Genomic DNA, 144,179 nt, shown 5'->3' with positions numbered 1-144,179 from the left:
GTACTAACAGATGTGATAGAGATAATCTCTGCTGAAACTTGGCTCCTTGTGCAATTATTCATATTTTAAAAGGGGGAAACCTTAAAAACCTGCATTCCTCCCCCTCTGTGAAATGATAACGATAGCACGGAGAGCGCAATAGGGATAGTGAACCTAACCGAGGGCAGAAATATTGAAAACTCCCCCCCTTCCCATACAGCCTCAGTCTGCGTGCAAGTTGGCTTTTTCAGACAGACGGAAATCTATGATCATCATGTACCCATAGGTGTGTAATTAGGGTTGCCAGCTCCGGGTAGGGAAATACCTGGAGATTTTGGGGGTGGAGCCTGAGGAGGGCGGGGCTTGGAGAGGGGAGGGACTTCAATGTCATAGAGTCCAATTGCCAAAGCGGCCATTTTCTCCAGGTGAACTGATCTCTGTCTGCTGGAGATCAATTGTAATAGCAGGAGATCTCCAGCCACCACCAGGAGGTTGGCAATCATATGTGTAATGTACTCTGTCCCTTACACCCACTTTCTTGTCTTTGAATTCTGGTGTGCAGCTTCTGCTTGGTATAGTAGCTGAACAGTACAGTTCTATGGAGAGTTGCTCCAGCCTAAGCCTGTTGAAATCAGTGGTCTGAGACTGGGGTTACTGAAGAGGATTGCACTGACTACGGAGTTACTCCTGCCTGTGAGGGGAATTACTTAAAACAGGCACAAGGAAACCCAAAGTCTCTTTGACTGTTTTAAAGAAATGCATTAACCACTAAACCACAAGGCTGAGTGAAGAATGATCAGCCTCTTCAATGCTCATTCTGTACAGGCAGCAGTCTTCTGACCTGAAGTCATTTCAGGTCTTGGTGAAAACCTTGAATCCCAGCCAATGATCACTCAACGCTGTCTTTTAAGAATTTCATTTGCAACCACTCTAGTTATTCTTTTGCTGAGACCCCCTCACCTCTGCAGGAATATATCGTATACCTTGCAGTTGTGGACAAGTTTACATCGGGACCACACAACGCAGCATACAAACAAGAATAAAAGAACATGAAAGATACTGCAGACTTGGCCAACCTGAGAAATCAGCAGTGGTTGAACATGGACTGACCCAAACAGGACACAGGGTCTTATTCCAAGACACTGAAATACTGGACAATTCTACCAACTATTTTGTCAGATTGCACAGAGAAGCCATTTAAATTCATAAACATCAGCACAACTTTAACAGAAGAGAGTTTAAGAATGAATAAGGCTTGGCTTCCTGTCCTGAAAAACTCCAGACTAACAAAGACTACAGTCCACGATAACCATGCAGATTAGCTTCGGATTCCGCATGCTAACAGATCACTTCAGGATACAATGGCTCCACATTAACATACCACACCCTAATTAGCACATTACCTTGATACTTACAGAACAATGATTAGCACATTACCTTTGATTCTTTTGCAGGACGACTCAGCTCAAACCCAACCCCCTTCTGACTATATATATTACTCTTCCAACACATTTTGACACTGAGAGACACTGTCCTTCAGTGTTACTCCTCTGAAGATGCCTGCCATAGCTGCTGGCAAAACGCCAGGAAAGAAAATACCAAGACCACGGGTCACACAGCCCGGATAACCTACAAGAACTGATTAACTCTGACCGTGAAAGCCTTCGACAATATTTTGTGTTCCATTTGTTCGAAGTCTTTTTCTGGGCATAAAGCCATTGATTCATAAGGTATCTTTCTCAAGGCTGAAGCTGTAGGTTTGCTGGAACAATTTTTTTAAAGCTTGTTCATAGATTTAGGCTCAAATAATTATATCCAAAATGAATGAAAAACGTTGTTAAGGTGTACCTCTTGCTAGGAGATTAATGATCTGATTTTGGAAAGCTAGCTAGATACCCAGGACTTCTGAAGGGCATGCTTCTGTCTGAATTAAGCCTGACCAGACTCATCTGGCATGAGAAACTTCTCTTCCTGCTACTGCCACCTCCTCCTCCTTGTTTAAAAATATAATACAATGTATTATTGTTGTTGTTATTGTTATTATTACCAAAAGTAAGTAGGTTACAGGAAAGGTTAATTCAGTTCCCCATATTAATAGGTTTTCAAAATTGTCTTCCAGCAATAGCTATCAGTCTCACTTGTTAAGGGTGCATCTTCTTGGCTAACTAATTACAACTTCAAACACCATTCAAAGTTATCTATTCTGAAATATCTTCTTAAAATTAAAAAAAAACACTGTTAGCTCATTCTTGCTACTTATCATAACAAAGAGCATCTAAAATAGTAATTACAAGTTTCTGATATGCATGTGATTAAAAATTATCAATTTTTAAAATACTGTTCATTTTGAAGTAAAAAGTTCATTCTAGCCTTCTCTTTTCTCTCTATTGAACTGAGGGAGGGGCAAAGTTATAGTTCACCCAGGACACCCAAAAACCTTGGGCCAGCCCTGCAAATTTGCTAGGAATGTGCTAGAAATGTGCTTTTGTGCTAGGACAGCCCTCCATCAAAATCCACAGGATCATGAGGATATGTCATTCGGGATACAGTCGACGGGTTGCTGCGGGAATACTGTTAGTCACCCTACCTCTTAAATAAATATTTGCTGAAAGTACAGTTTTAAAGCACAAGAAAGAGCCATTATTCACTACAGATACAAACGTCCAAGTAGAAACGCAAAGTGAAGGAGAAAAGAAAGTGGCAGCAAAATCAATTATACATCAAAGTTATGAGAACATGAATAATACATCAGAGTTATGATGAGCAGGTCTCTTCCTGCGGGGGTTCCTCTTATTGGGGCTATTCTCCATGGTGTAGTTTGTGTGTGTGCATCGAACAGTTCATGTTTCTGTAGCAAAGCCATAAGTCTGAGTGCTAGAGTCCCAGCACCAGGGCAGGGAAGCCTTCTGTTGTGAAGGGTGGGTAGGGTTGCCAACCTCCAGGTACTAGCTGGAGATCTCCTGCTGATATATAGGGTTGCCAACTGCCAGGTAGTTGCAGGAGATATCCTGCTAATTCAACTGATCTCCAGCCGATAGAAATCAGATCACCTGGAGAAAAATGGCTGCTTTGGCAATTTAACTCTATGGCACTGAAGTCCCTCCCCACCCCAAACCCCGCCCTCCTCAGGCTCCACCCCAAAAACCTCCCACTGGTGGCAAAGAGGGACCTGGCAACCCTAAGGGTGAGAGAGAGACTTGGCCACTGATTTAGGGCCGCACTATCAGCAATGTTGCCCAAGAGCTCTGCCCATGGGCAGAGGGTGGGGCCCTACCTGGAATGCTGGTTTGTTCAGCCTGAAGACTGATTTTTAGAATGAGGGCTTTTAAACTAGGGCCATGACAACTTCCTCATAGAGAATTCTTAATTTAAAAAATTAAGAATAGGAAAATTCCGGGAAAAAAAAATTAAAAAATAGGAACATTGTCCTCATTGTTACTTTTCTCCGTGACTTTATTCTATAATGCACAGACCAAATATAGAAGGCATGCATATCCCACAAAAATTAAATACTATTGGTGTCACTTTTTGTTTTACAAAAGTGACAGCAGGAGACAGATTGAGAGGAGACATGTGGAGACAGACAGAAGCCCTTTTCTCAGACTGAACACCCGTGGGCTGTCAGGCTGTAGTCAGTGAGTTAGCTGAATTAAGTGGCTCCGCTTTTTTGTATTGCATGAACCTTATTTTGGGCAGGGAGGGGTGTTGGTAGAGTATGTGAAGATATGAGCTATAGCACAGGGACACTATAGGCGCTGTATGTGCAATTTGGGAACCTTCCGCAAAGCAGGACCTCCAACAGTGTGGACAAGCTGACATGCACTGGTCTTTTATGCATGGGAATTGTACCTGGGGTTCGAGGCTCTGTTGACCCACACTTTTCTGTTCCAAATCCTAAACATGCTATGCATGTTGCTGTTTGCCCTGGAGAAAATCCTGGGGTTTCCGGAGTACTGTAGAATCACCAGCAGAAATCTGGAAGCATCTGAGTCCCCACCCCTTGAAAATACTGCTTTGTAATTGGCTGTAGTGATTACTATGAGAAAAACGTCACCCCCCACCCCAGCTCCCCTCTCCCGCGCTTTGGCTTTGTGTATGGAATTGGGGACGATTTGACCCAGGCTGATCTCAGGGGAGATTGAAGAATTGCATTATAACAGGATCGAGAAGACCTGGACATTGTGCGGGCTGGGCACAAGGTCATCTCTGAGGGACAGAAAACTCATGCATAACCCCAACGAAAAACCGAGTCGGACCAGCAGAGAAAGTAAGTCAAACTGCCCATGCATAAAAGACCACTGTTTGTGTGTGGAAGGGAACTGTGCACACAGTAGCAGACCTAATGTACATAGGGCAGGGCAGGGGTTTGTTGCTGCAACCCCATTTCATTGCATGTGCATCTAGTCGGTCCCTTGATTGTTTGGAAAGGGCTACAGTGTTGTGTCTTATTGCATTTTTCACCAGTGAAGCTTCAGGGAAGAGTGTTTTGTGCTGGGGATATTGAGTTCAAGCAGTTTTATAGCACTTAGATTCAGTTTATATCTACACTGCTTTCAGGCAGTAGTCAGATGAGATTATCTTCTCAGGGACACATGAACGAGCTAGGGCCCAAAAATCTATCTTTCTTTCTTTCTTTCTTTCTTTCTTTCTTTCTTTCTTTCTTTCTTTCTTTCTTTCTTTCTTTCTTTCTTTCTTTCTTTCTTTCTTTCTTTCTTTCTTTCTTTCTTTCTTTCTTTCTTTCTTTTCTTTCTTTCTTTCTTTCTTTCCTGTTTTGTGTTGCTCCAGCTTCAGTTTTTGACCCTGGATCTTCCAGACATTAAAAACAAATATCAGTATTTCCAAGTTAAGCGCTGGAGTATCTCTGAATGTTTCTACTGCTGCCGAAAACACAATACCTTAAACAGAGACATTAAACAGTTGCACCAAGTTAAAGCTGCCTTATTTCCTATTTTTCATTGTTCCGGCTAATAATGTTTGCAAGGTTTGCTGTTTACTGGGCTGATTCAGCACAGATGGACTGGCATTGCTAATGCTGTGCAAACAAAATTTCATACTTTGCACTTCTGTGGAATTTTCTTTGTAGAATCTCAAAATACTTATGTAAATAATGTCAAGCAGAAAGAAGAAAAAAGTGGAAGAAACCAGTTCGGCAACAGAGTGCAGCATAACCCAACTCCAATCACTCCAAGAGATGAAAAGGAAAGGCTGCTGAAAATTTGTTGTGGGAACATTTGTCAATTATGTGCACTTTGTGCTTAGGTATAAAATGAAGCATACTAGCATGCACATAACTGCATCTTATTAAGAAGCCCTGTGAGTACAGACAGTATTAAGGGATGAAGCTTTTCTCCCTCTCTCATAATACTAGAACATGGGGTCATCAGCTGAACTGGAGGGTGAGAGATTCAAAACAGATAAAAGGAAGTATTTCTTCACACAACGCACAGTTAAACTGTGGAACTCCCTGCCCCAGGATGTGGTGATGGCTGCCAACTCGGAAGGCTTTAAGAGGGGAGTGGACATGTTCATGGAGGCTACTAGTCAAAACTGCTACTAGTCAAAATGGATACTAGTCATGATGCATACCTATTATCTCCAGTATCAGGGTAGCATGCCTAATTATATTAGGTGCTGGGGAACACAGGCAGGATGCTGCTGCAGTCGTCTTGTTTGTGGGCTTCCTAGAGGCACCTGGTTGGCCACTGTGTGAACAGACTGCTGGACTTGATGGGCCTTGGTCTGATCCAGCAGGTCCTTTCTTATGTTCTTATGAGGATCTTTAAACCAGAAAAAAATGCACAGATTACATATTATCAGATAGGCTCTCCGCAATGTGCTTTCCTTGTGCTTTACCCCTGGTCACGGTTTAAATCTAAACAAATCTATTTAGCCACACACCTAGCTATTAATCATGTATTTGCAATGGGTGGCACCACCCATATCCATAGCAATGCTTTGTGTAATTTGTGTGTGTGTGTACATTTGCAAACACACACACACAAGCTATATGCACACAAAATGCCAACTCAATGACAGAACTATGGATGCTGGAATTTTTTTTTTTACCTTCTGCTTCACAGTCTAATTATAACTGTCTGCCAGTTTTCTTCATGTCAGATGTCTTGGCTGTAGACATGCAAATAGATCTAATATGAGGATGTGGACTGAAGTAATGGCTACTGATGCCATAAAGGCACATATATAGTTGAGGAAAGCCATGATATTAGTTGTTACAGGCAAAGGTCCTTGGGAAAGGTTGCCTAAACTCTTAGCTTTTCAATTATCACTTTCCTACCTATACTAGCAAAGCTGTTGAAGAGGAGAAAGCTGACAGACTTGTAGTTATAAATACTGAAGATGTTAATTCCTGATCTGTCCCAGAGGTTCAGCAAGAACTGTGTCTTAAAAAGCATCTAATTTTTTACAGCCAAATGAAACATGACTACCCACGTAAAAATGTTATCTGTGGTGGTTCCATCCTCACAGAATGGGCTGTCAGTTGAAGCTAGGGCTGTCTCTTCTTTCATTCATTTTGCGCAGCACTGTGTTTAGGCTGGCTTTTGCCCAGCTGGCTTTTAATGGTGTTTAAGTAGGTCCATGTTTTAACAAGTCAGGTTTCTGGCTGGCTTTTCATTTGCTTGTTCTGCTGTAAACCACTTGGAGCAATGAGGAAATGCAGTGTAGACATACACTATATAAATAAGGTATCTGGAATTCCAGTAGTGAATTCCAGTCAGAATTCCAACATCTCACGTAGCTTGGCATTGCTTCCCAGCTGGATCACACAAGTGAGCTTCCTACTGGTTTTGTGTCAAGTCTAGTGTTTAACAAAAATGTCAGCCTTGTGGTGTTTTCACCCCTTCCCCCATAATATTTAGGCAGACTTACCTGTGGTATGTCTGCATGTTTCTGTGGTAGTGGTGGCAACCAATGATGTGGGTTGGGTTGGAAACACATGATGTACTGCTGTCACAACTGTGGCTAAATCTCCATAAACAGTTTTTTTGTAAAGCATCATCATGTCTTGCTGTGCCACCATTTGAATAGAGAACAAACACAAACATGACACAGGATCCTTGCCAGCTAGTATTCTACAGGATATGCCAATTCTGTCCAATTTTTATCCCCTTGCTATTTCTCCACCCTAGGGTTGCCAACCCCCAGGCACTAGCTGGAGAGCTCCTGCTACTGCAACTGATCTCTAGCTGAAAGGGATCAGTTAACCTGGAGAAAATGGCTGCTTTGGCAATTGAACTCTATGGCATTGAAGTCCCTCCCCTCCCCAAAACTTTCCCTCCTCAGGCTCCGCCCCCAAAACCTCCCACTGGTGGCGAAGAGGGATCTGGCCTACTCCACCCCCATTGCACTTCCTGACCAGGCTGTTTCTCAGATCTGCTCCTGGAGGTACTCTGCCACTCCATGAGAGCACCAAGCATTGCCAACTTGTACTGAGCTCTGTGCTCATGCTGAATCTCTGCAAACATTGGCTGGAATGTATGAGCCCTAAGGGCATAATTCCAGGTATCAGCTGCCTCGCTTATGTTTCCTTCCTTTGATGCTTCCCTTTGAAATGGATATTACATCCAGATTCTTTTGGAACATCACAGCAACCTTGAGAAGCAGTAAGACAGACAGTGACTGGAGCAAGTTCATCCAAGGAAGTTAATGCCTAGACCCTGAAATATCACTCCTGCCTCTAATTTACGCTCGTCTATTTTTGTCTCTGGATAAAGCTAATGATTTTAATCTACAAGAAAAGTCAATCTTCATGGCTGAGTAGAGACTTGGACCTAGGCGTTCCCAATCTAAGTCTATGTCCTGTCCAGTGTATTCACTGGGGCTTCCTCTTAGGTCAGCTGTATATTTCTTGGTTAATTTCTTTAAAACAGTCCCATCAGCCTGACACAACAGCACCTCCAAAGGCGGCCCCTCTCCTCTCCGCTCCTTCAGTTCCTTGGTAGCTTCTTCCTACTCATCCCTTTATAGCAATTCTTTTAACCACCTCCTCACATAAAACAATACAATCACCTCCTCCTCTGTGTTCCCTTGGTTAACCCAAGAAAACATTGCTGGTTAGAAGCAGAAATTCTACCTCTGATTCCTGTAATTTTGTTCTGTGAGCTGAAAGTTCTGCTTTGGCTGTCCAATTAATAATTTAAAATCACGTGTATACCTTTAAAAATTAAAATGTATTGTTTGTTATGCGTTTGCATGACAGTTATTCCCTGCCTTGGCAGTCTCGAATATCAAAAGACCAGCGAATTGATCTGTTTATGTCAGAGAACCAATCAGATGGAATGACAGTACAATCCTGAACTGCATTAAGGCCATTGATTTCAGTGGATTTAGAAGGGTGTAACTAGGGTTCCCATTTGCCCACCAATTAAACGGGCTGCCCACTGACCCTCAGTTGGTTGGCAGGTGGAAGCAGGCCCATGGAAGGGAGCAATTGGTGTCTTCTACACAATGACATCACTTCTGGTTTATGCAGAAGTGCTGGCATCATGCTGGGGGGACGCACTAGCACTCGCGAAAAAACTCTATGGAAACCGTGGAGGGTTTTTTTTCCCTTGCAAGTGCTAGAGCATTGCCCCAGCGCAATGCCAGCACTTCCGCATAAACCATAAGTGATGTCATCACACAGTTGACGCCGATTGCCGCCCCCCAACCCCGCCTACCTAAACTTCCTGCCGGTTCTGAGGAGGGACCTGGCAACCCTAGGTATAACTCTGTTTAGGACTGCACTATAAGTCTTCTGTTCTCTCCTTTAGCTCTGACACTCCCTTACAGTTTCCTTCTCAGAGCAGCTTCTGATGTGATGATGACATAGGAAAACAGGAAGCACAAGTCCCTAATGCTTCCTATTCCTTCAGATATCTGTACGAACCTTTGCAGCTTCACCTTCTTCATAGGAGATACCTTTATGAGGCTTGAGAACAGCCCTGAAGCAAACTGTCCTGTCCCTTGCACAGAGGGTTAATGTGTGGAAACTTTTCATGTCATGGAGGTAAATAGCATCCCATTAAACTTCTATTAAAAGGACAGGACAGTTTTCTCCAGGCCTCTTGGCAACCTTAGCAGTTGGCCCTTTTGCAGTAACTTTTGATAGTTTCCACATGCATACGAGGAAGCTTTTACCCCTATAGCCAGTTCTTCAAGGCACTTGTCAGTCAGCTAGATCCAGACAAGGGACTGTGGCTCAGTGGTAGACCATCTGCTTAGCATGCATCTTAGGCTGAATCCTCAGCCCCTCCAGTTAAAGGCACCAGATTGGTGACGTGAAATACCTCAAACTGAGACCCTGGAGAGCCACTGCCGGTCTGAGTAGACCTGACTGACCTTGATGGATCAATAGTTTGATTCAGTATAATCAGCTTTATATGTGAATTGAACCTGGTAGGGGAAAACACAGCAAGAAGAAAGGCAAATATAAATAGAATTCACAAGGAGAGAGTTTACTTCTCCTCCTCCTGGGCAGGCAATGGTAGAGAGAACGTTGCCCTGGTCAGGGTTTAGCAATGGTGGTTTTGCTTGCCGCTGGGAGGATGAGAATGAGTAAATAAGGCATCTTTAACCACTTGCTGTGTTACTGAAATTATAGTCCATGCTGTAGGATTTACAGTGAATGAAAACAGGGGAAGTGAAATGGAAGTGTTTGAGCAGAGCACCCAGCTTCTCTTGCGACCCCTCGGAGCAATCCCTGAATTGCGCAGACAGGTCTGCTGCTGTCACATATTTGGGGGGCTTTTATCTCTCAGCAAAATATCACTTGCACTGATTGACAGTGGATTCCGTCGAAGACAGGAATAAGCCTTTTAGCTCTAGCATCTGAATACAATGGGGGCAATCTAATAATGTCCTGGCTGAACCAGACTTGTAAATATATCAGCTTTGTTATAGACCTTCCTTTCGATAACATCCGTCCAATACTTTTGTAGACCTGATTTGCATTTTGAAAGTTATTAAAAGCCCGCCTAAGTGGATGATAAGAAGTGAGTTCTGCAAGGTAGTTCTTCATAAAAGTAGCTCTTTTATGTGGTTAGAGAACTATCATTCACTTGACCAGACTCCAATCTTACTGGGAAACATTGTCTTTTTGCCTGACTTTTGTTTTAAAAGTTGGCAACAGTAAGCCGTTTTTGTAGAAGACCAGAAATAGATGAACACACAATTTCTCTGCAAACTAGAAACATATAGGAAAACTAGGAGCTTGCCTCTTTTCCTGCCTGTTAAATACATTGTTTAAAAAGACATGCTGAAGACATTTTAAAAAATCTTCCCAAGGATTGCTCACAATTCACAATGAGGTCAGCCTATCTTGTTAGGGAAAATCACAAGAAAAATGATGGCAACTAGAATTAGCAATCTCTCTTTCAAATAGCATGTTACCATTAGTTACCAGACACTGAATCTGGATTTGTGAATAATGAAGTGTTGAAATCCAATCACACCTTATTAAAAATATGAGGAATTGTTATAAGGAGGAAATTAATTTTCTATACCTTTGGAATCAATGAGTTTGTATCTCATCTAATTTAAAACGTACAATTAAATCCAATTATTTCTCCTGGATATGGGCTAAATGGAAACCAGCTTATTTTTCTTCTTTTTTTAAACATACATACACACAGATTGTGAAGTATGTTGTCTATGAGATATTAAAGGCAAGGACATCACAAGTAAGTACAGTTATGCAACCGCTTGAAAAATCTTTTGATTCGTACATACCTGACATCCAGCCTCTGCATTGTTCCACAGATATTGCTTAGGTAATAAAGCTGAAGATGAATTCTATGTGGAAATTATTTAAGTTAGCTGATTATAATGTACCATATCTTACCCACATCTTGTCATTGCTTCTAGGACAAAGCTACACACACACACAAAAAAAAACATTATCTTTACCAAAAAAAAAAAAAAAAAAAAGCCAGAAAACAGAAACTAAAGGTTTACTGAAGAAAAACTGATAGGACTTGTTGCTGCCACTGCCAGTCCATTATTGGTTGATGATGACCTGCCGTTAGGTAACTGATGGTCATACAGCGCTGGAAGCAAGTATTGTCTGGGTGATACGTGGCTGATTCTGCACGGAGGAATTTTCCCGGTTTCAACTACCCAACATGTTTTTTTTTTTGCTTCCACAAGACATCGTCCTCCATTCATACTCAAGTTGAGAATGGCGTATCCTTTCTGCAAAAGAAAAAAAAAATCTCACTTTTTAAAACTCTAACCCTCTTGCCCCTCCCATATTTCATGGCATGACTCTATCAGGAGTCTTTTTCTTGTGTTCGAAAGGGAAGGTACATCTTGTGTTGAACGAAAGGAAATATCCCCTTCTTCTGCATTTTCACTGTGAACTGCCTGCCTGGGTTTGTTTATTTATTTATTTATTGGGGGTGGGGAGTCAGGGCAACCTTATACTACAGTTGCTAGAGTACAGCAGTATAGCAGCAGGGAGATGGAGTGGGGAGGGTACCGGCACCCGTGTCTTATTCAGCCCAGTGCTGAAATGGAGCCTAAATATAGGTAGACTGGGGGGGAATCAACACCAAGTAGGGTTGCCAGGTACCTCTTGGTAACTGGTGGGAGGTTTTTGGGGGCAGAGCCTGAGGAGGGCAGGGTTTGGGGACGGGAGGGATTTCAATGCAATAGAGTCCAATTGCCAAAGTGGCCATTTTCTCCAGGTGAAGTGATCTCTATCGGCTGGAAGTCAGTTGTAATAGCAGGAGATTACCAGCTATTACCTGGAGGTTGGCAACCCTAACACCAAGTGTTATGTTCAGTGCTGCAACAAAGCCCAAAGGTATACAATGAACAAATGTATTACACAGTGAGATGGAGTGGGATGTGCCCCAGTGTCTTGTTTAGCACTGCAACTGAATGAATGCACTTTTTAAAGGGGGAGGGTTAGAATTGCACTATTATTGAGTTGCGCTACATATGAGCCAAATTTTTTAAAAGAGGAGTGTGTGGAGCATAGGGTTGCCAGGTCCCTCTTCGCCACCAGTGGGAGGTTTTGGGGTGGAGCCTGAGGAGGGCAGGGTTTGGGGAGAGGAGGGACTTCAATGCCATAGAGCAGCCATTTTCTCTAGGTGAACTGATCTTTATTGGCTGGAGATCAGTTGTAATAGCAGGAGATCTCCAGCTAATACCTGGAGGTTGGCAACCCTAGTGGAGCACAATGACAGCATGACAACAGCGGGGTGGTGGTGGTGGTGAAGAGATGCAGTGTGCATCAAGTGTGAAGGGGAAATCATGGCTAATAATGGTGAAAAAAACAGATTACCCTGGGCTGTCTGGAATCCTAATCTTGAATACCTATCCAGATCGTGGCTACTGGCTTTGATTTGGTCCCCTTGAGATTCATTTCTGCCCTCTGTGTCACAGTTCTATTACTGAACTGATCACAGGCACTGCTGTTCTCAATGTGAGTCTTCCTTTATGAGGTCCAAGGCTCTAGGCTAAGATCTTAGAAAACCGTTACATGCAACAAAATGATATTTTGGGAAAAGAAAGAAAAATCACAGAAGTAAAATGGAAATCACAGTTTTTTTGCAGCTGGACATTATGTACAGTTTCCAATTTTGGAAGAAAAATTGGGGCATTTGAAACTTAACCTGAAAACTTAAAACAGAGAAGGAAATGTCATTAACAAATCTCTGCAAGGTTATCTCGGCAGACCTACTACTTCAATCTTACATCTGGTCCTCTATAACCTTCACAATGACACCTCTTTCCATTTGCGCGTACTTTTCATCCCAAAGGACTGTAGATGCCTGCTGATGTATCAGAGTCTTAATTAATGCCGCAGCAGTGGGAGTTGCAGATATGGTTTGAGGGCATTAAATGGCTGGGTGTAGGCACCTGAATCACTTTCCCTTTTGTTCAGGAACAGTCAGAACAGCAGAATGAATTTGGCAGGCATTCTTTACCAGCAAATCATTTGATTCTGCTTCTTTCATGAAATGCCAGGAAATTAGAAGGGTATATATTATGCCAAGTCAGTGGAGTTAAAGGGAAGACACTTCTAAAATGGCAAGAAGACTAGTGATGTCAGTGGGAGAAAGGGATTAGAAACGAAATGAATGGTTCTCCCAAGGAGTGCAGAATAATACCTGCATCGGTGTAGATATGAGATGGAGCATACTTTTTTGTGAGCTAAATCTAAATCATATAAAGGCAGGGAGGGCTAACTTCTTCAGCCTGGAGGGCTGAATGTCCCCCCACCCCCAGCCAAGTTTCTCAGCAATCATGCAACTCCCCTTCAGAAAGGTTAGCCAAGGCTTCCTAGAGCGAAGGATTTCTCATGCTGAGATGGAGGCTAACTAGGTGAAAAGTAACATTTCCCACAGTTTAAGGAAAAGCAGAGACAAATTTCTCTTGGGGCCAAGCTAGCCTTGGGTTGTCATATCCCCACATCCATATAAGTCAGAGACCTCTTCTGAATGATTCACCTTATTAAGAGTTATTCAACAACTAGGCTCCAGATTTTAAAGGCAGGCAAAGACCCGAGGATATGAAAGACGTTTATCTGCTATGAGTAGGGTTGCCAACCTCCACATGAGGCCTGGAGATCTCCTGGAATTACAATTTATATCCAGACTACAGAGATTACTTCTCCTGGAGAAAATGGGCCCTTTGGAGAGGGCCTCATACCCTGCTAAGCCCCCCTACCCAAATCCCACCCTCCCCAGGCTCCACCCACAAATCTTGAGGAATTTCCTAACTAGGATTGCTAACCTCCAGGTAGTAGCTGGAGATCTCCCACTATTACCGCTGATCTCCAGCCGACAGAGATCAGTTCACCTGGAGAAAATTGCCACTTTGGCAATTGGACTCTATGGCATTGAAGTCCCTCCCACATGAACACATGAAGCTGCCTTATACTGAATCAGACCCTTGGTCCATCAAAGTCAGTATTGTCTACTCAGACCAGCAGCGGCTCTGCAGGGTCTCAGGTAGAGGTCTTTCACATCACCAACTTGCCTAGTCCCTTTAACTGGAGATGCCGGTGATTGAACCTGGGACCTTCTGCATGCCAAGCGGATGCTCTATCACTGAGCCACAGCCCCTCTCCTCCTCAAACCCCGCCCTCCTCAGGCTCCGCCCCAAAAGTCTCTAGGTATTTCCCAAGCCAGAGCTGGCAACCCAATTCCTAACCCAGATTTGGCAACCCTAGCTATGAGACAGGATTTAAAGAAGAATTTAGCTAACATTATTCATCTCTACCAATACAAGTATATGATTGCAGGCAGGATCCTCCCATTAGAATGTACCTGTCCTCCAAACTTGGGACAAATTCAACTCGCCCTTGCTTATAGTCCACGTATACTTGAGTTTCCGTCTTATGAGAATGTGCCAACTTTAAAACAGCGCACATGGATCTGTATTTGTTTTTTGATGTGAAACAAGCCCTATATTTTCTAGTACATTTAGCAACGATATATCTTCCCTCCTTGAGAGAGGTGTTAGTTCCAGCAAATTTTTGCAGTTGCATACAGGAGAGTCCAGCCAGCCTGTGTTGTAGGCATGTGGGAGAGGTTCTCACTGTTCACCACCCACCTATTCAGCATTCAGTGCACTGATCAATCTTTTTCTCAGCATGGCGAATGGTCATCTAGATGAGTGTGAAGCCATCAAAGGGTAGTTTCAACACATTCTGAGTTGTGACACATGTCTCTGTCCTCCTCTCTTATGCTAGGAAAATGTTCCTAGTGTCTTGCCAGCACCACACGCTGCAGCTGGTCACTAATGTAAGCCAGGATAAAATGAATGTGCCCTCCAGTTCATTTCCCCCTTCTCTCTCCTAGGGTTTCCAACCTCCAGGTACTATCTGGAGATCTCCTGCTATTTCAGCTGATCTCCAGTTGATAGAGATCTGTTCACTTGGAGAAAATGGCCGCTTTGGCAATTGGACTCTATGGCATTGAAGCTCCTCCCCTCTCCAAACACCACCCTCCTCATGCCCCGCCCCAAAAACCTCCCGCTGGTGGTGAAGAGGGACCTAATAACCCTACTTTCTCCTCTTCACCTGCCTACCTAACTGGTATCCTGCTTGCACTGGGACAGCCCATCTAATAAATGCATATGTAGAGCTGCTCCTAATTACTCCTGAAACATGTTGAGCTTCAATAGCTTATAAATTATAAATTATATCTTACCATGCCCTCAGGTAGATTCTGATTTAGCTTCTTTGACGAAGGCATAGCCAGATTTCACAATGCTAACTCAAGGGAGAAAATACAATTGAATTCCCACCTTCTTTACATGTTATGAAAAAGTTGTTGTTGTTGTTGTTGTTATTGTTATTATTAACAAATTATTTATAGTCTGCCAGCAAGGCTCCCTCTATTTTGTTGTTGTTATCTGTATTTTTCCTGACCCATCGAACATACTTTCCAAAAAGGAAGCCTTATGTCAGAAAAGTCAGACCAAGTATGTGAAGAGGAAATATTTTTTTGCACAAAACTTGCCATATTACTTGTCAATGGAAGGACTGCACAGGAAAAAGTAGCTGTGCACTGAGTTAATTTTTCTTAATGGAGAGGGTATATGTCCATTGATTATATATTGCTATATGTGTTATTACCACTAGGGTTGCCAACCTCCAGGTACTAGCTGGAGATCTCCTGCTATTTCAACTGATCTCCAACTGATAGAGATCTGTTCACTTGGAGAAAATGGCCACTTTGGCAATTGGGCTCCAGATGAGGCCTGGAGATCTCCTGGAATTACAACTTCTATCCAGACTACAGAGATTACTTCACCTGGAGAAAATGGCCCAAACAATACTTGCTTGGGAGGTGCTCCCCCATCTCCAGGGTCATGGTGGCCTCCCGCTAGTATAACTGATCTCCAGCCCATAGAGATCAGTTCACCTGGAGAAAATGGCTGCTTTGGCAACTGGACTCTATGGCATTAAAATCCCTCCCCTCCCCAAACCCTGCCCTTCTCAGGCTCCACCTCAAAAATCTCCAGGTATTTCCCAACCCAGAGCTGGCAACCCTAATTACCACCAACTTCATTCACTGGGAAAAGTTGCTCACATTCATACATTGTGTTGTCGGAAAAGGAGAGCCGGCGTAGGGTGTTGCAGTTCAGGAGACAGACTAGAATTGGGAACACGAGAGTTCAATTCTCCAGTCTGATGCAAACAGTAGCTCCAGTCACATGTTACAGCAAACACATCCTCCATGTACATATGTAACTTCATTTGTAAGAAACAGCCAACATACATTCACTTTACAAATTAAAAACCTCCTGCCAGTGGCGAATAGGGACCTGGCAACCCTATTGTCCCCTCCTCCATTTTATCCTCACATCAACCACCCATGAGGTAGGTTTAGCCTAGGGTTGCCAACTGTGGGTTGGGAATTACCTGGAGATTTTGGGGGTGGAGCCTGAGGAGGGTGGGGTTTGTGGAGGTGAGGGACTTCATTGGGGTATAATGCCATTGAATCCATCATCCAAAGTGGCCATTTTCTCCAGGGGAAGTTATCAAAGTTGTAATTCCGGAAGATCTCTAGACCCCATCTGGAGACTGGCAAACATACACTACAGTATGCTAGCTGTCATGATGAAATTAATAGAGCATGCATAGTTCAACCCTTTCAAAAGCTCATACTTATCTTGCAGTTAGTGTTAACTTTGCATTAAAAAGATTTCATTATTTCCAATCATACGGCCTAAAATCTTACGATAGAAAAATATTAAATTAAAATGGGCCACATATAAACATCACACAGGACTTGCCTAACCAGCTAGTCTGGCATTAAGCATATGCGAGCCAGAAGAAAAGACAAATAAATATAATTACATACCATGAACAGTAAATATAATCTGTCCATCAGTTTACATTGGGAGGTTAAAAAACTGTTCAACTAATCTGCATCCAGAAGAGGCCATTTGAAAGGAGGAAATGATACTTACATGGTTTAGTTTTAACAGAAATTGTTAAATTTCAAATCCAAATTGCCACTGGCCTTCATCTGCCGAGCTGAAGGCTACACAGCCTCTCTGTGACAGCAGAGCCACCAATCCTATATATTATAATGTATATATTTAATTGTCATTTCATTGCTTAATTATGTTGGGAGTCTTCCTTGGAAACTGAATAGCTGAGTGTGAGGGAGTAGACTCAGAAAATTCATGATTCACAAAGACCATCAGGCTTTTTCTACCCATACCACTTTCTGTCATTAAAAACATTTAAAATATAGGCCAGGATATAAAGATCCGTATATGTACCTAGTCACTTCTACACACACAGTGCAGCAACTGCGGCTTCTGACTAGAACAATTTATGATTGATGACTGATTGATTTTTAAAAAGATGTTTTCATCCCTCACACTTAGCTATTCAGTTTCCAAGGTAGACTCCCAACATAATAAAGCAATGCAGCTACAATTAAATATATAAATCACAATACATATTCCAATATCTATGGTAGAGAAGCAGCTGGGCTCCTCTCTAATTGGCTTCAAGGAAGAGACTATATTACTCACTCAACATTGGGGACTAATATATTGGGAATGGGAGGGAAGGCAGCATGGTATAGTCCAATCTCTGGAGTTAAGCAGGGTCAGCCCTAGTTAGTATTTGATGGGAGACCATCAAGGAATACCAGGGCTGCAGCGCAGAGGAAGGTACTGGCAAACCACCTCTGTTAGTCTCTTGAAAACTTCATAAGGGGTTGCCATAAGTTGGTTGGGACTTGACAGCACTTTACACACACATATGGAGAATACTAGGAAGAAGAAATTGTTTAGATTGTGTTTTTTTTTATGTTGGGAGCTACTTTGGGGACATTATAGTCAGAAAGTTTATATAATAATAATACAATTCAAAAAGTAGCAGAACACTAAAAGCTCATTTCATTATCTTTTGGATCACCCCATTGTTGCAATCATGCATTAACTCAGTCTCATGGAAAAGATGAAGCACATATAATAACTGGGAACAATATGGCAACCATAGGTTACTCAGCGTGCTAAGGCTACTCAGTAAACTGAAGCTTCAGTTCTTAATCCATTTACTCAAGTTTAATTGATATGGTCTGTTTCATCCAAGAATGCAAAGCTAGTAAAGTTAGAGAACCTGCAGTTAATAAAACTGATTCTGTGATGAGGTGTTTGTTTCAGAGGGTAGCTGTGTTGGTTTGCAGTAGAAAAGCTAGATTTGAGTCCAGTAGCACCTTAGAGACAAACAAGTTTTTTTAGGTATAAGCTTTTGAGAATCAAAGTATCTGACAAAGGGAGCTCTGACTCTCGGAAGCTTATGCCCCTAAAACCTTGTTGATCTCTAAGGTCCTACTGGACTTTCGAATCTAGCTGTGACAGGGAGCAACTGCTGAAGATCACAGTCTGATTTTTCATCATGTTATAATGGCATCATGTTATTTAAAAAACAGCATAAATATATAAGTACTCTATCATAAGTATGTGGCAGATGTAACACAGAATTCAGATCTGATGAGCATTTCCTTTACATCTGTACATTTATCTACAGCGTTCAAAATTTAACCCAGATAGTAGTTTTGGGAGCTCTGCAACATTATCTGGTTCAATGTTGAAACTGCTCAGTGGTTTGGTATGGTTCCTAACCAAAACCACGATAGGTTTTTCTATCGTCTTTCATTTCCTATATACATATGTGATTGATTTTTGCAGTGTTCTAAACAGACAGACATTATGCAACAGTGTCAAATGCATGGGGCATTTTATGATATAATGAATTGGATCCATCCCCCTTTTCCTTTTGATTACCAAAAAATTATGTTGGGGTTCTTTACTTAATTTTATTACAATAATCACTTAGCCAGCAATAACACAATCAACAGAGCCAGCAACACATAAAGGAAATATGTACATGCAGTAAAAAAAAAATTAATAGCCTCGTAATAAACTAATTTCCATGATACATGCATAATTAATAAAAGGAATTAACCAGATGCTTCCTCATTAAACAGGCTGAAGCACAGAATTAGAAGCGTTCGAATGAAACATTAGAATGATCTGAAAGAAGAAGGAACATATAAAATTTGTCAGATATGCCTGGAAAATTAGATAGAATTAATATATAAGGAACAATGGCCCTTATAAAATAAACAATAAACAGCACGTGTTTAACTGTTTCAACAGCATTTGATTGGCAAGGGCAAACATATTGAGAATAGGAGGTACGTGAATATCCCTATTCCGGAAGAGCTGAAGGTAAAACATAAAAGCAGGCCAAAGCACAGCAAAATTTTGGTATTTGGTATTTGGGGAGTTCTAAGGCATAAAGGTATTTTGCTGGGACAAAATGTTTGCTGTGGTTCCCTGTTGCTGGATAAGTTTAAACCCTCACTCTATTGGCTTGGTATCACCTGGAAGGTATCACCTGGAGGATTTTAATATTGGGGATCATGGGACCTGCATGAACAAAACCCATACGTGACAGGGGCTATAATAAGTAAAGGAACTGGGTGAGATAGAACAAAAAAAAGTTGGCTGGATCCAGCCCAGCATCATCATGCTATTTATGCAAAATAAGACTGTGAAAATATTTACACTACGAACTATTCATAGAATACACAGCAATAGCCAAAAAGCAGAGATGTTGTATATGCCACAGGTCCATCTTTGCTCTCAGCGTCCCTCTGCTGCTTTTGCCCTGCCCTGCCTCTTGGGGCTCAGCGTTATGCTCTGAGTTGGCTGAGAACCAAGGGAGTCTGGTGTTTAAAACGCTACGGTACCATTTTCCTCTTTTCTGAGACCCCTTATGTGTAACACCTGTAAAGGCAGCTCTCTGTAGCCTTCCGAGGTGACGTGTGTTATGCTTCCTCCTTGCCTTCCTTAGTATTCCTTACAGTTTTCACTGCCACCAAAGGCCCTTACCTTGGAATTTTTAGTCCACGTTAAACCACAGAACTAAAATGCACACAAAACATTTACAAAGCGAAATACCACTTGTTCTTTTCACCTCCCTCCAGGGAACAAGCAACTCTTTCCCCCTCCATGTTTGGGGTGTCTTTTTTAGTACCAACTGCCACTACTAAATCATAAATGGCCACAACCCGCAGAGCTCCCCTTTACTAGACCTGCCCCCCTTTGTCCCCTCTGCCCCCCTTTTGCAAAGCCGAAATTTTATGTGCATGCAGGGGTTTTCCTTTGTGCTTCCTTCCTCCTTTCCCCATTGCTCTCTGTATCTCTCTGCCAGCGCTGATGGAGTTGCTTAAGTGTCATGAGTAGGATTCTGCCCAAGTAGTCCTTAGTAAATCACACCCTCGGGGATCCTGAGTGTAAAAAAAAAAAACATATCCTAGTAAAGCATGGCTATTAGGGAACAATCTATGTAGAAGTAAGGGAGAACATTTAGAAAAGAACCAAGAAGTTAAATTGCTAGTTAATCTTTACTTACAGCCTCTACATTTCTGTTTCTGGGAATGGGTCCAAGACAGAGCATCTTTTCCCAGTAGTCTGTCAGGGCCTGTCCTTGATATCAGAGTCTTGACCCAGAACTGCCACCCTGGCTGGGGAGTTTCTTCCCTGAGCCAACCAGGAATTACATTGCAGGCTCAAAGTGTCCCTCCAAGCCAATTCTTGACCAATCACAACAAACGTCTGGATTAAGGGCGGTTCGCCTGCCTAAGGGGAGACCAGCAAGAAATCCATCACGACAATCTGAGAGCTTGGCCAAATGGTACAATTGAAACTGGGATTCAGTTTTCTTTCCATGATCAATCAATCAGTCATCCTATACTGGTCCCTCCCTTCCTGGAATGTAACTTTAGGAGCTAATTGCCCATTCCAGTGGATAAACTGGCGTTATTCTAGGCACATTTTATCCTTTCCAAACAGGATGTCCCACAGACTAGTCATTATTCCCTCTCCTCAGGGAACTTTGGGAACTGTAGTTTTGTAAGGGTGTTGATGGATATTGAACTGGTATGAAAATTATACATGTATATAGTGTGTGTGTGTGTGTGTGTGTGTGTGTGTGTGTGTGTGTGTGTATATATATATATATATATATATATATATATATATATATATATATATATATATATATATATATATATATGCCATAAAAGAGGCAACAACAGATGGATGCATTTAGGAACATTCACAACAGTGGCTGCTCAGATCATGGAAATAAGAAGTGAGGAATAACTGAGAATAAAGTGCAATAGGCATCACAGTGGGACACTGTGCAAGCAGTGATCCAGAGTCTCTAAACAGTGAACATTCAAATAAAACAAAATTAATAAAGACAAAATTAAAGAGAGTCATTGAAGTATCTGAAGGTTTCTTCACACAAATCAGTTTTCTTCAGAAAAGAAACCCTGGAAAATGTCAACAATAAGATCAATGTCTCTTGATTCATCTCTACTTCATTCTGGAATAATTGATAATGTAAACAGTTATCACTGATGGCTGGAAGTTCACATTTCCATAAGAAAACAAAGAGACCAAAGGATGACTCAAAGTAGTCAACTGAAGATGAAACGTGTGTCTGAACACATGAAGATGTGGCTGAATCCTAACTGTGGAAACAGGAAATTTTTTGGCAGGAATCCTCTGTGTATACATATTAATATGATCATACATATTTTAAAGTTGTACTGCTGCTGCTGGTAGCTGAAGGCATATTTCCTTTGGTATTTAACAAAAGACACACATAAATATTTTATCAACATATTGTACTGCCAGTTGTACAAATGGTATATTTTATTGTTCCATAGCATTAGAATGAGGGTGGAAAATTACAGTAATATTGTACAGCCAATCTGCATGTTCAGAAGAATGAAATGGTCCTCTTGGAACAGTATTATTGAAGAATGATGGTAGGGAAATCACATGTTTGAATGTTCTCTCACATTAAACACACCAACAAACAAATACCCTTCCCCGCACCTAATAAAACAGCCTATTATCCTTGACTTGGTACTTTTCTAATGCGAGGGTTTTTTTGTTTTGTTTTTTAATGGGAGAGCACTCACATATATCCTTACCTGCATTTTGAATAGTACAGGCCACAAAGGTCTTTATTGGGTGGTTTTTTTGAACATGTAGTTTGTTTTGTAATTTCTAAAACATGGAGGAGGAGGGAAGGAGTGTAAGAGGGGTTGGACCCAATCAGCTTTTCTGCACATGGAAAGGAAGGAGTGGTCCCCTTTGAGCACTGAAAAGGCAATGTCGTGGACCCTGGCTCATGAATGGATAAAAGGTATGCGTGTTGGGAAATTGCTATAGTTTGCAATGGCCTATATTGTGTTTGAATAGAGTTAACTTTGAAATAAACACAGAGACAACAGATTTAGCCTTAATGAGATTGACCTCATTTCCTTACTACTGCAAATTCATTTCATTGAACTTTGCACATAGTTCCAATAAATAAGCAATGCCATGCCTAATCTCTTTGAGTTCATCATTGAATATTTGTATCTTCAAAAAACTCCACGACAGTGTCAAAAAGGTTATAGAAGTGTCTCATGCAGTTGCCTTTTGATAGCCAATGAACTTCAAAATCTTCATCATTCTCAACAAAAGATCCCTGAATAGTCGATCACTGAGACCTGGGCTTTAATTTTATTCACTGCAATAATGACAGTGTGTAATGAACTGTGGAGGTGATCACTGAGGTTTTTTATAACCAGATGTTGGTGATGAATGAAAGTGAATTGTATAAGGACATTTGGCACTGCTTTTTTCAAGTAAGCAACACAACCATAGTAGCAACCAGTCATTGACGCTGCTCCATCAGTCACACCTTAGTAAGCGAAAATTAGCTACTAAGGATGATTTTTCTATGGTTTTTTAGAATGCATGCTAATGTATGTATACGATATACATTAAATTTGCTAACTCCATATTCAGTTCAAAGGAGAAAAAAATTACACTTGCTTTTTTATAGCTATAGGTTTTCAGAGAAACTAACTTATAGGAACGAGTGTGTGACATTTATGCACACAAAAGTCAAGATATGCTCTTATCTATCTTATCTAATCTTGTAGCTAGAAAATGAATACACTGCAAATAATATTGCATGAATAATATTTTTCCACATTCTTACTAGCAAAAACATAAGGGTGAAGGAAATTAATAGCATAAAATATTTATATATAACTACTTAACAAACATGTACAAAGTTTCACCTACCACAAATGTACAGTAACTAATATATAAGAAAATCAATAGTGACTACCAATAATTGCCTATCTTGTGACAACTCAGAATCGTACATACAAACAAACACGACCAAAGGAAATAACGTTGAAAGCGATAAGAGCAGTAAAACTTTAAAGATGAAGGGAGGAAGCTGTTTTCTGTAGGTTCAAGCCTGGTCAATTGTAAATAAGTGAACAATGTGGTTGAAGGGTCCGCCTCCAGTTCCCCCTGCCTTGCCTCTTAGGGTCCCCCTAGGCAATCCCTAGGGTTGCCAGGTCCCTCTTTGCCATCGACAGGAGGTTTTTGGGGCTGAGCCTAAGGAGGGCAGGGTTTGGGGAAGGGAGGGATTTCAATGCCACAGAGTCTAATTGCCAAAGCGGCCATTTTCTCCAGGTGAACTGATCTCTATCGGCTGGAGATCAGTTGTAATAGCAGGAGATCTCCATCTAGAACCTGGAGGTTGGCAACCCTAGTAATCCCACCCCAGGGGGTGGTACTGCTGCCTTTGGGAACCACTGACCAAGCTCCTAGACCTGGAGTTGGTCAGCTACTGCTCTCTCAATCACGTTGTCCTTCACAGTTAATTATGAATCACTATAAAGTCTGAAAAATAATCAGAAAAATTAAAAATCCAGTTAGGGACAATTTACTTTCATAAAATGGAAGCCAGAAGTACCTATTTTCTTACTAGTGAAACAATTTTTAGATTTGGTAAATGTCTTTTCTACTCTCAGATCATGGCTACTAAAGAAATGCACACAGAAAGATTAATGCTATTTAGTAAATTTAAAAGAAATCATTAAGGATGTGTGAAATATTTATCTTAAATGGCCTTCAATGTAGAAGATTGTTGGAGTTCAGTCTTAAAATTAATTTGTCAGAGCAGAGAATGCGAGTGGGAGGGAATTTAATGAAAAAAGAGGAGAAGGTGAAGAGAAGGGAGTGTCAGTATTTAGAGGTCAGATTTTTGTAGCAGAATGTCACAGAGGGATGAGAAGGACTAGTATTTCTTAGATCTCTGATGGTAGGGGATATTATCTTTCTCAAATCTGGAGCTGTCTTATGTCCTTCATAACTTCCTGTCTATCACTCAGAGTCATCTGTGAGGGGAATGGTCTTTCAACTGGGTAACTAGCAATACCCAATGATTAATAGAAACCAGAAAAGGCAGATTAGTATCCACCGCTCATGTGGAGGAGTGGGGAATCAAACCGGGTTCTCCAAATTAGAGTCCACCGCTCCAAATGCCACCACAGTTTCAGCTTGTTGAATGTCACCCTGTTTATTATTATAACCCAAGGTAATACAATGTTTTGGGTTGAGAATATTTTTGGCACAGATACAATGACCTGGGGAACAGTATAAAACAGTACGATTCTGAAGCCATTTAAATGCACATACAAGGGCAATCCTAAGCAGAGTTAGACCCTTCTTAGCCCACTGACTTCGATGGATTTAGAAGGGCGTAACTGTGTTTAGGATTGCACTGATAGGCAGTTGAGTGACTTGGCTGATGACTAGACCACAAGTGGAAGAAAACTTGTAGCAAACAAGACTGAACACAGACTAGGGCATATCTTCATGACTGCGGTGGTGATGGCAGTGAAATGCTCATACTTGTCCGTCACCATCACGCCTGTGAAAATTCATTCTGTTGAGCTTGTGACAAGGGTTCTCCATCTTGTTCCTGATCATGTTAACTCAGATACTTGCTCTAACTTGTTTGCTAGGCATTTGTATATTAGAACACGGACACTAGTAGTAATCTCATTGCTTCAATGGGAAGGAGACAGAAAACCAAAAAGGAGGAGGAAAGAAAACAAAAAGTGCACGGTTCTCACTAGAGAAAAAGTTGAAAAGGGGAAAGTAAGGAATAATAATTATTGGCCCCAAATACTGATTACACCAGAGAAGCAAAACCACAAATATGATGTGTTTTTAGGGTTGCCAACCTCCAGGTACCAGCTGGAGATTGCCTGCTATTACAACTGATCTCCAGCCGATAGAGATCAGTTCACTTGGAGAAAATGGCCGCTTTGGCAATTGAACCCTATGGCATTGAAGTCCCTCCTCCCCAAACCCTGCCCTCCACAGACTCCGCACTAAAAACCTCCCGCAGGTGGCAAAAAGGGACCTGGCAACCCTATGTGTTTTATCACAAATATCATCCCTCCCTTGCTACTAGTGTTGCCAACCTCCAGGTGGGGTCTGGAGATCCCCCACAATTACAACTGATTTCCAGTCTACATAGGTAGTACATTATTTATTTATTTATTTATTTAAAACATTCATTCCACTTCTCCTGGAGAAAATGGTGCTTTGGAAAGTAGACTGTATGGCACTGTACCCTACTGAGGTCCCTCCCCTCCCTAAAGCTTCCTTTCAGGCTCAGCCCTCAAATCTCCCAAGTATTTCCGAACCTACTTGCCACACCTCTACTACTCTCCTTCCTTCATCCCTTTTGATGCATGTCATAATTTATTAATGACTCCTTTTCTTTCTCTCTGCACAGGCCTAGTTCTCACTGAAATGGTCTTGGATGTACCTTTTCAGACTGCTGGTGGGAAAATATCATTTAAATTAATGTTCAGTCATACCCCCCCCTCCCCAAATCCCTGCATATAAAAAAAAGTAGCATCTGGGGGAGAAGGGGATGCTAAAGCCTTTTTGATATGTAGTTTTCTAGATGTAGGGATTTTTTTTGTATATTTTATTTATTTTACAAAATTTGTACCTTTTCTTTCTGCCCGCATAAGGGCCACTAAGTTGACTATATGGAGCCTTCCATTGTAGGAGGGGCCATGGTTGAGTGGGAGGGTCTTTCTGCTTTGCATGCAGAATGTCCCGGGTCCCATTCTTGGCATCTCTAGTTAAAAGGATCAGGTAGCAGATGATGTAAAAGACATCCACCTGAGACCCTGGAGATACACTGTCAGTCAGAGTTGACCATACGTACATTTGATTCAGTATGATGCAGTGTCATGTGAACCTGCTGTCCAACATCACACAGCCCAGACGTAAGTTTAATTGTCACCATGAACTAGGCCTAAATGAAGCAACGTGTACCATCTATAATATCATGAGGAAGTATCTTTTGAACACTTCCTCATAAATGAAACATTGAAATTGAAGGAAGGTAAACAACTGCTTCCTGAATATCAAGAGAACAGTCCTCAGTCTAGTAAAAAGCTACATATGCAAGATTTACATGACCGCTTTCCACACCAATTGATAGCAGTTACCCAGGCAGGGCTCTATCCTCATAGTTATTAACACAGGTTTCAATCTTCTTTCCTAAGCCTGTTTTGAAAAAAGTGGGGATATCATCCTCTTTGGCTGCGGAAGCCCTATCGCCATGGACAGGATTTGCTTTCTAAATCCTATTGCAGCCACTCAACGGGAATTAGTTATCCCAATTTCAGTGATCAGATCAGGACACTTAAACCTCAAGGTCCCAACTAATGGATGCGAACAACTGAGATCTTCTCGTTTAACCACCCTGATCCTCAATACAAAGGGGAAAAAAGCACTAACTAATCCTCATAATGTGAATTTGGGGGTATGTAGCTTCCAGGTTGCGGTGCAAGCGCTCTGATTTGCTGATAGCGTATCGCGCAACCACAGGCTTGAGCCTAACCCTGGAGAGGATGTGCATTGTGTGACGCCCAACGTATGTGGGCAGCTCTATCAGATCACCCCTTTCAAAAGAGGAAGCATCTGTCTACAGTTCCTTTTCTAGGCATGGCAGAGTCTTGTGGCTAGCTTGGATTTGCTTCTCCTCGTGTAATTGAGAGATTCTTTTGGAGGATTATTAAAAAGGTAAAGGTAGTCCCCTGTGCAAGCACTGGGTCATTACCGACCCATGGGGTGACATCACATCCTGACTTTTACTAGGCAGACTATGTTTACAGGGTGGTTTGCCATTACCTTCCCCAGTCATCTATGGAGGATTATTCCCAGCAGTGTATTGATGTGTGAGTGTGTGGCTTGGTGGCTAGGGTTGCCAGGTCCCTCTTCGTCACCGACAGGTGGTTTTTGGGGCAAAGCCTGAGGAGGGTGGGATTTGGGGAGGGGAGGGACTTCAATGCCGTAGAGTCCAATTGCCAAAGCAGCCATTTTCTCCAGGCGAACTGATCTCTATCACTGGGAGATCAGTTGTAATAGTGGGAGATCTCCAGCTAGTACCTGGGGGTTGGCAACCCTATTGGTGAGGGTGGCTGAACAGTGCACTTTCAATCCACTTTCAGTGTACTTTGCAGCTGGGTTTTACTGTGTGGAAGGGGAAAAACCCACCGGCAAACCATCTTTAAAAGCGCATTTAAAGAGAGATTGAAAGTGCATTATTCAGCACGTGTAAAAACGCCCTATTTATGAGTTGCGTGCGCGTCGGTGCGGTTTCTGACTTCACTTCCACCGAGGTTCACTTCTTGACCGCTCCCTCTCGCGCCGGTGCAAACCTCAGGGGGAGGCGGGGTGGCTTGCCAAAGCATCACTCCAAAGGCCATTTATGTAGGGTAGGTTTTGCCTGGGATTTGCTGCTCTCTAGATGCATATTTTCCCCATCTGAATTCTCAAAACTGAACACTAAGTTTTGAGAATTCGGAGGAGGAAAATGTGCATCTAGAGAGCGGCAAATCCTCCCATGCAGGGCCGGATTTAGGTTTGATGAGACCCTAAGCTATTGAAGGTAATGGGGACCTTTATATGTCCAGCTGTCCTTTGTCAACAACAAATTGTCGTTGTTTTTTGTGTTGAATATATGCTATATGTAGTAGAAAAGAGCAAGAGTCCAGTAGCACCTTAAAGACTAACAAAAATATTTTTTGCCCGAAAATATTTTTGTTAGCCTTTAAGGTGCTACTGGACCCTTGCTCTTTTCTACTACTGCAGACAGACTAACACGGCTACCCACTGTGAACATGCTATATGGTAATTTATGCAGGAAAAGAGGAAGACCCAACAAGAGATGGATTGACTCAATAAAGGAAGCCACAGCCTTCAATTTGCCAGACCTGAACAAGGCTGTCAAAGACAGGACATTTTGGAGGACTTTCATTCATAGGGCCGCCATGAGTCGGAAGCGACTGGACGGCACTTCACACACACAATTTACGCAGAACGAAGGCACCCTATATATAGAAATGAGCAAACCAGTGATATTTTAGGGAGCAGGCTAGCAGGCGGGGCCCATTACTGACATCCTAGGAGCCTACCCAACACAAAAACACTGTTGCTGTGTGTAAGTTTTATTGTATTTGTTTTTTTATGTTATATTTTGGAAATGTACATCCAGGTTGTTGTTTCCCCCCCCCTTTAAATTTTTTGGGATAGCTTGTTGAGCTCGTACGTCAATCTGGCACTGCTCCCGTGCACAAATGGCCCAAGGCGACCACCGTCCTCCCCAGGACACCTCTCTCTTTCCCGCCTGTTCTCCCCTCCTCCCTCTCCTCCCCCCTCCTTTCCACCTTAGCCCCGCCTTTCCCCCCGGCACGTGACGCGGACCTCTGACGCCGGGCCGGGCGATACCCTGGCGCGGACACTCGGCGCGGAGCTGGAGGGGGGCGGAGCTAGAGGGGGCGGGGCCGCCGGGGCAGGGCAGCGGCTGGCAGAGGAGGGAAGGAAGGAGGGCGAGAGCGGGCGGAAGGAGAAGGACGCTGGAGAGGAGCCGCGCGGCTGGGACCTCGCTTTGAAGTGAGGGGCCGTTATTTTAAGGGGGGGGAGGCGGGGGGACGACCGTTGGGACGACCGTTGGGAGGCGGAGCGCGGTCTGCGAGCCCTGCGAGGCCGTGGGGAAAGGGGCGCTGTGCACGGCTCCAGCCCATTTGCTTGGGAGGGAGGGAAGGAAGGAAAGGGGGGGGGCTCTTCAACTCCCCCCCATCTCTTTCTCCTCCCCCCCATCTCTTTCTCCTCCCCCCCTCTCCTCCACCCACGTGCAAGACCGCATTGTGTTAAACTGCCCCCAGAGTAACTCTGATCTCCCCCCCCACCTTTTCTATTATTCCTCGTCTCCAAAGTGGATTATAGTAATAGGTGGGGCGTGGAAAGGTGTTGTGGGGGAAGGATGCGCTCTTTGGAGACCCTTTAAAGACCCTGTAGTAGAAAAGGGCAAGAGTCCAGTAGCACCTTAACGACTAACAAAAATATTTTCTGGTAGGGTATGGGCTTTAAAGACCCTGGTTGCTCGGGGGGGGGGGGTAGGGTAAAGTGATGCTCGCTCCACTGCGAGTGGGGAGATGGTGACATATGGGTGCTGCCAGAGGTTCCCTCTCACCACCTGTTGGGCTCAGCTGCCCAATAAAAATGCCAGAAATCCGGCCCAGGTGGTGAGGAAAGCGGTGGTATTTTAAAGATAAATGACCTTGGGTTTTCTTTTTAACTTAAATGAGTGGGATGCTGGGTGGTCCCTAGAAGAACTTGCTGGTTGTGCACGTTGGTTGGGTTCTCATTCCCTGCCATGAGCCTTCACACTGCTTGTATGCTGGAGAGGAGGAGGAGGAGGAGAATCCCACTCCCACCCTGCCCAGGACTCCTCCGAAGCCGGAGTTCAGTTGCTGGGGCTGGTGCAACCTGCTTCCGGAAACATGTAGGGACCGTCGTCTCAGGACGTCCCCATAAGGAGCGCTGTTGTCTCAGCTGCCTGTGACTGGTTTGTGCCCGGAAGCGTTAATGTTTGTGTGGTTGTGCGGTTCCTACCCAGATGGAATGCCACCATGGTAATGCAATTGCCCACCCCACCCCCTTCCAGCTTTCCCGCAATTGAGCTTCGTACACTTCTGGCGAAGTGAAGGCTTATTGCGGTGACGTGTTTTTCTCTCGCTGTGAAGTGTGACAGACAGAGGTGCCACCTGCCTGTGTACACACAGCATGCGGGGTATTTACAGACCCGTATATATTTGAGCAAATAACAAACACCCATTGGGTGGAATAACTAAGAAAGCATTATGTAACTTTGTTTTATTGGTTGAGACGAACAGTGAAGAAAGGTGGGTGGGTGGGTGGGAGGGACTGGTAGCGATTCTCTAAGTGGAAGTTAGGCATATTCTCTCTTGCTCCACAGATTGCCCATGTAAGCCTTAAAATGCTTTGCATCTTGCTTATTTATGAGTTAACCACATTGTATTAGTTACAGATCTTTCCCCTAGCTATTCATAGTTAATTGTAGTCAGCACCATGTCAAAAGACCACAGGAACGACAAGTGCCTGATATTGTGATGCCTACAATTTGATTTAGTTGTTTGGCATTTAAGTGCACTGGGCCTTGAGAAATTGACAAATCGCCTGAGTAGTGAGTTAGCTGGGCATTTAAAAGTTCAACTTTGCCTTTCCTTTTGAAGGGACTATTGGGATGCTCCCTGGTGTTACTGGAGACTGTGGGTGTGCAGGAAGGGATATAGACCATGCTTCTGTAACTGGTCTCGACTGTCCGTGTTTGCCATCTGTGGCTTTTTGTCTTTATGCTCATTTTGAAACTATTTCATGTACAATTCAGTACAAATGAGTCACGCAAGCTGTCAAGCAAAAATTATTCTGATGGAATTTCAGTGTGTGAAATTTATTTCCCTTAGCAAATGTGAGGAGAATGTTTTTGAAAGCTGAGGACTTGGCATTCTATTGTGTTTGCTTTTCTGCCATGGTGACTAGAAATGTTTCTGTTTTCTCTCCCTAGATGACTCTTGTGTTCTTGATTCTTGTCTGAAATGTTGATCTTCAGTGGTTAGTGATGCAGGCCCTTGGTGTTGCGTTCCTCTACTGAACAGAACCCTTGGCCTGAAGTATGGATGTAGGTCGTAGGGGAAATCAGTATGAAGGACAAAGCTGTTATGCTGGGAGAGGTGCATTTTGGTTCTCAAATGAAATGTACCCACTAAATCGTGGGCTTAATGGAAATGTGCTTGAATCAGAGCTTGTTCCTTAGATGCTGACAAGTCACAACATAAGAAAAAAACCTCTATTGTGTAGAGGACTGTTGGCTGGATTCTGTTTCATCTGGCCTTGAATTGGTAAGAACTTATGACAGGAGGGAATCTAAACTTCCTCCAGTGTGGCTTCAATGACTAACGTTGTTTATGCCTCAACATCATTAATGTGTTCATTGCAGCTGTTTGGCAGCACAGTAGTCCGCGGTGAGGTGAAGAACAAAGCAATTTTGTGTGCTTTTTGGGGGTTACATAAATAGTAGTAAAGCCTCTTCTCTCCCCCCCCCCGTTTTGACTATTGAACTTTGACTACCTTTAAGGTTATGTTTTTGGGTCTTTGCTCCATGAATGTAAATTGAAGGCAAATTAAGCATGTGTTTAAAAAGATTACAGGAAGGGAAATGCATCACACCAGAAATGCAGCACACAGTTATATCATAGTATATGTTATAGTGGCATTTAGCATGCTAAATTTGTTTTGCTGATTTTTTTGCTGCTGCTTTGAAATTTGGGGATGTTGCTCAGCTGTAACACTTCTTTCAGAGCACGCTTGCGTCTGCCTTTATTTGCATCGGCTTAGTGAAGTATGTGGATTTCGTCTGTGTATTCTGAATAAAATGTTGACGGACTAACACAATCACTGTATGAAAGAGTTCTGGGCTACACAACACCGTAGAATGAAGAGAAAGGCTGCAAGACAGGTTTATTGATAAGCTGGTTTCCCAATGTGTGTTGAACATGTTTTTCCTTGGGTGAAGCTGCTGACGTATGAGCTTGATTTCAGCAGACTTTTAAAATATTCAGTGTATTTCAGAATAAAAAGGCCATTTAAATAGATGTAGAAAATATAGGTGGTATTCAGGCTTCCCAAGTACAGAAAAGCTGCTTTTGCTACAAGTTTGCGTAGCTGAAATGGTCTGTTGAATTAAAACCAGAATGTACATCTCTCTCATCTTCTCCAGCCTATTTCAAAGTAAATGGATTGTTTCAGCTAGTTGAATGTGGAAATTGAAGGTAAGCTTGATGCTCTTAACTGCAGTAGATTTTCTTGCAATGATATCAGAAGTTGCTATCGTGGGAAGAAATAATGTAACATTGATCAAAGCTCATGGCTACAATCTTCCTTCACAATTTCAGAAGGATATAGTTGAGTTCCTGGGACTTCTTTATACGTAGTCACCACCCAGCAGTAGTATTTATATATATACTTCCACCAGGTTGTACAGGTGCTGCAGGCTGCCTAGTCACCATCCAGCAGTAGTATTTATATACTTCCACTAGGTTGTACAGGTGCTGCAGGCAGCCACTGACCCCACAATGGCACTCTTCCTTCTGTACTGCACTGTAATGCCTTCTAATGACAAAAGAATGTCTATAAACTAGCCTGCAAGGGCTGCCCCACCCTTCTCTGGATTATAGCCTGTATTGTCAATCTGTTCAGTTTGTAGCTGATACCTAATATTGTATTGGATTCGCTCATGCAGTTATGATAGTTATGTTAAGAACTTATCTTTCCACAACTCAGATAAGGAGATCTGCATGCAGAAGGATTTTGGGCTGAATGACCCAGAAGAGCTCACAGGAGGTTTTGAAGGAGCAGGTCTTTCCCCCACTGTCTCCTTTCTCAAGCAGCCTGCTGTTTGGACCTGAAACCTCCTCTCTGACGATCAAAGAGCCTTGTGAGCAAAATGTGCCAAAGGACACAGGGCTGCAACAGCTATGAGCAATCAGAGTAAAATGATCTTTCTTTTTTCTTTTGGTGCAAGCTGCATGTAGAAGATGGGGGGGGGGAAGAGAAGTAATTTCCATTCGTTCCGTATTGTCACTGCAGTCTCCCCATCTGGTGGTGCATTTTGGTTGCCAGGCTTTCCTGATCTTCAGAGAGGAATTGCCAGTGAAACTGAAGATGAGGAAGATGGGAAAAGATCTGCCCCACAAACACTTTCTGTGAACTGTTCTGTCGGATCTAGTCCATTCTTGCTGTCTGGGGAACTTTGGGCATAAATGGGATGTGCGTCTGGATATGGATTCTGTCTTCCCTTCAGTGGAATGCACGTGCTCACACCTCTTTCAGGCATAGCTAGCCATGTGCAACTACTTGTGGTTAGAGGTGGATCAGAGTTCTGTCTCTGTAGGCAAACAGAAAACCTTAAATTTGTTGATCTTTTTAACCTACAAATGGTTTTTGCTAATAATCTAGTTTCCTAATAAGATTTAACATATTGTACACTAGTGTCTAGACCAATTAGAACTGAAATTACAATTTTAACACTGAAAGGTGCAAACTATTATATGCATGTATTTAACTTCTATTCCATCTCTTTCTCCAGTGGGGGGTTACATAGCGCTCACCCAAATAGTACAGAAACCCCCATGAAACCTTTTTTGGTGAACCAGTATTGTTCATGTATTCCTCAAGGATAATAGGGTCAGTTGTGTCTCACTGGCTCATGCCTGCACGAGTTTTATTTTAAAAGAAATTAAAGTAGCTGCCAGAATACTGTTAGAGTATGGTTGATCTCCATTGGGCTGAAAAGGTGAAGGAGAGCGCTGGACATTGATTGTTTATGGGTCCAGCTTACCTTCCTCCCCAAATGACAACATTTTATAGAATGTTATCATATTATGCCACTTTATATGTAGAAAAATTTAATTAGAAATGCATTGGGAGTTAATTATACCCCTTGATCAGACCACTAGAAAGGTGCCTTGCCGCCCAGTGAAGTTACTATAAGATCACATGGCACTTGAACTCTTATCAGTTGTGAGGGTTCCTGACCCTTTTGCTTGCTTGGATTAATCTGCTTTAAGGACTTTTCCTCCATTATGGGAGGGTCATTGGGAGATCTGTATTTTTCTTTGTCTGGGGATTCCCCCGGATATGTAGAACCTTCTCTCACTACTTGGTACCATGATTTTAGTTTGAAGTCATTTCCAGCCCACTCCATTAATCACTGTGGGCCAGTCCCAGATGATCATCATTCTGTAAAAGGTAAATTTTACGTAAGCTCTGAGTTAGTCAGGAAATAAGTGAGAGGTGGGGAGGGAATTTATAAAATACCACATTTCCCCCCAGTTCTTTTCTCCAAGCAGCTCAAAGCAGTAACTGCTTATCTTTGCAGTAACTCTGCAGTAGGTTAAACTGAGAGAGTGAACTTCATGGCTGTCAGGATTTGACCTGTCTGTCTGGTCATAGTCCAGCACTCTTAACCACTACATTAAACTGGCCTGTAACTTTTCAAAACCATATACCCTGTCCTGTTTGCATGTCAAAGAAAAAAGATGGGGGCTTGTCGTCTTTGAAACTCTAGTAATGATTTGGAAAGATCCTGTTTTGATTAGGGGTTTTATGTTACCAGCTTTTTTAAAAAAATGTTTGTTTTGTTTTCATTTAAACTATGCTGGGGTCACCTTGAAAAGATCAGAGTGATTGTTGACTCCAGTACCAATCATGTTAGTTTTGTATTTGTGTACAAGAAACAAACCTTAAACATTTTATGTTGATCTGGAGTAGTCTTCAAAGCAATCACATGTAACTTTTTAAAACTGTAACTTAATTGGGGCATATCACGTTACCTGTCCCTCACTCATTTAAGATGGAAGGGGTTAATAAAAAGTACACTACTTTTTAAATAAAAAGTACAAATCCTGAATAGCTAAAATGTTATACCCAAAATGTTATAATTACCCATGTCCATTTGGCCCTGAATGTTTAAAAATCCAAGAGAAAACAAACAAGGACTCCTAGGGTTAGTGGAAGTTTTCAGGCTCCAATTTTGGCAGAACACAGTGGGACTTGAACTAATAACTGAGAAAAACTACTAAAAACCTCTATCTGCATGCCCTTGCTGTTTGGGTTTAGTTCCTAGCTGATACGTTAAAAACATGCTGTGATGACTTTGAACATGGAGCTTGTAAGTTATAGGTGCCACTAACCCACCCCCATGCATTTTTAAAAGTAAAATTACAATTAAATAAGATGTTAATGGGAAGAAATAGAGCATGCCAGTTATGTTGGGGGTCAAGAAAATTTCAAGTAATAGTGTAGTTGTCCAAATTGCTAAGAGTAGTCTTAGTTACCACAAGCAAGGCTTTTGCGGCATCCGGAACTTTGACGGAAGAATTTAGTTGAAGCCAGTACTGGGAAGTCTATATGTCTGTGTACCCATAAATGTTGTTTGGAGTGTGTATGAAGGTGGTGGGTAATGAGATGGGTTTCCCTGGTTGAGACTAGGGGAAGTGTAAATCTTTCATTCACTTTCTTCTTTTCTGACTCTGCTTGTGGTAAGGGTACTTCTCTTCTTCCTCTCTGCTGGCGGTACATCTCTTCTTGAGGTGCAGTAGGTTTTGAGCAAACGGCCCCCGTAATAAAGACAAATGGAGCTAAGCTGCGTTTCAGGCTCCTGTTACGCTTTAAGCTATGGCTGCTCTTTTGCAGTCATTGGATTGAAGCTTAGCTGTATCCCTGGCACATTGTTTCCAGCACATCTCTTCATCTTCCCACCACCTTTAGTTCACTCAAAGGCAGTGTGGGATGAGGTTAGAAAAGGAGAGTGAACATGGCAAAGGAGGGCAAAGAGGAAAAAGGGGGACTTGAAAATGAATAATGAAGGGATGTGGAAGGAGTCAGGAAGCTGGGCAGCTAGTGCCACGGTGCCCATGGGCGTTGTTCTGAGGATTGCTGATCTTGAAGGTCATGCTGCAGCAAAAAAGGAGAACGCAGCCTCTGAGAGAGGGCCAAATAATTAGTGCCCATCATTTTAAAATGAGTGCTTTTAATTATTCCCAGGAAGTAAAGGGAAGCTACTGGTTTAATATGCTTTCAGTTACGTACCTCTTTCAAGAAGATCCCCACCTAGTGTTTATGCTTGTCTGAAAGTTAGGACAAGACAAATGTTTATTAGCAGGTTCTGACTAGGCAGAACCATTATCAACATAACACATCGGGATATTGGAGAGGAACAGGGGCATTTGCCCACATTTAACTCATACTGTTAAAATAACTTGAAATATTTTAAACATATTGGAATTTGTCAGCTACTAGCAGCATATATCTGGATAAAACACGTATCCATAACTTCTGCAAGCAATGGCTATACTAAGAGCTTGCAGACTTGTCTCAGCAAAGCCATGTTCTGAATGTAGAAAGATGATTAAAAAGTATTTTACTATTCCCCAAGGTCTTTGATAAATATTAAAATCAGGATAATAGAATTTGAAAGGGATGACTCCCAATACCTTTCAGTGATTATTTGTGGTATAATTAATAATTTTTTTGGATGGAACTAGTGACGTTATGGGAAATTAAATAGCAGCTGGTGAATTCAGAAAGATACGTTGAAGGAGTTGGGAGGTAAAATAAACAAAACAATCCTTTCTTTCCCCAAGATTTAATAATATCTGAGCTATGTAAATAAATCCTCTACGTAAGCAAGAGATTGTCTTGAGCTAAAAAAAGATCTGATCCATTTTGTTAAGTAACAGAAACGATAGGCTTAGTAGATAGTGGGTAAAATGCAAGCGGCCAACCGTTACCTGTATTAAAAAAGATACATTGCTTTAATATATGATGTTCTCCTATGAAGTCTGTGGGCAGAGAAATAATAGTTTTGTGCATCTTTGGACAAAATACATATGCATCACATTTTCAAGACCAAAGTACAATGGTGCTTAAAACTGGAGGTCATATTGCAAGAGGAAATCCAGGAGCTCAAGAACATTCAGTAAGTTGTGGGGGATGATTCTGTAAATGGGTTCTGGTTATGGGATCATTACGGTAAAGGACTGTAAGGAATCGGTTAACTTGGAGCTGAAACTGGTTAGATTATATGGTAATACCTTGTATGTTTCTTTCCTTATAGCTGTGCTGAGGAATCAAAGGAGAACCACCATAATGCAGCTTACCTTTCACCTGGAAAGGTGAATATAAATTTACAAAGAGATGGCTGACAAAAGTGGGAAAATTCTTTCAGGGCCGTTATACATTGAAGTTGAATATGACTACGAGTATGAAGCAAAGGACAAAAGGATTGTGATAAAACAAGGGGAGAGATACATCTTGTTGAAGAAGACAAATGACGACTGGTGGCAAGTCAAAAAGGATGAGAATTCCAAGCCTTTTTATGTACCTGCACAGTATGTGAAGGAAGTGACTCGCAAAGCACTTATGCCACCTGTTAAACAATTGGGTGGACAGCCAAACAGCTCCCTCAAACTTATGCATGGCTTACAGAAATCTACAGAAAATGTGAATAAGTCTCCAGAGCTTTCTAGTTTTGGGAAATCATCTCCAATTCAAGTGTCTGGCCTAGTTCGGGATGCCAATCAGAATCTGGGACCAAACAGTAGCCCAGGTCAGACTTTTGGACTGAGCTTGGACCTTGCCCAAAATAATGGAAAACTGAATGAATTACATTTCCCTAAAGTTTCCACTCAGAGCAGAGCCTTCTCTTTTTCCTATTTTCCTTGTTCTGATTGTGTGGAAATAGAAAAGACCAGCTTTTTGCAAGAGCAGGCCTGTGACTCAGCAGGAGAAGGTTCAGAAAAAATCCACCAGGATTCAGAATCTGGAGACGAGCTCAGTAGCAGTTCTACAGAACAAGTGCAGGTAAGATGAGATGCATTGCAGGAAATGTTGTCCTTTCCAACAAAAGTTATGATAAATATTTCTGAAACAATTCTAACAAGCAGGCTCCTGTGTTAATATAAGGGTAACTAATGCGGGCTATTAGCTTGTCACGAGGTAGGTCAGTTAATATTAAATTTCTTTGGTGACTTTGTGCTGGTGTTTTGTTTTTCCCTGGTGGTGAGTCAAAATTTCCCCCAAATTTAGCATCTCTAGAAAATCAAAATATGTGCTTAATGTGGGACTCATGGTTGAAAGCATTAGGTGTTTGCATTGGCAAAACAGAAAATCGTTTGGTAGAAAATTCTACCAAAGGGTCAGAGGTTTGAAGCAATCAGTACATGCTGAAGTAGTGCTTTATAGTCTGTAGCAAGGGTCTCCAACCTTTTGGAAGCTGCAGGCACGTTTGGAATTCTGACATGACATGGTGGGAGCAGCAAAAAAATGGCTGCCACAAAATGGCTTCCTCAGGAGGCGGAACCAGCCACAAAATGATTGCCACAGCTTAATTTCAGTAACGCAGTGTGGATCCTTGTGCTGTGGTGGCAGCTACTGTACAAGCAGCATTTGAAAAGAAATTTGCACATCAATCAGAAGCCTTGCTGGGCAAAAGCCCTACCTGGCTGTGCCCACTTCATAAAAACACTTGGCAGGCGCCATTGTGCCCATGGGCCCCACATTGGGGGGCCCTGGTGTGTAGCATCTGATAGTGGCCAGTGATGAATGTTGGAAACTGAACTAGTCAGACTGTTTTCACTCTATACTTCCTTTCAGGGCTTAACCAGATGTGATACTTTCCACATGCGCACATAACGAGTAACTTGGAAATGTGGTGTCTGTCTGGCCATTGGGAGGGATTGTGAGGGAGGGAAAGGAGGAGGGTGCTCAGGCGGTTTCTTCAGTTTCATAGCACATGTTGGGGCAGGGGAAGGAAAAGTTTGAAGGGAAAATATTGCAGTGGCAGAGGAGGATGTGCTAGGCAAAAGCGACAATGGCAGTGCTACTTCAACGTTTCACATGCTACTTCCCTGTTATGTTTGAGGGGCCTCTTGCCATAAAGGTTCAGTTCTGTTTGTGGGGAGGGTCACATTGATCTCAGTTTGACGTGCGTGCTCCATCTGGACTGCATGAGAGCATGTCCCAGGTGACTGGTGAACTTGATATGTATAAGTAACCGGTAAGGTGGGAGTGAAATATTTTGGCCTTATCTGTTATTAAACTCCTGCTCTAAAGTAGTGTCTTGGGGTTGCATATGGGCTTGAATTTTTTTTTCTTCTTATGGTGAATGGCTTTTGCGCCTTCCCATTTCTCTTCTAACTGCTCGCCCTCTTTAGGTCAACTTGTGTTTCTGCAACTGTTTTTTTCCACCCCTCTTCCCATTTTTCAGTTCTGGCTGTTTGGTGGCAGCACCAGCAATCTTTAGGAAAGAAGAACTTCCTTAGTGGCAGAAAATGAACCTCTAAAATAGTTGGTTCATGCCTGTAAAGTAGGTAGTGTTGCACATCTGAACAAGTTTAGTTAATGAACAAGTTTAGTTAATGTGTTAATAATGTGGAAAAATGTAGTGTCTGGGAGACCCAGGTTTGAATCCCCACTTTGCCATGGAAGCTTGCTGGGTAGGGTTGCCAACCTCCAGGTACTAGCTGGAGAACTGCTAATACAACTGATCTTCAGCCGATAGATTAGTTCACCTGGAGAAAATGGCCGCTTTGGCAATTGGGCTGTATGGCATTGAAGTCCCGCCCCTCCACAAACCCCGCCCTCCTCAGGCTCTGCCCCCAAAACCTCCTGCTGGTGGCAAAGAGGGACCCGGCAATCCTATTGCTGGTTGTCTTTAGCCAGTCACATTCGCTCAGCCTAATGTACCTCACAAGGTGGTTGTTAGGATAAGATTGACAAGGGGGTAAATATTATATAAGCCACTTTGTTATGTAAGTCCCCATTGGGAAGAAAAGTGGGATGTAAATGAAATAAATGCTGATTTGCATACCTTATCAGGTGTAACTGTGGTATTGTACCCTAAAAGTGATACTAAATTTGTAGAAAAGCCTGAAACATGTCCAAGAAGTTGAATCGTAATAGTGTCAAGGTGAAATAAAAAGTGAACATGTTAAAAACCACTTTGATCTTTGTTGTTAGATTGTAGGAAGATGTAATATGGACAGAAATACATCTCTTCCTGCATTATATATTGTCTACCTTACTCTGCTGATTTTTTTGGTTTGTTCTCTTTTGTGGCTTCCTGTCTTTATCTTCATATTCTGCTTCTGTGAACTGTGGCCTTTTTAGCTGCAACCCTTTATCTTGCCTGCTTCTTTGCAGCCCTAGCAGATGGCACAGTACAGAAATCTGGGCTAACCCAAAAGGTATATAAAAGTGGATTTAAAGTGATTCATTAGAGTTGGGTGCAGAGGAGAGGACATTCATTGTACCGCCATTATATTATGTGATCTATCAAATTTCTAGTAGCTGGAATTGCTGCTCTTGGGTCTCTTTCCCCCTCTTTCAGGCTCAGTAGAAATTTTCTGATAATATTACTACTTCTGTTCCTGGGAGAAAATTTCAGTTTGCTTTTTGATTGAGATTTAATCTTGAGTTTCAACTTTTTCTCTTTTATGTACCACTTTTATTTAGTTTTTTATGTACTTTTATTTAGTTTTTCTGTCCAGAACAGTTTAGTGTACTGTGTTTTGCAGGGAAAATGTGTGTGTAAAGTGCCTTCAAGTCGCAGCCAACTTATGGCGATCCCTTTTGGGGTTTTCATGGCAAGAGACTAACAGAGGTGGTTTGCCAGTTTGTTCCTCTGCACACCAATCCTGGTATTCCTTGGTGGTCTCCCATCCAAATACTAACCAGGGCTGACCCTGCTTAACTTCTGAGATCTGACGAGATCAGGCTAGCCTGGGCCATCCAGGTCAGGGCTTGTAGGGAAAATGCATTGGGCAAAAAACCATGACTAAGTGACTTCGGACTTTATTAAAGTATGGTTTAACTGTTCTATAGCTTCTTTCTATTTATGGCTGTGTTTATATTAAAAAGGGGCTATTGAATCTACATAATTTATACATAAGAGGAATTTTGATCAGAAGTAGACGCCTTTGATTTCAAGATTTCAATTTTCTAGTAGTATTGGCCACAAGACTGCCCATCATTTTGCCTAGAAGGGTTAAACAGACAGTATCTCAAGATAGAAGTAAAATTAGTTTTTAAAGTAAACATTTAAACTAGCAAAATATATTGTTCAGTGTTTAAACATGATGTGGGAGTGAACACTTCTGACTAAACAGGGTGTCATTTATAAGGGCCAGTCCAGTGTTTTTTCTCCTTGTTGAACTGTGAGCTCTTTTACTTGTGTGATGCAATGGCAGCAGCTGTAAAGAATTCAGGTGTCCAGCTTCCCTTTCAAAATCAGACCTTTGGAGCCAAGCTGAGCCGCTAGTCCTGCAGTGAGCATCTCCTGCGGCTGAAGAAGCATTCATTGCCCCTCTCCTCCATGTCTGGCCATTTAAGAACAAGCAAACGTTGCTGAATTAATCACACTGGGGACTTTGCCAGCCAAGTTTGCTGCTTTCCATAAATCTTTCAATAATGATGATTGTTTGGCAGCAATTGGCTCTGTAGAAATTAGGGGCGTAACAAGCTGTCCTTATTGGTGCCAGAACATGAAGTTCCAGACTGCATGTTTTTGAAAATAAGTGTTAAACCAAATGCTGAAAACTGAACTCCACATGATGTTTGTACCTTTCATTTGTGGGCTGAAGGAAGAAAGATCTTGAGCAGATTCTTGTAACATACAGGGAGTTGGTGTCTTATTTCTATATAACTTGAAAACTTGGGTGAATAAGCTAACTAGAATTGTTTTTTGGGGGGGAACGGAAAAGGAATTGTAGCTTACTTTTTAATAATTGAACCACAATATTACAGTATTTTAGACAGTAAACATTTTAAGTGCAGAACTGTAGTTCGCCTTTAATTTCTAATGATGGATGGTAACAGGGTACTCCAAGTACTAAAATATGTATCTAATTGGTCACATTGCTACCCTTTTTGCATTATTTGCTTAGCTTGGTGTAAGAGGCTGCTGATCTTTCCCTGTTGGTTCAATATGTTTTCAAGAAAAGACCAAGTATAAATCCTCTAGGTCACTGGGTTTATGTATTTTTGCTAGGATGACTTCTACAGTGCAGGTAAATATTCACTATAGTAAAATATTTAAAGATGGCTTAAAATGCTGTGCGTCTCTTAGATATTCTAAATATGGGTGGGGCTTCTTACAAGAGATGGCCCCAACCATTTTTAGAGCAAAGCCCTGTTTTTGGTACTTTCTGACAGGAGATGGTCTCTTGTTGTAGAACTCTGCCAATAAGCATGTCGGTTTCAGTTTATAAATTGGTCGTTTGTTGGCATTTCCCGGGGTGTGTGTGTAAAGTGTCATTAAGTCGCAGCTGACTTATGGCAACTCCATAGGGTTTTCAAAGCAAGTGATTAACAGATGTTTTTTGCCATTGTCTTCCTCGGCATAGTGACCCTGGAATTCCTTGGTGGTCCTCCATCCAAATACTAACCAGGACTGACCATGCTTAGCTTCTGAGATCTGATGAGGTCGGGTAGGCCTGGGCCATCTAGGTCAGGGCTTCCCTGGGATACATTCTGCAAAAACGTTCTCTGATGAAAACATGAGAATTCAGTAAATGAGTAATCAGTTACATATATACATGAGTGCCTTCAGCTTGTGGATCTTAATGTGATGTAAATGTTGGCTCTTGTTGAGAGTCTTAAACACTCAATAGCAGCAAGAGACAAAAGCATCAAGAACTGTTAGCAGATCAGATTCAATATTCAGAAAGAGAAGAGGCTGTGGCTTAGTGGCAGAACATCTGCTTGGCATGCAGAAGGTCCCAGGTTCAATCCCTGGCATCTCCAGTTAAAGGGACTGGGCAAGTAGGTGATGTGAAAGACCTCAGCCTGAGACCCTGGAGAGCCGCTGCCAGTCTGAGTAGACAATACTGACTTTGATGGACCAAGGGTCTGATTCAGTGTAAGGCAGCTTCATGTGTTCATGACCTGTTGCATTCACGCTCTTCTCTTATGGCACCTGTTAAGGAGCCTTTTTCCCATGTCTGAATCACAAACTATCTGTGTCCCTATGAGTGTGATGTGAGTGCATTTTGCACATCTGAACATATGTCTGTTGAGACAGGCTCTGTGTATGAGGGTTTATTACCATCGCTTTGCTACCTGATATTCAGCATATCATTTTATCTTGGTCTCAATTCCACACACACCCTGTTCCTGTAAAGGGATTTTCCATGAATTGGAAATTTTCTGCCATAGCGACTTGTATGACATTGGCAAGTCATTTTCAGCTTTGGTGCTCCATTGGTTTGTAGGAGTAAAGCCCTGACCTACATTTTGAGTATGTTTCCAGGGCAAGCCTGAGAAAGGTTAGAGACAGCAATGTTTGTTTGTGAAGGTGAAATTCTTTCAATTTCTTTAGTTCTGGTGGGGAGAGAAGGAGGACAGAACATGAACAGTACTGGCATTTCCTAGGAATCATATATGTAGGTTTATAAAAATTAAACGCTTATATCCCACACTCTCACCTAATATTTGGTTTTCAGTGTAGCTTTCAATGAAAATTAAATACAGTGGACAAGCTAAAAACAAAGTATCACAATGTTAAAACACCAGCAGAATCACACCCTTAGCTGCACCAAACAAACAATAAAAACTGTTACCATGTAAATGTCTTATAATGATCCTGGTCAAATTGGACTTACCTAGATTTGTGCATGATTTGGGATAGTGATACATTTCAAGATGCCACTGTAAGGACTTAGTTATCACTGATCCAAAAATGGGTGCTGATTGGAATATGTGGTTGTAGGTGACTATTTCCTTCTTATGTACCGCCTTCCCATTATTCTGTAATAACACTGTGCTCTTGAACAGATGCCAAACTGGCTCCTATAGCTTGTAAATCAAAAACCAATCTCATAAAGCCAGGCCTTGACAAATTTTATTTGGCTTTAGAAGCCAACTCAGAAATTTATGTGCCAGACATATTTCAATAATGACCATAGTGTCTAATTATTGCAACCACCCCACCCCCACAAATACTAGGTGCTACAGTGAAATTTCTAGGCACTATGATGACCCGGCACCTGGGATTTGTCAAGCCCTGTTGTAAGCATCTGCTTTTTCCCTCCCTACCTTTTGTCACCCTCCCTCATCTTCCTTCCCTTCTTTTCAGGCCCTAACTGAGGCTTCCTCTTGCATTGCGCTGAAGCAGCCTATGTTGGGGAGTGAGGAGGCAGGGTGGAGCAGTATGTGTACCTGAGGCTGGCTCCCCATTTGCAAATGGCGATTTGCCTGGAGCCATTGTTGCAGCTACACCAGACCAGTCTGATCTGAATGCAGCTTGACCAGCAAGGCGTGCCTTGTGTACCAGTGGAGACTCTTAGCCTGAGTCTCACGGGGAGCCCCAGAACTGGCTGCCCCTGGTAGAGCCCCTTTTTCTACTTCCCTGGTGCATTCTTAGGGTTTGGTTACCATTCAGTTTGTGGAAAGGTTGCGCCTCCTTTAGGTTCGCTTTCTATCTGACATTTTTGTCAGCTTAAAATACATGTAGAAAAATACGGTGAGATCCATTTTTGAAACAAAACTTTTTTTTTTACAAAGTGTGTTTATTCCTTGGGTTGGTTTGCTAGCCAGCTTCTGTTTCTGCTTGCTACAAGCTTCCTCTTGATTTCCTCTTCTCCCCTCAGTTCTGTGCTATGTACAGAAAGCTTGCGGAAGAAGCGGTGTTTACAAGGGGGTGTGAGGGAAAGGTAAGAAACAGCTGAAGCCCGTTGGCCCTGTTGTGAAACAAGTCCCCTGCCTCTCTCTCTCAGAAATCTTGACTGTACCAAAGGGAGATGGAAGGGGAGCCGGGGTCTGACTTGCTCTGAGATTGGGTAAAATAAGGTGCCAGAGACTCCTGTTGATGATTTCTTCCAATCTGTAGTACAAGCAAGAGCTTATGGGAGGCAATAATAGCTGCTGGGCGTTCTTCTTCCTAGGCCTGTTGCTACAGGGAGCTCTTGCTCCACTGGCTGACTTCTGAAGGTGATTTAGGGAGACAGCTGCTCAGCATAAATTCCGTGGGGGTCCGGCAGGGGCCAGTCTTGTCCCCCATACTGGACATGGAACTGCGGGGAGAAATCATCAGGGGATTTGGAGTAAGGCTCCACTCATGATGACACCTAGCTCTGTTTCTACAGATGAGTCAGCTAGGTCTGTGGAAGTCCTGAATATGTACTTGGAGTAGGTAATGGGATGGTTGAGGGCTAATAAACTGAAGCTCAGTCCATACAAGGGGAGGGGCTGTGGCTCAGTTGGTAGAGCATCTGCTTGGCATGCAGAAGATCCCAGGTTCAATCCCTGGCATCTCCAGTTAAAGGGACTGGGCAAGTAGATAATGTGAAAGACCTCTGCCTGAGATCCTGGAGAGCCGCTGTCGGTCTGAGTAGACAATACTGAGTTTGATGGATCAAGGTTCTGATTCAGTATAAAGCAACTTCATATGTTCATGTGTTCAAGACTGAGGTGCTGTTGGTCAGTGACAGTGTTGCTGGACGATTGAGGAGCCAGCTTGTCCTAGAAGGGGTTGCATTAATCCTGAAGGAGCAGGTTCGTAGCTTAGAGGTACTGCTAGATGCTGGCCAATGGCTGGAGGCCTTATTCTCCATGGCAAATGAATGATTCATGATTGGATCACATCCAGGCTAGATTGCTGTCATGCTCTCTGTGGGACTGCCTTTGGACCTGCTGAATTTTCCGGACCATTTAAAAAGTGCAGCAGCCAGGTTATTGTTGGGGGCCAGATGCGGTGACCATAACAACGCTTGTGGCAAAAGGTCTGCACTGGCTGCCCATTAGTTTCTGAGCATCATTCAGAGTGCTGGCAGACAGTGTGGTGTAGTGGTTAAGAGCAGTGGTTGGAGCGGTGGACTCTAATCTGGAGAACCGAGTTTGATTCCCCACTCCTCCACATGAGCGCCGGATGCTAATCTGGTGAACGGGGTTGGTTTCCCCACTCCTCCACATGAGGTAAGCTGAGTGACCTTGGGCTTGTCACAGCTCTCTTAGAGCTCTCTCAGTCTCACCTGCCTCACAGGGTGTCTGTTGTGGGGCGGGGGCGGGAAGGTGACTGTAAGATGGTTTGATTCTTCCTTACGTGGTAGAGAAAGCTGGCATATAAAAACCAACTCTTCTTCTTTTGTTTGTGGCTTCCTGGAGGCACCTGGTTGGCCACTGTGTGAACAGACTGCTGGACTTGATGGGCCTTGGTCTGATTCAGTAGGGCCTTTCTTATGTTCTTATGTTCTTCATACTTTTGAAGCCCTAAATGGCTTTGGGGCCAGAGCACCTGAAGGGCTACCTCTTCCGATATTGTGCAGCCTGCCCCACAAACCCTGCTGTCTGTGTCCCTGCTGTTAGAGGCAAGAGGGATGGCAACCAGACACAAGGCTTTTTCAATAGTGGCACCTCACCCTCTGCAATGCCCTTTCCCTTGAGGCTTGCCTGGCACCAGCATGATCCTCCTTTAGGCGCCAGGCCAAATCATTTCTGTTTACACAGGCCTTTAATTAAAGAGTTGCTCTTTTAACATCATTTTTATAGTGTGCCTTTAGCCTTGAAAGTGTTATTCATTTTAAGCTGCCTGATTGATTTAATATTTTTACGCTGAGTTTTAATAAACAGCTTTTAATGTTCTATGCTTTTAATTTTTTGTTTCATAAGCTGCCTCAGGAAGGTTCCCTGGAGAGGAGGCATACAAATTTTCTAAATAAATATGGGGGCAACAACCTCCTCAGAAGTATGCTATGTTCCCCACCTGGAATATCAGCTTTCGTTTAAAAAAAAGGTTGTAGTCCTTTTAACTGTGGAACGTGTGTAAGCAGTTTGTATATGGATTGTCTTTGGAAGGAGTAGGCGAAGAGATGCTGCAGGATGACTGGTGCTAAGAATGGTGTTAGGAGCATAAAAATGAAAACCCAGTTTCTTTCGACCTGGTATCTGTCGTAGCTCATTAATATTCTTTTCTAAAGGTTGTCCATTGCCTTTGTGAAAGAATGGACACCTCTGATGAGGAGCAGAATGCCTTTTACTTAGTGAATAAACACTGTCAAGGTTCTGTTCCTAAAATTTGGGATCAGGGCTGAAGGACTGAAGAGGCATAATACTTGAGCAGGCTTAAACTTCAGCACATGTAAACTACAGTAACAAAAAGTAGTACTTCACTACAAATGGGCTAAGGGGAGTAACACACAGCTTTAAAGCCACACCATCTCTTACTGCAGAAAAAATGTATTAGGAAAAGTCTAAATAAATAAAGAATGTAATCCTTTTGCTGAATACAGAGACTGCAAACTCTCAGGGCATGTGCAGAATGATTACACAGCGACCTAACAAACATCCACCTAACTGTTGCTGGGGGATGATTTCTAAATTGGAGGAAACCATTTGCAGGCAAGTATAACTTAGGGATCTCCCATTTTAGTCATTAAAGTGCTCCGATTGTCATCTCTCCTACCCCTTGGCTTTCCCAACACTATTTTGAGTCGTAAGCCTTGATCTTTATGCCTTGCAACATCTTGAGAACCCATGCAGTGTAGCAGTTAGAGTGTCAGACTGGGTCTGGAAGGCCCAGGTTCGAATCCCCCGCTCTGCCATGGAAGCTCGCTGGATGACCTTGAGCCAGACGCATACTCATAGCCTAACCCACCACACAGAGTTATTATTGTGAGGATAAAATGGAGACGAGGAGAACTGTGTAAGCTGCTTTGGGTCCCCATTGGGGAGAAAGATGGGGTATAAATGATATAAATAAATATCTTGAGAGAAGACTACAGATAAATTATTTTATTATATCAACAGAGCAGTCATAGTATGCTTATAAGGAAATCCTGGATAGCTGATGGTATACCATACCAGAGACATATGTCAGCTTCTAAGACTCATGCATGACATTGCACATGTACAATGGAAATGGGAAGCAATCAAGCACAAATAGCTGAACAATGCTTTACAGCTAGCACTTCACTCATTTCCATGTTGTTTTTATTTTTATATCTGGTAAATAGCCCTTTTCTTCCAAGCCACAAACTTGATACCTAGTGGCAAGTGCAAATATTGCTGTGGATGCTTCTAATCAGTGTGCCATTACCAGGTTCCATCCCATGACACCTTGAAGCCCTGCTCAATGGACTTGAGCGTTTGGGTTGACGAGGACTGGTCAGCTCTGCCTCCCTCCTCTCAGTGTACTTGTGTCTCCTTACCATAAGAATTCTGCCTTAGGGGCTTCTTCTTTCCGGGAGGCCCAGGGTCTTTGCCCTGGTGAAGCCTATTCTTAAATATGGTGCAAAGATTGGAGGGAAGCTTTCAGTACCATTTCATTTTTAGGCCTCCAGTTTCCTTTTACTATATTAAAATAATGTATTTTCCTTGATTCTGTATGCTAGATTGCTCAAGAGGAGACTTGTAATTGCGAAAAGATTACATCTTAAGTTTAGCTCGCTTTGCATCTGGTTCCGTTTTGAACCCTTATTTTGTCTTCTGGAGGCATGTTTATGTAAGATCTAATAATTTACAATCACACTTAAACATCACCTTTTCCTATTTATAGAAAAGTTACTATTAGTAGCGAGCAGGGTTGACTATTACAGACATAGTCACTGACCTATTTACAAAGATTGCTCTGTTTCATCCTCTTTAGTAATTGACTATTGCATAAACTGTGAAGCACTAAAGGGGATTATCACTAAGAAGGCAGTATCTTCCCTTCATAACTTTTGTGTGGTGGTGGTCTCTTTTCTACTTCAAGTTTATACTGAATGTGCAGCTTTGCTCAAATCATAACTGTTAATAGTTCTTAAGGAAATATGTGCCAATCATCTCTGAGGAATTCTTTCTTTCTTTCTCTCCTCCTCCTCCTCCCCCTCGGTCAAATGTAAGTTTTATCTCGGACAGAATTTCTGCCCATGCCTTTGGATTCTGGTGGCAGCTTTGTGTGTATGCATGGTGGGTAGTCTGTTCTTTCAAACTCATTGGAGGAGTGGAAGGAATTGGGTATACAAGCAATACATGTTCTCAGCATTCTCTAGCCTGACAAATACATGTGTTTGAAATGTGAAAAAGCGTTCTTACAAAAATTTGACACCCCCTTCCCCTCTGCCAGGCACAGGAGCATATGTCACTCCAATTTTATTGTAGTGCATTTTCTCCATATCACCTGGCAGATAAATTCTTTCCTATATCTGAGTGTGATTTCTATATGTGCTGTGAGCCAAAAAGAATGCTAATTATTATCAAAACGGTTGATGCTGACATATGGCTTTGAAGAACTGAGATGGGGACCATCCTTAATCTTGTATCAAATGGCAGATGGTATTCTCTTTCTGTCACAAATAATATTGTGGATAAAAATGATGGATTTGAAAGTAGAGAGCTTTCATATCTCATTACTAATCCCTTATTCTCAATTACATTATTTAGTATTTTTTCTCTCCTGTGTTTTCATTAATCTGACTTTTTCTATCAGTGATTGCACTTGTTTTGGTGAGTGGGGGAGGGAGTACTAGCTTTTTGGTTGTTGAACAAATTGGAAACAAGGAAGTTTCTTGTCACCTTTTGTGCTTTAAACTTGATGGTCCAGAAAAGAAGCTCTTTGGCATGTGTAATCATTTGAAATATATTCCGTTATGAGGTTATGCAAGAAAAGAAATCTTTAGGACAAGTTGATGCTAAACAAAAATGATACAGTATTTCAAGGCTAACTTGGGTGTCAAAATTCTGCTAACATTTATGAAAGTAATAAGTTCATATTCTTCAGTTTAAAAGGTAAAAGAATCTAAAATTAATTCAGTCTGTTGTAGCATTTCCAAGGGAGAAAGGCCTTGCTGGTTTGCTAGCAGCAGCTGAGTTCCTTCTGGGCTAAGGTGGGGTGGGGTTTTTATTTTTTATTTTTTTGGTCTTTGCAGGTATTTAAAGCCTGGGTGAAGACTAGGGTTGACTAAGGGTGAGGGGCTGTGTCTCGGTGGTAGAGCATCTGCTTGACATGCAGAAGGTCCCAGGTTCAATCCCCGACATCTCCAGTTAAAGTGACTAGGCATGTAGGTGCCGTGAAAGACCTCTGCCTGAGACCCTGGAGAGCCGCTGCCGGTCTGAGTAGACAGGACTGACTTTGATGGACCAAGGGTCTGATTCAGTATAAGGCAGCTTCATGTGTTCTTCATGTGTTCAACTCCAGGCTGGGAAATTGTGGAAGATTTGGGGGTGGAGAGTGTTGTTTGGGGACAAGGAGGGACCACCGCAGGTTATAATGACGTAGAGTCCACCCTCCAAAGCAGCCATTTTTTCCAGGGAAATTAGTATCTATAGCTTGAATATCAGTTATAATTTTGAGAGATCTCCAGGCCCATCTGGAAGTTAGCAACCCCAGTGAGGACAGAGGTGTGAGTTGAAGGGTAAGAGACAAAGTGCTCTTGGCCATTGGTTCTTAGTCTGGGACTTGTGGCATTGTGGGCAGCATTTCTGAACAGGATCATGCTGTGACCCTTTCCTCCCCTCCCAGTTTTTGTACTTCAGTAATGTTATGAGTTACTTTGGGTTCCTTTTTTTTGGGGGGGGGGAAGGGGGTTTATAAATGCCGTACGTAAAATAAATAGGAAGATCAAACGTTTAATTAACTGAATGGTACAGTAAACATTTTCTGTAAGCTAGCATTTGTGCTCAGCAGTGGATGGCCAGATTGTCATCCCTGAATGATCCTGTGTGCCAATCTAGGTTCTCTCATCAGACTTCATTGGCTCCCTCTGTCTGCCATGTGCATACCTCTGCAATGAAGTCCTGCATCTGCTTTATGGGATGGGTTGCCATAAGAGACTTGGAGGGCACTGTCATGTGCAGTCTTTCATGAAACCTTGTAAGGATGTATTTTTGTTTGTGGATACTGGAAAAACCTGGCATGTGTTTATGATCTGTTCACTTATATTTGTAATGGTTTACCCTGTGTTAGATTGTTTAATCTGTGTGAGATTCCATTTTGTTAAAATATTAGGTAAAATATGAATAACTTATCTCCAAAAGAGGTGCAAAGTGGCATAATTGTATTATATAAACTGTCTTGAACACAGGCAAAGGTAGGATATAAACTTCTGTTTACTGAAAAATACTCCTCTTTCTGGCTGCTGGGACAAATGCATGTTTAGGAAAGTTGTGTGTGTAAACTAAGCTGCAGGAAATCAGGAAGTGAGCTAGTCTAATTTTTACTGACAACAGGTGTTCCATTGAATGTAGTTTGAAACATATTTTTTCTAGTGTAAATGTATTAGGGCAAACTTTCCTCTGAAACTGGTGGTTTGGATGGGCTATGTCTTGTAGTTGGATTATGTTATCGTCTTCTTCAACTTCAAAATTTACTTTGTTGCTGGTGTTTAGCATTGTTATAACTATCATTTTCTGCTATTGCCTCTTCTTCTTTTATTTTTTGGGTGGGCAGGTATGGTTTTATTGATGCTTGCTTTTTTATTTTATCGTGTTAACAGTAGCTGCTTTTGAATGCTTTTTAAAAATGTTACATATATAAGCCACTTTGAAAACTGTTGACTGTGTGGTGGGGTCAATATCTGTTAATCGGTTTCCAGAATATTAGCACATTTTCTTATATGGTTAGTTAACTAATGGGTGTGTGAGCCCCATTTTAATTTAATTTACAAAAATATGTGCTTCAGGCTGCGTCTTGAAGTTATTTTTGCCTTGTGAATCTTCTTCCAATACTAAAGTTGCTTAATGTGCTTTGATCATACTTGTATCTTGCCTTTCAAGTTGTTCAAGGTAGTGTGTGTGAGGTTGTCTACTTTTAGCTTTTAATACTATGAGACGTATTATTTTGAAAGGTTGACAAGCACTGGTACAGTAGTTACAATTTACTAGGTGTGGTAACCATACTAGGCAGCATTTGTTAATTAGAATATGGAAGCAATACAGGTCTTGGTCAGTACAGAAACATCTTAAGGCTGTGAAAACTGCTTGTACATTGTCTGGTTGCAGCTGGTTCGTGTTGCTTGAACATTAAATACTATTTAGGCAAGGGAGCATGAGGACGTTTGCTGACATGCACAGCTTGTTTTATTATGGCTCGCCAGATAACCTGTGCATAAAAATGCTGAACTCAGCAAGCTTTTCAGTACCAGAATGCTGTAATAAAGGTAGCGTCTTGGTTTCATGCTAGAGTTCAGGAATCGGACTTCCTGAACTTTGGCTTTCTATCTGATTAATACTCAGGGTTATATAAGTATTTCTCTTGTAGTTAAATAGGTTCTTGCCACGTTGTCTGCTGGATGTGTTTTTCTGTGGGCAACATTCTGTTGTACAGTCAGAAGAATATTTTGATGTAAGTTTCAGTGAATGGCGATGAAAAAAAGTGAAGCAACACTAAAAATGCGAAGCATTGAAGTAAGTCTGCTGACTAAGTGTTCTTGTTTTATGCTTCATGTTAGGGCTTGCAGGGGGAAGTTTCCCCCCGTTTCTTTGCTGTCCTGTGTCTCTGAACCATAACTACCAATTCTTTGCAACATGGCATTGGGAAGGAGCGACTTGTGTTTGGAGGAGTGATGCAATACACACTAACCACATAAATATGACTGTGTGTATTAGAGAGGGGAAATAAAAAATGATTTGCCTAATGCCGCACTTAAGATAGCAAGGTATTTCAAAGATTGTAATATTGGTATAATTGCACCAAGCATTTTTTTTTGGGGGGGTGGGGGTTGTATTTGTATGATAAATGGGAGTCGGAATAACAATTGTAGAGTGCAGCTGTCCCATTTCCTTGCTTAGCCATACAGATGCTTCCTTGGGGTCTTGGAGAAGCTGCTTAACCATTTTTTAATTTACTGTATAATAACTAGTGCTGGTATGTTGCTCCCACCTACTCCCCAATTAGTGTACAGAACTGTGGCAAAGCCAGTTGCATAGCATGTCATAAGAAAATAGCATGGAGAGGCTGATAATTTGCCTATATTTTATATACTTCAGAGTAGAAGCTTTCCCCTCCCCGTTCTTCAAAATTTCAGTATCTTTTTTTCTTCCATTTACTCTCCTGATTAGCAGGAGTTTTCTGGCACCTTAAAAATAGATTTATTGTGGCACAAGCTTTCATGGACTAGAATTCACTTCATCAGATTCCTGAGGTATGGCTCTGTTTGTGTGTTGTGATGGGGGATTTCTAAAGAAAAGCATTGTAAAGGGCAGGATTGTCACTCTTGTGTGCGAAGCAGTAAGCTCTCCTAAAGACTGCATCTTTTGGTGGTTATTTTGGTTGGTCCTAATGAAACCTATGATGTGGTACTTGTTCTTGCTTCTGGGTTTTGCGTTAGACCAGTGCTGTTGACTACAACTTCCTTCTTTTGATGGTAACTATCTGTTGGGATACCCTGATAAATTAGTGCACTGAATTTGTTGTTTAAATACTTTCCACAGTAGAGTCTACCCTGAGCTGCCTTGCATTTCTGTCTTGTTTAATATAGCTACACGTTTTGATTGGAAAAAAAGAAACTGGGAAGATTGTTTAGTTTGCCGATTTCTCCATTCCCAGTGTTGGTGCCAGTGGTGGCGGTGTGAAGCATTAAAACATACTAAAGCATTAAAACATACTTAGGATTTTAGCCATCTCTGAAATAGGAAGCTTGGAAGAGGCAATGAGGTTGGGATGCAGATCTACTGTAGTAAACTTCCAGTGCAAGAATAACAATAGGTTACAGCCCATAGGTGTGCTCTTTGCTATTTGAATAAATCACTTTTGACTATTCAGAGAGAGGCTTAATTTGCTTCCATTATGTTGGCAACCAAAGAGATGAAAATTGATGGGTTTTTTTTTTTTTTGCAAGGAAGTACAGCCAAATAAAGAAATAAAAACACACTTTGTTCTAATGTGGGACTTTGTTTCTTTAACAACCTGAGACTCTTGAACCCTGGCTGCTATCTCCTCTGCAAAAGGGCCCTGGAAAGAAGTGACTTGTGAACAAGATGGTGGGAAGAATGCTCAACTCCTTCCCCTGCTTCTCCCCCCCCCCACAAAAATGTCTCCAGACCTGTATTTGTGACTTACCGTATATACCCATGTATAAGCCGACCCGCGTATAAGCCGAGGTGCCTAATTTCTCCCCAAAAATGGGGAAAAATTAGGCACCCGCGTATAAGCCGAGGGTCGGCTTATAACCCTCCCCCCCCCCCCGCGCGCAGGCTTACCGTTCCTTCCTGGCGGTGGGCCCGGCAGGGCCGGCGTAGCGGCCTCCCTGCAGCCGCAGGGGGCCTCTAGAGGCCGCTCCCGGCCGGGAAAAGGCGGCGAGGGCGGCTGGGCGGCCTCCCCGCCGCCTCAGGCCGCCTGTAAAGGCCGCTCCCGGCCGGGAGAAGGCGGCGGGGGCGGCTGGGCGGCCTCCCCGCCGCCGCAGGCCGCCTGTAAAGGCCGCTCCCGGCCTGGAAAAGGCGGCGGGGGCGGCTGGGCGGCCTCCCCGCCGCCGCAGGCCGCCTGTAAAGGCCGCTCCCGGCCGGGAGAAGGCGGCGGGGGCGGCTGGGCGGCCTCCCCGCCGCTGCAGGCCGCCTCTAAAGGCCGCTCCCGGCCGGGAGAAGGCGGCGGGGGCGGCTGGGCGGCCTCCTCGCGGCCGCAGGGCGCCTCTGGAGGCCGCTCCCAGCCAGGAAAAGACGGCGGAGGTAAGTTCCCCCCTCCCTCCTCCCTCCCCCCTCTACCGTATTGACCCGCGTATAAGCCGAGTTCGGCTTTTTCAGCCCTTTTTTTGGGCTGAAAAACTCGGCTTATACGCGAGTATATACGGTATGTTTGCCAGCAGCCTGGGGAATAGTCCTGTCCCTTTAATAAAGGCTTACCTGATAAATTACATCACCTGGTAAATAACATCCCATTAAAGGGGCAGGATGTTTTTTTCTCTCCACCAAACTATTGCCAACTCTGTTGTGATTGCCCTGGCAGGTTATTGCTTCTGTTCCAGGACTGTAGTCAAAGATTCACCAGTAATATTGAATAGGAGTGTGGATCTGAAGTAGTAGCAAAAGTAGTTTTATGTTTTGGCAATGTTTAAATCCCATTTATTAACTCTACAAGGAAAGGTTTGAGGTGGTATGTAATTATAGATTTAGATTGTGATCACCAACTCTTCTCTTTTTATTATTAATCATATTAAAGATTTTAATTTACTTAAAGTTCATGAGCTTTTCAAACACTAGCAGTTGCAGAGTTCTGCATGCTAAGCTGCACTTAGGGATCTTTACCTAATGACAAAGCTTATAAGTGTACAGTACAAAGGCCAAAAAAGCTTACAAATTAATTTTACTTTAATAGTGAGGGAAAAAGTAAAGGTGATAGATCTTATTAAAGTTGCTGTTTACTAGATTGAAGGAATTTGTTTGTGGGCAGGCTACAAATTTAAGCCTGGATTTGGCTTGCACTGAGGCACATGGGCACATAGTTACCCTCATTGGCTGTCAAGCACAAAGGAATTAGATGTAGCCTACTGTGGGTAAAATGAAGGGCGTATGAGGGCGCAGAAAGTAGATGAAATAGAGCAAAGCGAACAATAAATGTTACACTAGCGGGAGTGGATAAAAATGGACTTTAAATTGCTTGAATTATATCAGTGTTCAGAACTGGTAAGTTTAAACTTGGTAAGCATTTCTAAAAACTTCCTGGTTTAAAACGAAATGTTAGTTTAATACATAATGTCTGTTAAGGCCTATGGGTTGCATCCAAAGCACCACCTGCAGAATGAAGCTAGCGGAGCTCCTTTCTTACTCCCTTCTGCAGCAGCCCACTGAACACTCCCTTGACATTCTGCTCCTGTGCATCAAGGGATGCTCAGAAGCAGTATGTGGGGGGAAAGCAGGGACCTGTGGTAGGAGGAAGAATCAGTGAAAATTGCTCTCTCCTCCTCTACCTGTAGACATGTCATTCCACTTGCAGAGGAGGGACTGTGGCTCAGTGGTAGAGCCTCTGCTTGGCATGCAGGAGGACCCAGATTCAATCCCTGGCATTTCCAGTTAAAGGGACTAGGCAAGTAGGTCATGTGAAAGGCCTCTGCCTGAAACCCCGGAGAGCCGCTGCCAGTCTGAGTAGACAGTACTGACTTTGATGCACCACTGGTCTGATTTAGTATAAGGCAGCTTCATGTATTCATGCTTCTATCTCCCTGACCCCACTAATTAACCCTTCCCCCTCCATTTCTCTTGGGGAGGGGCTGTGGCTCAGTGGTAGAGCATCTGCTTGGCATGCAGAAGGTCCCAGGTTCAATCCCCAGCATCTCCAGTTAAAGGGATCAGGCAAGGAGGTGATGTGAAAGACCTCTACCTGAGACCCTGGAGAGCTGCTGCCGGTCTGAGTAGACAATACTGACTTTGATGGACCTCGATGGTCTGATTCAGTATAAGGCAGCTTCATGTGTTCATGTGTTCAACAGCTTCTTTGGATTCAATCCTTTGTTTATAATGTCTTTAGCATCTTTGATTCCCCACTCTTCCACAGAAGCCCGCTGGGTAACCTTGGGCCAGTCACAGTTCTCTCAGAACCCTCTCAGCCCACGCAGAGGCAGGCAATGGCAAATCACCTCCGAACGTCTCTTGCCTTGAAAACCCTGCGGCGTCACCATAACTCAGCTGTGACTTGACGGCACTTTATGCATGCACACAAACAGTAGGAATCAACGGGTTCTAGGGATTAGCCAGTCTTCATCAGGAATTGGGATGCAACTTCTGTCTCCAGGAGCCAACAATTCTATATATATTATGGCCATCTATAAGATTACCCGGGTTATTTTGTAAACCTGAACCTTGGAATATCTGGGCTATTTAACACTGTTTCCCCCATCCAATCAATATTGTCACCTTGTGGTGAGGTGGGGAGAGGGGGCGGAGACACACTAATCTGCTGTGTGACTTCAAGACAGCAGGCTGAGTCCAGTGGAAAATTTCTGCTGACGGAAGAAGGCCAGTTTTTGAAGATTCCCCTGTTCCATGCAAACTCTTTCTCTCCCCCTCCATGTTGTTCTGGGGTGGACTCCTCTTTCCTCCAGGTGCGGCATTTGAGAAGGCATTTTTTTTACTCCGTACTTAGAAGTCCTTTTGATTTCAGTTGCGCAATTAGCCATGTGTTTGAAAACTTTGGCTGTTGCATGTTCTGTGCTCAGACATCTTCTTCAGTAAATATGTGAATAACGATATATAAACTAGCTTCCAGTCATTGATTTGAAATGTTGAGGACCCACAACGAACTCACTGGGAAGGGGAAATGCCATTTCTCCCCCTTCCTTGTCAGTCCCTGGTCCCACTGTGTGTGGGGTTACCATCCTGATGATTTTTAGTGGCTTTGGGCTGAAAGCATATGCAGTGTGCTTTCTGCCCTAAGCCACTGGTGAAGGTCTCTGCTGGCCTGGTGACTTAAAAATCACACACCACATTTCTAGGTTTTGATTTTAAATTCATGTAGTTTGTGACATTTGTTTAAATGAAAGCAATGTGTTTTTAAAAAGAGCTGATTCTGCAGTCACAGCAATTTTTGATTACAAGTCTGCTTAGGGTTCTATCATAAGTGTCAATTAACATGATGGGGAAATAATTGTAATTAATGTATATTCCTTGGAAATGTTAATGCAATACTTAGACTCTCTTATGTTAATATTTAATCTCTTCTACTTGTTTCTTCATATTATAATTTTTAGCATGGGAAAATTGCTTTTAATCTCTTTTTCTTAAAAAGAGCAGGTTAGATTAATTTGAGATCTTGAGTCACATAACTTTCCCATTTTAAAATTGGTGTACAGTTTCTGTAAATTGTTGCATATTCATTTTCTTCAAAGAGAAAGTTGCATATTATAGGTTGGTTCCATTCCATGAGAGGAAGATTAGTAGAATTCCATTAAGAGAATTGAACCTTGGGGTCCAACCCACCATTTTCTTACAAACTCAGTGGCTATAAATGAAAATGGGAAAATCAAGAGTTGGACTTCATTATTGGGTACAGCAACTGTGCTCTTAAATGCTGACAGCTCTAGAAAACATTCTGTGCTTTGCTACCTTAATTGTGCATTGTGTGCATGTAAAGGCAAATTAATGTTGGCTCAACCTTTGGCTCTGATAGGAATTTTAGTATGTTCTCTCTCTCTCCCTTCTCCCTCCCCCAACCCCAGCCTCACTCACTCCTAACCTCCCTCACTCTAAGACTAAATGATGGTGGCTGTTGTTATTTATTTGAAACATTTATATGCCCAATGACTTGAACTTCCTGTTTTAAAATATTGTAAAGCTGGTGGGTAAAAAAAAAAAAAAGCCAAATACGGAGGCATCCTTTATTAGATAATGACTAGAATTTACACACAGCTACTTCCCATCAGCCGTCCCTAAGTGTTGATAACCAAAACAGAGTTTTTACGCTTGGTTGCCGGCTTTTGAGCCGCCTGCTGTTTATGTTAATTTTACGAATTCCAGAGAGGTAGCTGTGTTAGTCCGCTGCAGTCACAATGACAAAGTGTCTTCTGACACTTTAAAAACTAACACATTGGTTGCGGCGTAAGCATTCATGAGCTGGAGCTGATTTCATTAGATACATGTAAGTTACATTAGATACATGTAAGTTGCGTCATATCACACTCTGATACAAGTTGGTATGTAATGCTAGCTTGTGTCTGGCGGAGTAGACTCTGGCTCACAAATGCTTATACTACTTGGGCCACATGTTTGTACACATTATCCTGTGATATGTACCAAGTGAGACCACTAGTCCATCTATGGTCTACTCTGGCCGAAAACAACATGTTAAATTTTAAATGCTCTTGTAAGGTGCATCAGCATTTGAGAATGATGCACAATTCTCTGTAAACTATTTATGTGCGTTTCCTAGGAAAGTCCAAAGTGTAAAAAGCAATTGTCAACCTAAACCAGGATGTGGTCACAGTCTGATTTTAGGCAGGAACTTGCATTTCAGCTTTCAGTAAACCACTGGAATTTCTGTTGGTTGCAAATTGGTAAAGCTTCACAAAGTTCCCTTCTATCGCTGGTATTTTCTGCAATCTGTGTCTTTGCTGGTATTCAGATCCGAAAATGTCTTTTTGGACTGGCTGAAAAAGGCCCTGGGCCTCCCCTAACGCTGTTTAATGAAATGATCTAGCGCTTGTAGTAAGATCAGAAAATCAGGGTAAAAACCCTTGTACACTGCATAGTTTGGATACTTAACTTCAGCCTGCTACACTGATGAGCACTAGATTGCTGAAGTCTTCAGTTGCAACAGGTGCAGCAGCTTGCTTTTCAATAGCGCGCAGAGATATAATATTTTCAGGGAATCCATGTATATTTTGTAAGCATTTTAATGAGTGGAGATTTGTGTCACTTGATTATCCTGTTACCAGTTTTAAATGAGAATGTTCTCCAAAGATTTGCTGTTCCAGCTGATCCTCTGAATGCTGAGCATCCTATTGTAACCAAGCCACGTGTGCACGCGTGTGTGGAATGGGGAGGTGGAGACAAGAGGATGTTGCAGCAACCAATTGCTGTATGTTGCTTTGTCAGCTTCCCACTATACTTGCTATCTCAGCGATGGGGGCCACTGTTCACGATTCGCTTTCCTTACTAGATATGTTTGTCTTAAATGTTTTTTTCCCCCAAATGCAAATAACAGGCCTATTTTTTCAAGGGGAAGAAAGTGGGTCGGGGTTGGTGGGGATGGAAGAAAGGACAGCATGTCAGCCTTTTCCACCCTTGTTGTTTTGTTACTGGAAGAAATCATCTCAAAACTATTTTACTTCTGGTGAGGAAAACTTATGGGGAAAAGAACAAAAAAGTCCTAAAAAAAGAATGCTAAAGAAAATGTAATGTATGGTTTGACCCAACGGGGAAAAAACAGAATGCTCTTCATTCTGGAATTTTTAAAAAAGTAGGCTGGTTCTTGATTGGCATGGCACAATACATTTGAGATACTACATCATGTAGATTAATGTCTTTAAAAGCAAAGCTATTTATTGGCCTTCCGGCTTTCTGAATACTGTTTTAAAAATTGCTTGGACAGGAGAATTTTGCACATTCAGTCTCACCAAATTAAAAAAAATCAAGATTATGTTGTACGGAATAATTTAAACAAGTTGGCTCAATTTATGGATGCTGAAATGTGCCTTCAAACTAAGCACACAGGGCCATTGAGCAGAATTAGGACCAGTGAAAAGCTTCATGCTGGAAGAAGGGGGGAGTGTTCACAGTTGCTTTTACTAATCCCTTTTGGGTGCACTCAGAGACTTATAGGCATTCTTGCTTGTTGTGTCATATCACACTCTGTTCATGTTCATCTTCCCTAAGCCCTTAGACAGGGCAGCATGGGATTTTCTTTCTTTGAAACTGCCACACATAATACAGTCATGAAAAAGTATCTACAGTGACTACCGTATTTTTCACTCCATAAGACGCACCTGACCATAAGACGCACCTAGTTTTTAGAGGAGGAAAACAAATTTTTAGAGGAGGCTTTAAAGCAGAGTCCCTGGAAGCTGGGCAGGGGGTCTTGAAAGTTCTACACGCTACCATCCCAGGCAGCGCAGAGCACTTTCAAGACCCCCCCCCCCGCCCGGCTTCTAGGGACTCCCTGGAAGCCCGGCCGGGGGGGGGGTGTCTTTAAACTCCTCCGCGCTGCCATCCCAGGCAGCACAGAGCACACAGACCACTGGAACTCCCCTGCCCTTAACTTGGAGTCTCTCCTCGAACAGCCAAAAAACGGACTGGGTCTGCGGTAGAAGGAGCGATACCGCAGACCTCCGCAGGTGTTCCTGCGAAACCCGAGGCTCCTTTCATGGTGAGTGAAGTAGAAGAGAATGTGTATGTAGATGTGATATTACGACATTATAGAAAAGTTTCTCAATTACAAGTTAAGGCCTTAATAGACTCTGGATGTGCCCGCTCGTTAATTAACGAAACCACCTTTAAGGCGCTCCAAGTGAAATCAGTCCCTTTGCCGGCACCTGTTCAATTTGCTCAAATGAATGGCAGTGATTTCAGAGGGGGGCCAGTCGACCGTCGCACTGACGGAGTGGCGATGGGAATTGGCCACCATTGGGAACAAATCAACTTTACTATTGTGCCCAATGTTCGATATGCTGTGGTGTTAGAAGCAAATTGGCTCAAAGGACACAGTCCCACCATAGACTGGAAAGCTGAGACTTTAACGTTCAATAGCCTGCTGTGTGAGTTACACCGATATGAAGTGGCCGTTAAAACCTTAATCAAACCAACTCCTGCCCTGGCCTCGGACACCTCCAGTCCGACCCAAGTGCCGCCCGAATATCTGGACTTTGCAGATGTGTTTAATGTGCAGGAGTGTGATGTGTTACCCCCCCCCCCACACCGCCGGACGGACTGTGCTATTGAAGTGGTGGGGAATGGAAAACTGCCAAAGAGTAAGATCTACCTAACGGACGGTGCTCTGCGAATTCTTAGACAAGAACTTGGCTCACGGTTTCATCCGACCCTCCACCGCGCCCTGTTCGGCACCAGCTTTCTTCGTGCGTAAGAAAACAGGAGATTTGCGTTTGTGTATTGACTTTCGAAAACTCAATGCTGTTACTCAAACAAATGCTTATCCCATCCCCCTCATTTCTGATCTCTTGGGACAATTGAAGGAGGGACACATTTTCACCAAATTGGACTTAGTCGAGGCTTATTACAGAGTCAGAATCCAGGAGGGGGATGAATCTTTGACAGCCTTTTCCAGTTGCTTTGGGATGTTCGAATTTATGGTGATGCCTTTTGGATTAAAAGGGGCCCTGGGGGTCTTCATGCAACTCATTAATGAGATCCTCCATGATCTACTGTTCAAAGGAGTGGTGGTCTATTTCGATGATATTCTCATTTACTCTAAAACCATGGATGAGCATGTTGCCTTGGTTCGAGAGGTGTTGCAACGTCTCAGACAATCAGCTGTATGCTAAAATGTCTAAATGAGAGTTCCATAAAAAGCAATTGACTTTCCTAGGATATATTATCTCGCACCAGGGACTGACTATGGATCCTGAAAAAGTGCAAGTGGTGCTCGGTTGGGAACCAACCTCTACCCGTAAACAGGTCCAAAGATTTCTTGGGTTCACGAATTTTTACAGGGATGAGAGTGAGAGCTTACAGAGAGTGAGAGCCTTCCTGACCTCCTCAGGCAGACCATTCCACAAGATGGAGGCCACAATGGAGAAGGCATGTTCCTGGTATGTTCCTGAGAGGACCCTTGGTTCATCTAATACCAACCTTTTGGTGGTCCCTGGCCCGAGGAGTGTCCAGCTGGTCCAACCAGGTCCAGGGCTTTCTCTGCCCTCACCCCTGCTTGGTGGAATAGCCTCTTTAATGAGACCAGGGCCCTGCGGGACCTTGGAGAGTTCCGCAGGGCCTGTAAAACAGAGCTATTCCACCAGGACTATGGTTGAGGCCAGCTACACTTCCCTTATATATAAATGCTAGCCTCCCCTAACCTCCACTGCTAGTATATTTTTTCCTTACATTCCAACTTGGGAACTTATCCATGTGCTCGCCTGGATGTAGCTTTATGTTACACCTCAAAGGTGCCTTAGATAACTTAGGACATTTCTGTTTGGTATGATTTTTTATGGAGCCATTTTAAATGTTTTTAAGGATTTTGAAGGTTTTATCTATTTAATGGGATGTTATACCCCTTTGTAAGCCGCTCTGAGCCCATCCTTGGCCAGTGAGAGCGGGGTAGAAGTTGAATTAAAAAAATGTGTACGGGCAGTTGTTGATGTTGCCCATTTGCAGATTGATATCTGCAGAAGGCCCTGTTCAGATGAACTGTTGTGGCAGAGCATAAGGGAAGAGATGGTCTCATACATATGAGGGTCCAAGGCCATGAAGGTCTTTGTATGTGATAGCCAATGCCTTAAACTGAGCCCGTAACTGAAGTGCAGCCAGTGAAGTGACGACAGAATGGGATTAATATATATGCTTCATCTAGTGCCTGATAATTGCTGAGCTGTGGCATTCTGCACCAGTTTCTGAATTGATTTTGAGGGGAGACCACTGTACAGTACGCTACAGTAGTCTAGTGTCAATGTCACCATGGCATGGATCCAAGTGGCCAGATCAAAGTAATTTTTTGAGCTAGGCTGAGTTGGAAGAACACCTTTTTTGCAACTACATTAACTTGCTTCTCCAGCAATAATGTTGGGTCCAGTATAACCCTGAGGTTCTTAACTGAGTTTGCAAGGGTCAGATGAACCCCATCATATCCTTCAAGAGTATCATATCCTTCAAGACCCTTCCCGGCCAGCAATTACGTCTCTTTCCAGAATTTAGACAATTTGTTCACTATTAGCCATTTAACCACAGCTGTGTTTTATCAGCATATTGATGACAGCCAACCCCAGAACTACGAATGATTTGGCCTAGGGGCTTTATATAAAGATTGCACCCTGTGGGACCTCACATGATTGGTCCCACACTGATAATTAGTCTCCAATGGCAGTTGTTTGGATCTAGTGTGTGAGGAATGATTTGAACCAGTCCAATGCATAATCCCTGATGCCTACTTCTGCCTCTAGGAACCTCAACAAAATGGCATAGTTCACTGTTTCAAAGGCATCAAATAAATCCAGTAGGAGCAACAAGGAGGCATGAACTTTGTCTACATTTATATAGAGGTCAAATCAACCCTGGTGATCAAAGGGGTGACAGATGTTGCAGCCAGATCACCCTCACACCCTGAGGTCATCAGCTAAAGCCACCAGAGCCAGCTCTGTCCCATGGCTCTGTCTGAAACCAAATTGAAAAGGGTTAGCACAGATGAAAAGTTGTTGGCACAGAGTGTGCTGCTTACTACCTACAATATCCTCTGTGTATCATTTATTTTGGCCTGCTGGTGATGGGCAAAGTTACATTCCATTTACTGAGGTCTAGATACATTCATTCTTCTGGTTTATCTAGAAAGGTACAATAGAAACCAATCTATTTTATTTGTGTTGTATTCTAGCAGAATTCAGGATTGTGCATAGCTTACGCTTAACACATCCTCATTTTTGACAGGATTTCACAGCTTAAGTTAATGTTTATTAACCAGGCTTGCATCTTGAATATGTTTTGCTTCTGATGGCTTTCACATGAATCTCTGAAAAACCCCTTTCCTGACCACTGGGAATCCAGCAGTGCTGTCCTATGGACACTTTATGAGTAAGCCCCATTGAACAGATCTGAGTAGGATTCTGAGTAGATCTGGATCAGATTGTTATCCAAAGCTCCCATATAATTTCTGAGATGTCACTAATCCCATGAGTGTTCAGGTGTCTCTGAAGCTAGAAGACTTTTAAAAGCTCAGGTTCTCAAAAGAAAAGTTATATATTCGGTGTCCCACTTTTGTGGAGTATACTAATACATGAACTTGCCTAGTGCAGTTGCAGAAAAGGCACAAAGCCTTGATAACCTTTTATTACTGGAGGATACCGTAGTTATTCTCAAATAGTGGATTAACAGAGCCTTGTGTGTCCCCAGCTTTCTGAGTATGGTTGATATTTCTATAAGTAAATGTGGGTACTGCTAATAGAGTGCTTCTGTATTTCTAATAGAAAAAGTTGCTTGCAGCAAGGATAGTTTTGAGTGACACTAGTAAGTAATGCTAGTAGGGTGTATACTAGGATATCTGTGGACAAATAGAATTGACAACTGACTCTGTAGAAGACGTTGGAAAACACTAGCAAACAGCTTAGTAGATCAGACCAAAGGTGATCTAAAGCTATTTTAAAAGCAGTGTGACCACACTTCCCTGTGAATCATCAGCGTACAGAAATATGCTGTGGTTTTAGGGAGTGTTTTTTGTCTTCTTAAGATGGACTGAGTGGCTGAATGATGGCTAGATGAAGACATTAGACTGTCAAATAGAAGATGGTGGAGGTAACTGCTTGTTCAGAACTTGAATGCCCCTTTAAGATATTATGATGAGTGGGCTAGAGGGATTTGCTAAGGCTGGGAGGAGGGAGAATAGTTATTCCGTGCACATGCATCCACGGCAACCCTTCTTTCCGTGAGTCAGAGCCCTGGAGGAATTTATGGGGCACATCTCACTAGTGGCAGGTTACCTAAGGGGATAGAAAGGAGCGGGTCTGGGGGTTCCCTCCAAGCAAATTCAAGCACCCCCTTCATGCTTGCTGATGCTTTTGGTCACTCACAGCCTGGATGCCAGGGAGGGGGTGGGCCAAAGAGCTGGGAATCAGGACAGCTACACCAAATATACATGTGTCAAGTAGAGAGGTAACTGAATATTTCAAATAGGTCATGAACACCATGACACTGGAAGTTCTGTGAGTGGTGCGGCAAGCATATTCTTTAAAAATCATGTGTCTAGGGGGGAGATTCTTGTGAGGATCATGGTGTGAGAAAACTGTTTTTCTGTTGGAAATAGGGTTTGATTCCCCACTTCTCCACCTGGAGCCTGCTGGGTGACCTTGGGCCAGTCAGAGTTCTCTCAGAACTCTCTCAGCCCACACGGAGGCAGGCAATGGCAAACCACCTCCAAACGTCTCTTGCCTTGAAAACCCTACAGGGTTGCGATAGGTCAGCTGTGACATGACGGCATGCGCACACACACAGTTGTAAAGTTGCATGGGGTGACAGTTCAACCCATATACCGTTGCACTTATTGGAATCACCTCTGCCCCCTTTGCATGATTTCTCAAGGAAAAAATGAGGGAAGTTATGTTCATTGAACTCCCAATGTCACATTTAGATCTGTATAGCTGGTAGGCACCTTGTACATTTTGTGTAATCTGGACTGTGCTGAACCAGTAGCCTTTTAGACCAGGCTTATAAAAAGCCAAGAGCCCTGTGGCGCAGAGTGCTAAGCTGCAGTGCTGCAGTCCAAGCTCTGCTGACGACCTGAGTTCGATCCCAACTGAAGTTGGTTTCAGGTAGCCGGCTCAAGGTTGACTCAGCCTTCCATCCTTCTGAGGTCGGTAAAATGAGTACCCAGCTTGCTGGGGGTAAAGGGAAGATGACTGGGGGAAGGCACTGGCAAACCACCCCATAAATAAAAGTCTGCCTAGTAAACGTCGGGATGTGACGTCACCCCATGGGTCAGGAATGACCTGGTGCTTGCACAGGGGACCTTTACCTTTTATCAATAGCCACCTAGCTGGTAGCCTGGTAAACAGAAATTTCCGAGTGACCAAACAGATCATCCGTCCTTAGTTAAGATCCAGTTCAGTCATTTCTTTTTCTTTTCATTTCTCCTCCGCCCCAGAATGTTGCATCTGTAAAATGTTGATTTCTGGGTGTATAGTTTGGCAATTACACAATGCATTCATAGTAATTGTGAAACATTGTTGATAGCCTGTTCAGAAATGATTAAGTACGTCTTATTTAAAGATGAGGACCCTACTCTGTCCTCAAAAGTCTAAGCTTGGAAGTGTGTTGGCCCTGATAATTCTTCAGTATTTGTAATGGAAAATTGGGCTTTCCTTCCTGCTAACAGTTAGCTGCTGTTTTTCTTGGAAATAGAGATTTTTAAAAATGTGCTTGTAGGTGAATACCATCTTCCTTGAAAACCATGGCAAACCCACTTCAGATCATGAATTTTTATTAAGATGAGCACCAATATGAACAGCAGTATACATGTTACTCTACACAATGGTTTAATGCCAGCAAGGGAAATATGGCTCTTGATCTTTAAACTATTTTATGCTACTGTACTAGTTTTGTATTATATATTTCACTTTGAGAGTTTCTCTTGGAATTCTTGCTCAGCAGACGTGTAAGTGATGCTACCGATTTGCCACTAAAATTATGGAACATGTTTTATTTTTTTATAACTATGCAAGTAGAAGTTCTGCAAGAATTCACAAGGGGCATCCCATTCCCTGCCCCCACTTGACAGGTGTATATTAGCTGTAGTTGTCCTGATCCCCTGAATCTTACTCCACACATTATTTCTTCTCTTCCTTCTGAGACACTCCATAGACTTTCATCTTTCCCTGCTTCCCTTTCTCCTTCCCACCCAACAACCTACCTTTATCTGCTTTCCCTTCTTTTCTCACACCTACCTAACTCTATTTTTCTGTCTCCCCATCAACCTCTGCTTTCCTCTCCTCCATGTTTCACCTTTTTAAGTCTCCTTCCCCCATCCCACTTTGTTAGAAACCAAGGTTTGGAAGGCTTAGCATCTTGTTGCAGTTGCTTAGCAACCCCCAAATGTAGTCTCAGAAGATCTCAGTAGGCATTCATTGCTTAAAGCTACAAATGTTGTTTCTATTATTTTGGGTTTTTTAAACCCCACCCCTTGTATTTTTTTAATTTAGATTTCTTATTTTTCTGCACACTTGGGACATTATTTTGGTTTGTACGCTGCTACCTCCTTCTGTCCCTGGCCCTGCTATGTGGATTTTTTGATCCACACTCGAGGGTATGGTTCAGAATTAGGTATGATTAAATAAAAACTGCTGAAAACAGACATAATAGAAAATTTGCAAATGATCTGAATTGACATTCTATGACTGTGTAGAGCTCCACAGTGACATCTAGTGGGTTGGAAGGGAATTTGGACAATACTCTGTATTTGTATCCATCAATTCAGTTAATCTAGTTTAGAATATACATCTGAAGGCTGCCATTAATAAAACATAACAATATAATGTTAACCAGTTGTGCCCAGTGAATGGTATGACAGCTTCTCATACTGTAGAGTTGCTAAATTTTGATAATAATTAATTTTTTAGATAATAACATGGAAGATAGTTTTTCCTAGGTCAATAAAAAGGTAAAGGTGGTCCTATGTGCAAGCACTGGGTCATTACTGACCCATGGGGTGATGTCACATCACAATATTTACTAGGCAGAGTAAGTTTACAGGGTGGTTTGCCTTCCCAGTTGTCTACACTTTACCCCCAGGAAGCTGGGTACTCATTTTACCGACCTTGGAAGGATGGAAGCCACTGATAGTGAAAACAACTGTAAATTGGTATAGAAGAACCTGAAAGTTCAGGCAAACTAGTTAAGGTGCCTTGTTGTAAATGGAGGTAGATGTTATGGATAAACGTTACTCCCAGTTTATCTGATGCTCAACTCTGTTGGTTGGTGCATCATTATGCTCTTCTTCCTCACAGACTAATAGTGACTTCAATTACTTAAAAAGGCATAACGCTGATTGGGGTTGCATGATAAATGAACCTGAAAGACAACACAGTTGGTTTCTGAGCCTTTGAGGAGCACTAAATTTCCTCTGATCTAGGATGTTAGTCCAGTTTGAGCTCTTAACTCTTGTGACTCCTGAAAATGTGAGCTTGCAACCTTGAGACAAGGAATGATGCTTCCTTGAGTCTAATACCCCAGACTGTCTCTGTGTTTAACTTCTATCAGTTTTTCTGAGTCAATGATCTCTGCTGCAATAAATCTTACAGCAAAATTTGCATTATTCAAGTAGCACAGCAAAGATAATATATTCTGCACTAAGACAGGGAGGCTAGCTTTGTTTGAGGCTAATCTCTTTATTTCACTCATCTAAAATTTCAACCCACCACAGACCTACTTGAGCAATGCTTGCTGGAATTAGTGAATAAGCAGACTGCAAATTAGCCATTTAGTCACTAAGCTTCTTTCTGCTTTCTTTTTCCTATTAAGAGTGACAAAACAAAATGTCATGGTATTTTACAAGATACAGCTGTGAATTTAAAACCTATTTTTTCATGTAGCACAGATGTTTGGAAAAAGTAACCCTGCACACGTGTTCTCCCTCCTTCATGCTCTGTATCAGGAAAAGGGTATTCCATTGCTTCCCTATCCTCGCCTGAAATGAGTTCTTCATAATAGGCTCACTACAGTTGTGTTGTAGGACTGAGTGAGTCTTGGAGGCTTATATCTTTATTGGCTAGCTTACTTTATAAAGGACAAATTATTTTGGGATGACTCTTTTAAAATATAACCTTTCTATTTCTAATTTTTAAAACATTTTATTGCAAGGTGGGAAGGGGGGCTTGTGAAGAATAACTTGGGGGAGCAATTTGGAAAATCTAGGATTCTATAAGTCTCATGGGTTTGAGTAGGCTGATTTCTCACCCCTTCCTTCCCCCTTTAGCAGACACCTAGCTGCTCAACTGTTTGTCCTTTCTGGAGCCTATTTAGTCATCATCGGGTCATTTAAAGGGTTCCTTCCCACCCTCCCCCAATTAGTTTATAGATCCATATTTTTCTGCATCCCTGAGGATTCCCCTAAGGTAGTAGATACCTGGTCTGTAGGTTGCATAGTTTTGTGCCGTTCATCATCCACACCGTGGCCAGGCAGTATATAGAGAGCCAGCATGGTGTAGTGGTTAAGAGAGACTAGCATCTGGAAGCCCCAGATTTGAATCCCCCACTCGTGCCATGGAAGCTTGTTGGGTAATCATGGGCCAGTCACACTGTCTCAGCCTAACCTACCTCACAGGGTTATTATGAGGATAAAATGAAGGCAAGGAGAACGATGTAAACTGCTTTGGGTCCCCATTTGTGCAGAAAGGCAGGGTATAAATTAAGTAATAAATATTAGATGTGCCTTTTTTATTCCACTGAATGTTCCCAGCATTATACCAATTTAGTGTTTGTTATGCAGTCATAATATGTAATCATAAGTAACACACAATTTTTCTTTCTTAATACAGCCAACTACTCCACCAAGCCAAGGAAGGCCAGACTCACCAGTTTATGCTAACTTGCAAGAACTAAAAATATCTCAATCTGCACTCCCACCTATACCTACAACCCTTCCAATTCAAATCAATGGAGAGTGGGAAACCCACAAAGATGCTACGGGACGCTGTTACTATTACAACAAGGGAACACAAGAGAGAACCTGGAAACCGCCACGTTTGACTAGGGATCCAAGCATCAGTCGAGGAGACTCTCTGAATCAGATTGATCAAGAGGTAAGCTTAGTGTTGTGTGAATTATGGAATAAATTTAGTTGGATTAAAATGTGAAGCTCTTCAGATGGTCTTAATTTCCCTTCATTAGGGAAATGTCAGCTTTTTATTTCCATTCCCCCTGAATACAGGTTCCTGCTTTAAACAACCCAGGATTTGATATAAGGCCTCCCTTATTCTAAGGGGAGTTTTTCCTCTGACAGAAGCGATTCATTGGCTCCAAACCCAAAGAACTCTAGAGACTCTTTTTTTAAAAATATTTTTTTTATTATTTTTCCAAAATTATTAATCACATAGTTTAACAATGACATAAACAGTAAAAAGTAAAAACAAATAGGTAACATTCTTAAAAAAATTATATATAATAATTGTTGACTTCCCCTACACCTCCCTTCATCTTGTGATTAATTAGTAATCTCTTTTGCACAAAATTCTAATCCTAATACTATTGTTAATATTTATTGATCTCTTTGACATTTATATTTTTCAAGGAAATAATAATATCATATAAAGGAAAGAAAAAATAAAAAAAATAAAAGAAAGAAGAAGAGAAATAGTAAATCTCACTAATAATAAATGGATTAGTATAATAAAAAGCATTTGATTATTTCCATTAAAAATTAATTATTTTGTAAGACCTCCATTTCTCCCTAATACTCATTTAATACATATTGTTTTTCTAGTAAATTGATATCATATGGTTCTATTTCCATTATAACCAATCCTTTTAACCAGTTCCTTTTCAATCTTAGCCAGAAGAGACACTAGACTCTTTTAAGTTAGTCCCTTTATCCGAAATTTCCAGCATTTCTTTCTTTCCCACATTAGCAGTAATCGTCGAAGGGCATCCTTGGAGACTGGTGGTAAATTCTCTTCTGCAGATAGATAATTTCCATAGTAAATCCATGTTGCAATATCTTCCATCCCAAATTCAAAGAAAAAACAGCCCCAGTTTTTCTGCTCATTAAGCAGGTGTTGAAAAGTTCATCAAGCAGATTGAGGGGACAGAAGTCAAAATCACTCGCATTCAAATCCATTGTTGTCAAATGAGCTATTGCAGATTGTTTATTGTATCCCTCGTTTCCTTTGCAGGGTTCTTCTGTTCTTCATCTCTCTTGTCAGCTAGAGGGCCCTCTAGTATCTCCTCTGATCTCATTGTGATAATTTGGGTTTTTATGTCTTGAAGATCATCTAAAATGATGTCCAGTTTTTGATTAATAAATTGAAATGAAGTGCTCATCAAAGCAGAGAGTTGTTCCATCTTTGTAATCAGATGTTCCATGGTTACTAATTCTGAAAATTTCTATTAAAACTCAGTTAATAAGATCCAGGCAAATTCCAGTGTAGTAAATAACAAGGAGGTGCTGTAGGAATCAAAGTCATAGACCTTCCGTCCTCTTTGTGGTCAGGAGCTTGGGAAATATTTGCCAGTTACACACTAATACCACACTTCCGATTCCAAGTTCTCTGACTCTCTCGTGATGATAAATTGTTTCCGGGAAGGATGTGGCAGGAAGGCTTGTTTAGTTAGAAAGACTAGTATTCGGAGTGTGTGTGTGTGTGTGTGGGGGGGGTTCCAATCCTCCCTCCCCTTTATACGTAGTAATTCCTGATTGGCAACTGAAGCGTCTTTCAAAAATCTTAGTTGTTATGTCTTCCCACTGATCAAATTGATAAGATCCCTGCCGGTTATCAGATCTTTTCTTGTTTTTAAAGAGTCATTTAAACATTGAGTGGGGAGATACGGATTCGACTGATGTATTTAGCAGTCTCCTGGGACTTCCAAATCCAGTTAAAACAAAGGAGTTTTAAACTTACTCAGATTTTAGGAGAGTAGGTATTCTTGCTTCTGTATAGTTGCTAGATGGTAATAGATAGGGGAGAGCAAAGCCTAAATTTCAAAGAGACGTCTGCGGCGATTTATTGCTCCTCAAGCTTGGCGGGACTACTACTGAGTCTCCGAAGTCGTAAAACTCAGAGTTCAGGAGTCAAACCGCTCTTCATCAGCTGCAGGAGATTTCCTGATACCCGTTCCACTATTTAGGAATCGGGAGGGGCGCGTTAACACCCCTATTTGAGACGTTTCTTGGTTCCCCCTCCGGGAGCCCCTGGGGAGACGAATGCTTTGCTCAGCTGCCCTAGCAGAAGTCCAGAACTCTAGAGACTCTTGACCCTAATAGATGGGCAAATCCCACCTTAGCTTATAATGGTCCTGTGTGACTTAGATGTAAGTAATAAGGTCAAGGCAAGACAAAGTTACTGGGTAATTAACACAATTTTTATCACATCTCCATTGAAACCAGGATGATTTAGAACTATCAGTGATAAATGTGTATCTTTTTGTTCTCCGCCAGATACTCCAAAAGGAGTGGGTTGGATCCTGTAAAATGGTTCTGCTTATGTTGGCGTTTTCCTCTAACGAGGAGCCTTGCACTGGCACAAGAGGGTTTTCCACTGGTGCAAGGAGAGAATATAAACAACGTATACAAATAAATATGCCACTGCGAGTGGAAAAGGTTTGTAGAACCCAACCCGATAAATCTAGCTCCTAGAACCACAAAAACTCAAAGCAACTATTTTGACTGATGCATCTTAGTTTGGAGGAGAGAGAGCAGATGGCCGCCATGCTAATGAAACAGGCCTGTCTGGGTCCAGCCCCTAGTATGTGTGATGTTATCAGGGGTAGCAAGTGTATGGGGTACAGCGGGAGAAAATGTTAGTGAGAAAAGAAATGCTGTTTAAGAAAGGAGAAAAAAATGTCATAGGGTCATTTGTTGCCAGGGGCCCTACTAATGCTTTTATTTTGTTATATTCGAGAGGATTCACCATTCTCTTTTCTTCCCCTTCACTTTTTTTCTCCTCTTGACTTTGATGTCTTTGCTGCTCTTACTTTTCTTTTGCTTTGGTTTACTGGCATGTCATTTGGTAAGCTTAAAAATGAGGTTTATTGTTTTTGTTAAGCGAATTTCTGCAGGATCAAACTGAGAATTAAGAGATACTAAGTACAATGGTATGGGATGTTAAAAAAAAGTCTTTGTGTTTATCTCCAGCTCCCTAAAACTGGGAATAGAATTGAATATACCTGATTAGTGATAGCTGTGTTTTTTAATCCCAAAAATGGCTTATGAGAAGAATTTCAGCACTGAGGAGGCAGTTATAAAATTCTTGTAACTTTAGCTTGGCTGGGTTGCTTATCCTATTTACATTGTGTCCTCAGCAGTAGTCCCGATTGGCCTTAACCCTGAAACTGGAGAGGCATAATCTTCTCCTGTTGTGGCTGGATAAGGTGTTATTTCTTAGGTCATTCTGGGCCTCTGCTCGGGAAACCATGGCAGATCAGGAGTTTCATCCTTGACACAGAGGCCTCCAGTGAAGCAGCCTGAACCTGCCCTTTGGCGACTGTTCCATGGTTGCTTGAGCCCTCTTACTAGGCTTAGTGACGTTTTCAGCACAACTTCCCTTAAGAGGGAGGGGCTATGGCTCAGTGGTAGAGCATCTGCTTGGCATGCAGAAGGTCCCAGGTTCAATCCCAGGCATCTCCAGTTAAAGGGACTAGGCAACTAGGTGTTGCAAAAGACCTCTATCTGAGACCCTGGAGAGTTGCTGCTGCTCTGAGTAGACAATACTGACTTTGATGGACCAAGGGTCTGATTCAGTATAAGGCAGCTTTCATGTGTTCATGTGTGCTGCTAGCTGCACTCTGGAGCCAAAGTATAGTGTGGGACTGTCCCTGGAAAGGAGGAGCTGCTGCAGCTGGTAGTTGACATGGCAGGTGGGCGGATTGTGGGCAGTGTGGGATTCTCTCATGGCAGTCTAGGTGATCAGGTTTGTTTACTTTGTGGACAGGGAGAGTTGAGTGTGTTCTTGCAAACACTGCTAAGCGGTTGTAGTAGAACATGGTTTCAGAAAGTCTTAGGACTGGGAAGTCGGTTAGCTCTGTTTTGAATTAAGATATCTGTTTCGCCCACATTATTCCAAACACTAACGTAGTGGGTACTCACTTGGCAGCTCATGGAGCTTCACGTTCACAGTTACCAATTAAGAGCCATATGCAACCTGGGAGGTAAAGCAGCCTTGGTGAAAAAATGAGAGAAAATTTGTTTGTTTTTTTACAGCCTGCCTTTCTCACTGAGACTCAAGGAAGATTGCAAAGTGTAAAACAATGCACTTCCGTAGCACGAGACATCTAATGAGCAATATAATAGGACTAGGATTACAAGAACTAGAAACTATGCAAAGAAGTATCAAATATCAGTGCAAAAGATGGTTTGGTGGTGGGCATATTTCTGTAAGGTGGTCATGATCATTCTAAGTTTGTAGCTGCTATTCATTTCTGATATTTTATATCACTTTCAAAATTTGGGAGTATAACATCCTCACAGTTTGAGCAGCAGTGTAAAAAGGGCAAAAAATTTATTTTTAATAGTGTTATGTGCATGCAAGCATTAGTTTGAAGATTGACTGTAAAAATGAGGACATTGGGTTTCTTAGAATCCATAAAAGGCCATATTGTATTCATGCACGGGTCAAGACCCATGACAATCAGCTGTTGTCGAGGTGGAGCTGCATGTAATGACAAATTGGTTCCCAAAACTACATTGTCTGAGGAAAGGAGGTGTTGGACTGAGAATTTCTAGTAAGGGAATAGGTGGGGGCGTGCAGCACTTAGCCTCTCACACAGCCACTAATTCTCTCCTGCAGATGTCCCCTCCTGGCCACTTTTGCTTCTGCTATGCTGGCTCCTAATTTCAGAGTGAAGAAAAGATTTTTAAAAGGCCAAGGCAGGGGAGGTTGGGAGCATAAACAAGTGAAGAGTTAAGTCATGTACTACATGCTCGGTCTGCGCTTAACATTTGAAAACAGTGCTAGTTGCATATGTTCACTCTGCAAATGCTTTCTTCACACGTGCTGCATGTATTTTCGTAGGAGATTATGGCACAGTTTTGTCAAGATAAGTCCACTGGTTTCAGCAGGATGTAATTGCACTGCCTGTTGAAGCTTGGTTAAGAAAATTCCATCTAAACTGCCACATGCGCCCAAGGGCATAGGAATCTCATCTAGTCCAATAATCAGCAGAAATCGGGCCAGGGGGCGGGAGAATCTAAAGTCATCTGCTGTCTCCAGTAAATTTCTCCTGTATGAGTTTGTTTTTTGTTTAAAGGATTATTCCCTAGAGTGAATCTTTCAGAATTTGAACTCATATCAACTCTCAATACTTCTCTGTGTGTTTGACCATTTGTAGACTCTGTCATCTCAAGAAAACTGCCACAGTTCTTGTAGCAGCCAGTCAGATAGTCAGTATGGCTCTCCTCCCAAAGGGTGGTCAGAAGAATTGGATGAACATGGCCAAATGCTATATACCAGTGACTATACTAATGAAAAGGTACACACTTTTCTTCATCGCATTTTTCTGAGTTGTTAGTTGATAGAAACTTAGTTGCTAAGAATTCAAATAGGTGTGGTTTCGTTGCATTAGTGATAGAAAAGTGTTTATTAGAGCCAGCTTCCTCTTCTATGTTCCACAGTTACGCTTGTTTCTAGCTGCTTTTCTTTAACGAAACTGTTCCTAGAGATGCTAGATATAGAAAGGTATCACACCGCGTTTGTTTCCTGTTGCTCTGGTGGGGGGGCGTATTTGATTATATCTATCATTTCCGATTTAATAATCTGATATGAGAAATTGCGTACCCCCCCATGTGAAGTAGCAAATTTCAAGTTTTGTGTTAAAACAGCACCTCCTATTGTGTTAAAACAGCACTGTTGTTCATTTAGCTGTTCTAAAAACGGTGTTCATGCATTGCTAGAACAAAACATATCCGTGTGTCCTTTTGATGTAGGTGCCTTTTTAAAATTTAGTATGTGACCTGGAGCAGTCTTGGGTCCTTTATGTATGGTCCCTTTACCCTCCTTTATTCCCTGTTTCAGCCAGGATCAAATTTTTCAGTATGCACGTTACCTCATTCCTTGTCGTCTCAACCCTGTTTCAGTGCAAAATGAACCCGGCTTTTCTGATTCCTCTTCTGGCCTGAATTAAACAGTTCATCCTGGCTCATTCTGGAGTCACAAAACGTGCATACTCTGCTCTCAGGTTGAGCTTCGCCCCTCCCTTTTCCAAACCCCTCTTCAAGGCAGCATCCAGATAGCCAAACGGGGAGCACAGAAGATTGGCTTCTCTCACAGCCAATCATGAAGCAGTGTGTAAGGAAGTGGGTATTTAAGTGCTTCCTGCTACCTTGGAGCTCTTTCTGAGCAAAAGAAAGGCTTTTAAAAAACGAGGCTTGGATTTCTCTCCCCCCTTCTTTCAGATTGCTCCGGTTTTTGTTTTTTGTTCTTAAAATGCTTTTTAATGCGGCAGTTGGGTTTGGGGGGAAGGAAATCTTCTCTCACGAGGTAAGCCAATTACAGAGCAGCATTTAAAGAGGTGGGACTTGATTTGAACTTGGGAGACTGCTTTTCTGTATTCATGCCTCCCTTAGCACACAGTTTCATCCCTGATCATTCCAGCCAATGCATACAGTTTCACCCAACTTGGGTTACTTTGATCCTGGCTGAAACGGGGAATAAAGGAGGTTAAAGCGACCATGCATAAATAACCTCACTTAAGACGTCAGAGATTTCTGTGGAATGGCATTTGAGTTGCCTCAAATGTAAATGGTTGCATTGGCATGGTAAGGGTTTCCTCCAGGCAACCAGGAAAAGACCTGATCGTTCAGTTGCCCTGTAATTCTGAGAGCAGAACTGAAGTCTGCATGCTGGATGGACGATCTGTCTGTCAGGAAGGGAGAAATTCATTGCACCCAAAATGGAGTGCTGTATTTTTCCTCCATGGTGGGGCAAAACAGAAAGAAAAGTAGGTTCTAGCTCTGCTGTGCTTGCTGCACTGATCAAATGCAGCAGATCTCACTCCAGCTTTTCTTTCGTTCTCTGGTGTCCCCCAGCAAAAGGGAGAGGGACAGAAAGTGAATTTGGGAAGCATTCCACCAGTAAACAAGAGGGGGAAGGGAATAAGCAAGTGGAACAGAGCTAGTTTTTTTCCGTTCTCTCTCTTTCTTTTTGTTAGGAAGAGACAGAAAATGAGGATCCATCTCCCGAGCTCCACAGCCCTCCCCGGGGCATATTCAGTAGGGTGGCAAGTAGCAGAATGGGTCTCTAAGGCAGCACTATTCTACCAAGGGGCTGTGGAATTTATCCAACTGGCACAGATTCCCAAGTTACTAGACCATAATGAGAAGTTACTTACTTTTACCCATCTGAAATAAGATACTTTCACTGCTTGCCACCATTAGAAGCAGGTATAATTCTTTAGCCTTCTTGCCAAACAAAAAACTCTGTTTTAGCCATTCAGGTTCAGGTGGGAGTTCCGCCTCCTTCTCTTTGTATCTTGGTGAATGTGTATCTAGTTTGGACATGTGGGGGGGGGGGCTCATGATAAAACACCAATTTCATAAAAGGAAAAATTAACCTTGCATGTAATTGAATGTAATTAACTGCAGAAAGCCAGCGGGGGGAAGCACTGTGAGCAAAACGTCTGCTGCACCAAAGGGCATATAAAAATGAATGAAACTCTTTCTCTAGGTCCAAGCTTTATTTCTTGATGACAAATTGAGAGAGAGGCAGAATAAAGTTTAAGATGGCTAGATTTCAGTTTCCATCTTTTGGTGCTGGTTTCTAAGTTACCTCGCAAAGCCGCCTTTTCTTCAGCTAGGTTTCATACCTTCAATTAATCCCCAACCAGATGAAAAACCAACCTTTCCAACCTCCCCAACAGCCCATGCCAAGGAAGCCCTCATACAGTTTCTGCCATTCCATGCCACTTCTGCCTTATGTCCTCATTATAAGAAGAAAAGTTAAATCATTTCTCTATCAAAGAAATCCCCCTTTTAACATGCCGCACTTACTTTCTGGTAAAACATTCTGGGCTCTTGGGTCCAGAACATTTTTAGGAGGGTTAGAGTTCCCAGAAGAAAAATCATCAGCAGCACAGTGGCTGACAGGAATATGGCCACAGATAATACTGCTCTTGGATATTGCAAAGCAAATGGCTTTCCTCTACCAGCTGAGAAATGAAATTGAACTTGAAAAGAAAATTGAATTTAGAATGAATTTTCATTTTACACGGTCGCTGGAAAGATCTTGACTGTGGGACATTTAGTTGGTATCTTCCATGTTTGGAACTGTTTCTTCTCCTCAAGTCTTGTTATGAGGATGAGGCATTGATTGTGCTGATATTTAAGGTTGTAAAGCATGTTTTGCTAACAATTCCATATTTTAGCTCTGTTGATCTGGGAAGGAGAAACACTGTACTTCTGTTGGTGGTGGTGGGGAATTCTGGCTTTGCTCCCAGCCATAGCAAACAAACTGCTCTTCCAGAAGCAACTCCATGATAGATTCAGGTTTTCTTTCAATGGGCTTAGACTGGAGTAACTTTCCTTAGGAATGCACTGTGACAGAGGCTTTTTGTTTGACCCATACTTCTGGCCTGCACCCTCACTCTGATTCTCTGACCTGAGCAAAGGTCCAGAGCCTGTTAAAAGCTTTGAAAGAATTGCCATCACCCTGGATGAATGTGTTTCCAGGGGGACCTTATGAATTTGCCCCAATGTTATCTTGATTTAATTCAGTTAACATGACAACACGTGGCATGATGGGCTGAGTATGGAAAGCTTCCGAAGACATTGTATTGTATTTTAAAAAGCGATTTACTATAAAAAACAGTTAACATGGCATTAAACTGTAAAAACAAAAAAACAAAAAACAGAGATAAAGGAATAGAACCTTTGACTAAGGGCATCAATAGGCGCCTGACTGGTTCCAGGCCTTAAATCAAATAGGCAGGAAACTTAAGACACAATCCATTTTCAAAATGCAGTCAGGCACATGGCTTGGCTCCAGACAAAGATTCAAAGATATATGGGAAGGTCAAAGAATGCTTAGCTGGTTCCCATCTTGAGACTGAAAAGCTAGAGACAGTAGAACAAACCAGAGTATGCTTATTAAGCCACAAATGCAAGGGATTTAAATGTTAGGATGGCACAAAGTATTCAGGTGGGTTTTTGAACTGCTGTAAATGTACGACCTTGACGGGCAAAAGACATAGACTTTCTCTGCCTTGGCATATGGGAGACAGTGTGTGCACACATTCTTCAAAAGAAAGGTTTCCACAACTGGGAGGTGAAGATGTCTTGCTAATTGTGACAGACATACCCTGCACTGCAGATTATAATAGCTTTCGTTGCATCAGCAAGATTTTGAATAGAACCAAGGTGTAACCATGGACATTTCTGGCTGTGTTCATCTTTGGTGGACTGTGAAAGTTAGAAATATTTCCATTTTTGATTCTCTTACTTGGCAACTATTCCAGTTTTTTAATAATAGTTATTCTATTAACTTTTGTTTCTGCAGTGGATAAAACATGTTGACGAACAAGGTCGATCATATTATTACAATGCAGATGGATCACGATCAGAATGGGCCCTGCCAAAAGTAAGTAGTTAAAAAAAAATGTTTCTGGCTCATGATCAAGAGATGGGTATTGCTGTAGTTTGTGCAAACGCATGCCTTCTGGGATTCATCATTTTAAAAAATGTGTGACAATTCTCAATCTTGGTGAAGAAAGCTGTTTCTTTTTCTCTCAATATGTAGTCCAGTTCATCCTGAAGGCCTGCGGAACCTTGAATAGATTGAAAGTAAGATGTACTTTATCAAAGGACCATTCATTTTGCACTTGTTTTAAAACAAATGTAACAATATTTTATGTTTTTTCCAAAGAATGAGGTCTTAGGTTGTGAACCATCATGGCAGGTACTATGTGTAGTCATCTGGGGACATAAGACCAATGAAGTGGCTACTGGTGCATCACATTTTCAGTTCATTAAAGACTGCAGATGGGTTTGAAGTTTAATAAAGCAGCATGTTTCTCACATGGGCACAACCTGGAGTTTTTGTAGTTTGCTCAGTTGAGTGGTATGGATTGTTCACAGAACTTAATAAGAAACCAGTAGACATTTCTATTAGGTTTGATAGATGTTGAAGCAGATTGTCATTTACCCTGACCTAGATGGAATTGGCCATATCCTTTATTTCATCAGTCTTTGAAAGCACCTGCCAGCTTATCTGTTCCACTGAATAGCCTAAAAGTCCTGAATGCAGTTAAGGTCATATTAGATTTAACAGAGATCTCAGAAGCCAATCTGAATTGGGGTCTCAAGAGATTGTAATTAGCTCTAAAAGATGCCAGGAAGATCTCTGTGTCTTATCTGTTGAGCCTCAATCATAAGTCAAAACTGTCTGTCATTCTTGTTTTCCTTAGAGAACTACAGTGCCAAAACCAATATAGAACTTTGAAGAGAGATGTGGCTCTGTAAAAGCTACTGTGTAGATTTCTTTTTTAGAGGGTAGCCATGTTGGTCTGCAGTAGAACAGCTAGCTTTGAATCCAGTGGCATCTTAGACACCAGCAAGATTTTTGAGGGTGTAAGCTTTCAAGAGTCAAAGCTCCCTTCGTCAGATTCTGCTATTTGTGTAGATTGCGTGTGCCTCCCTTTGTCAGATTCTGCAATTTGTGTAGATTCTGCAATTTGCAATATGATTGTGGTCATGCAGAGCCTAGACTGCTAGATTGCTAAGAAGTCCTGAGAAATAGATGTGGTAGACATGTTCAGAAACTTGACATCAGTCTTCAAGGGGTGGTATAATATTTGTACAGTTCTGCATGGTCTAACTCTAAAATCTGGAATCCAAGTTCCCTGCAGTGGAACTTTCAAAAGCGGTTTAAAGGATGTAGGTCTTCTGTTCAAAGAAGAATATCCAAAATCCTCCTAGCCATGCCAAGCCTTTTGTATGTGCCTGAACTACAACAGCCCCATTAAACAACAATCTTGTGGCAATTGTAATTCTGGCAGGATGTCACTGATAGGAAACAAATAGACTTGAACTGTTTATTTCATTGTGGCGAAGTAAAATAGGCAGTACAATTTTTAAAAAATAGTTATGCATTCCTTTATAAAACTGCTGTTACATTGCGTATTAAAGAAGTTGAGAATATTATCCATTTCAAGCTACTTTTCTACCAAATTAAATACTAAGCAAAAGAATAATAATTTGTCATCCCAGACAGCAAACAGAAGAGGGTGTATAAACACCAGCAAACGGAAGAGAGTATAAACAAAGTTTCACTTAAAATATAGCGATCAGGTATTCAGGAATTTGCTAGAACTATCTTTTGATTTGCTTTCCATGCCTCTGTACACCTACAGGTGGTTTAGTTAAGAAATTGGAGATAAACCTCAGGATCTGTATTCCCTTTTCTCACAGTTAACAGCAAATTAACAACAGAATAGGGAATGCTCGTGGAAGAAATTTAGGAGATGAGTTGATCTGAGGAATATTGACTGGCAAAGCTCTTCTGCAACAACTTTGCTCAAGTCAGCCAGGGCTTCTGCAGATACCAACCTGCAAATGAGCAAAATCAAAAACTGCCCATATGCGTGCTTTCTCCGTTGTAGTTCCCACCTTATGGAAGGGCCTTCCTGAGGAGGTCAGGAAAGCTCCCACTTTCCTGGCCTTCCGCAAACTATGCAAAACTGAACTATTCGAGAGGGCTTTTCTGTGCAGGTAATAGGGCTGCACTGCGCAAAATGGTTTTAGAAATTTGCTTGAATAAATGGCTAAGGACTGTGGTCTATACTGCTGTGTTTGGCTTATTGTAAGTAGGATCCTATTTTGTAATTTCTGTACCGCTTAAAGTGTCATGTGAATACTTGTGCTATGCTTCAGTTCTTTCTGGTGGTTCCAGACTTCTAAAATCCTAATGCATTGGTTATTGACTGTCCCGTTTTTTGTGATTGTACTGGGTGTAATCTGCCTTGAGTCCCGATGAAAAAGGCAGACTGTTAATAATGTAAATAAATAAATACTCATGAGACAGGTGCAAGAGTCCAGTAGCACCTTAAAGACTAACAAAAATATTTTCTGGCAGGGCATGAGCTTTCGTGTGGCTCACGAAACTTTGTCTGAGACAAAGAAGGAATGAGGGAAACAAGTCTTATCATGTTCAACATATAGGTCAAAATCCCTGAAGACAATTTAAGCATCTGCTATCAGAATTAATTTCTAATGTTTTTTTTAACAGTTATAAATGCGTGTAAGATGTTTGAATTCAGTATGCACAGTAGCTTGCAGGGCCAGACTGAAAATGATTTTTTAGGCAGCCTGATGCTCTTCGACCCTTTCACTACAACCCAAACACAATTTTAAGAGATGTGCTTGAACTTCTGCTGTGCTTGCTATGTAATCAGGTGTACAATATGATCCAGTATGAATGACAGCACAGTTTTAAAGCTAGTTTTAGCGTGAAAACGCTAAAGTTACAGGAATTTTTGGTCATAAGCTAAATACTTCAGCAAAATCTGTTTGTTTTTTTAAAAGAAAAAGGTAAAACTACTGCCTTGCAAAATGGCTTAATTGCTTTAGCTATTTTGTTACATTTTTATTTAGCCCTTCAAGGAGCCAAGAGATACATACCTGGAGTGTGCAGGTGATCTCCCATCCAGGGCTAATCTGGAACTACATAGCTTCAAAGATGGAAGTTGGTGATGAGCAAGCTTCTCCAGCTCTTCTCAGAACTGAGCTTGGACAAACCAAGTTTGTTTAGGAACAAATTGGTAATGAAAGGCGCACAGATATTTAAAAACTGGAAGAAAGATATTTTAAGTTTTCTCTGGGGTAAAGAAAGACATAGGATAGCATATAATAATTTAGTGGAATTGAAAGAAACAGGAGGGTTGGGATTACCAGATTTGAGAATGTACTATCAAGCAGCTTGCTTCACCTGGTTAAAAAACTGGATTCTATTAGAGAATCCGAAATTATTGGAATTAGAGGGATTTAATTTACAATTTGGGTGGCATGCATATTTATGGTATGAAAAGGAGAAAGTAAATAAAGATTTTACTTCCCATATTATTAGGAAAAGTTTATTGCAAACATGGAATAAATGTAAAGCTTTCCTGGAAAATAAAACTCCCGGCTGGATTAATCCCATAGAAGCCTATATGAGAAGGGGTGTACATCTAAATTTGGATAGCAATATATATAGAGAATTGATAGAATATAGAGATGGGATATGGATGCTGAAAACTAGAGAAGAGCTTCAAATTAAAGATTGGTTTATGTATTATAAATTAAGAGATATATTCAACAAAGATAACAAGATGGGTTTTAATCAAACTAAATCTAAATTTGAGATTATATTAACTAAGGGAAATAAAGGATTGATAGGACGGTTTATAAACTAATGATAGAAATGAATCTAGAACAGGAAAGGATTAAACCAGTGATGGTGAAATGGATGAGGGAACTAGGTTATAATATAGATTTGGAAATATGGGAAAATTTGTGCAAGAAGGAATTTAAATTTACTATTACTAACGAAATAAGAGAAAATTTATATAAAATGTTTTATAGATGGTATATAACCCCAGTATTATTAAGTAAAATGAAAAAAGAGGAGGAGGGTCTTTGTTGGAAGTGCAGAACAGAGATAGGTACATTTATGCATGATTGGTGGTTTTGCAAAAAACTCAAGAGATTTTGGCGGTTAGTTCTAAAGGAAACTAACAATTTGATTAAGTCAAAAATAAAAAAAGATCCTGCCTTTTGCCTATTGGGTATTCCCGATATGAATATAGATCATGCTGATAGAGTCATATGCCAATATAGTTTTGCTGCGGCCAGGATTATAATTGCTAAGAAATGGAAGCAAATAAATCTTCAATCAAAGAGTGGAGAGAAAAGCTTTGGATGTATATGCGGATGGCCAAAATTACAGATTCTTTACATGGTAAAGATATGGATGAATTTAAACAAATATGGTCAAAGGCCACCGCATATTGGGATAAATTGGCAAAAACGGATTTTAAAGGTATAGTTAATGAATTATAGATTTATGTGTTTTTTAAACAATGATTAAAATAATAGGCCTTTATATACTGTCATAACACCTTTCCGGAAGTCCAAAGGTGGAGGGCACAGAGGTGGGTGGTAGAGGTCTGGGCACTATATTCTTTTTAAAAAGATAGTAAACAATGTATTAGTAATAGATGTAACAGTGCTCTGTATATGTTTTTGTATGTTTTATGTTTTATTTTGTATTGAATTATGATTTTATTTCTTTGTTTAATTTTTTTGTTTGTTTTTGTGTTTAATTATAAAAGCAATAAAAAATTATTTTAAAAAAGGAATAAATTGGTAAGAAGTTCATATCACTGTGAGCTTGATCCAGAGTGTTTGGGGGGGGGGAGAGAGGAGGAAGAGGAGGAAGAAGGGCAACAAGAAATTGATCATCTGAGCCAGAGATCACTTTGTGATCTTTCAGAGCTACTGAAAGTCAAAAGAGTTGCACACTTCAGAAGTGTCTAGTTTTGATTTTGTCCAGGATACTGACTATGAGCTTTAGTGGTAGGGGGAGTTGATTGCGTTGTGTTGGCTTTTACCTGATCAAGATATTTTCCGAAAGTTGTCAAAGAAAATCAAAGATGATGGACGACTGCCGTGATGAGCACATGAATGTCTGCCCTCCGGGGGTGGAACAGCACTTCACAAAATCTGTGTTAGAAACAAGGATCAAGATGTAGGACAGATAATTGGTTTGCCTGAAACTTAGGCAATCCAAGTTGCTGGCTACAGTTTTCAGTTCGATGTGTTTGAACATTTGGTGACTGCAAAATTGCATTGATTTGATCTTGTACGTGGAGCAGGGAATAAATCTAGTCTCAAGCAATAGGAGATGTATAGGTTTCTAGATATAATCTGTTTCCCCTTATGCTGACCTCAGGCAGTCTAATGTCATGGTTTTTGTAGCAGGGTGCGAAGAGGAAAAAAATTCAGGGCTTGCACATCTGTACCGCTGTCTAAAAGTGTTGTATTGATTTTTGGTTTGAAAGTAGCTTCAAAAGAGGGCAAACTTAAACCGAGAAATAGGAAAGTGTATTTTGAGTGCAACTGCGCTGTCCCTTTTCAAACATAGTAATTCTTCTTTAAAGTAGAGAAACAGTTCAAGGACATTTGTCTGAGGAAATGAGGTTTATAGCGTTTTGTTAGTCGTGTGTAGTCGTGTGGGGTCATGGTGATGAGTTATGTCGGCAGATAGCCTGCTGTATCTGGGCTGAAATGCCTCAGAACTGAATGGGAAGTAGTTAAGGCTATAAAGTCAACAGCTACTTTTCCCCGCTCCACAGCTGCAGTTGTCGTCTTACCTTTTGAAGCCTCAGGAGGGCTGCTCTAGAAGGAGCTCTCCTACTCCTGCAGAATCCTAGTCCAAACCGTTTGAATTGTAAAGTTTCTGCTGTGGTCTCTATGAATGTAAATTGCTCAGACGAAGGGTAATGAGATCTGTTGAGACACCACCGCTGCTTCCTCTTTGGGGACATTCACAGCAGACTGGGTGAATCGCTTGTGTGAACTCTGCATGGGCAGGAGGCAAGCTTCTCTGTGTACCATAGGCTCATGTTCGGTCTACCTTCTGCAGCCGTTCACAGCAGAGGGAGAGGATTAACTGTGGATCTAATTGCCACTGGGGGAAAAAACAGAGGGAAATTCACATTCCACATACTGCAGACAGGTGAGTCATCTGTGCAATGACAAAAATTATGAGAGCTGTAAATGCACATTTTCTACCCATGCCAGTCAACACTTTGGACTTCCCCTGATAAAAGCCACAAAATTAGAAAATGAGAACAGGACCTCCCCGCCTTTCTCATTTGTCTTCCTTGCAAACTCCACAACAGCGCACAGCTCCCTGGCAGAAATTACAGTTGTTAATTTTGATTACAAGTATCCCCTGGGGAATTGCCACTCTGTAACACACCTATGCATATATTTCCCACGTGTTGCTGGTTCACTCCCAAACTCTGCTTAATCATACCTTTTTGGGCATGAATAACAATGCAACTAGAGCTGCATGGGTTGAATTGATTCACAGAATGCCACCGCCTGACTCCGCATGATTTGGAATACACATGAATGGCATGGTATGTCCTTGTTCCATAGGTTCATTTATTACTGGCTAGCAAAATAACAGAAGGAATTAGATACCATAAGAGTTGGGTAGCTGTATTGCTCTTGGTCTGTAGGTCCCGTCAGTTTGTACCAGAGAAAATGTAGTTGCAGTGCTTTACGTATATTGGCTCTGTAATTCTTGTTCTAGCCTGGGAAGGTAAACTAGCATTATTCTCTTGTTACTGGGTGGAGGCTGAGACTGAGCGGCTTGCTCACTACTACTTAGTGAATTCCTGGCTGAGCTAAGACATAAATTGCGCTCACTTGCTGTAGATACATATGGTGATGATACATAACTGGGATTTCATTACCCTAAATATTTTCCTCAATTGTTTAAAAAATATCATTAAAAAATCATTCTAGTCTGGGCCTATGTTGTCAGTAACCACTTCGACAAGTGATGGTGCGTGTTTTGGAGAAATAGTGCCGTTATACCATTCTGTTTCTTCTAACAGTGCACCTTTTCAAGTTTAAGACTGCATGTCTTGGCAAAATATCTTTTTATGTTACTTTTTCTGTTCTGCATATTCAGTGGTCATTTTAGAGTATTTCACCAGTTTGTTTGCTATTAAGACAGCATAGATTTTTAAACAAAATCTCTAGCTGCTCAATTTTACTTCTGTTCTAAGGTTAATACCCAGTCTAATCAGTACTGTAGGGATGGCTCGGAATGAAAGGATATGCAGCTTTGCACAGAATGATAAAGTGAGGTTTGTTTAGTCCAAAAAGACATTTGTGTTTAGTTGTCTGGAAAACTGATTCTTACTGTAGTGATATGCATGGGCATAAATAATAGATCTTGTCTGAAGTCATGCTGGTGGGGGAGAATCAAATCAAAGGGAACTAAAGAGTTGAAAACAATAACAGAGTTAAATTGGATTAATGTACTAGTTTCGGTAATGTGAGAGCTAGCATGGTGTAGTGGTTAAGAGCGGTGGTTTAGAGCAGTGAAGTCTGATTTGGGGAACTGGGTTTGATTCCCCGCTCCTACACATGAAGCCAGCTGGGCGACCTTGGGCTAGTCACACTCTCTCTGCCTCACCTACCTCACAGGGTGTCTGTTATGGGGAGGTGAAGGGAAGGTGATTGTAAGCCGACTTGAGTCTCCCTTAAGTGGTAGAGAAAGTCGGCTTATAAAAAACCAACTCTTCTTCTTCTAAGCTAAGTTTTTGTTTTGCTTGAGAAAGACTACTATAAATGTAAAAGAAACTTTGGTTCTTGTAGGTTATCCGGGCTGTGTAACCGTGGTCTTGGAATTTTCTTTCCTGACGTTTCGCCAGCAACTGTGGCAGGCATCTTCAGAGTAGTAACACTGAAGGACAGGGTCTCTATCAGTGTTACTACTCTGAAGATGCCTGCCACAGTTGCTGGCGAAACGTCAGGAAAGAAAATTCCAAGACCACGGTTACACAGCCCGGATAACCTACAAGAACCAATGAACTCTGACCGTGAAAGCCTTCGACAGTAAAAGAAACTGATGATGATTCTCCTCTAGTTTAAGTAAAGAAACGTTTTCAGCAGGAAATACATATATAATCCTGTAATGCTAACTAACAGTTCCTGCCTGTCTTGCATTCAGTGTGCACTGAATTAATAAAATTAATCTAAAAACTCAGAATTCAAAATGCTGTCTATATGGTGAAGATTTGGCGATAGATGAAGCATGATTTCCGCTGTTTGTTACATGTACAGAGGTTTCGGATCTGATTAGCCCTGAAAATATATCATGAGCATGTGTATAGAATTCAAAGGGGTGGTGGGGGGACACACAGGATCTTACCTCCTGCTGCCCACTACTGAAACTCATTCTCCGTAAAATTGGCACAGAGCCCATGTGCAAAAATCATTGTCTGCCACTGGCAATCCTGTAAAAGCAGTATGCCCATATAGTTTGCATGCACAATACGCTGCGCTGACCTAAGGCCGAATGCATATAGGCATAGGAAAGGGCAGCAGGTGTGATGGTGCTCCCCCATGGGTATTCCATGCAAAGGGCTCATGCTGTATGTGCAGGGGTGTGTGACTCCGTGTCTTTGTACTGTGTAGCTGAGGGTAAATTAACGTCCTTCACAGTTTATTTCAGCTGTTACACATTAACAATCCATTTCTAAAGGTGGAGAAACTTCAGAATGTAGCAGTGGTGTGCAACAACGTTCCTAATTGTGACAGACATTGCCTGGAATATGTAGTGTAAGAACAATATGTGGGGCCACTGTTTGCCTCCATGACTAGTTTGGGTTGGGGGTGGTCTGATTGTCTGATTCAGCAGTCCAGTTACTCAGTTTCACCTGTGATGTTGTCTTGCAACTAATTTAATTAATGAGTCACTCCTTGTTACTACCGGCTTGTTAAGCCGCCACATTGTATCCTTTGTGAGGTTATGAACTGCTGTTACATCCTCTCCCTCCCCCCCCCCCCCGGCATTTTTCTCTAAATTGATTAAGTGAGGTGGGGTTCCACCAGCTTACAAATTTCTTGACAAAGATGTGAAAAATCAAGGGTGGGCACAGACTTGAGTAGGGGTATTGGGGGGTGGAAAATTGTCCCTTGGGGCCTGCCTCTATTCCTTTATCTTCCTGTCCCTGCTACACACCATACCTTGCCACTGTTGTGGATCTTGATTGCCTTTGCCCCACACTGTAAATGTCACCGTGACACATTCTCATGCTAGTTAGTAATTTGGGAAATCCTAATGTAAGTGGGGCCCCAGCTCGTGTTGTGAAAAAGAACTGTAACTTACCCTGGTCAGGCATCAGCTATGGAGCCTGTAAACAAAACTCCAGGACCCTGCAAAAATTTGTGTCCGCTTACTTGGAGAAAATACTAAGGGGGGGGGGGAATGCAGGTTTTCGCCTTACACTTGCATGTACAGCGTGAAAGTAGCTATGTATGGATTGTGTGCATGTCACAAAGCTTTCCTTTGCAATACTGCCTTGATTTATTTACAGTGTGTGGCTTTCCCTTCTTTTTTAGTATAATGCTTCTCCGCAACAGCAAAGGGAGATCATTAAAAGCAGGAGCCTAGACCGGCGGCTACAGGAACCAATTGTGTTAACCAAGTGGAGGCACAGTTCCATTATGTTAGATACCAATGACAAGGTAGGAACGTCTTAAATAACATATTAGAATTTGTTCACGTATGTTAAAAATATAAAGAAACTGTTGCCAAATAGTTATTTGCTGATCCCAATATGCTGTTTAATCTGCATTCTATTTCCCACAAAATCAGTTACCCCATTCTGCATTTCCATCTTTGATGAAATTAGTTATTTTGTTTGTTATATACACTAACATATTCACTTCAGAGTGACAAGAATGCACTTCACTATGATGAGCTGTATTTGCTTGCATTCAGTTAGCACAAGCTCTTCATTCTTATGGAAGAAAATTAAATAGCTGCAGCTGGGAACACAACTGGGACTGATATTGGTAGTCTTCGAGATATGGATTGGGGGCTCTTCATCAGTGATTTCCTTGGTGGCAGCTATTTTACTTTCACAGAATGAGCATTTCCTATGACTACTATAGGAGAGTGCAGGTTTTTTCCCTTTAAGCCTTTATATGCCTGTTTTTCATCTACAAAAGATCCACAAGGCAGCTTATGAAAGATCAGTGGTGTATAAAAACCTGCTTAGAAGAGCAAGATTGAAAGCTAACACAGTATTAGGCTTAATGAAAAGTGGGAATTAAATCCACCTATCCCTCTGAATCCTCCAGAGTTCTATGAAAGATAATTTACTTGACCTGTCTTGAAAATTAAGACCAGATGAACTTCCCTAGGGGAGGGAAATTGGGCGCCATTAATTAGAAGACCTGGTCTTTCAGAGTTGCCCACTGTTCCTTCAGTGGTAGTGGTATGTGGATCCAAACCCTTGAAGATGACTTGAACAGTTGGACAGGCCTTTATGAGAGTAGATATTCCCTGAGAGATTCTGGTCTCAGACCCTATAGGGCTTTAAAGTCCAATGTTTGTTGTTTGTTAACTGTTGTTATGGTCGTAGACCAGCACAATGTAAAGTCCAATGTATTCCTTCATAATGCTGGATACTGTTGATTTTAAACAAAGGATTGCCTAGTGGACTTAATCTCCAGCACACTGTGGATCCCTTTCTGCCTTTGGAACTACTACTAATTAGGGAGGGGCCATGGCTCAGTGGTAGAGTATCTGCTTGGCAAGCAGAAGGTCCCAGGTTCAATCTCTGGCACCTCCAGTTAAAGGACTAGGCAAGTAGGTGATGTGAAAGGCCTCTGCCTGGGACCCTGGAGAGCCGCTGGCGGTCTGAGTAGACAATACTGACTTTGATGGACCAAGGGTCTGGTTCAGTATAAGTATAAGGCAGCTTCATGAGCTAACTGTTTTCCTTTTGATTCCAGTGCAATAGGAAGCGTGGCTAGAAGTGTAATAGAAAAGAGCAAGAGTCCAGTAGCATCTTAAAAGACTAACAAAATTTCTGGCAGCGTATTGAGTTTGGTGTTGTTCTGTTATCATGTTCATTGGTGACTTTCTCAACAGAATACTGTCAGCAGCCCTTTTAGATGGCTTTATTTTATTGCACCTTTTTAACAACCAACTCCATGTATATGGACTCTGAAGAACAGCTAAACTCCCAATCTCCCTGTCACTCTGGTCTTGTGGAAATTAGTGCACACTTACGGCATTGTTGTTACTGTGTGTAATTGCAGAGACATTTGCACCCTCTTTTTGTTTTGGTCCCAGCTTTTCAGTAGACTTACCTGAATGTAAGGAAGAAAACCAGCCACTTCTCACTCCTAAGAGCTACTGGCTTAGATTTTTCTGTTGATTTAAGGGAATTAGTGAAATGCTTGAATGAAGACACCATCTTCTGGGCATGGAGTAGGGGTCACTGGGGTGTGGGGGGCAGGGAGTTGTGAATTCCCTGCATTGTGTTGGGGGTTGGACCCTGGTGGTCCCTTCCAGCTCTATGATTCTATGACCTTTTCATAAGAACATAAGAAAGGCCCTACTGGATCAGACCAAGGCCCATCAAGTCCAGCAGTCTGTTCACACAGTGGCCAACTAGGTGCCTCTAGGAAGCCCACAAACAAGACGACTGCAGCAGCATTATCCTGCCTGTGTTCCACAGCACCCAATATAATAGGCATGCTCCTCTGATACTAGAGAGAATAGGTATGTAGCATGACTAGTATCCATTTTAACTAATAGCCATGAATACCCCTTTCCTCCATGAATATGTCTACTCCCCCCTTAAAGCCTTCCAAGTTGGCAGCCATCACCACATCCTGGGGCAGGAAGTTCCACAATTTAACTATGCATTGTGTGAAAAAATACTTCCTTTTATCTGTTTTGAATCTCTCACCTTCCAGCATCAAGAGATGACCTCGCGTTCTAGTATTATGGGAGAGGGAGAAAAACTTGGGAACATTTCCAAGTAAGAAAAGGAGGAGCTCAGGATAGGAAGAAGGGAGCTTGGGATAGCTCCGTGGTTTCATGCCTCCACCAAGCTGGGATTTTGGGGGGAAATTCCAACTGGTCTGTGTTGGATCAGGGTGAACTCGGAACCTTTTGGTGAAAATGCTGATCTGAATCTCAGTTTTTGTTGGAGAAAAGTTAATGCAGAGGGTTCCTTGCTCTCTAAATGTAGCTTGATTAGTTACCAAGAGGGCCTGCTTAATGGTCTGGGGGTAAGCAAAGAAGACACTTGTTTCATCCTAGGGCTGCATTTCCCCCCAGTGAGCATGAGATTGTGTGGACTGATTCCACCCTTCTCTGCTAGCGATCAGTCTTAGTACTGTAGATGGCCTGAGGCTCGTTTTCTGGGTCTCATGGGACTGGCAGAAAAAAGCTGGTCTCAGCACCAAGATGGGGTAGAGGGAACAAGTTATGCCAAAATAGTCTTAATGGTTTCAGCATCTCTTAGATCACCCATTGTAAATTCTCTTTCATTGAGAACTGCTAAGAAGGGAAAACCCAGAAGGTATGCCTATGTGCCACTTGCTGAATTGCAATTATTGTCAATAAGACCATGCAGCTTTTGAAGGGATTGTCGTTATTGCCCTGCTCATTTGCCAAAATACTCAGGTTTGCTTTTATGGACCGTTTGGAAACTATGACAGTTGACACTTCATTAGACCTTCCTTTTCTAACGAGTGAGGTTTAATCATATGAATCTAAGAGAAGGGAACAAAAGAATTAGTCTGCGATGTGTGTAGTTCTTTTTAAATGCTCAAGTTTAATAAAAGGGGCATTTATGTGAAGTACTTTGAGCAAAAAGTACCATACTGTGTAAGGATCTAAAGGTAGGTAGCAATTTCACAGTTTCTTAATCTGTCATCAGCATTAAAATTATCTGATAAAAAAGTTGCCAACAATACAATGCCTCATGTAGGGAAAAATACTGCTACAAAGCACTTTTGTTAGCCATCTCTGCTGGGATTGCATTTTTGCTTTTTAATGGAGAATAACTATCAAGTGCCTTCAGGAAAAAATGCCTCCAATTTCTTTCCAGCCACCCAGGGTTTTTAAGTAGGCTGGTGTGGGAGCATTACTAAATGCATAATTTATGCTTATTTCAGAAACCTTGGCTATCATCTGTAAATGATACAAATAAGTTTTGATTGCAAGTCATTGAAGCATAAATTATATTAAACCAATCCTGACAACAGAATCTGTGAGAGAATAATGCTATATTAAAATAGTTCTTGTGTTTTTACAGTTGCCAACTAATTCTTCTGAACAGCTCTTGCCTAATCCTGCATATTTGTTCCCAGCACATCAGGACCAAGTTAGTATCTGAAACCTGATTAATGTATAGACAACGTTAGTCGATAAAAGTGCTTCTGTACGAGAGAGAATCAGTGCCTATAATAATGAATGGAATGACAGTTGGTTTAGTCTTGTACATATTTTTCACGCTCATGTCTTAGTGTTGGACGCCTTTTCAGTAATTCTGTCCAAATTCTGTAAATCTTGAGCTTCTGTTTGATATCTGCGGTATAAACATTTCAATTCATCTTCCTTTTGTAGGATCCTTCGTCTCCAGTCGCTTCAAAGACCACTTTTCCTGACAGTGAGTCGTCCTCCCCTTCCTCGCCAAAGCATCAAGCCACAGTCAGTATAAACACTGTAATATGTCTGATATAACAAGCTCATCAGATTTAGACAAGTCTGTTGTTTTTTATGTATTTTAAGTGTGTGAGTTTGTCATATTTAAGGCTGTCTCTTTCACTCGAGAGTTTCTCATGTTGCTTTTCTCAGCACATTAGCTAGTGCAGTTGCAAGATTCAGGTCTTTGGAATACTTGCACGCATGTCATTTGTGTGTCCAGCTTTGGTCAGCTAGGCAAATTCCTTAGCAGCCGGGTGGACCAGTAGGTCAGTGGAAAAGGAATGAAGTAGGGTTATGCAGCCCTTGGAATATTTTGGTTTTCTCAGAAAATCAGGCAACTTTACTGTGACAAAGTCCTCCTTTATTGGGGTGGCTTCTTTGGTCCCCACTACCATCATTCAGTGCAGTCCATAACAGGGATCTGCCTTTATTCTGTGATCTAATAGGATCACACCAATTACTATCAACTGTTCACACATCGATGGGGAGGTTTGCAGTGTTTGCTTCATTTGGGCCAGTCTTGTAAACTGTCCTTCTGAATTAGTGTTGTAGATAAAATGGTATTAATAAGTACACCAGAATGATAAATCAGGCCATGTGTTTGGAACTGGACAGTTTATCTCTTTCCCAGGTGGCGGGGAGTGTGGTGCATAAAACTTTTTTTGGTGAAGAGAAAATAACCTTAGCGTAAATAATTAGCTAACTTATAACAAATAGTTTTATCATCAAATTACTTTGCATTTAATACGATATATAACAAAGTTCTATCCTAATGGATGAATGTCATGAGGAATGGTCATTCGTCATTGAACGGATCTGCCAGCTTGTGTTGACTGGTTCTGTGAGAAGAAATAAGCGTTATCATTATTAAATTGTGAAATTATTGATGTGTATATTGGAATACTGTAAGGAAATGATGCAAAAAATCTGATGCTGTCAGTTTCCCCAAATTGTAGGCTCGGATCATTAAAAATTACCATTAAAACATAATAGTTCTGTTTTGGGAGAAGCCCCAGGATTGTTCAGATTCCAACCTTGAAAATGAACCTAGTTGTCAACATTTTGTTAAGGAACATTTTAACGTGAGCTTGCAGTAGCTAGGTGCCTGGTGACTGGTAGCAAGGAAGAATTGTCTTCGAGCAACTAGGCACAAAACCTTTATAAAAAGCCCCCCTCCATTAGGCTGTGAATAACTGGCATAGAAACATTGACAGATGCACTAGTAAAAATGTTATGGGCTAGTAATTTTTTTTTTTTGGCAAGGCCGGTTTAAACACTAAAGTATATAATATTGAGGTGTGAACAGCAGGCATCTTTGAGGTATAAACAGAAGGGGAGGGAGGTATCTGGTTTTATTCTGTTTCATATTATAATGTGTTAATAGTGCTTGTAAACTTCCTTGAGCCATGAGAAAAGGCAACAATGTAAATGTTTCAATCAAGTTTAGAGTGCATAAGCTCTGCCTGGGATTACCCATTTGCCGCCCAGTTTGCAACCTTTTCTGTCTGCACACTAGAAGAACGGAGACGTTCTTTTTTTTACTGACTTGTTGGATGTTCTCTTCTTCCAGGGCCAAGAGAAATACGGATTATTAAATGTCACAAAAATAACAGAAAATGGGAAAAAAGTTCGGCAAGTAACACTTTAATGAGTTTATTTTATTCTTTATTATGTTTATAATGCTTGATAAATGTGTCACTATGTATGAATGCCTACCTCTTTTACAGAAAGAATTGGATGTCATCATGGGCTGTATTGCAAGGTTCATCTCTATTGTTTACCAAGACTCAGGGAGGTGGAACCAGCTGGGTAAGGACAACAGTGGTCATTTCTGTGGCATTTTTTGTTTTGTTCCGTTAAGTCACATCTGACTTGCGGCAACCTCTGGTGGGGTTTTCAAGGCAAGAGACGTTCAGAGGTGGTTTGCCATTGCCTGCCACCACGTCACGACCCTGGTATTCCTTGGTGGTCTCCCATCCAAATAGTTGCCAGGGTTGACCCTACTTAGCTTCTGAGATCTGACGAGATCAATCTCCCTTTTCCCTCAAGCCACACCAACACATCCTTTCTCCTCAGAATACTACCAAATTGCTCTATACTATACACCTTCTCACCGCACAATCTGGGCACAGTATTGACAAAACACCCTACAAGGCAATAGGTTCCTAAGGTGAAGAAAGACTATATAAAATAAAGGGGGAAAATGGGATTCCCGATGTTATGTTATACAATATGTTGTGTACATGGACTTTCTTCCCCCGGCCGAAATAATTACTGGGTTACCTTATGCTGGCCATTGGCCATAACAAATAAACAAACAAACATTACTGGGTTACCTTTTTTCCACAATTTACCATTGAACCCAACTTTCTCCATTCCAAAAATTCCTAGATTATTTTAACAAACATGCCTAGCATGTAAACAAATGAGATATTAACATATTTGTATATTTTTGTATTAAGCTACTCATATTTAGTTGTTTCTTGTATGGAATTAAAAAAAAACCAAGATCAGGCTAACCTGGGCTACCCAAGTCAGGGCAATTACCAGGTTGAAAAAAAGCAGACACAATCACAAACTGTTGTTCCCTATGTAAGAAGCTGATTTCACACAATTTGAGTAGGGAAATTGCTCTTTGGTGTGAATCAGCTTGCGTCAGTGGTATAACGCGCATGTAGAAACCGATGAAGCTTGGAATGGCCCTAGGTCAGCAGATGTGTTCATTCAAGCTTCCCTATACTAGTTTCAGCAAAAAAAAATGTGGAACTAGGAGCGCTCAGTGAAGCATCCAGTTTCAGCAAAGCAAAAATGTGGAACTAGGAGATCTCACTGAAGCATCCATCTACAGTATCAGTAAGCGCTGAGGCACTATTACAGAGTGCTTGGACGGGAAGAGGTTGTGACGTCTTTCCTAGCTCCGAACACATGAAGTTGCCTTATACCGAGCCAGACTACTAATTTTATCACTGTCAGTGTTGTGTGTTCTGATGGGCAGCTACTCTCCAGGGTCTCAAGCAGAGCTCTTCCACATCACTACTACCTGATCCTTTAAACTAGAGTTACCTGGGGTTGAACCTGGGACCTCTGCATGCAAATCAGATACTTTACCACTAAGCCATAGCCTCTTCCTCACATTCTTGTTCTGGCTAGCACAGTTAGCACTAACATTTATCTTCACAGGTGGCTTGTTTATGTGTGATTTATATTGTTTCCATTGATATTAGTACCTAAGGCAGTTTGGCAAGCTGAAAACAGTTTAGAACCAGCAAACTACAATAAAACACCAAATGGGGACTATAAGGAACCCAAGCCCCTCTTTTTCAATCTTTGTGGCACAGCTGAATGACTCAGGGAATGCTGTCATGGCTGCTGTCTTTTTGGAGCTGCCTTGAATCCACTGAGCAAACTCAGCAATGGATGTCAAACACTACAGGGCGGGGCTTAAGGACAAATAGAGGCAGCAGAGCAGACATCTCCAGCTCTGTTCAACTTGTCACATACAGGATGTTCTGTTTTATTCTACTCTGCGAAAACGTATACGAGATCCTCAACTGGTCATTACAACTTAATTAGGTTGGCAACCAAAATCTAAAATTTCAGATGGGAGAACTGTCGTTACTCATTCTTGAATCTCAAAACGAAAGCTCGAAGCATGCAGTTTAATCACAAATTTTATGTAATTGCTTTGTTCAGAGACCTGAAAAGCATTCATGGTGGGAGATGGAGGTTTCACCTTCTCACATCACTCATGCATTTGGGTACATCAGTAGCCACACAAACTGGTCTAAGGTTCTGAACAGAATCTACATACCAATAAGATTGGACTTGCAATGTTCTTTAGGCCAGTCTCTCCGTGTGTTTAGCAAGGCAGTATGCTTATTGCATTATAATTTTGAATGAGATGCAAATGATCAAAGCTCCACCTTTGGATTAATTACCGTGACAATAGACAGGATTATGTGTTTGAAAGCTTCTATCTGGAGGCTGCATCACTTTCTTTTAATTCCAACGTGGCATCACCCAAGCATGTTTTCGTAATCTCCGTGCTGCAATGTGTACTTCAGTGTTCAGTGTTTAACTCAGTTGTTATGAGGGCCGGATATAACATAAATGTCACTTGGTTGGGCCGTGCCTCACCAGCCCAGATTGAGAGTGGGGCAGGAGAGAATGGGGAGGTAAATTTTTCCCCTTGGCCCTTACATCTCTAGGAGGGACTAGATCCCCTTCCGCTGCCACATGTGATGCATTCTACCCATTTCCCAACCCGTTCCTTCACTTCCTCCTTTATGTTCCCTTCTAGCGGAACATGGCACTGTTGGCACATGGATATTCCCTAGCAACAGCCTTGTGTCACCTCCCCCACAGCCTATCCAACATTTCCAGGATGGTGGAAAGGAGAGTAGAGTATGTAGCATTCAAAAGAGAAAAACCTAATGAGACGGGGTGATGAAAACAATATGCTAAAATCATGATCTAAAGACCAAGCTGCCGAGAATTCTTGCTAATGACTACATACTGTTCAGACTGTGTTTTCTGAGGGCTGTGTTAAGGCCATTTGGTTATTATACAGTCCCTATACTTTAAAAAACAAGTTAATGCTTGATTGTTTTTTTTCCAGAAGTTCGGAAACCAATCTAAGCCAGAATTCACAGTTGATCTCAGGGGTGCTTTTGTTGACTGGGCTTCAAAGGAGAAATCCAGCAAGAAGAATGTGATTGAGGTGACTTTCCCCCTTTCTTTTTTCCTGACTTTAATTTGGATTTTAAGGGGAATGGGGCACTATTTCCTAAAGACCTTTACAGTAAAACTAATACTTCTGAATCTATTGTGTGAAAACTGGCTTATCTTTAGGATTCACACTTACTGCTATAAAATATAAAAATGAATTAAAATGAATTTTAGAATTACTGTCCTCTGATGTTGTGAATCTTCCTGTAATAAAAGTGTATTCTTTAGGATCGCTTATAAGTACTTTAATTTGAATGCTTTGGTTTCTTTTCCTTTAAAGCTGAAAACACGACAAGGAACGGAATTGTTAATTCAATCTGATAATGACATTTCTATTAATGAATGGCTTAAAGTACTTAATTATACTATCAACAACCAGGTATGTACTTAAATCATAAAACTTTTTTTACTGTGAAGTTTGTTTTCTGCTCCCCACCCCTCTCCATGACTGAAAAGGAGCCATTGCTGTTTTGCAGAATAGTTCAGTGTGTGTGAGTGTGTGTGGGGAAATCTGATTAAAGATGTAGATTGAATCAAGGTTTTTCCAACAAACATATTTTGCTTTGAGACCTGAACTGCGTTATTGCTGTGAAAATCCTGCATGTGGCTTGACTTAAAGCAGAACACTGATTAGACAGGAGCATCAATTCAAATCTCCTGCATGAAACAAGTCTTTGGTTCCTTTCTTCTATTGCAATGACCCTTTTTGGACTTTTGAGGCTTTGAATATGTTGTCTGGTCTCAGATTTGAAAAGGAAATGGATTAAGGTAGAGAAGCTCAGGAATTATTCATAGTTGCCTTCAACTCTTTGCTTAGAGGCCTACATTACAATTCTGTGGGCACAGAGCCCTGAACAACTTCAGGGAGTATCCAAACTAGTTTTTAACATTCAAATTTTTAATTTCAGCTTTTGTATATTCCTTTAAACATACGATGCCAATAAAGATATTTGTATTGTATTGTATTATTGAGTCTGATTAGCATTAACAGTACTCGAGAAACAAAATTTTGAGAAATGAAAATTCTCCCTTTCTACAGTCCTTGAAGATAGATCATAATGGGTAGCCATGTTAGTTTGTTCTTCACAGTAAGAAACAGCAAGAGTCCAGTAGCACCTTAAAGACTTAACAAAATTTCTGGCAGGGTATGAGCTTTTGTGAGTCACAGCTCATTTCTTCAGATACCACCATCTGAAGAAGTGAACTGTGACTCAAGAAAGCTCATACCGTGCCTGAAATTTTGTTAGTCTTTAAGGTGCTACTGGACTCTTGCTGTTTTCTGCTGCTATAATCCTAGAAGGCGTATTAGTATGAAGAATATGGGCGGCATGTTGACTACTAATAGCATCAGATTATTAATGTTAATTACTTACAGCTTTCAGGCATGTGTCTTTACCAGTCCGGCAATATGCCAAAATGCAATATTCAGACCAAGAGTCATGTTGCAAGTGCCTTCTTTTGGGAAACTACTAGCACTTTCTATGCAAAGCTTGGAACTGATACCCGGCACTGCAAAGTAGCCCATCCAGATTACGTGTGGTTGAATGATTCCGCTAAACATCCTAGGAGAACTTCCACATTAATTGACAGGGTAGAGTCTCCTAAGGCTGTCAGCTCACTGGGTCAGGTGGACTTAACAGCCTGGCTTTCCGCCTGAGAAGTCTTTGCCGACAGGTATTTCCAGTTCAGTGTGAGGCTATGAAATTGTCAAGACTCAGATCTGTTGACAAAGACGGATTCTTCAGTTTCACATGAATAACTAATAACTTCACAGCACAGCGTTAAAACTGGCTTCCCACCAATATGCTTACTGTGCTCCTGTGCTTGTGTGCAACTCAAGCTTTTCCCTGCTAACCTGCCCATGTACCTCCATAATACCCAGCTTGGCTGGCGAGGGCGGGATAGAAATCTAATAAATAAATAAATATTGTATTTGAAGGTATGTGAAAACCAGCCAGATATTCAAGGCTTTTTTCCTTTGTGGTCTGGCTACCTTTTTTTGGGAGGGTGTGTGTGTCATTTCTAGTAATACAAGTAGTTCTGAAGAACTGACAAAGAAGGATGTTTATACAACTTGGGACCAGCGTACTTTAACAATCCCTTACTCCCATATGAATCTACCTGACCTTTACAGTCCTCTCCAGGGGCCTTGCTTCGTGTCCCCATCGTCTGAGGCTAGATGGGTGGCAACTTGAGAAAGGTCCTTCTCTGTTGTGCCACCCCCCAAAAATGGAATTCCCTCCTAAGGAGAGAAATCTGTCCTCCTCTATCATTGTCTTCTGCCAGTGGGTGAAGACTTCTTTGGTTTGTTCGGCATTGCCTTACTACCCCTCCTTCCTGTTTTTGCTTTAATTGCTGTTTTATAGATACGTATTTTTCTTTGAAGTTGATTTTTTAATGTCTTTTTAATTGTTTGCTGCCTTTCAGGCCGTAATTGGGTAGAAAGGCAGGGGAAACGTTTTAGATAAATAATACGTTTAAATAACGCACTTGCCATTTTTGATAAGTCTTCACAGAAACTGGAGACTTCTGCTGTATTTTGACATGAATAAATAACAATTGGTGACATCCTTGGGCTTGGGTGCTCTGCCCCTCCCTTCTTTCTTCCCTTGAACTCTGTGCGGAGTTCGAAGACTTCTTGCTTTAGGAAGCTCTTAAACTTTATCACAGTATGTTGTGTGATGTTCAAATTCAGGCACTTCAGGAAACTGAGAATTTTTTTCTTGCCTGTAAACTGGGATTCAGTTTAAGAAACTAACAAAATCAGCACTTAAGTGCCTGAATTTAGATGTCCCACGTGTGATCAGGATGAAGACTTCCTAAACCAGGGAAAACGAAATTAGGAAGTCTTCAATCTTGGATCCTCATAAGAATGAAGAGGGAGCATATGAACCCAACAATTTCAGCCACATTAACATAGCTGATTAAATTGTGGTTTGTTCGTGGTGTCTGAATGGCACACTCAATTAACAACAACTGATCACAAGCTTCTGCCATTTAGTTCTGGCCTTGCTGGTGAACCCTGGATTGTGTAAAGTGTGTATTTGTAGGTCTGTGGGGCAGGCAATTAGTCTTGTTTATGCTTATTTTCCTCAACTCTTCTAGAGTTTATGTCCCCATGATAACATTCTGCATATATTCTAATGGACTGATTCATTGGTCCCCTCTGCAAAGTGAGAAACAGTAAGCTTTGATGCAAGCAACATCATCATCAAAATTTATTTCGATATAAAATCAGCTCCATGGTTAATATAAATGGTTAATATAAAATAATATATGCATATAATGTAACCTACATAAGCTGAGAGGGGGACAAAGAAGAATAAAACCCTCCTCCCTCAAACAGGCTTAGTCAGCTGCTTTCGCATCCCACTGGCCCACAGGCAAAATTTAGCAACTTTATAAGTTATCTCCCGGGAAGAGTCAGCGAGAAGAAAGGAGGCATAAAATTGTTTAGATCTTCCCGGTGTGATTGACGAAACAGGAGCGATATACTGATGTCGGATATTGTTATAAAGTGGGCAGTGCAGCAAAACATGTTCAACAGACTCTACTTTCCCTGTATTACATGGACAAAGCCATTGAAAAAGTGGGACACAATGGTATCTGCCTTCCAGAAGGGCTGAGGTAGAGCATTAAAACCTGCCAGTGTAAAAATTCTCCGATATTTGGGGATCTTCAAGGACCTAAGATAATCTGCTGGTCGAACATATTTGATGTGCTGGAAAATAACTGGATATTTCTGTATCTGTGCCCTGTCAGATTGTAAGGCATGGTCCAAAAGCTGGTGTTGAATCATTTCTTTTGCATTTTGGGGCCTGAGGCATGCTAGAACTTGGTGGGAAAGGCTGTACTTCTGAATGTTCGCCTCAACTGCTGTTAGCCAGATTGAACGATATCTGTTGTCAAAAATCAAGGGCACTAGACCCGTAGGACTGAAAATAAGTTTTAGCCAATAAGTGAATGTCATTAACCATTTATGTGCCTCCAAAGACATCACACCAGCCCCTAATCTGAGAAGGGTGTTTGGAATATTTTGGGGGACTCTAAAAATCTTTCGTAGGAACAGCTTCCAGTAGGCACCATTCTTGTTTGTTAGATGTTGTGACCCTCTGTTCGTTATCTGTGTTTCCAAAAAAGTGAGGCTTTTTTGGGAGGTAGTTTATTCAGAGCTGCTCCTCCTTACAGTATGCAGTAAAGGGGCACGGTGCTCTCCTAAGGCCCACTTGTGAGTAGGATGGAATAACAGTATCATCTGCATATAATACAGGAATCATTTTATGTGCAAGTTTTGGAGAATTGAAACTTGGGTTTCTCAGGTGTTGCACCAAGGAGTTGAAGTAAAAACTGAAAAGTAGGGCCCCCCACATGCAACCCTGTTTGATTCCTTTGTCTAGAGGTATCTTTATTGGAGAGGTGGTCTTGAGGGCTGCATCTTACTTTTAAGAAATGTCCTTCCTGGAGAGAGCAGATAGGTACATAAGGTCTTCAGATAGGTACATAAGGTCTATTGAGTTCTCAAGCTTTGCACAAAGCCTGTTCCTGGGGATACTATTGAATGCTGCTTTAAAATCCATGAAGGCAGCAATTAGGCTTAGAGCTGTTCTTCTCCACGAGATGATGCAAGATCAAGCAATGGTCTATGGTGGAATGACCAGTTCTAACCCACCTGCCTGTTCGTCCATCAATGTATTTTCTTTTTTTAATTAATTTTTTTATTGTAGACTTTCAATTACAAAAAGAAACAAGAAACATAACATAGTGTAGTCTCAAACTTAGCATACATAATTTACTTCCTACCTTCCTACATAATTTACTTCCTTACACATAACATATTACCAAATGTGCCTCGCTTTATCCCAAATTTGACCATCTATTCAAATAATTTTGTTTCTACCATCTATTATGGAACCTTATTTACTCCAAATAGGCCTTGCCATTCAACTTACATTTCTATCTACATAAGAAACTTCTTATTATATCATGAGATTTTCTTAATCATCGATATTGTACTGATAACCTTTAATGCTTATTATTTAACATGGGTTACATATGTTTAACCTGTCTATTCTCTTACTATGAAATTTTCCTACCATCATACTCTTATCTATAATATCTTATCAAGTCCATCAATATATTTTCTCTAGCCAACCAATCGATACATTTCCAGTGTAAGTGTCTAGAGTACAGTTTGCTAACAACGTTAAGGAGACTGATTGGTTGGTGGTTGGCAGGATTCGACCTCCCTCCTTTTTTCCATATTGGAACAATAATTGTGAGACCCTGGTCTTTGGGGATATGAGCAGACTGGAGCAAAATATTTGGGTCACTGCTCTGGTGCAACTGGCTAATTGCCCCCAAGGGCTCGTCCTGGTCTTAAAACACTGCTCTGTGTTACTTTAGGGAAGGGTAGGCTGGAGCTGGAACAAATGTTGAATGAGTTATAGGCAGAGAAGCTGCCGCATAGCTTTTGATAGAGTCAGGGTATTGCAGGATAAATAGCCATTTTCCATGATGGGGGTTTAGTCCTCCCTTGCACCCTTTTCCCAATGCAAATTGACACCCTGGAGTTGCAGTTTTCTCTGCAGTGAAAGCATATGGGTATCTGTATGCTATCTCTATAAACAGCAGCTGTGAGGTGAGGAATTGCTTCAGAAAAAATGGCATGGTGGGAAAGAGCTAACCCTACTTCTAGTACTGTGTCTTATCCTTTTCTGCATCATAAAGATTGCTGATTTGTCTTACTAAAATGCTGGTAGGTTGTAAAGATTACTGAAAGAATGTATGTGAAATGCTTCTAACACTTAGTGCTGGATAAAAACTGCTAATAATAGTAATAGCCATTAGGACAGTTCTGTCTAAAGGCACAATTACCTGACCAAGCAATATCACAGATCCTTAGTAACACCCCTGTGGCTGTGGATCACAAAGTGGGGTGGGTAGGTGGGGGACAAGACAGTATACTAAATTGAAGGGCTGTCATAGGAAGTGCAGAAGCTCTTGTCTGGGACTAGAAGACATCAGCTATCTAGTACCAGAGCAGGTATTTCTTATAGAAGCTGTTCACGTGCACTATCATCAGCAGAACAGACATAGTTTCATTGCCAAGGAAACTGAGACAGTTACAAGATCATGATACCGCAGCTTCATAGAGCTGTGGAAGCACTGTGATAATCCTCCTTCTGGTGTTCTGAGAAGAACGTTACTATTTAAAAATCAAGAGTTTTCTTAATTAAAGGAGCTGTCAAACTTGGTAAGCATGTGAAATTTTTCTTTTGAAAAATCTCAATAGGCGATGGAATCTGACGAAGCATTGGATGACGAAGTGCCAGACTCTCCTGGGGTGGAAAAACAAGACAAAGAAAAGGACCATAAAGACTCCAAAAAGCTTCGCTGTAAGTTGAAATTTCCAAAGTAAACATCTGCACTCAGGGCTAATTTCCACCAATGTGATCTCAGGATTCCCTGCCCAATGAAGAAGAATTTAACGCAGGCTAATCTTCTGTTGAGAAGTCATGTTTTGCTAATCACTCTTAAAGAGTAGAAGATTGAAAAGTAGCTAAAATTGTTTGTGGGCTTCCTAAAGGCACCTGGTTGGCCACTGTGTGAACAGACTGCTGGACTTGATGGGCCTTGGTCTGATCCAGTAGGGCTTTTCTTATATTCTTATGAATTTCAGTGAATTTCCACATCACATTTTAAATGGTAGATTGTAAACAGAGGAAATTAGGAGAGACCTGGCAAATGCAGAGTTACAGTCCTGTAGTGATCAGGAGAAACCTGGATGTCCCAGGCTAGCCTGATCACATAAGGTCTTGGAAACTAAGCAGGGTCAACCCTGATTAGTATTTGGATGAGAGGCCACCAATGATGTCCAGGGTTGCTACACAGAAGCAGGCAATGGCAAACCACCTCTGTTTGTCTCTTGCCTTGACAACTCTACGGGATCACTGCAAGTCAGCTGTGACTTGATGTCGCTTTCGACCACCACCAGCAGTGATCAGATGAAATAGTTGCAGAGATTTGACAAACTCAGATTACTCTGAAGGTGAAGATCGAGGTCTGAATCTGAGCTTACAGACTTAAGCATGACAAATATAATACTTCATGACCAATTAGATTTTAAGACAAAAATATTTTGTTTTAAGTATCTCAGATACTTAAGCTTAAATAGTGTCTTCAGCTCAGGAAAACACAATATGTCAGATTTGGGTTCCAACTGATAGGATGAGCTACATTTTTGGCCACTGCTTTACCTTGTATAATATGTGTTCTTCCATATTGGCATAAAATAAGTATTTCCTATGTGAAGGCAGAGAGCTTTAGAAGCCTCTGTTTAACTTTCTTCATAGTGCTTAGAGATCCACGTTCCAGTGCAGATGAGTCAATATGGTGACAAAATATTTTTTAGTTCAGCAAGTGGTGGTGGAACTGAATCAGTTTCTTCCAGGTCTCCTCCTAGATTAGTAAGACTGCAGCTGTATCTTTCTGAACATCTGCATTCCACTTGTGAACAAAGAATTCTTCATAAGCAAGTGGTTCTGTGTGGTTTAAAAGCCAAGTTATGTAAGGGGAATAAATGTTAAGGTAAACAGCCTTATGTAAAGCTTGTAAATGTGTATTTGGTCATGGCTAGCATTGCAGCTGTTCTGTCTTCAGCCCCTCTTGAAGATTTCTCTGTCTTCCCATAAATACTAGGAAATGTGCTAGTGAGCAGTTGCATGAAGCATAGTAAATTCAGATTTGATATGTGGTACAGCATCTCACTTCGCACACTATCTTTTACAAGTTGACATCAGCAGAAAAGATTTAGGTTAAAACTTGCTTTTTCCTTCCAGCAATAAAATTGTCTGGCAGCATTGATTCTTCAGAGCAAAAGAAAACGAAAACGAAACTGAAGAAATTTTTGACCCGCAGACCCACATTACAAGCTGTCCGCGAGAAAGGCTACATCAAAGGTAACCGCACTTCTGATTTCATGGCAACCCTCTTGGGAATAGTAAAACTGATTACATAAGTCTGGACAAGGCAGGTATTTGCTCAGGAAATGGCAAAGACATGTTGGGTTTTTTAAAGCTCCTGGATAAGGATGTACACTGCTGGAAGATCTTTGGTATTCAGCCTAAGTGAGGCAGTAATATTGATGGTAAAATAAACGCCACAAGGGAAATGCTAGTATTCTCTATGATCCCACATTTCCCTAGGAAGCAGGGACACTTGAGTGCAAATCAAGGGACACTGAAAGTTCAGGACAAACATATTTATATCCTTCGCTTTTTTCTGCAGTTGAAAGTCTCTTCTAATTTCTTGGGTTTCAAATGTATTTGCATTACATTGTTGTTTCCATCAGCTGATACAGAGTTCACAGTTTAGCTTTTCTACTGTTAACTAATTATTTGGAGCTGAAATGTTAGTGGAGAGATTATTTAATTGATGGTAGATATAAGACGATATTAAGTCTGTTTTTTACTCTTGGCTCTGATCATATTCCGTATAATGTCAGAGACTGAAGAATTCAATAAAAGTACAATGCAGCTATGTTCAGTCCTTTAGCGAGCATTTGAATGTGTTTTGTATAATTCTGGGGCATTTATCCCCTCCTTTGTGACATTTCTCCCCTCTCTGTTTTCAGATCAAGTGTTTGGTTGCAATTTATCCAGCTTGTGTCAAAGAGAAAACAGTACTGTGCCAAAATTTGTGAAGTTGTGTATTGATCATGTTGAAGAACACGGTGAGTAGAAGATATGTCTTGCTTTTTTGATGGTAGGCAATGTTATTGAAAAGTACATTGATAGGGTATGTTAATATATACAGATTTTTGTACAGTCCCTGTATAAGGGTATATTCCCCTGTTTCTTTCCAGATAATTACTTGGAAGTTAGGTAGAGAAACTTGGAAGTTAGGTAGATAATTACTTGGACGTTAGGTAGAAAAATAGATCCATCTTCCCCAAGCTGGACCAATTTGGATTAGCCATTAGATCATAGAATCATAGAGTTGGAAGGGACCACCAGGGTCATCTAGTCCAACACCCTGCACAATGCAGAAAATTCACAACTAACTCCCCCAACACACCCCTAGTGAACCCTACTCCATGCCCAGATGACCAAGAATGCCCTCCCTCTCATCATCTGCCTAAAGTCATAGAATCAGGATTGCTGACAGATGGCCATCTAGCCTCTGCTTAAAAACCTCCAGGGAAGGAGAGCTTACAACCTCCCAAGGAAGCCTGTTATCATCTCCCAAGGAAGATTAGTATCAGGGACTTAAACTCCTCCACCTTGTCCCATGGGGGATCACTTTGAGGCCACAGAGCTCCTCCTCCCATTTGTTGAGAGCTTGCTGTGATACTACGTAATCCCTCAAATACGGATGGCAACTTTCAAGAAATGTCCCCTAAAACAACAGGTAATGTTAGCTCTATATGAAATGGAAGCCCTAACAATAGATTGGCTCTGCCCACATTTCCTACCGTCACTGCTGGAAACCTGTTATCTAGATTGTTTATAGTAGAATTATTCCCCATTTTTATTATTCCTGCACAATCATGAATACTAGAAATTTGCCTCTCTTTTTAAAAAAATATGCTAGTATTCTCAGAAGTACAGGGGATGTGCCAGATTTCACCCTGTGACTGGGCAATAAAAGATTCACTGAATGAGAGAGACACTCATGATCTCACACCAAATGCAGTGGTTGTTTGCCAGTGTAAGCTGGCTTAAATTCCTGAGGGGGGGAAATCCTTTAGAAAAACCAAAAAGCCTTGTTGTACCATCCTAAGCAAGTTTACTTAGAAGTTTCAACCATAGGCTACAATCTGACAATCACTTGGGTATGTTGAAGCCCATTTATTTATGTCGATTCACCCACACCTAACTTTGTTTTTATAATTTTTTATAAAAAAAAAAAAACTATATCCCTGTTTTTGGCCTACCAGCAGATAATGGTAAGACATAAACAGTCTAAAACCAATAGTTTAAAATGAAGTAATAAAATCCACTCCATAATAAAGCAAATCTCATGGTTCAGCAGAAGAGAGAAAAGGCCTCCAGTAAAACCACCTGCTAAAATTCATTACAGCCAATTAACTGTTGGGAAAAGATATTAACCAGGCAGCTGAAGCAAGACATTTTTAACTCTCTCTCTCTGATGGTTTAAAAGTGTCCTTTTGCATTCATTCCTCTCCTTCCCCCAGTGAAAATTCTTTTAAAACAGTACTGGCCTGAAGGCTAAGAGAGTATAGAGCTGGTCAGGCCCCCTGGACCAGAAGTTCCATGGTTTCAGTGCCCCCAGTGAGAACTCACTGTTGTGTGTGTGTAATCACTGTTGACCAGGATCATGTGAACAGCAAGTATAGGTGATTTCTGTGTTGAGTTTGTTGGTAATGGCAAAGGCAAGCCTTAATGAAACCCTTGTCCCAGTCTGTTTAGGCCTTTAAAGGTCACTGGCCCTGGAAACCGGCAGGTAACCAGTGTAATGATTGTATTGGGCTGTCCCAGTTAACCTTGCAACTGTGTTTTGGACAATCTGCCCTTTCAGAGCCCTTTCATAGAATCAGAGTTGGAAGGGACCACCAGGGTCATCTGGTCCAACCCCCTGCACAATGCAGGAAATTCACAACGACCTCCCCCCCACCCCCCCAGTGACCCCATACTCCATGCTCAGAAGATGGCCAAGGTAACTTTGCATAGAATGGGTTACAGCAGGAGCTTCTCTGCTAACTAGTCGTTGTCATCATTCTGCTTTCAGTACCAAATCAAGGGTATGTTAGTGCCTAATATAATTTGAGGCAGAACCAAGGCATGATATTTTGAGCAGAGGTTGACCGAGGCACAGAGGTTGGCGCAGCCCAAGAAGATTTTTGAGTGTCCTGAATGCCACAACGAAAACCACTTCTGTCCGATTAAGACAGGGATACGGTTAGGCAGAGGGAACACAGTATCTTTCCCGACACCAGGAACAGGCGCTCAAAATTTGGGTAGACAGAGTACCTCGCAAGAGCAACACTCTGTTGGATTGTGGCCCTGAGGTTCTGGCTAAATATTTATCACTATGCTAAACAGGTATATTTTCTGTTTGCTGTTTATCCCGAGGTGATATTGGTACATGATCATCTTATCTTTCGTGAGTAATTTATTTCTGGAGAGAAAGGGAATTTCTGTAAGATATCATATCTGTATGATCTATTTATTTAGAAGATGTTTATGCCATCACTCCAGGGAACCTTCCCAGTGTGGCTACAACATAGAACCGCTTACTGAACAAAATTTGAACTGTGTTTTAGGATTGGATGTCGATGGGTTGTACAGAGTTAGCGGCAATCTTGCGGTAATACAGAAGCTAAGGTTTGCAGTTAATCATGGTAAGTATCCATGCAATGATAGTTAACAGTTGTAATAATAATACTTGTTGTAGAGCTACACTGATTGCTCATTTCTTAGTTGATGTATAAGTGTTCAACATTTAAGTCTTCATTTCCCCTTCCTTTATAATTTTCCATCTGATAGTATTCTGACTGGGGACTCTTCTTTCCCAAGGCTCGCCATGGGCCCCTTTGACGATTTAGTGCATCAATCGATTTTATTAAGAATAATTTTATGGTATATTGACCTAGGTTTTTAATTTATATACTGTACATATTATGTTTTAGATGCATATGTATTATGTTTTATGATTGTTAGCCGCTCTGAGCCTGGCTTCGGACGGGACATAGAGTGGAATATAAGACCAATAAATAATAATAATCATCTAGTGAGGAACTAGGGGTTCTAAATTTACGATTGGTCTAGGGGGAAACTGAATCACATCTCATAAGGTTTTTGATAGATGACGTTAATATTGTGTCAGAATATCCTTCCCTCCTTCCTTTGTGAATGTTGCATTTGTAGCTGAGACCCCTAAGACTTGTGTTTATATCACGTGCCTTCTCTTTCAGATGAAAAACTGGACTTGAATGACAGTAAATGGGAAGATATCCATGTCATCACAGGAGCTCTGAAGATGTTTTTTAGAGAACTGCCAGAACCACTATTCACTTATAATCATTTCAATGATTTTGTCAATGCAATCAGTAAGTCTGCGGCACAAAGTGTTTACCTTTTGGTGATCCTTGCATAGCTGGGTAGTAGCCATGTCAGCCAGTTCTAAAACTAACAACCAAGTTTTGTGGCATCTTATTGGCTAGAAAATGTATTATGACATCAGCTTTTAATGGCACGTTGTATGTTACACACATATACACATGTGTGAATAACATATCTGTCCAGAGAAAGAGAAATGGCAAAGAATTGGGTTGAAAGGCACTGAAATGTACTAATTAGTAATTATTACGGCAGATTTATTGACAACCCCAATAGACACAAGACCAAAACAAAGGCCCATTTACAACAGAAGACAGCTGTGAATACTGTTTTGCTATGCTAACTGAAAACCTAAAGAGGGTCAGTTGTTTTTTGTAATGGGAAAGGTAATATTGATCTGATTCTAAGTCTCAATTTAGTAAGTCTAGTCCAGAGTTTGGATAGAGAAGTCCCTGGTTCACCTCTCACTCTGTCATGAACTCCCCAGATGGCCCATAAGCAAGTCACAGCTTCTCCCCCACAATGTATATTCTGGGGATAATAATGGTTGACTTTACGAGAGTACTGTTATGATTACAAGATATTGGAAGTGACTCTCTGGGCCTTGTTAAACAGGCAAGAGGGAGGAAGAGATGACGAGGTGGTTCTCCATCATCTGCCAAGATAGTAGCCATCGTGGACAGGGAGAAGCTTTTCTCCCTCTCTCATAATACTAGAACGCGGGTTCATCTGCTGAAGCTGGAGGGTGAGAGATTCAAAACTGATAAAAGGAGGTATTTCTTCACACAACACATAGTTAAATTGTGGAACTCCCTGCCCCAGGATGTGGTGATGGCCGCCAACTTGGAAGGCTTGAAGAGGGGAGTAGACATGTTCATGGAGGAGAGGGCTATCCATGGCTACTGGTAAAAATGAATACTAGTCATGATGCATACCTATTCTCTCCAGGATCAGATGAGTATGCCAATTATGTTAGATGCTGTGGAACACAGGCAGGACAATGCTGCTGCAGTCGTCTTTGTGGGCTTCCTAGAGGCACCTGGTTGGCTGTGTGAACAGACTGCTGGACTTGATGGATCTTGGTCTGATCCTGCATGGCCTTTCTTATGTTCTTATGTGGAAGAATCTTCTAGTTACGGCTGGCATTTTGCCTCTCACAGGTGCCCCAGCCGTTTTCAGATAACGGCCCTGCTCAAGGACATTTTCCCAGGCCAGTTTAATTAGAACACACCATGCAGCTGAGAACTTCGGTTGGGAGGGGGCAGGGCAGTCTTGTTGGGAGGGGGTGGTTCACTCAGCTTCTAGAATGTTCCAGTTAGGAGAAGGCAGCCTGCTCAGTACCTAGATGGTTCAGTGGAGCCAGCCCTATGATTGGTTGTGGGGGGTCAGCAGGTTACAGTCAACCTTCCCATAAGAATTGTTGTTGAGAATTCTAGTCAGTTCCCTTGTTCCCCTCCCCCCTCATGCTGCCAGAAAGATTTTTGTATTAAGTTCTGGAAACTTCGTGCCTTTAGAACCATCTTCACTGTTTAGGACTTCAGTAAATAGTCAGTGAGCTTTACGCTCCCTGTCATTAAAGAACTGTATGCAGTGTTTTAAAAACCTTTTCCCCCTAAAATTTCTCTAACAAGACTCTTTTTAGCTTTTATTGGTGTGAGTTCACTGGCCAAACCCAGGAGAGCTTGATTATGTTACCGTACGGAGACTGGTCTGTTTCCTCTTCATCTCTCTAAGCCCCAGTCAAAGGCAAGAGAACTAAGAAGGGCAGGGCAGCCCTTTTCCTTGGCCTCCGGGTCAGCTCTTCAGCCACTAGGGGCCTCTCAGCCATCTGCTCTACTTGCTTCCTGGCTCACGAAAGCTGCCCAGAAACAGCACTCACGCTTTTTGTGTGTGTGTGAAGCTATCTTCATTCCTCCTTTAAGCTGGAAGAGTGAAGACTCAGAGGTGATATGAAAGGAGGGGAGAGCTTTTTTCATAGGAATGGTCGAACACAATCAGTCATCTTCTCAGCTGATTCTCCTAGTCATACTGTGTAGAGCATGTGAGAGCCCTTGAATTACATCTGCAGGCACAAGTGCTCCAGCCAAACGGGCAGAAATAAGTGTTTCCCCCCACTCCCTCCTCAGAGAGGACCTTTTCATTCCCTCAGTTCTTGGAAGAGACACGGGCTCAACCCCTAGCTAAAAAAATCAGATTCAGAAATACTCATTTGGAGAAGATTCTGTAGGCCCAATCCAGTCACCAGTTGAGGGTGCACTAATACCTTCCTTAGCATTGGGGCATGTTCTGCCTAAGGGTAGGGAAGGTTTCCTCACAGGCACTGTTAATAGAAAAAGTGAATTCGCCTTGTATAAGGCCCCTGACATCTCTGACTCGGCCGTCAGCACTTCAGGAGCGATTTCTCTTATTTGTGCACGTGCTTTGTACATGCTCAGAAGATGCGGGAGTCAGTTCCTGAAATGACCAAGAGGATGGTGCCACCGCATTCTTTTGTCACAGCAGACGTTAATGCCACTATAGACCCAGGCCAGCCTGATCTCATCAGAAGCTAAGCAAGGTTGTCTCTGGTTAGTATTTGGATGGGCAACCTGCAAGGAACACCAAGGTCGTGACGTGGAGGCAGGCAATGGCAAACAACCTCTGAACGTCTCTTGCCTTGAAAATCCTATGGGGTCTCCAGAAGTCAGCTGTGACTTGATGGCGTGTGCGTCCGCATACACAGACACAATCCTATGGAAATAATATGATGTCAAGAAACAATGTTGACCACTAGGTGGTAGTATGTATTAGTCAATGTCTTCACAATCATGTTTTTCACTGTTTACAGAAGTTTTGTCTTCTTCCCCTTTTCCCAGAACAAGAGCCCAGACAGCGTGTCCCTGCTGTACGAGAGCTGATTAAACAGTTGCCAAAGCCAAATCAAGATACCATGCAGGTGCTCTTCAGGCACTTGAAAAGGTAAGCAGTGCATGGAAGCATAAAGGCGATCTATTCTATAATTTGCACAAATAACGAAGAGGACAGGATTGCAATCGTGCTTTCCCACGGAGGTCACCTTGGCCATTGGTTACAGTTCAGCCAGTCTGAGTCCTAAACTCAAGCATAGCTTTGTAACCTCTTACTTAGTATGAGTTGGTGACAGGGGAAAGTTAGCGTTTTAGGGTTTGCTGATGGAGGATTTGGATGTGTGTCGAAGATGTGATGTGATATGTGTGGCCACACAGCTCAGGAATGAGAAACTCTGGCTCTGTGAGGTTACAGTGTAAGGGAGCACTGTGCAAACATGGGATGCTTCATTCATTGTATGGTCAGGGTAAATACATGTAAAGAGTGGGGCAGCCTTTGGCAAAGCAAGGTAATTGTGTGCTATTTTAACCTTGTTCATGTTGTAAACTTGTATTTGTGTCTTGTTTTGTCCTCCTCAGAATTGTGGAAAACGGAGAGAAGAACCGAATGACCTATCAAAGCATAGCCATAGTCTTTGGTCCGACTCTGTTAAAGCCAGAAAAAGAGACTTGTAACATAGCGGTTCACACTGTGTATCAGAACCAGATTGTGGAGTTAATTCTACTGGAATTGAACTCAATCTTTGGACGCTGAATTTCTCCAAACGAAGCTAGCTTTAACGGAAGAATGCCTGGGCTACAGCAGAAGCGGCATCTCTTTTTGTACACGGTGTATTGTGTTTGAGGACCAAGCAGCAACTCGATGTCTTTGCACTTTTTGTGGGAGAGGGAAGTGTGTGTGACTTGTTTTAGCTGGGTTTTTGTGTGTGCGTGGAAGCTGTTGAAAATTCTTTACCACTCACTTAATGTTGTGAAAGTTTCAAGGTTTGTACACTTGAAATTGCAGATCTAATATAGATGTACACACTGGATTCCATGGCGAGGGAAGCGAAACCTAAAACTTGGTCTGGATAATCTGGAATTGCTTTTTAACATTGCTTTTTACTGCTAGGTTCGCTGCGGTGTGGGTAAGATAAGCCCCCAGCAACTGACTTTGAGAAACCTCCATGGGCATTTTAAGTGAATAATTGCATTATATGCTTACATGTGAATCCTTTAAGATCATTCCTGAAGCTGTCTGCAGAGTTTCCGCATTCGTTGATAGGCTTTAACAAACAAATACCATCGGAGGCCAGTGTAATTCCTCCCTTGAGGTATAGTGGGGGTTTTTTGGTACTGTTTAACTTTGTTGTACAGATTCCTTACTGGTTCACTTGGATGCCTCACTAGTATTATTTCAAACTCTCAACTGGTACTCGTATCCAACAGAGGATATACCATGGCCTGAAATGAACTAGAGCTTTCAGTTACTAGTGTTCACTTTTTTCAGGGTATTGCTTGGGCTACACTTGGAAATTACTAAATTACATCTAACAGTCCTTATGAAAGAGTGACTTTAATGCTGTACTGAATTCTCAGTCTGAACCTGTGGTAGTAAAACTAGATGTAAATATACTCTTGAAAGCCCTGGTTTTTCTACATTATATGCATTGTTGTATAGTCTCATCTAGCATACCATCTAGTCGCGCATTTCTAATCATGGGTGGATTTGTAACAGTTATGATAAAATCCCCTCAATGTATGTCTGGGTTTTCAAAGAGAAACCAGCTAAAAACGCTGTGCTCTTTTAGATGCTAATTACATCTGCATGCAAATAAATGTAATGCAAAATGGGTACTGGAGAAATACTGAGTGTGCTTGCTTAAATGGTTAATGCACTACAACCAAGAGCCGCTGATATTTAATATGTACAGGAGATACATTAGAAAAATGTATTACAGATTTAACATCTATAAATAGCAGAAGCCTATGTTTGAATAGATGGATGTCTGGGAAATAATGAAAATGCTAAATTTCAGGATTTCTTTTTACATAAATAATGTAGATTGATTTGTAAAATAGGTTGCAGAAGATTTTGTTACAGGAGCTGTGGTCTGCAGAAGATTTTTTTTTAATGTATTTTTCTAGACTAACTGCTGTACCTGACATTTGCTATGTTGAATCTGAATAAAGAAACCTGTTAGCTGTTTTGGAATTCGCTGCTCCAGGTTTGAGTGATACTATGCCCTGCTGAAACCGGGGGAACAAAATAATTGGTAGTGCCTTTGTGTTACTTTTCAGTACTTGTTTTGAAAAAGTAGCTGGACCATTGTCCCGGCCACTTAATTTAATTATTACAGTTTCAAAACGGCTTTTCTAAGTAGCTGCAAATACATCTCTGCTGAGAGGAGGGATCACTTTGTCCCTTGTCCTTTTTCCCTCACTCAATCCCCTAACCCATGTGGCTACTCCTTTGTGTGGGTCATGCAACCCCAGGGATTATCTTTCCATGCATTTGAAGGGCCTGCAAGAATTGAGAGGAAGGTGGGAGAATTATGTGGTTGGATACAAGCCAGTGGACACATAATGCTGCTTTCAGTGAGTCAGACCATGTCTAGTTCAACTAGCAGTGCCTTTCCACAATGTTGGGAAGAGGTCTTTCACATGAGAATATAAGAAAGCCCATGCTGGATCAGACCAAGGTGCATCAAACCCAGTAGTCTGTTCACACAGTGGCCAACCAGGTGCCTCTAGGAAGAGAAGGTTCTTCTAAAGGTTAGGTTCCAAAGCACCTAATATAATAGGCATGCTTCTCTGATACTAGAGAGAACAGGTCTGCTTGATGATGAGTAACCATTTTTACTAATAGTCATGAATCCCCCTATCCTCCATGAACATGTCCACGCCCCTCTTCAAGACTTCCAAGTTGGCAGCCATCACCACATCCTGGGGCAGGGAGTTCCACAATTTAACTACCGGTATGCGCTGTGCGAAGAAATACTTCTTTTTATCTGCTTTGAATCTCTCACCCTCCAGCTTCAGCAGATGACTCCATGTTCTAGTATTTTGAGAGAGGGAGGAAAGCTTCTCCCTGTCCATACCATGCATAATTTTATAGACCTCTATCATGTCTCCCCTTAACCACCACCTTTCCAAGCTAAACAGCCCTAAGCATTTTCACATCACTTGCTACCATATCCTTTCAACTGGAAATGTCGGGGATTGAACCTGGGACCTTCTGCGTGCAAAGCAGGTTCTCCACCACTGAGCTACGGCCACTCCTTTGTATCACAGAATGCAGTCCAGTTCTTCTACATTCCCAGTCCTCCTGGTGGCTTGGAAGGCTTAATGGTATCAGAAGCTGCAGTGCTGTTCAGAGGAATACGCAGGCTCATCCTTCCTCTGTCCGCCGCTGAGGGACAGACAGCTGATCCCTCTGAAAACATAAAGACCCTCTAAAGAAAAATCTATTCCGATGGAAGTATTGTTTAAAATATTTATAGATTGCTTTTCTCCCAAACAGTGGGATTAACTGGTTAATGTTTCGCTAGAGGCCCCAAATGGCCTAAGAACAAGAAACAAAAGCAGCATCATGCAAAGAAAAGGCTGATGAAATCTTCATTTGAAACAGAGGATTGATCTAGACATCCTGTCCCTTGGAATTATATACATCTCTTCATGTGATTCCACTGATGTTGCTTTTGTTTCTTGTTCTATATGGACATTTATGGTTTGATTATTGAACCAGTTGATACTGTTTTTGGAATGTTGCGTATTATATTCCACTTGGTATATTAGTACATATATTCTACTTCTGAGTATATTGACTTGCTGTTGTTACCTTGCAACGTAATTTTTGTTGGTTTGAGCATACAATATCAGCCACCAGTAAAATTGTTCACAGTTTTCTCTAGCCACTTATGCTGTTCCATATAGTTCACACCATGAATGAACTGTGGTTCTTGGAATTAGCAGCCTTTTCCTCAAAGGGCTTAGTTAATTTACATTTTCTGTTTTATAACATGATACGATAAGCAACAAAGTTGAAACTGCTATTTATTATTGGGGGGGGGGGCCTTCTGCAAGCTCCCAACTGGACATGCAAAAGAGATGGCCTTCAAAATTACTAGTGTCAAACAATGTTGGAATTAACATATCAAAGCTGTCTAGGCCAAAACATCAGCATCTATTAGCCTGGAGTGTGGCTGTCTCTCAAAGGAACAAACACGTTTTGCTAACTTAGGGTGTTGCTTTGTTGGCAACAACTAGTGCTTTCCTTGGGATGCTGGCTAGGATGCCACTAATTAGTGACACTCAAAATATATTGAACTTGCAAATTAAGTAACTGTGAGTCACGACGAATTATTGCGGAGGGCTGGCAACTGAGCCGATGCTATTTGGATGTACAAAAGATAACAGTTCGCTGTAGTCTTGTGAGTTGGACTTGTAGGCTTAAAGCAACATCCTGAAGTTTATTAAGTTGTGCAAGTGGTCAGACATGTTTTTGCCCTCTAACCACTGATGGTACTGAACATCCTTTATTATTATTTTTTAAATCCCCTCATAGCATCCTTATTGGTATCGTAACTATAGATTCCTGACTCCTTAGTATCATTTAATAACTAGGAGAGATGAGAAGGAAGGAAGTGAATACACTCAAGTGCAGTCGTTACAGGATAAGTTAAACATGGATAGCAGGGGTAGGTTTGTGTGAGCTTTATGCCCAGGCAGAAAAGAGCAGTAACCTGTCGCAATCAATTGCTGATTTATTGGCCATAAAGTTTGGCCAGGCCCAGCCGGACCCAGGACTCCAAAGAAGGGGCCAGCTACTGAATGTCTAATGAGGCATTCCAGAGCCACCAAAGGGAAGAAGGGAGCTGCTCCGGAGAATCTTAATGAGCCTTCACAATGGCAAAGCTGTGTGGACAAGCAGCTGCTGAGGCTGTTTTCGGCTGGATCAAGTCCTTACAAAATAGCCCATCCTCCTAATAATAGAGCTTAAGTGAATGTTTTCTGCATTGCAATTTTGCTTAAAAGGGGGGGGGGCATTTGTAAAGCAAGTAGTTTAGAAAGGGCTCTCTCTCTCTTTTTCTCTCTCTGCTCTTCCTTTTATTCCTCTGCAGGAGACTAGGTGGAGGGCAGCTTGGCTCTGCTAGAATTTTTTACATTTTGATTGATTTTAATTGCTCAGAGAACAGTTGATCTGGGAGAAAGAAGGCTCTTGTCTTTGATTGCCGGTTGCATTTTTCACTGCAAAGTAATCAGATTTGAAAGCAACTTTTAGAGTTCCACAAAAGCCAGCATTACTGCAGATGTAGAATTAACTAGCCGGGTAGGTATGGCTTGCCCTATCTGCTCTTATTATAGCTTGTTGCTAGTGCGTTAATCCGTTTAATCTTGCCTCTTTAAATTGTACAAAAGGAACCTTTTCTCAGGCACTCAAGAATGCAAAAACCAGTCCGTAGATGCTTGGATTTCTTCGCCTTCCTCACAGAAGGTACACTGTGAAGTGAGCAGTAAGAGGGCTGCTGCCTCCCTCTTTTGGAAGCTTTCTGCAGAGTCTTTGCTGGCAGCTCACCAGAGCAGGTGAAGCCCTGAGATATGGTAACTATAGGAGGTCATTTGCAATTAATGGCATGCTTGGCCTAGATGCCTTCTGTGCTTACCTTAATGTGCTGCTCCAGAAGTTCATATGGGGCGGGGCCATGGCTCAGTGGTAGAGCATCTGCTTGGTCCCAGGTTCAATCCCTGGCATCTCCAGTTAAAGGGACCAGGCAAGTAGGTGACCTCTACCTGAAACCCTGGAGAGCCGCTGCCGGTCTGAGTAGACAATACTGACTGATGGACCAAGGGTCTGATTCAGTATAAAGCAGCTTCATGTGTCCATGTGTGGGGAGGGGCTGTGGCTCAGTGGTAGAGCATCTGCTTGGCATGCAGAAGGTTCTAGGTTCAATCCCTGGCATCGCCAGTTAAAGGGACTAGGCAAGCAGGTGATGTGAAAGACTCCTGCCTGAGACCCTGGAGAGCTGCTGCCAGTCTGAACAGACAGTACTGACTTTGAAGGACTTTTTTTCTCCATAAATTTTTTATTATTTTTAAAATATTTTACTGTCTGGTACTTTTCAACAACATTTTCAATTCATAAATCATACAATAAAAAACTTTAACAGCGTCATCGAAAAGCATATTCATCTATTAATTAAAAGATATTCAAATAAGAGACTTCCCCCTCACCTTCCTCCATCTTGTTATAAATTTATCTATTCTTTTGCAAAGAAGTTCTAATCCAGAAAAATACATCAAGCTTGATTACTAAATTAATTCTAAATTATTCAATTCATTTACAATTAGTACGTGTTTATTATTGATTTCATATATAGTAACAGATTTTATTTCAAAACCGTTCTTAAGGTAAAAGGATTAGATCAGTAAATACAAAATTCCCTAGTCATCATTTAAATCCCTGTTTAGCCCTCTGTTTCTCTCTATCACCCATAAACTGCATGTTTCCTTTTAGTTTTGTTCTTGCTGTGAATTTTTGTTTTTCCAACACTTTTGTTATTTTTAATGTCCTGTCTTTTTTGTCCAGATGTCAAGGCCAACTCCTTTTTCTCCTCTTCTTGTTGATGTTGTGGCTCCTGGTTAAGGCCAGCTAGATCTTTTTCATAATTCTTCAAAAAGTTTTTTACTTCCTCCTGTGAAGTGATAGTAAATCTGACCTCTTTGTAGGTAAAAGTGACTCCCTGTGGGAAGATCCAGCAGAATCTTATTCCATTCTTCTTCAATGTCCCAGTAAATTCTTTGTACATATTTCTCTTCATCATCAAATGTCGTGGGATATCCTTAAGAGTGATAAGAGGATTTCCATTCACAGACAAAGGATTATCATAGAGGGTTTGCATAATATAATCTTTCATCCTTATATCATAAAAGGAAATAATAATATCTCTTGCCTTTGTCTTCTCCAAACTGGTGGGTAAAGGAATTCTATATACTTTGTTTATTGCATAATCCAGATCTTGTTCACTTATATGAATCAGGTCAGCCAATGATTTTATGATAGTTATTCTGGTACATCCCATTGCTTCTGGAAAATTGCAAAGACGTACGTTCGATTGTCTTAATTTTAACTCCATAGTAGCCAGTTGGTCTAAAACATTTTCTTGTTGGAAATGTATAGCTTGAATTTGATTACCTTGAAGTATCTGTTTATTTTTAATATCTTTCTGTTCTTCAATTGCCTTTTTAATTGAAGTATTCATTTTTCCCATGTCAGTTTTCATTGTAGATATTTGAGATTTCATAGTTGTAATTTCGCTTGCCAAAATGTCCAATTTCTGACTAGTCTGGTTGGTAGTTTGAGTTAGACTAGTCAATATGTTGGTTAGCTGAGCCAGACGTTGAGATTGTTGCTCATATTGTTTAGTAAAGGCATCCATGTGTTTTGTTAACATTTCCTGTATTTTCTCGTCGGCCTTTCCCATGTTTATTTCTGAAAATAGTTCTAATAATTCACCAATACCAAGAAGTGCTGTTTTAAATATGTTGGCAGGGTCCAAGACCTTGTAGTGGTTCTATTCATCAATTATACAGGTCCCGGGATTAAATGGCTGCAAATTCTTCTCTCTGCTGTAAAACAATTAGTGTTGTTGTAAAGGGCCATCAAGTTTTATTGACACTCTGCTCGATTGTAAAAGAAGGGGGTGAGCTGGGCATTATTTAAATCGCGGACCTTCGGCTGTCTTGTTTTCCAGTAGTAGGAATATATTGCGTGTTGCACAATAAAGACACACTTCAAGCCTTGCGATTTTCCTGTATGATCTTTCCCTTTCAGTCTCGATGGTTTTCTTTGATGAATCGGAAAGACATCATCTCCAGAGGAATTTAGCCCATTCGCTCCCACCCCTTTTAACACCTCGGCTTCTAATTGGTAGCTAGAGTGTCTGTCAGCCGTCCCGTTTGTTATGCCAAAGTGGAGATCGAATAGATAAGGCTCCTGCCGTTCAACTATAGTCTTTTTAAACAAACAAAGTCACTTATATTCTGGACAGAGAGATGCAGATTGCATTGATGATTGTTACGATCTTCCAGAGCTTCAATTTCAAGGTAAATACAAAAGAATTCTTGCAACTTACTCAGATGTTGGATGATAAGGTTACGGTATTGATAATTTTCTTAGATGGTGATTGAAGGGGGAGGACTGAACCTTGATTACCCATGAAATGTTCCGGCGATGACTTTCCCTCTGCCCGCAGGACCGGCATCAAAACTTCCGAGGGGCTTAGAAGCCTCCCTCGGAGAGTTCTGGAGGTCAAACCGCATAAGTGGCTGCAGGGAATTCCTGCTTCCCAAGTCCACTGTTTAGGACCGGGTTGAGGTGCTGTTTAGCACCCCAATTTGAACATTTCTTGGATTTTTCCTGGAGAGTCCAGGAAACATGGCGCTCAGCCCAGCTGCCCCAGCAGGAAGTCCAGTACTGACTTTGAAGGACTGAGGGTCTGATTCAATATAAGGCAGCTTCATGTGTTTGTGTGTTCACTAATTTAAATTTCCTGCAGAAAGAGGAGGGTTACAAGGAGGTTTGGTAATAAGCTTTAAATCTGAATAGATTAATTTTATAATTAATATCTGTCTGTGTAATTACTGAGTATTAACAGGGTATTTTATTATATTGGCAGTCCCATCCCTGATTTCTCTGAAGAAGAATCAGCATCACGGTTTCACAACAACCCTGCGCGGTAGCTTAAACTGGGAGTGGCCATCCAGTTAAAAACGTGTCCAAAATTGACAACCCTAAATGATGGAGTCAGAGGCTCAGACCTAGTGTTGACAATTTGAAGATATCTGAAGGTTTACTTTTATTGAAAAAGATTACCTGGAAACAAACTTTTAATGAACAAAACAAAGGAGATTTGTAACCTGAACAGTGTTCAGTCAAAGGCTTTCCTGACTGATTACCACACCAGACAACAGGAAATAAGAATCTCTCTCCCCGATGAATCCTTAGTGTTTTCAGGAGTGTCTCTGGACTGGTCTGTCAACCAGAGACCGTAAGGAAGAAATAGGTTTTGACTTTGCTCACAGGGAGCTGAAAGAGCAAAAGCAACTCCTTTGAGCCCCAGGTAAGACTTCTAAACTGCATCAATTTCAAGGCGAGAGACCTGTCGGGATACAATTCACATTGCAATTTATCTCCAAGAACTGTTTTAAAACACCTTTTAAGTTCCCATTTTGGGGACTTTGATATAGGTTTGGAAGAAACGCACAGACATGGCCCCCTGCCCCCATTTCCTTGCTTGTCATTCCTTTCCTCTTTTTGGTAAGCGCAGCTATTTCTCTGAGGCCTCGTCCACCCACCTGCTATTTTGCCTGCACTGAAAAGTCAGTGTGACTGGAGAGGGTTTGTTTCCTTATTTGTACAATCTCCTCATTCAGAATGTAGGCAGGAATGCGCCGTGCCTGGTGAGAGCTCCGGCTTTGCTGCTTTGCCTGCAGACAGCATTGAGAGGGGCTTCAGTTAGTCCTGCCGCTGCCTGTTAATGAGGCTGGACTGAGAGCGAGAGGCGCTCTAAACTGATCAAATGTATTTGGGACAGGACAAGCCTAGTCCCTTCCTAGTTACAGATAATAAAATGGGTTCCCTTTCTTAATATGCCTTTTCAATACAGTTGAAAATGGTTGAATGGACAATTATCTTCTTAATGCAAAACGTTACGGCGAATTCCTTTTATACTAAGCATTCATACATAATCCACAACACTTGTATAAACCAGCTTGTCAGCATACCATACTCCTAAATTCACTTTGTTTGCGTTCATAATTCATATTGTTCCTTCTAATAGCAAACTCCTGTGTTGATCATCAGGGTAGCAAAATAGGCCCAGAGCCATCCTTGTCTTACATCTCATGCAAACAACAGCCCTTTTTAAGATTTCCAGATCCCTTTTCACCATTGGTGGGAGGTTTTTGGGGCGGAGCCTGAAAGAGCAGGGTTTTGGGAGGGGAGGGACTTCAATGCCATAGAGTCCAATTGCCAAAGTGGCCATTTTCACCAGGTGAACTGATCTCTATTGGCTGGAGATCAGTTGTAACAGCAGGAGATCTCCAGCTAGTACCTGAAGGCTGGCAACCCTAGCTATATTCCATAGCAGAAATACCACAGAGCAATTTGAACTGACTCTGCACTACTTTCTGGAGTCTGAGAGCCATTGTGGTGTAGTGGTTAAGGATGGTGGTTTGGAGCAGTGGACTCTAATCTGGAGAACTGGGTTTGATTCCCTACTCCTCCACATGAGTGGTGGACACTAATCTGGTGAACTGGGATGGTTTCCCCACTCCTACACATGAAGCCTGCTGGGTGACCTTGGGCTAATCACAGTTCTCTTAGAGCGCTCTCAGCCCCACCTATCTCACAGGGTGTTTGTTGTGGGGAGGGGAAGGAATTGTGATTTTAAGCCGGTATGATTCTTCTTTAAGTGGTAGAGAAAGTCAGTATATAAAAAAACAACTCCAGATGGATGCAATAGTAGATGATGTCAAAAGCCACTGAGAGATCCCAGTGGATCATTGAGCAAAACAACTGAAACAGTTTCAGTGCCACACCCATGTTGGAAAACAGACTGAAAGGAAGGCTAGATAATTTGCTTCTTAATTTTTCCACTCAAGCATCCCCCCCCCCCAATAAGGGCAGATATGTTAACAGACCAATATTTAGCACAATCTTGGCCTAGCATAGGCCTCTTAAGGAGTGTTCCAAGGATCCCCTCCTTCAAAACGGCAGGAAGTGCTCCCCTTTCAGGAAAGCATTCATGATCTCCTGGACTCAAGTCGTGCTTCCACAGCATGATGTCATGAGCAACGAAGAGCCCAAGAGTTGAGCATTCGAGTGGTCGGCTGCAGCTCTCCAACCCCTCTGTCAACCTTCTCAAGCTGCAAGGAGTGGAAGACATCACAAAAGTCACGGCAGGATGGTGCTATAGGGACATCCGATCTGGTGTTTGTAGTCAATCCACAATGACACCCAACCCAAAGTGGATGTGAGCAGTTTTATCCATGGAGTGCCGATCAAACATGTCACAGCGGTCAGTTAAGGCTTTGGTAGGGTCGCCTTGAAAATCAACATAAATCGGGGGAGGGCGAGGGCTGAGTACTCAAAACAGTTCTGTCAGACAGTTCTGAGCAGATACAAATGGTGGTATAAAGTACTTTGCCGTTATGACCACAGAATAGGTTATTTAAAAAGGATCTCTAGTCTGTACAGAGTTGTGCTGGTTCCAAAATTTCCACTCCCCCTCAGCAACAACAGGGAGCAAAATGGACTCTATTCAACAGGTAGGGTTGCTAACCTCCAGGTAGTAGCTGGAGATCTCCCACTATTACAACTGATTTCCAGCCGATAGAAGACAGTTCACCTGGAGAAAATGGCTGCTTTGGCAATTGGATTCTATGGCACTGAAGTCCCTCCCCTCCCCAAAACTCACCCTCCTCAGGCTCTGCCCCCAAAATTGCCAGGTATTTCCCAACCCAGAGCTGGCAACCCTATCAACAGGAGAGGGTGCTTGGGGGAAAAGGGGCCACCTACCCTGTTAAACTCTACCATTCACAGATTTGGCTAGGGCTTTGATAGAATTATCTGCAAACACACTCTCTGAGAGCCATCAGAAAACCACCTAGATCCATTAGGCTCTGGATGGATCCACCTAATAGGGTCTCCTTCCTATAGGGCAATTGGGCTGTTCAAGTAAAGTACACTGTGCTAAAGAAGGTCAATTTTAATCCCTCCCATCCTTTATAATGAGTGGGAATGTCCTGCTAATGCCAACTGTTGATTGTTAATTAGCTGATGAAAATAAGTAAGGATATAAGAAACTATCTGTAAATTAGAGTAATCAATATCTGGTGGTATAAAGTAATTTTTCTTTGCCATTATGACCACATAATCGGTTATTTAAAAAGGATCTCTAGTCTGTATAGAGCTGTGCTGGTTCCAAAATTTCCACTGGCCCTCAGCAGCAACAGGGGGCATAATAAATGCACAATTATCTGTTAGGCAATCCATTTTCTTCCACCGCAAGCCAATTGCTAGCATGGAGCCTGGCCAGAGGCCTTTCTTTTAGCGGAGTCATCTTCATCTCTGGAGTCGTCTTTACAAAACAGCTCAACTGTTGCTTCCCAAAAGGCTGGAAAACCTTTCAGAGCTTATTGCTATGCTCTGAATGCTAAACAGTTGTTCGCAGCATAATTATTCTCCTTTCATGCCTCAGAAACGGAGATTCCTGATGCGTCCCCGAGTGTCTGTTCAGGGTCATTTTTCACTGCCCTTTGAAGCATTCTGAAATCTGCTTCAGCAGCGGAGCAAAGGTCTCCAGGGGCAGAAATCTGGCAGTGTAGTTTTCTTGAACTCAGAGTGGAAAACTTCTGGGGCCTATTTATCCCATTAAAATTTGGAGTTGGCAATTTCAGCGTTGTGGAGACAGTGGCCGTTTATGCTTGGTAATTAGCAGCGCATTCCAGGCTGAAGTGCCGAGCATTTTTTTTATTTCTTCACACTGAACCGTCATTCCAGAAGTCACTGCGAAGCCAGCGCATACCAGCTTCGCATTTCTTAAGAGCCCCTTTAACACAACCTTTTGTATTTGCTCCGCCCCCACGTCGAAGCATTCACTGAAGGAAGCATGCAGAATCCCAGCTGCAGCTTAGCTATGCAAACAACTATTGCTAATGGCTATGCAAACGAAGGAACGAAGGAGCAGGTGACTGGGGGGTGGAATTTGTTTGACTTTCTCCTCTTTCATTGGGACCGTGAATAGTCATTTTAAAGGTCGGATTAAAAAAATCAGCATTGAGCAAGGAGCAGAATCGACCCTGCATAACTGGCCGGTATCTGTCCACCTCTCTAAAATCCCTTTCTTCTGTGTCTACAATGGAATGATTTATGTCACGAAACTCTATGATGATGCTGGCAACTGGTACACATGTATGGCAGGTGGTAGGAATGCTTCATGGGTAGGCGGAGAGCCTTCCAGGAAAAGAACAATACAGATGTCCAAATGTATCAAGTCCAGCTGACCACAGCAGCCTTGGTCAGCCAGTAGGCGCTACTAGTGAATGATTGGCATCATCTCTAGATTGGCCTCTGGAAACCAACCGGACCTTAGGATAGGATATATATCCCCCAATTTCCTGTTAGAACTAAGCCATTGGGACAACTGTACTATATAACTCAAATAATATCAGTAATCCCTGTGGGCACTATAGTGCTTGCCAATATATTTTTGGCACCCACTTGTTTCTTCCCTGAAGCATAAGAAGGGCTCTACAGGATCATACCAGTGGTCCATCAACCGGTTTCATAGTGGACAAACACATGTCCTGGAGGGCCAACAAACAGGGCATACAAGCCAAGGCCTTTCCCAGATGCTGCCTCTAGCTCTTTATGTACTAATTCAAGGGATAATTCTGGTTTCCCTTCATTTCATCGAAGCAGGAATTACTCCAGAAGAGACCAAGAGACACCATCTTTTTTTGTCTTCAGGGAGCACCCATTGGGAAACAGGTGTCTCTATGACAGGAAGGTGCTTGGCTTGGAACCTCCTAACATTTTGTAGAACCGCTTAATGTTTTGTGCACTCTCCCACTTATATGATTGGACTGAGCCTCTATGGAGGCCACTTTGAGACTGGACCAATTATGACAGCCGTTTTATGGTGGTGCCCACCACCTGTCCCCAAAACTCCAAAGGCGCCCACAAATTCAATGAGGTTTAGCTAATCTGATATATTTCTATTTCTAGTTGTATTTGTGTTTTGCTTCAGGCAACTGACACTATAATTAGGACTGTACATATTCCAAATTCCACCCTTTCTATTTTTGATCGAGAAATAAACTCTGTCATGCCTTTTATCTGGAATAAGTTGTTGCTATGTTTATTTCAGCATTCAGTACACAATCCTCAAATCATTCAGCATCAGTATCTTATGGAAGGGGGAAAAATGGGTTTACGTTCCTTCAGAACATCCCTCCTCATAGCTTCCCTGACCAAAGAATGGACAGTTTATTGTCAAAATCCTAACTGAGTACAAAAACGGTGAACAGCACAATTCCCAAATCACCAGTTGCTCGTGGCAGCGGGGATGTAAACTACCGGGGCTCAAGCCCCCCGAGATTTCCTGGTGGGGTCAATGCCCCCTCTGGGCTGTCAGACACCCCTGGGATTTCCCAGCAGGGGCAATCCTCCCCACCCCGCAAGCTGCCAGATACAATCATGGAGCTGCTCAGGCAGTCAAGTTCAGTCAGTCCTGTTTGTAGCAACTGAACAAGTTCCTAGGATGCACAGGGCTGTTTTTTTGTTTGTTTTTGTAAAGGTAAGAAGGAGAAAGTACCTTCAGCTGATAATACTGTTTGTGAAGAAACAATAGAGGGAAAAGGAGCGTGGAAAGAGGAAGGGGAAGATCATCTAGCAATCAGGAGGCCTCAGTGATTGGACTCAAGAATGTATTTCCTGTAGCCGGCAAGAAAGAATCTCATGTACGTACAGCTAGATTCGAGTGTGGTAGCACCTTAGAGACCAAATGGAAGAGATGGGAATATTTCTCACTTTAGCCATTTTTTGTCTTTATGAGTCTGTACATGGAGGGGGGTGGGTAGAGGAGATATAAAGCTGGTTTACTTCATTTACAGCCTGCCTTTTCCCACAGTGGGGACCAAAGCAGTTTACATCATTCTCTTCTCCTTTTCATCCTCACGACAACTCCAATGAGCTAGATGTCGCCATGGTTTGTCTTGGCATGTGGCAGCTTCATAATTGGGCAACTTTCTGCTTTTGAAGGACCAGAAATGTGACAACACCTCTTCCTCTCCCCTGCATCTGTACTAATTGTTGCTAAATAGTGAGGAGCTTTGGCTTTTAAGAAGGACCCAGTGCTATACCATAGACCATAGTGGTGAATTACTGCCCATTCCTGAGATTCGTGCCGAATCTCAATAGGAGGCGGCGTGACCTGCCCGCCAGCGTAAGTGCGTGTAATCACACGATTACACGCACTTACGCTGGTGGGGAGGGTGGCTCCGCCAGTGCCCAAGCACCACGGAGCCACACCTCGCCCCTCCGCTGGCGCAGCGTCTCTGTGGCACAGGCCACGGCATACAGTGGCTGCATCGGCACAGGGGGGTGTTCCCAGGGCTGGCTGGGGGGAGGAGCCACCAGTTAGGCGGCTTCCTGTCCCAGTTCAGCCTGTTACACCGGCGCCGGGAACAGCGGTGCTGTGCCTGCTTTTTAGCAGGCGCAGCCTCACTGTTTTCAATGGGGCTTTTAGCCCTGTTGAAAACAAAAAAAGCTTTTTCGTTCTCGCAGCGTGTGTGAAACTGCTTAGGAGGAGGTACAGCTGCGCCTCTTGCCCGCCGACTCCGCACGCCACCAGCTCAGGAATGGGCTCTTAGAGTAACTGCAGAAGATGCCCATGGTATAAAGCTGTAGCCTTTCCTGCTTGTAAGCAAGCAATTGTTATGCTTAAAAGCTCAAAGATATCAATAACTCTTGCTGGTTCTTCTGTTCATTCAAAATCAACGATGAACCGGATGCCGTTCTGCTTCAAGAATTGCCGCTCACGTTATATTAGATATAAGTCTGCACCTAGGCTGCAGATTGGAAGGCTATTGATTTTATCCGTCACTGTCCAGGGGAAGAATTGGTATGCGGCAGCTTCTGCTGCAAACGGAGAGGAAAGGGTGGGGGGAGCCCACCTTCAAATTCAAATTAGCCTGTGACTCTGCTTCCGAGTTGGTAGGGCGTGAATGCTAAGCAGTCTGCTTCTGGTTCAATCTGTTCAGTGCCTAGCTAATAATTATTCTCCAGAGAAACTCTACAGGAGGCAATGATTATTCTCTCCTCCTCCACTTCCATCGCTCCTGTATTTATATAAGATTAAGTAGCCCTGTTATGTTTTTACCTCTCTGATTGGAGCTCATTTTAACCTCATTTGAGGCTGCAGCCTGGGCTTTTCTGCCGAAAGAGTGAGAGCCTTTTTCCCTCCCGTTGCAATTCTCTCCCTCTTTTGTATGAAAATGATGCCATTGATTGGCTGCTTTAGGGACTGCCGCGTGGCAGGTGACCAATGAGGAGAGGCAGGGAGGATAAATGGTGCCAGACTCCCAGAGGTGCCGTGGCACTGTGTAATTATTGCTCCAGACAGCTGAAAGCAGCGGGGTTTCTCATTCCCCCAGCTTCGTTTCAGCCTGCCATGATTGCTGGCACAGAAAGATGCTGATTATAAGTAAACATTAATTATGCCCCTGCTATCGTGTGGTTTGAAGTACTGTTATCTTAACAGAGAAACAATCCTTTTTATTTTTATTTTTTTATTTTTTTATTTTATTAGAAAAAAAACAATGACAATAACTAAAAAAAGTAGAATTACTGACAGTCTTTTATATATATATATATATATATATATATATATATATATATATATATATATATATATATATATATATATATATATATATATAGCTAGCATGGGAGACTTGATCTTATTTTATTATGTGAGATATATATATATCTCTCACATAATAAAATAAGATCAAGTCTCCCATGCTATATATATATATATATATATATATATATATATATATATATATATATATATATATATATATATATATCACACATAAAAAAATAAGATCAAGTCTCCCATGCTACAGCTTATTTCTATGTCTTTATATTTATCATTACGTCCTGACTAAGTGCAACACATTCCTCTTTCCCGCCCTTATTTATGAAATTCTCTATTTTACTTATTGTATGTGACCATACCGCATCCAATCTTATTGTATCTCTGTTTTTCTGATATGCTGTTAGCTTAATTAAAACATATATTTCTTTAACTTTAACCAGCCATTCCTCTATCTTTGGAGTTGATTTTTGTTTCCAGTGACTGGCAAAGGTTGTTCTAGCCGCAGTTATCATATGTAACACCATACAAAGTTGATCTTTAGCTAGATTAGGTACCAGATTTAACAAGAATATCTTGGGTTTACATGGAATATCAACCTCCATTCCAACCGTTAGACATTTAACTATTTCAGACCAAAATGACATAGCTCTCTCACATTTCTACCACATGTGTATAAAATCTGCTTGTTTTCTATCACAGTATCAACAGCTGTCGTTTTCTGATTTATGGATTTTACTTAGTCTAAATGGGGTTATATACCACATATATACCATCTTTATTAGATTTTCTCTCATTTGCATACTGACTGTTAAATCTAATCCCTTTGTGAAAATGTGTTCCCATTCTTGGTCACTTAACGCTCTGTCTAAGTAAGTGTTCCATTTATCCCGATATCCCGTTGTTTGATTTAATTTATCTTTAAGTATAATTGTATAAATTTTCGAAGTTGGAGTTTTGTCTTGTAACTTCAGCTTCTCAAACTCAGATTTATCTCTAATTTCGGATATGTCGTTTTCTTGTAGGTTATTCCAATATTTTTTAATTTGTAAATATTCTAAAAATGTAATATTAATTTCTTTGTTATCCATAATTTTACATAAATGTTCTAAATTATTATTTCTAATCCAATAATTACGTTCATTCTGTTTATCTATCTTTATTCTATGTGGTAATTGGAATTCTGGGTTCTCAGCTAAGATATTCCATAAAAAGGAAGACACTGGGGAAATATCTGGAGCTAGTTTCTTTCTTAGCAGAAACAATTCTTTTTAAAAGCAGAAATGTATTTCCTGAGCCACTACCATGAGATCCTAAGTGATTTTTCTTGTGCAGAGAACCTTTCCTCCTGCATGGCTGGAGATGGCAAACTGCCTTTTTTTCCCCCTGGCAAGGAGGAAACTCTAGGCAGGATTTGAAACTCATACAAAATAACTTGGCTTATTTTTGCGGCCTTTACTGCAACCTGTCTACTTCCTTTCTCTTTCTCCTTGCCCATCTCCTTCCTTTCCCCACAAGCATCATGGGAAGGCTCTTTCTGGGGATCAGGCTATAGAAAATCTAACTTAAAAAAAGTCAAAGGGCAATCAGGAGAATAAAATGTACCTATGAGGATACAGAACACAGTTTTTTTTAATATTGAGAATAATCTTTAATACAAACTCAGAACGACAACTCAAGTCTTTTAAGGTGGTCTCTTTTGTCTTGTACTCATGATCAGACAGGCACATCAAAGAATGGTGCAAGATCCCTCATGCAGGGCCAGATCTGGGGGGGGGGGCAAGGGGGACGCCTGCCCCTGGCAGCACGCAGAAGGGGGCAGCAGCAGCAGATTATATAAAGAAAAAGGATGTCTATAATATATGGAGGGGCGTCAATTTGTATTTTTGCCCCCCTTCAAAAAAATGTAGATCTTGTCCTGCCATCAAACCCCAGATATGTCATTCTTCATTGGTGCCTTCAATGCAACCCCCAGGCTGCTTGGCTTTTATCTACACAAGTTCTGCAGCCTCTACTACTGACATTTTTGAGGACTCAGGGCTCTGCATAGTCCAAGAGAAGAAGAAGAAGAAAAGATGGTTTTTATATGCCAACTTTCTCTACCACTTAAGGGAGACTCAAACCGGCTTACAATTACCTTCCCTTCCCCTCCCCACAACATACACCTTGTGAAGTAGGTGGGGCTGAGAGAGCTCTAACAGAGCTGAACTTGCCCAAGGTCACCCAGCTGGCTTAGTGTGTAGGAGTGGGGAAACAAATCCAGTTCTCCAGATTAGCCTCCGCAGCTCGTGTGGAGGAGTGGGGAATCAAACCCGGTTCTCCAGATCAGAGTTCACCATTCCAGACCACCGCTCTTAACTACACCACATGTTGTTCGCTGGAATTTGGAAGGTCCTGAGAGGTTCCATTTCTGTCCAGCTTTGAAAATGACACAATCTCTTCGCCTGGAGATCAGTTGTAATTCTGGGAGAACACCTGGAGGATGGCACTCCTGTGTCATCAAACAAGCAGAGGTTTATCTATGATAGATACGAACCACAGATTGTCACCATGCCTGCATGCTCACATTGTTCCCCCCACCCATTTTATGTGGGGTGAAATATACTCAATTAATGTCCATTCTGGTGCACAAGTGAAATGCTGAGTGTGTGTTTTTCTCCCCTCAATATGCCCAGTACCTGCTTTCAGATTTCTTGGCAAATGGGAGCTTGATTCAAGACTTCCCAAATCCAGAAACCTTCAACCTCGCTGTGCACATAAGGGAAGGATCAAGGGAAGCACATGAGTACAACAAGAACATGTGCTCATGTCCATCAGGGGCAAACCTGTTTGCCAGTGCCACTGCCGTAATGATTGAAATACAGCTTCTAACGTTCCCAAGGGAATGGACGGTTTCCTGGGGGAGACATGAGGTACAGCAGGGGCAGAATTGATGTCATTGTGCAGATAAAGAGTTCAATGGGAAGCTTTCAGGAAACTGAGCACAGACCTGCAGGACAGAAAGGAAAGAGACATCCTGAAATGAGGAATCAGTGGCTGGGCTGTTGAAATTTGCTCATGAAGTCCATCGCTCAGAACGGGCCAGTGGTGTATCACCAAGACAACCAGATCGAGGTGAAAGAAACAGATGCTGTCCCTTTAACTGCTGTATGCAGAAAGCCAGTAGCACCGGGTGGTAAGAAGCAGGCCCTCGAGGATTCCTCAGAGCCAAGAAGCAGCAAATCCAGATAGAGGCGTCACAGACTGAGACATTAAACGTGAATGAAGAATGAGCTACAGACTTTCTGTGCCTCTTTAATCTCATCACTAATTCATTTTGCAGCTTGTCCCTGACAATGAGGACATACTAGGATCTGAAGCACACACAAACAAAAATCTTGCTTTATGACGCCATCCCCTTCTACAACTCCTGCCTGGCTTTCTTCTCCCCTTTGAGCATAGTGGGCAGTCTAGTTCTGAGGAGGGCCAGACTACAGAAACTCTAAGGGACAAACGTTTGGACACAAACTGAGGAAGAAACAGTAGCTGTCAGGCTACAACACGCTCTTTCAGTACTTCGCTTTGGCTAAGCAGCTGTGGTGAGTACAGAAACATCTGGCCCTTTCTTTGATGCAGTGGCCAACGCATTTGGTGTGCTGGAACGTCCTCATCCTTCTTTCCCCAAAGACAGGGATGCTGTTTTCCTCTCTCCTCCTCCTCCTGTCCTCGCAGCCCTCAACACTGCAAATAGGAAATGGCCTCGTTGAATGTTAAAGTACTAAAATTTTAAAAACCCACACACAGCCTCCTCATGATGTAGTCACACACTTCGCCGGTACGGACAATCATGGTGACTTCCAGAGTACACCCAAATGGCAGCCTCTAACAAGGATGGAATTTCACTTTCTCATGAAAACCCTGCATTGCGCTGGGGAGGGGAAAAGTCTCAATTCGATTATCCGGCTCTTCCATTGCTCCTATATTTACAACATTGCTGACCTCCGGGGAAAGGGTAGGGACAGCCAGCCAATCACGGTGGGGCCATTTCCAAAGGTCAGAGTGATGGAACATTCATTCTAATAATTCACAAAGACTACATTTTATGAGCCCCTGCCCTTGGGAAGGAAAAAACTGGCAGAAGAATAGAAGCTTGTGTGAAATATTTATCCATTTCCAGGGTGACTGTGTCTGAAATGCAAGCAGTGTTTATTAACAGGAGCTTTTGAACACTTTTCCGTGTTCAGGTGGATTGCTTCAAACAAGTTCCACTGTCAGGCCCTTTGTCTTCTTTCTAATATTGGGGCTGTCAGTTCCCTTCTTCATGGGTGTTTCCAAATGCAACCACAGTATAAACCAAAGCTGTCAGGACGCCTTGAGTCAGACTCTGTGAGATAACTTCCATTCAATGACACCTTCCTAAATATTGATGAATCATCATCTAATCATAACCATATTTTCGGTATATTTTTGCCAGCCTGGCATAACGTGATGATTTGCAATGTTCAGCCCCCCCCCCCCCCCAAATTTTAAGCACTTCACCAGACAGATCTTAGCTGGAGTTTCATACTTTGTGCTGTCCCAATATTCAAACTTAATTTTAATTTTTTTATCAAATATGTCTTCTTCCTCTGGTGGGTTGCCCCACCTTCTCTGGGTCCACAGATGCTTCCCTCCCCCCATTACTTCATGCCAAAGCAGTTAATATTCTGTGTGTCTCCCTTTGTGTGTAAATCACCTCTAGCACCTGTGAGACTTAAGCAGTTTTCATTGCTCTGTTCCCTGTATACATAACACTGTTCTATTGCATTGTTCTCCGGTTTTGCAGTTCATCTCTGTTGCATTACGTGTATATATTATTCTGCTATATTGAGCATTTAGAAAGGATGGATCTGATGACTAAGAGACAGCATGAGTTTCTCAAGAATAAGTCATGTCATACTAATCTTATCTCCTTTTTTGAGAAAGTTGCTACCTTGCTGGATCAGGGGAATGCAGTAGACATAGTTTATCTTGATTTCAGTAAGGCTTTTGATAAGTTTCCCCATAATATTCTTGTTGACAAACTGGGAAAATGTGATTTAGCTCCTGTTACAGTTAGGTGGATCTGTAATTGGTTGACAGATCGCACCCAAAGAGTGCTTGTTAATGGTTCCTCATCCACTTGGAGAGGAGTGACTGATGGAGTGCCTCAGGGATCTGTCCTGGGTCCTGTGTTGTTCAACATCTTTATAAATGATTTGGATGAAAGAATAGAGGGGATGCTTATTAAATTTGCCGATGATATGAAATTGGGAGGGGTAGCAAATATGGTAGAAGACAGAGCCAGGATAAAGGATGATCTTGACAGGCTGGAGAATTGGGCCAAAACCAATAAAATGCATTTCAACAGAGATAAATGTATAGTTCTGCATTTAGGTGGGAAAAATCAAATGCATAATTATAGGATGGGGGAGACTTGTCTTAGCAGTAGTGTGTGTGAAAAGGATCTAGGGGTCTTAGTAGACCAAACACTGAACATGAGTCAGCAGTGTGATGTGATAGCTAAAAAGGCAAATGGGATCCTGGGCTGTATCAACAGAAGTATAGTGTCCAGATCACGTGAAGTGATGGTATTGCTTTATTCTGCTCTGGTTAGACCTCACCTAGAGTACTGTGTTCAGTTTTGGGCACTGCAATTTAAGAAAGATGTAGACAAGCTGGAATGTGTCCAGAGGAGGGCAACAAAGATGGTGAGGGGTCTGGAGACCAAGTCCTATGAGGAAAGGTTGAAGGAGATGGGTATGTTTAGCCTGAAGAGGAGAAGACTGAGAGGTGATATGATAACCATCTTAGAGTACTTGAAGGGCTGTCATATAGAGGATGGTGCCAAGTTGTTTTCTGTTACCCTGGAAGGCCGGACCAGAACCAACGGGTTGAAATTAAATCAAAAGAGTTTCCGTCTAGACATTAGGAAGAATTTTCTAACAGTTAGAGCGGTTCCTCAGTGGAACAGGCTTCCTCGGGAAGTGGTAAGCTCTCTTTCCCTGGAGGTTTTTAAGCAGAGGCTAGATGGCCATTTGTCAGCAATGCTGATTCTATGACCTTAGGCAGATCATGATAGAGAGGGCATCTTGGCCCATCTTCTGGGCATTTGGGGGGGGTAGTTCTGAGTTTCCTGCGTTGTGCAGGATGTTAGACTAGATGACCCTGGTAGTCCCTTCCAACTCTATGATTCTATGATTATATACTACTATAATCAAAAAAACCTTAGCACACTGCAGTACAGATAAGCGCTGGAGAAAAGAGCACATATGCAAAAAACATCTCTTGATTGTCTTGGGAGGTACAAATATCACTTGTTACATAGTGAAATGCACCCCCCCCCAAAAAAAAAGTCCCAAGCCAAAGGGAAATAATATATTGGTTAGTGGATTGCTCGGCTAATCACAGAAAACGTCACTATCTCTTTCCCCAGTGCCTCCTGCCTGCCTGCAATATTAAATCACCACGATGCAAAAAATAAATCTGTCATCCTGAAGGTGGTTATGAACAAGAGAGCAACAGGGCTAAAAAAGGTGAATGATTAAAGAACAGCACAGACACGGTGGTGGGGCTGAAGCCTAGGAAGGCAGAATGGCAAAGAACATGGAGCAAAAACACCCCCTTGAACATTGATCAAGAGCGTGATACAGCGTTAGATTTAACATGAACCAAGGAAGGAGATAATAGTTGTGCAAAACTGATATGTATTTATGTTCCAGAGTAGAGGTTTCTAATAGTTCCCCTACCCAGGGGCAGCCTTTAACACCCTGGCCACAACAGAAATCAGTGAGCAGCTGTCACTTGATTGGAAGTCATGAGATGTTAGGCCCATATATCATAAAGTCACATGACATCACAGCCATGAGTCAGGAAGAAGATGAACTAGAATTATGATCTCACTCGTCTCAAGGCCATTAGGTCTGTGAGCTACAGATGGAAACCCAGAGTACCCCCATAAAAGTTCTCTTTTCCCTTCTCTCCCCTTATGCAGTATAACCTGGCATACTGCAGTGGGAGACTGGGCAGGGGTGGGGACATAGAGGGTGATTGTCAGCAACAGCATGACTTCACTTTTGGGGGGAATCCAGAAGTAATGTCACACCTCTCTAGGAATTGTTGGAAACTCTATGGTAAAACCACAGAGGTTTCTGGCAATTCCTAGAGAGGTATTTTGTCACTTACAGGTTTTTCCAGAAGTGACGTTATGCCATTAGCCTGCCTGATGGCCATTAAAAAAATTCGCAAATGGCCGTGGGAAATTGGAGATGGCAACCCTGCTGAAGAGTCATCCTACCTCCACGAGTTGTCCAACCCTAGAAAGATCAGTTTTGTTGAGGAGACGGCACTCTGTGCTGCAAGAATATGGCATTGGAGGCTTGACTGGTAAGGGTGTCCGTGTAGGGTTGCCAGGTCCCTCTTCGCTACCGGAGAGAGGTTTTTTGGGCGGAGCCTGAGGAAGGCAGGGTTTGGGAAGGGGAGGGACTACAATGCCATAGAGTCCAATGGCCAAAGTGGCCAGGTGAGCTGATCTCTATTGGCTGGAGATCAGTTGTAATAGCAGTTGTAATCTCCAGCTAGTACCTGGAGGTTGGCAACCCTGTGGCCGTGGCTATGCCAAGCTGGGGTGTTCTGGAAGAGGTGAGAAAGAAAGAAGCCAAGAGAGCTTTTAGATGGGAGAGGTGGCTCCCTGCTGCGAACAGATATGGAAAGCACTGGAGAGTCAACTGAAGTTTGGGTTTCTGAACCTGCATTTGCGAAAATGAAATCTTCACAGCTACTGAGTGCATTCACTGACCCATCCTGCTGCTCCACTCAGCAAATGTGCCAAGAAAGAGAAAAGGCATGGTGTGCATTCTCGGCCTGTATGGATCTGGACTAGAAGCAGAACATTCCAGATGCAGCAAAAAAGCAGCTCTGTAGGGGCTCACAAGAAGTAGTAGTAGAAGAAGAGTATATGCCGACTTTCTCTGCCACTTAAGGAAGAATCAAAGCGGCTTACAATCACCTTCCCTTCCCCTCCCCACAACAGACACCCTGCGAGGTAGGTGGGGCTGAGAGACCTCTAAGAGAACTGTGACTAGCCCAAGGTCACCCAGCTGGCTTCATGTGTAGGAGCGGGGAAACAAATCCTGTTCACCAGATTAGCCTCCACCACTCATGTGGAGGAGAGGGGAATCAAACCTGGTTCTCCAGATTAGAGTCCACCGCTCCAAATCATCTCTTAACCACTACACCACGCTGGCTCTCCCAGCTGTTAGTGGCTTTGCAACTGCCTTGACAGTTGTGACCTGTGGGACAGAAGACTGTGGTTCTAGAGCAATTGGAAGTATCCACTGATTAGACATACTATGTAAGAAAAAGGGGAAAGACATGGAAATATCACCAACCCCATCTATAAATGTTTCTGAATGTAGGGTAGGCACACCTGACTATAGATATATTTGGCCATAGGCCAGATTTACACCATAATTTGTGTCCAGGACCGTTGCACAAAGGGTATTGTTCCTCTGCCTACAGGGTATTGTTCCTCTGCCTCTGCACCCAACTCACAGCTCCTGAGAAATTGGGAATAGTTCTTTTTCACTGCTGGGCCTCCCCACCAAATGTCTGATCTTATCATGCATGAGCAGTGGCTTGGCTCATGGTAACTTTCCCATCAATGCAACATTCTCCCATCATTTCTGTACATTGAAACTGTCTTCTGAAAGGTCTTCTGCATGATGACATCAATGTTTTCAATGTCTTGGAAAATGGTAGACCAAAACGGAGTAACAGGGAGCAAAGAGAAAGGAGAAGGGAAATCGACTTGCAATCTACTAAAATTGGGGTGTGTGTTTTGAGCAGTGTCTTCATCAGTGACCCATTATCTTGTCATCTTGAAATGACAGTGTGATACATTCCTATGTCAAAGAATGTGCAAATATGCATATACACACTTACTGTTTTACTATGTCACAGTAACTATGCAGGAAAAAGTCAGTGTGTACTTGTTTTGTGGCCTTATTTCTAGTTCCTCACACAATATTAAATAACTAGCATTGCCAAAAAGTGGTGGCTAGATATCTCCTAGGATTATAACTGATCTCCGGGCAATACAGATCAATTCACCTGGACAACATGGCCACTTTGGAAGGTGGGACTGTATGGCATTATACCCCACTGAGGTTCCTCCTCTCCCCAAACCCCACCCTGCTCAGGCTCCACCCCCAAAATCTCAAGGTATTTCCCGTCCCAGAGCAACCATATAAATAACAGTAAGTGTGGCATATCAAACGGTTTTCTGTATTTCGTCACTTGGTTGAGAGTGAAACCAAAAAACATTCCTAGGGTAATTTTTAGATGAAAAAGTGAAACATCTATTCTTCTGAAGGTAAATTACTTAAATTTCTTTCCTGAAGAAGTTCCTCCCTAGTTTGGAAATGTTCTCTTGAGAATCCCACTGGAGCTTTTGCTCAGAGCTTTGTTAGTAGATAATTTACTTTACAAAATAGTAAAGCTGTGGCCAGAGAAACATTCAGACAGAGTTGGAGTCTTCTCATTAATAGCTATGCTGAACCACACTTGTCTATGGTATGCCCTCCATTTAGAAGATACTACCACAAGATCAGAGGTGGCATCACAAGTTGCTTTTGATCTTTAAGCCCAACCAAACAGGGAGAGACTACAGGACATCAAGCAGGAGAGCTGGTGTTTTTTTTTTTATCAACCTCTTTGCCTTGTACCTTCAGACAGTTTTCTCAATTAAGGCAGGTAAAGATTAGACAACATCTTGGGTCCTTTCTAAAGCTCTGATTTGGAGCTGGAAGCATCAGGACATTTGCCTGTGCCAACTGCACAGAAGACTTGGCTGGTAAGACAGGATTTATCATACTTTCTGATGTGCCAGCATCACTGAAAGATATGTGGCTTCACGTGGAGAAAATGCAGCTGGTACTACAAGAAAGGCTGACTTATTTCAAAGAGCAGAACATGAAAAACTACTTGCTAGTTACTGATCTTCTTGCCATGTCCCCCATGGGCCGGAGGCGTTTCTAGCCACAGAAGGTTTTACTAAGGAGCCTCCAGCGGCCTCTCTGCCTTTGTGGTGTCACCTGCTGCCCATCACCAGTCATGAAGAGGATGACTCCCTCAATACTGGCAGAAAAGCCTGGGAAGATGAAGTGACCCTGCTTTTTTCCTTACTGCATATTTCCTGCCAGATTATCTGGGTTGAAAACAGTTTGGGCCCTTTTCTGTTTCCTCTCTGGAGACTCTGTTTGTACCTGAATTGTTGCAGCACTTTTAAGAACTGGCAGGTTGTAGTAGGGTTGCCAACCTCCAGGTGGCACCTGGAGATTTCCTGCTATTACAGTGATCTCCAGATGACCAAGATCAGTTCCCCTGGAGAAAATGGCCACCTTGGAAGGTGAATATGGAATTATGCCCCGCTGAGGTCCCTCTCTACCCAAATCCTGCCTTCCCAAGGCTCCACCCCCAAAATCTCCATGTATTTCCCAACACAGGCCACTTGGCCTGGACCTAGGGTTACCAGCTCCGCGTTGGGAAATACCTGGAGATTTTGGGGGTGGAGCCTGTGGAGGGCAGGGTTTGGAGAGGGGAGGGACTTCAATGCCATGGAGTCCAATTGCCAAAGCGGCCATTTCTATCGCCTGGAGATCAGCTGTAATAGCGGGAGGTCTCCAGTCACCACCTGGAGGCTGGCAACCCTACCTGGACCTGTGACATGGTGATGATGACTCTGGGTTAAGGCTGCCTATTAGCTCTTCCTGTGCCACTATCCATCAGGCCTGAGCTTACTTGGATGTGGCTGTTGGCCTCCTGGGAGTAGGTAATGGGCCGGCCTACACTTGCTGCTACTGTCCAGATCCACCCCAGCTAGTGCCAGGGGTTCAGCTCAGCTAGGCAGCAGCCCACCAGGAATTTCCCCAGTCAGTTAAAGGGCCAGTCCATCCTTGAATAGAACTCCAGGAGAGATTTACAGGGGAACTCTCTGAATGGCAACCTGGAAACTAATTGCTTTGTACCTTTGGTTGTCACCTCAGAGATATTGCATGTCCCACACACTCAGTCTCATGGGCGCAGCTTAATACACCCCTTCAATGCAATAGAAGGAAGCTTCAGAATACTCTTAGCATCTGTTTACATTATCAGTTGGGTTGCAAACTTTTAAACTAGTCCCTCTAGCGATCCCTTTAATATCAGTTTTGATCTGGAAGCAATGACCAGGTGACATTATTTACCTCCATTTTCATGAAAAGCTTCACTTGCCCATTTCCACACATTAAGCCTCTATTAAAAGGGCACGTCATTTTGTCTCCAGGTTGCTGGAAACCCTACCATTGATAAGGTTGTCGAAAATATGTCCTGTCCCTTTAATAGAGGCTTAAGTTGTAGAAATGGACAGCTGAAGTTTTTCATGGCATGGAGCTAAATAACATCACCTGACAACTGCCGATTGAACCAATATTGAATGGACATCCAGAGGGTCCTGTTTAAAAGTTGGCAACCATCTGTGTGAAAGTAGATGCTAGACTAGATGGACCTCTGGTCTGATTCAGCGGTGCTCTTCTTATGTTCTTAAATAACTTATATGCAAGGATAAGAAAAAGTACTCATACTTCAATTCCCCTTGGTTTACAAAAGAACATGAAAAGAGCCCCGCTGGATCAGACCAGAGGTCCATGTAGTCTAGCATCTACTTTCACACAGATGTTTGCCAACTGTTAAACCGGTCTCTCTTGATGTCCATTTAATCTTGTTTTGTTTTGTCTTTGCATCTGACTGCTAAAAAGCTCCCATCACCTGATCCATTGTTTTCCAGCGTTGGCTTCCAGGCCTTTTTGAAGATGGTACTGACACCTCCCCCTTACTAACTTAAAGTCCCGTGTTTTAAGATGTATTTTTAATACTATACTGACATCTGCAGGAATGCGATAATAGATTTGATTATGATACAGAAATGAAGGTTTCTAATCATGCATTAGGCCCACCGGATGCAATCAGTTTCCACGAGAAGGTGCTGTCTGTTTTACCAGCACAGCCTTACAGCGAACGCTGGGCAAATGCTGTATTCGCAGACTTAATTACCTCTTGCTGATGGAATTGTTCTCTTGCCAGCATGTCACAGTAGACCAAATGACAAAAGCTCTCTTCAACCACAGACGTTAGTCCGTTTGTTCAGGGTCGTGAGGGAATTGGCTTCACAGGAAAGTTGCTGCAAAATTTGCACTAAGATGATGGTTTTTAATTGTCATGTGTAGACTCCAAATACTAAGAATACTTGCCAGAATGTTTAAAAAGAGAATTTAATCCGAAATGGTACCTGGCCAAGACATAATTTATGTAACCAACACCTCAAAGATTCTATAGCGCTCATAGTTTGATTATGAAGCTGACTTGTAATAATGAAACAGTCTTTTAGAAGGCACCGTCTTCTGTGAGCGGATTATCAAAAGGTACAGAAATACCCTGAACACTGCTCTTAGGACTTTTGTTTAAAGGTCCTTCTACTAAGGTGGAAATTGAATTGCTTCTAAGGTTTACATTATATGGCTGCTGCCAGTCTGCATGAATAAGTAATAAAGAGATCCAGGTCTCCTTGTCTTTACAATATTACAAAGCTTACTATATATATCCACACCCCAGCTTTATCCAAAAGCTTTGGATAACCATAAATTCAGAGCAATGGGAATGCTATAGGTAGGGTTACCAACCTCCAGGTGGTGGCTGGAGATCTCGCTCTATTACAACTGATCTCCAGGTGACAGAGATCAGTTCACCTGGAGAACATGGCTGCTTTGGAAGGTAGACTCTATGGCATTATACCCCCACCAATGTCCCTCTCCTCCACAAACCCCTGCCCTCATCAGGCTCCACCCTCAAAATCTCCAGGTATTTCCCAACCCAGAGCTGGCAATCCTAGCTATAGGGTACAGTAATGCAGGACAAGGTGTTAATGCCGCTATGATATGATCTTAATGATTGGACTTAACGGCATTTTCTTCTTGAGCTCAGTCCTTCCACAAGCTCTCATTGCTCCACCCAGTCCCCATGGTATGAGCAGCAGATGAGAGAATGCCTGGTTTCTGGATCTTTAGAAAGTAGGAAAGTGAGACTGAGATCTCTCTCTCTTTCCTGCCCTCCCTCTCTCTCTGCATTTGGGAATGATGTGTACTACAAGACTGATGTCTAGGAGAGATGCACAAACTTCTGAAAATCAAGTTAAAAATAAATGAAGAGAAATGGGGAATTGCTTTACAGTACACAGGATTTCCAGGCATTCTACCCTCCCTTTTTCTGGAAGGGGCTAGGTCAAGACTGCCAGGACCTGGATGGCCCAGGCTAGCCTGATCTTGCCAGGTCTCAGAAGCTAAACAGGGCCAGCCCTGGTTAGTAATTGGATGGGAGACCACCAAGAGATGCCAGGGTAGTTGTGCAGAGGCAAACCACCTCTGTTAGTCTCTTGCCTTGAAACCCTACGGGATTGCCATAAATTGGCTGTGACTTGATGGCACTTGACGCACACACAGGTCAGGGCGCCCAGATTTGAAGAGGAGAGCATTTGGGCTCTAAAGATTAAAATAAAATGGCATGATGGGAGGAATAGATGTCTCACTTGTTACTGGTGATATTTTGGGTATGGTCCAAGATGTCCCCATAACTTGGAATTTTCCTCAAGCACTGATGTGCTTTCTTTCTTCCATTGGTCTATTAATGTACCCTAAATTTCCACAATTTGTAAAGACCATGCCGTTTGCCCCTCATACACACAGTCATGCCCATGTAAACACTATGCAACACTTTCTTTTCTAAATGTGCACATTTACACACACCAGTGTTTCTTCTTCATGGAAATTGAATGCAATATGAAATGGACACTCATTCAAAGATGACTTTTACACACATTTTAGGATTATAGAATCTGCATTAATACAAGTCCAATCGTATGCATGTAATCTCCAGAGAAGATCTCTGGAGTTTATTAGGACTTGCATGTGCATGAGCCCCGTGGCGCAGAGTGGTAAGATGCAGTACTGCAGTCCAAGCTCTGCTCACGACCTGAGTTCAATCCCAACGGAAGTTGGTTTCAGGTAGCCGGCTCAAGGTTGACACAGCCTTCCATCATTCCGAGGTCGGTAAAATGAGTACCCAGCTGGCTGTCGGTAAAGGGAAGATGATTGGGGAAGGCACTGGCAAACTACCCCGTAAACATAGTCTGCCTAGTAAACGTGGGGATGTGACGTCACCCCATGGGTCAGGAATGACCTGATGCTTGCACAGGGGACCTTTACCTTTTACCTACTTGCATGTGCATACGTGTGCAACCTAACAGCTTGCTCCTATGCATCTGCACACAGAAGTACGTTCCACTGTGTTCATGAGAGTCGGAGTGTGTCCTATTCAGAGAGTTCATCTTTTCTTCCATTAGTTTCTCAAGCTGCTTTCCTCAGTTCTGAGCAAAAAAACAGCAGGGGGTGGAAACCTTTCCCTTCTGCCAGTCCTGAACACAACTTCCATTTAAAATAAAATAGCGGGGAGAAACAGCAAGAAAGAAAGCACATGTAAGACAAGGCAAGGGAAGCAAGATCTATCAAAAAGGCACCATGCAATAGGAAAAGGCACTTGTCTTTGCAGGCCCTTGAGAGGCATTCTCCTGAACGTGCTGTTGGGAAGTAAAGTGCAGCTATGTTTGTGGGACTCACATCAGGGTGAACGTTATGTTTGGGTGCAAAAGATGTAGTTATGTTCAGTGCATAGTCAAATCCCACTCTCTGAAGATCTATGTCAAAGTCACTTTTGAATGAGAAGAAGAAGAAGAAGAGTTGGTTTTTATATGCCAACTTTCTCTACCACTTAAGGGAGACTCAAACCGGCTTACAATCACCTTCCCTTTCCCTCCCCACAATAGGCACCCTGTGAGGTAGGTGGGGCTGAGAGAGCTCTAAGAGAGCTGTGACTAGCCCAAGGTCACCCAGCTGGCTTCATGTGTAGGAGTGGGGAAACAAATCCAGTTCACCAGATTAGTGTCCAACGCTCATGTGGAGGAGTGGGGAATCAAACCTGGTTCTCCAGATCAGAATCCACTGCTCCAAACCACCGCTCTTAACCACTACACCATGCTGGCTCTCCATTAATATTAATTTTGCATCAATTTCAGGTTGTGTTCACTTTCCATTAACTAAAAAGATAATTGGTGTGATAATGTGTAGTCGCATGCTAAAAAAACAACAAAAAGAGCTGCAAAACTTTTTTTGGGGAAAGTGTTTTGATCCCAGCAACAACTGAGCAATGGCTATGCATATTTTGTGTTTTTAAAAATCTCAT

General features: G+C 42.1%; 1 protein-coding gene across 3 annotated transcripts; it reads left to right on the top strand.

The window, feature by feature from the left end:
• The first annotated feature begins 36,913 nt into the window (after positions 1-36,913).
• ARHGAP12 (Rho GTPase activating protein 12) lies at positions 36,914-113,251 on the top strand. Of its 3 annotated transcripts, none has more exons than XM_056857975.1 (17): positions 36,914-37,653; positions 69,372-69,635; positions 74,875-75,015; positions 79,035-79,115; positions 88,661-88,786; positions 92,694-92,777; positions 94,345-94,410; positions 94,506-94,583; positions 97,396-97,494; positions 97,783-97,881; positions 103,795-103,897; positions 105,341-105,460; positions 106,135-106,233; positions 108,787-108,864; positions 109,438-109,572; positions 112,438-112,540; positions 113,008-113,251. In XM_056857975.1, exons 1-17 carry the CDS (start codon positions 36,988-36,990, stop codon positions 113,180-113,182), a joined length of 2,517 nt encoding a protein of 838 aa, XP_056713953.1. In that variant the 5' UTR covers positions 36,914-36,987; the 3' UTR covers positions 113,183-113,251. The 3 variants fall into 3 exon arrangements, with proteins under 3 accessions (XP_056713953.1, XP_056713952.1, XP_056713954.1); XM_056857974.1 differs by having other exon boundaries at positions 97,393-97,494; XM_056857976.1 differs by lacking the exon at positions 74,875-75,015.
• Positions 113,252-144,179: the final 30,928 nt, after the last annotated feature.

The sequence above is a fragment of the Euleptes europaea genome, chromosome 11, assembly GCF_029931775.1.
Source record: "Euleptes europaea isolate rEulEur1 chromosome 11, rEulEur1.hap1, whole genome shotgun sequence".
Taxonomy (NCBI): domain Eukaryota; kingdom Metazoa; phylum Chordata; class Lepidosauria; order Squamata; family Sphaerodactylidae; genus Euleptes; species Euleptes europaea.
This window is presented reverse-complemented; position numbering and strand designations above follow the sequence as displayed.

Coding starts and splice junctions, on each gene's coding strand:
- ARHGAP12 (XM_056857974.1), top strand. CDS start 36,988: ATGGCTGACAAAAGTGGGAAAATTCTTTCAGGGCCGTTATACATTGAA. Junction 106,234..108,786: donor TGATCATGTTGAAGAACACG/GTGAGTAGAAGA, acceptor ACTGTGTTTTAG/GATTGGATGTCGATGGGTTG. Junction 108,865..109,437: donor AAGGTTTGCAGTTAATCATG/GTAAGTATCCAT, acceptor CTTCTCTTTCAG/ATGAAAAACTGGACTTGAAT.